At 33.8% G+C, this 142,394-nt stretch overlaps 4 protein-coding genes across 5 annotated transcripts in view; 2 read left to right on the top strand and 2 right to left on the bottom strand.

Moving 5' to 3' along the window:
- Positions 1-21,638: 21,638 nt before the first annotated feature.
- On the bottom strand, positions 21,639-28,036 carry LOC148940853 (ropporin-1-like). Its single transcript, XM_089105387.1, has 3 exons — positions 27,715-28,036; positions 26,235-26,417; positions 21,639-21,916 (listed from the first exon to the last, which is right to left on the bottom strand). The coding sequence occupies exons 1-3, from the start codon at positions 27,952-27,954 to the stop codon at positions 21,677-21,679; spliced, it is 663 nt and encodes a 220-aa protein (XP_088961513.1). The 5' UTR covers positions 27,955-28,036; the 3' UTR covers positions 21,639-21,676.
- A 176-nt stretch (positions 28,037-28,212) lies between these two features.
- On the top strand, positions 28,213-91,842 carry DCTN4-p62 (dynactin subunit 4). The gene is made up of 10 exons (XM_089104817.1): positions 28,213-28,406; positions 39,503-39,573; positions 45,328-45,510; positions 49,877-50,012; positions 54,652-54,826; positions 57,413-57,596; positions 75,671-75,848; positions 79,773-80,014; positions 83,726-83,922; positions 90,652-91,842. Exons 1-9 carry the CDS (start codon positions 28,260-28,262, stop codon positions 83,901-83,903), a joined length of 1,494 nt encoding a protein of 497 aa, XP_088960943.1. The 5' UTR covers positions 28,213-28,259; the 3' UTR covers positions 83,904-83,922; positions 90,652-91,842.
- A 22,715-nt stretch (positions 91,843-114,557) lies between these two features.
- LOC148940851 (uncharacterized) lies at positions 114,558-119,864 on the top strand. Of its 2 annotated transcripts, XM_089105285.1 has the most exons (4): positions 114,558-114,762; positions 115,799-115,891; positions 116,779-116,844; positions 118,585-119,864. In XM_089105285.1, exons 1-4 carry the CDS (start codon positions 114,597-114,599, stop codon positions 118,980-118,982), a joined length of 723 nt encoding a protein of 240 aa, XP_088961411.1. In that variant the 5' UTR covers positions 114,558-114,596; the 3' UTR covers positions 118,983-119,864. The 2 variants fall into 2 exon arrangements, with proteins under 2 accessions (XP_088961411.1, XP_088961412.1); XM_089105286.1 differs by lacking the exon at positions 116,779-116,844.
- Positions 119,865-139,518: 19,654 nt separating this feature from the next.
- LOC148940850 (multicopper oxidase 3-like) overlaps positions 139,519-142,394 on the bottom strand; it is a 125,738-nt gene continuing 122,862 nt past the window's right edge. The window contains exons 10-11 of the mRNA XM_089105696.1: positions 141,574-141,792; positions 139,519-139,712 (exon numbers count right to left, since the gene is read on the bottom strand). Of these exons, the coding sequence (XP_088961822.1) occupies positions 139,579-139,712; positions 141,574-141,792 (353 nt within the window). The 3' untranslated portion in view covers positions 139,519-139,578. The remainder of the gene's footprint in view (positions 139,713-141,573; positions 141,793-142,394) is intronic.

Below are 142,394 nucleotides of genomic sequence, written 5' to 3'. Positions count from 1 at the left end.
GTAAAAAGTGTGTTTCAGGACCAACTATCGTTAACAGTTGTTACCTTCCACCGAAAATAGTTCATAAATATAAAATCTACCAAAAAGAAGGACTATTGCTTAATCTTGAGATGAAGCGGAGTTATAAACCCTATATACGGAAGGACTATTTCCTGAATTAACGTAATTCTTTTATTATCAGGATCTCTAGAACGGAAATGATAAGTGTAAAAGTTTTATGTAAAGATAATTACCTCCTGGAATCTACACAAAATAGGAAACTTAAAAAACTTGGGAAAATGCTCATTTTTTGGATTGTATCATTTTAAAAATTAATTTTGGTGACTTCTGAACGAACATAGTATTTTGAATATCATCAAAGCCTTAAATTCCTGCCTGCTTTACTTACTTGCTTAGACAGAGCTTTCCATGTGAAAGCAGAAAAATGACACGAAGAAACAAAGGTTTGGTGGAACAATTTACAATTTCAGAACAATTATATTTATTTATATATTTATTAACTGAAAACCCGTCTACAAAAACTTGAAAAGGACGGAGCAAAATATAAGAAAAAAATAAGAAAAGAAAACAATAGTGCGAGACAAATATCGACAAAACCAATAAGATCAGAAAAGAACGTTAATTATAAATAAATCAAGGATAAAATAGGAACAAAATCAAACAAAGCAAAAGCCAATTCACACATACAACATCAACATATTCATATATAATTTTATACAAAAAAAATAAGAAAAAGAAAAATCAACAGCAGACGAAGGTATTGCACTAGAGGTGGGCTTAGCTCATTACCAGCTACTTTTCTATTAGGCTATGTTTTCCAATAACTCGAGAGATAGCTATTTCTGGGTCTGCAATTTTGTATATTTTAACTATAGATGAATTTCTGTGCCAAGGTGGTAGACCTAGTAAATATTTTACAAAACGGAAAAACAGCGAACGAATTTTTGACATTTCAGATTTTGTAAATATTTTCCAAAAAAGGGCGATGTACAATATGTGGGGGAGGGCTACTGCATTGAACAGGCTAGCTAAGAGATGGCGATTGAAGCGGAACTTGTAAGTGACAATAGAGGTGTAAGATGCTGAAAGTCGACGGTTAAGATGCTCGATGAGAAGAGATCTAGTGTGACGTAAAGAGGACCCGATGGGGAGGCCTAAGTATACTATATGATCAACAGGCTGAACTGTTGAGGTCTCAAGTGCTATTGAGGGGGAAGTTGGATTCTTCCAGTTGAAAAGAACTATTTCGGACTTCACCAAATTGAACTGAAGCCCAATCTTAAGGTATTCATCTTGAAGGATAGCAAAAATTTCATTCATTCACGGTAGCGTACGACTGAGATTCAGAATATCATCCGCATAGCACAAAAACAACAGATTAGTAGGTGCCAAAATTAAAGAGCAGGGGCATTGGTCTTGAGCCTCAAGGACACAATTAGTGAAGAAATTGGGGGAAGAAACTGCACCTTGTCGAGTGCCCTTTAAGACAGGTATGAGCCTTTTCTTAGGAGTCGGCGGTATATTTTTATCTTGCGAAAGTTTCAGTCGAATGGATAACCGTGTATACATATCCCTAAGTGTAGGAATTATATCCAGGTTCAGTCCACGTCTACCAGCTTTAAGAAACATTGCATTGTGAATGAGTAAGTCAAATGCGCGTCTTACGTCGTGGCCAGCAAAAACTAGACTTTCTCCCGCAGAATTGACATCAATAAGATCGTTTGCTACTACAGTAAGAGCGTCAGGAAAGCCAGTTCCTCGTTTGAAGCCAAAATGGTGTGGAGTTGCATAACACGTTACTTCGAGTTCGTCCCTAAAGAGAAGCTCGAAGACCTTACAAAGAGAGGTTGCGACGGTGATGGGCCGAAACTAGGTACACTGGGGAACTGCTTTTCCCATCTTAGGGATCGAAGTAAGGTCACTGACACAGAATGTTAAGGGCATAGCGCATTGAGTGACTATCATCTGAATCAGCAGTGTGAGGTGTTGGGTTAAAAGAGGGCTCTGTTTTTTAGAAGCATAGTTCCCACACAATCAAAACCGCTGGAAGACTTCCATTTTAATTTTTGAGTTGCTTTTTCTATTGCTTGAGTTGTCACGGTGTAATGTGTTTTAGGCGAAGAAGCTAAGAAGGCATCTAAATCTTTATCATACGAATCCTGAAGATGGGGATTAGGAAACAAAAACTCCGATTCAAAGCGAGCATACCATGCATCGTCAGGAATATCAGAGGGATGCACAGAGGGGGCGTGGTTACGTGACTGGGAAACCAATTTGAAGAGTATTGTACGGTCATGTCTGGCTCTAGCAGAGTTCCAATCGACAAGCATCTTCCGATGAAAAGCAAGAGCCTTCGAAAATAGTCTTTTCGTACTGAGGCGTAGATCATTCACGATACCAGATCACGGTTTATTGTAATCTTTCCATAGATTGAACCAAAATTTTGCTTTTCTCCATGATTTAACTAGATCAGAATTTGATGACCGACCCGTGATTATAAGCTTGTGATTTCTTTGGAAAGGAACTGCTTGGCTCTCGGCAAAACAAAGCGCATGGCAAATCTTGGCAGAATATACGTCCAGGCTAAGGCGTGTGTCTTTTTTCGATAAATTATCTGAAATATGTAGAAGATGAATCGGTACTCAAATTTTATTTAGGATAAAATCCGAAGAAGACTTGAAAAGTTCACTATTAATTTTCGACCAATCACGCGAATGTGGAAGTGTTCGAGGATTAGTTTGGTGTGCATGCTGGGGTGGTGTGTGAAATATAATGGAAGATGAAATGGGAAAATGGTCCCATAGCTGGTATTCACTCAAAATAGAAACTTGTTCCGTCTTGAGGTTGCAAGATATCGCGATGTGATCTAGCTTAGATGTATGAGATGAAGTATGAATGTATGAAGTATGAATGAAGTATGAAAAGCGAAGGAAAACACATACAAAAGTCCCGAGGCCCTCTGACTACCTACCTCCATTCTTACCCTGTTGAGCAGGTACATAGTAAGACAAAGACTCCTGCAGCTTAAGTAAATTTACATTATACTTAGTTAGGAAATGTTCTTGTATAAAAATTACAATGTAATTTGCACGAAAACCATTAAGCACAGGAAGTCTATTCGCAAAAGAGCCATTGATGTTCCAGGATAGAAACCTAAGTGATGAGCTCATGTATTCACGGCCTTGCGAGTTTTAGGACAACTAACGTTGTAGCATGTATGCCCAGGAACTTCGCAATCTACACAGAAAGGACTCTTCTTGCAGGGAGAGTCAGAGCTCGACTTGTGGTCACTGGGACCGCATTTAGAGAAGATAGCACTGTTTAAAAAATTCGCAGCTACGTGGCCAATCACGTGGCAATTAAAACAGCGACAGGGCATGAAAACAAATTCTTGAACCGGTAGTCTCTCATATCCTATTTTCAGAGAGTCCCTTAGAAATTGATGTCGGTCTGCACGAGTTTGGAAATAAACTTTGAACGCACGAGACTTTCCGTACTGTCCAATTTTGCTACACTTTGGGATTAAGTCATTAAGTGTTGTGTCATTTAAATCCCCTGGAACTTGCGTCAAAACGGCAACGAAAATTGGTTCTTTGACAGAGAGATTCAGACTGGGATCAGAACGTTCTACAATATCGGCTATTTGATTCGCAGATTTCTTTGACGAAACGACGAGCTTCTATTCATCTTTTTTACGCCTGAGTTCACATATATCACCACCAGAAGTAGGGCATAGATTGTCTATAAATGCTTCACGCTCAGGTGGATCTTTCAGGTCTTTTGGTGGATTTTCCAGAATTACCGCAAATAAAGACTTGGGGTTGAGTTTGGTTGGGAGGGGGAGTGGCACTTGCTGAGGTACAAGTGATATTCGCAATAAATCATCAAGTTTTCTGGACAGTTCACTAACTTTTGACACAACAGTAGAATTGGCAGCCTCACCAACAGTCGGAAAGTCACCTGGGCTGATAATCACGAATTTTTGGATACTAGCATTTTACTTAGCCTGTGACACCAGGTTCTTACACATATTAAGAATGTTCTCTTCATCCCTAGCATGAATCACAATTCGCGATGTGACGCTTAACTCTGTGTATAGAATCTTCTTTGCTTGTATAATTTGATCAGGATTGAAAACGCAACAGCTGCCTTCTGCATTGTCTCTTGTTTGACCCCATAAGTCAAAGACTGACTCAGAAAATTCAAGACGGGGCTCAGAATCAGCTTTTCTGCCATAGCGCACAATTTACCTTGCAATTGCTAATAGTCCAAAGCACCATTCGTCAATCATATCCAATCAAACAGGCACTGACCTCACTGTGGGGTTATAGCTTTGTAGTCAGAGAAATTGTTTTCAAGGTCACTGAATTAATGAGATTTAAAAATCTATAAAGATAATCTCACACTGAATCTAGGTCAGGAATTACATTCACTTACATTCCTTATGAAATAAACTTGGGTTGTGCAATAAATTATCCTTTTTGTCACTTCAAATATTATCCGATTACGGATACTATTTATTTGGTTAGATGTTCACAGCACGAGAGCTGAAAACAAGGGGGAAGGAATTTTGGTACAGCACGACAGCTTCCGTAGGGGGAAGGAATTTTTGGTACTTGCATATTATGCGCCACTCACTCAAGTTTATGCTGTTTAAAATTCGAGAACACACCAGCTTTTACGCTGGTTTCTTCGTTGACTTAGAAATAAATTTGGGCTATAGATTTGCATATTAGGGGGAGGGGTAAAATATAGCGGGTCTGCATGAAAAATGTGTTTGGTACAAGTATTCTGCATATTAGATAAATATATAAAGAAGTGTATTTTAAAGCCAAATATACGGCCATGAACATAGTAAAATAACATAAATGAAAGGCACAAATAACATAAATTTTGATCAGCGATCATCATAAAACCCTTAAATGAAACACTACATTAACCTAATAATATTACTTAATACTTGGAAAAACGGTCATTGAAAAAAACAAAAAACACTTAACACTCAGAAAAACACTTAAATGAAACATTGTATTTACTTTATACTGCGATTTTTTTTTAAATAAATATGTTCTGGGGCGGGGGGAGTCCAGAACATAATTTGCACTTTACTGAAACAATACAAATGAATGTGTGTTGTCAGTTTAATATACATATACTCATATTTAGTAATCGAAGTGTTAATATTATTTGATTTATTAAAGTTATAAAAGTAAGAACATTTATATTTTTTCAGTAAACTGCAAATTATGTTCTGGACTTGGGAAAACCTAGGGGTTTTGAGTCCAACTTATGTTAATTTCTGCTCGTTTTGAGTTTGATTCGGATATTTATTGTAATTTCTGTTTGTTTTGGATTTCATTTATTTATCGATGCTTTTATTGCGGTTGTTTCACATTTGGTAGATTATTTGATTTTATTTTTGCTCCTTTTTTGTTTAATGGAGTTCTTCACTTTTCTTTGAAAAACTTATTTTGTGGAAAAATTTTTGTTAATTAATTTTTGTTCGTTTTATATTGACATAGCCTTTTCAGGGAATATTTTTTTTTTAAGACTTTATAATTTGGTCTGCTAATTGTATGCTGGAGAAAAATTTTCAGCAATTTTTAACAACAAACACCCTTTTAAAAATCTGGACACAAATAGTAGTGTTTAATTTAGTTTCATACCTCCTCTAGTTGACCTGAAATGGAAAACTTGGTACCATTCGTAAAAAAATCTGTTTACTTTATTTAATAGTTTGGATACACATACGCTATTTTGATTTGGTTAAATTTAAGAGCAGAAGTAGCCCCAAAAGTTTGAACATAATACCTTCAGTCGTTCTTGGGATACTGCCGAGATGCCTTATTGGGAATTAGCATTGACACAGTGCATTTTTATTCAACCTTAAGGCAACATTTAGTTTTTAAACATAATGGACAACTGGAAGGGTGGGCGTGGGAGGAGGATTAGTTACCCTGCAATCGCTTTCGACGATTAAAAAGAGCATCAGCCCTTTCTATTTTCAATCAAATGAGCCCTTTTCGAAGTTCCTACGACAACTCCTTCGATACGAAGTGCCCTGGCCTAAACAGCAACAACAACAACAAATAATACATTATACCCACATCGATCTTTACTAAAAAAAAAATGTCAAGCTTTCCAATCACTTTCGACTATTAAAAATAGCACTAGGCCTTTCGATTTTCAATTGAATGAGCCCTTTTCGAGTTTCTATGACAATGCTTTCTATAAGCAGCTTATATGCCCACAGGGAATATATTAAAACCCTTACCCTAAGGGCTGTTAGGGTGGTTGTCATCCTCTAAGGCCTAATTTCCAGAACTTTCAACTACGTTAAACAAAATAGCTATCTCAAAATTTTGATTGGATGTGTTTGGGGAAATGGTGCGCGTGATAGGGACGTTAGTCGCTCTCCAATCACTTTCAACTATTAAAAATGGCACTAGCCCTTTCAATTTCCAATCAAATGAGCCTTTTCGAAGTTTCCACGACAACACTTTCAATAAAAACCTTACATGCCCCCAGGGCATAATTTACAACCCTTGCCCTGAGGGCTAGGGGGGGGGGCGGGTTGTCACACCCAAAGACCTAATTTCCAGAATCTTCTACTACGTTGAACAAAATGGCTATCTAAAAGTTTTGATAGAATGTGTTTTGAGGAATGGTGGGCGTAAGAGGGGGTTAGTTACCACCAATCATTTTCAACTATTAAATAGGGCACTAGCCCTCCCACTTTCCAATTGATTGAGCCCCTTTTGAAATTGTACGACAACTCTATCTATAAAACCTTATATGCCCCCAGGGCATAACTTACAGCCTTTGCCCTGGGGCTTTGGGGGGTTTGTCATCCTTAAATAAATAATTTCCAGAACTTTCAACTATTTTGAACAAAATGGATATCTAAAAATTTTGATTGGATGTGTTTGGGAAAATGGTGGGCATGAGAGGGGCGTTAGTAGCTCTCCAATCACTTTCAACTATTAAAAAAGGCACTAGCCCTTTCAATTTCCAATTGAAAGAGCCCTTTTGTAGTTTCTACGAAAACGTTTTCAACAGGTTTACGGTTTAATTTTAAAATATCTGTACAAAATAATAATAAATAGAGGGTAAACGCCGGAGACACAAGGTCGAATGACAAAAACCCGGTACATTAATCGGAATAAACCTGTTTGACAACAAAAAATAAATAAGAGTTATTCCATGACTCACCAATAGACGGGCACCCACCCAAAAAACCCACCGACACTGGGCAAAGATCCACCGAAAACACACCAATAAAAAGAGAACCAACGGGCGAGCAAGGGTAACCGATGACCGGCAGCTCACAGGGCAAAACACCCATCAAAACAATATTAACAAATGTACCCAGTTCTTTAATATATTATTAATTCTTGAATTTATTTATAAGGATAGAATGAAGTTGCTTTTTTAAAATTTGGAAGAGATTTGCTGCAATCAATAAATGGTAGATAAAGACACCATGAACCCGTGATTGAAAATAATGGCGAGAACCGTGATCTCTCTGTGCTTAATTTTAGGTGCTGAATGTTCCATTTATGTCGGGTTTCATAAGCATGAATATGTTACACAGGGAAAAAATTATTCGAACGAAAGTACGGAGGTAGTTCCGACCGGTCATGTTTTACCTTAAATAAAAAAGAATTAGGGGTGAATATCTGTGAAACAGGCAAAATATTAGTTAGAAGATATAGAGTTTCAGTTTTACTCTTATTAGGATACGAAGACGGTGACGGTAAATATTTTTGTAAAATTAGATGAGCCTGGTTTTTAAGAATTTGTGTCGGTTTCACATGACATCTGAATGTTGCCATATATATCAGAGGACAATACGTAAGATGGGAATGAACCAACGCAAAATAAATTAGACGTATGATTTCACATGGAAAAAATGCTGAAACCTTCGCATTATACCAACCCCTTTAGCAACTTTAAACCGTAGTCTATTACAATGTTCTTTATATGACAGATTTTCATCAATAATAATAATACCCAGATACCGGAGCGAAGTTACCCTTTGAATTTGAATATGTGTATCATGACCAAATATTCATGAAATTCCTTGTGCATTCTGCCCAATTCTACTATAAATGATAAATTTGGTTTTGATGCATTTAATGACAAACGATTAGCTTTTAGCCATACAAGAAGTTATGAAAATACGATTTACAGCTTCTCTTTGAGATCCTCTTCCGACTGATGATCCGGTATCATCAACGAAAAGAACATTCAGACCATGGTTTTCTGTTGCTGATGGAAGGTCATTTATGCATATTATAAAAAGCAGTGGTCCCAGGATTGAACCTTGCGGGACACCAATATTTGACAATAGACATGGATCCGAAACTGTTTCGTTAATCATAGTCACTTGGGATCGACCACTTAGGTAAGATGCGATAAAATCGTGCGCTGGTCCTCGTATCCCACCATGGTTTAATTTGTACAACAATATTTTATGGCATAACAAATCGAATGCCTTCTCAAGGTCCAAAAATATGCCCACCGGGATCCATTTTTTGTCCAGATATTCGTGAATAAATTGTAATATAGTATAGCATCCTGCGTACTATGCTCTTTTCTAAATCCATATTGTGTTTTTGAAAAACAATCTTTTGAACAGAGAAAATTATACATTCGTTTATAAAAACATCGCTCCATTAGTTTAGAAAAACCCGAAAGAATAGAAATGGGTCTATAATTCGAGCAATTAGTCCGGTCACCACTTTTATATAGCGGTAACACTTTCGCTTTTTTTTTTAAAGAATCCGGAAAAGTTCCCGATCTAAATGACAGATTTATTAAATGACACATAACTTTATTAATACTAGGTAAATGGCTTTAACAATATTGGTCGACGATTCATCAATCCCCGGGAAATTTCCATCTTTAAAAGCTTACCAACCTTAACAAGCTCTCTTCTGTTACCGGAATTAAAAATATAGATTTTTCAGAATGACTTCCTAGGTAAGTAGGATAATTACATTGCCCATGGGACATATTAAGTTGGAGCTTATTAGCTACTGACTGCCCGATTGACACGAAATGAGAATTTATGTAATTTGCCATTTCTAGTTCCCTTTCAATTGTATTACCATGGGCATCCCGTATGTTTGATGGTGAAGAAGACGTCCGCGATCGATTTAGACATGAGTTTGTTAGTTCCCAAGTTTTCTTTTGGGACTTACTTACTTCATTAAAAAATCGAAATAAAATTTCATTTTAGCATTACGTATTATTTTTGAAAATAGGTTTTTATAGTTTTTGAAAGTTCTTCTATTTTCTTCACTTGGGAAAGATATTAAAGTTTTATAGAGATTGTTTTCATGTTTTATTGACGTCAAAAGGGCGGTCGATATCCATGGTTGGATGGGTTGATTATATTTCTGTTTTCTTTTCTTAACTCTTCGACACGACTCATCATGTGCAGCATTAAATCCTTCTAAAAAATAATCCGTCGCAGAGTTTATTTCATCAGCATCAAATACAGGAGACTATTTAGTCAAATTCAGTTTATCCTTTAAACATACTAGATTTTTTTATTAATAATTCGGGTTGCTGTTTCTGGTGATTTTATTTTATGAATCTGGTATCTCACATCATAAATTAAAAAAAAATGATCAGAGAAATCCGTCAGAACGACCTGTGAAGACGTGGCTGGTTTTGTTAAAAATATGTTGTCAATTAGAGTTGTACTAGCAGATGCAACACTCGTTGGAATTGTACAGGAAGGAATTAGGGAATTCGATGTCATTAATGTAATAAATTCTGTTGTATGGGTATTCTCATTAAATTCCAGTAGGTTTATATTAAAATCCCCCATAATTATAACATCCTTATCGTCCAAAGATGCTAGTAAAGACTCGAGAGATTGCAAAAAAAACGGTATTGGGGCCGACAGGGGTTTATACACAACACAAACTTGACTTTTTTTTATTCCCAAGCCGACATTCAACAGCCAGTATTTCACACACTTTTCAACATTATATTTTTCCAGTTTCGGCAGTCGCTCAAACTGCGCTCCATCTTTCAAAAATAACCCAAGGCCACCTTTTTCATGGACTAGTCGATTCTTATCAACGAATTTATATCCCGGAATTTTCACATTATATTTTGTCTCATCATTAATAAATCTTTCACAAATCCCCAAATGGTCAATTTGATTGGCTGGCAGTACATTTTTTAGTTCATCAATAGAACTCATGAGTCCTTGTACATTCACAAACCCCATTCGCAATGAATTATCTTCAAGTTTGTTTATTTCATCACAAGAAACGTACGATGACGGTCTTATTTTACAAAAAGTGTTATTTTCTCTTTGACAGAATACGTGAAGAGTTTCAGAAAGTAAAGATAGGTTAAGGAGTTTTCCCTCCAAAGCCATCAGTCTTTCCGCAAACTTTAAAGTCAACTAAATAATATTCGAAAGATCCCTCCCCGTGCCAGTAAGTCCGCGTGACAAGGAGCCCGTACCACTGCCGAGTCATGAAAACCTATTATGCTTATCATCCTTCGAGAAGACCTAAGTTAAGGAGGTATAAGTAGAACAAAAATAACTGGGGTAGAAATAATCAAAAGAAACTTGAACCGAGCTAGCCTAAATAACACATAAAAATAAAAAATCAACATTTCTCAAGCACAAAAACAAAACAATTATCAATCTAGAGCGGGATTGATCTAATATCTATACACTAGTCGCCTGTAATATCTCTTATGCTTTTGCCCACTGCGACTCAGTATCCGATTTATACTCTAGCCAGAGCTTGGCCCCTTTTTTTTCACTCGTGTGAGTTGTGCGGATCCATGCTCTCGCAGCTCCTTACTCTTAGACAGTAACTCGTTTCTAACAGAGTTTAATTTGGAGGGCAAGTCCGTTCAAATATGTACCCCAGTTCCTTTCAGCTTCGATATCGAACTGAAGATTGGTTTAATATGTTTTTCTGACGAGACTGTTACGAAAACCGGAGGGGCGATCGGCTTACGGCTAGACACATTTGACTTCTGAGGCACCCGGTAGCACTGTGATATTTGGATTTTATCCGTGATTTCCATTTTTGATGTCAGTAACGTAGACATATTCGCGAGAACTGTCTGTTGGTTTTTCTCTTTCGGTAATCCGAAGATGATTAAGTTGAGTTTTCGGTCTTTTACTTCGATTTCCAGCAGTTTCGTTTCGATTGTATCACACTTTGACGTTTACTCCTCAAGCTGGCTTTCCAGACTAGCAATCTTCGCATCACGAGACTTGGATTCATTTTTCAAAGTCTGAACCTCATCGAAATCGACGACAGTGTAATAGCAAACTCTTTTGGTTGGTTAATTATGAGATCCAGTTTCTTTCCCGGTGCCTTCATTCCATCATCAAACGTTTTCTGGCTGACTGACGACATATTTTTTTAGCTATAAAATCCGCTCTCAGGTGAGATTTATACTTTCATTTAGAATTTCATCAAATTAAGACTTACTGGCAAGGAGTAGTATCCAAGCAGTATCCAAATGACAAAGACTGGTCTAACTCCGGTATAACTAGTCAGACAACTCGCTAAGTCTGCGTCTAACAATCGCTACGTCTCTAATTAAAAGATTCTGACGTCACAGCTATAACAATTCACTAATACACAGTAGTGGTTAAACTAGTTTGTTACGCGAGCTAAGCTGTTGAGATTTTAAGCATGTGTTTTATCCGACTGAATTGAAACTTATTTAGCTGTTAACTCTTTGAACTCTAATTCAATACTGAATTAAAAATATATAATAAAAACTTTTTTTTATTATAAAAAACAGGTTTTTATAATAAAAACCTTATATGCCCACAGGGCATAACTTACAATCCTTGCCCTGAGGGTTGTGGGGAGGGAGGGGTTGTCATCCTTAAAGACCTAATTTCTAGGACTTTCAACTACGTTGAATAAAATGGCGATCTAAAATTTTGATTGGATGTCTTTGGGGAAAAGGCGGGCGTGAGAGGGTGGTTAGTTGTCCTCAAATCACTTTCGACTATTAAAAAGGGTACTAGCCCTTTGAAATCCCAATTGAATGAGCCCTTTTTCAAGTTTCTACGACAAAGAATTCAATAAAAACCTTATATGCCGCCAGGGCATAACTTATAACTATTGCCCTGAAAACTGTGGGGGGAATGTCCTGCTCAAAGGTATAAATTGCGTGGAACAAAAAAGCTATCTTACAATTTTGATTGGATGTGTTTGGGGAAATGGTGGGTGTGGAAGGGGTGTTAGTTGCCTTTATATCAGTTTCGACTATTAAAAAGGGCACTATCTATTTCAATTTCCAATCGAATGAGCCCTTTTTGAAGTTTCTGTGTCTACACGTTTTATAAAAACCTTATGTGCCCCTATGGCATAACTTTTCTATCTAGATATCAACTACACTGAATAAAACAGCTATCTAAAATTTTTGATTGGATGTGTTTGGGGAAAATGTGGATGTTAGAGGGGGGTTAATTGCCCTCCAATCGCTTTCGACTATTAAAAAGGGCACTAGACCTTTGAATTTCCAATCGAATGAGCCCTTTTTCAAGTTCCTACAACAAAGATTTCAATAAAACTTGTATGCCCTCAGGGCATAGCTTATAACCCTTGCCCTGAAGACTGTGGGGGGGGTGTCCTGCTCAAAGGTATAATTTCCTGAACTTTAAACTGCGTGGAACAACATGGCTAACTCAAATTTTTATTGGATGTGGTTTGGGGAAATGGTGGGTGTGGAAGGGGTGTTAGCTGCCCTTCAATGGCTTTTAATTATTAAAAGAGGCACTAGCCTTTTCAATTTCCAATTAACTGAGCCCTTTTTGAAGTCTCTATGAAATCGCTTTCTATAAAAACCTTATAAGTCCCCTGGGCATAACTTACAACCCTTGCCCTGAGGGCTGTGGGGGGGGTGTAATCCTCAAAGACCTAATTTCCAGAACTTAAAACTACGTTGAATAAAATGGCTATCTCAAAATTTTGATTGGATGTGTCTGGGGAAATGGTGGGCGTGAGAGGGGGGTTAGTTGCCCTACAATCACTTTCAACTACTAAAAAGGGCACTAGCCCTTAGAATTTCCAATCGAATGAGCCCTTTTTGAAGTTTCTACCACAACTCCTTCTATGAAAACCTTATATGCCCCCAGGGCATAACTTACAACCCTTGCCCTGAAGGCTGTGGGTGATTATCCTCCTCAAAAACATAATTTCTATCTGGAAATCAACTACGCTGAACAAAATGGCTGTCTCAAAATTTTGATTGGATGTGGTTCGGGAAATGGGGGGCGTGGAGGGGGTGTTAATTGCCTTCCAATCACTTTCGACTATTAAAAAGGGCACAAGCCAATAAATTTCCAATTGAATGAGCCCTTTTCGAATTTTCTACGACAGCTTCTTCGAAACGAAGAGCCCTGCTCTAAAGGAAAAAAAATAATAAATAATATATTGTGCCAACATCGTTCTTATATGCCCCAGGGCATAACTTAAAATCCTTGCCCTCAGGATTTTGGGGGGGTGACGTCCTGAAAAATATAATTTATATCTGGAAATCAACTACGCTGAACAAAATGGCTATATAAAAATTTTGATTCGATGTGTTTGGGGGAATGATGGGCCTGGGGGAGCTAGTTTCCCTCCAATCACTTTCGACTATTAAAAATGGCACTAGCCACTCCAATGTCCAATCGAATGAGCCCTTTTTGAAGTTTCTACAACATCTCCTTCGATACGATGTGCCCTGGTATGGACAAAATAAATAAATAATACATTGTGCCAACATCGTTCTTTGCTTAGGCAGCGCGATTGTGCTGCCTTTGATTTGTTACCACCTTCAACGTAAAGTAGCTAATAACTAAAAATTCCACCAAAAAGAATAGTTTTTGTTTGTCTTTGAACGTGAGCCAATAGTTTTTTAAATGAAGTTGAACACTTCACATCGGAGAGGACTGTTTTCTGAGTCAACCGAATTCTTTGATTATCAGGAGTGGCGGAGCAAAAATAATAGTTGGAACGGAATTACAGAAAACCAAAGTGTTGCTCCTGCAATACAATTGGCTTTTCAGACTAGAGAGGTCAAATACTCAGAATGCTCTAGAATCAAAAAGAACTGTAATTTGAGTTAAGTTCGGTTTCGTAGCATCTACCATGTCTCGCTATATAATGCGAAAGAATATTACTTAAATCGTGTTTAAGGGATAAAAAGACTATAACATCGTAACCCATCAATTCACTTTAAAAATCTACAATAAATTAGTAGATCTTTATTTTTCTGTTTCAGACAGAAAAAAAATCGGTAGAAAAAAATTCTAGAAAAATTACATAGAAACCATTTAATAGCTGAGTGATGCAAGAATAGGTTTGAAGATTAATGTTAAGAACACTAAGTCGCTAAAACTAAAAATAAGTGAAGGTAAAGAGGTGATGTTGGGGAAAGAGAAGATCGATCAAGTGGACAGCTTTTTTATCGCAATTGAAAAAGGTTTGAAGAATAGAAAGACAAGTCTGCGAACCAAGATTAGAATATTGGAAGCTACAGTGATGAGAGTGGTCATGTATCTATGTATCTATTGGAAATTGTAGGGTCCAAAAGTTGAGAACGTTCGTTTTTTATTACCTTTTTCATGAAGGTTCTTAATTTTTGGACCCTACAATTTCCAATAGATACATTTCATTACCTTACATAACATAATATTTCAGAACATCATAAACTTTACAGAAACATAATATTTCAACTTGTTTTAAATCAATCAGACCATTGAGTAACTTTCTAAATTCTCGAAAAGATATAACACGTAACATTTTGTCAAGTGGAGTTTATGGCATCCCTTGCTCCTGTGGAAAATTTTTACATCGGTCGAACACACCAGCAATTTGTGGAATGATTTATTGAGCAACAGAAGTCAATAGATAATACTCTAAAATTTAGAAAACCTCCAGAAAGTTTCACTTCAGCCTTAGAACAACATATATTTCTTAATTCGGACCATTTTGTGCAGTTTGAGGAGGCAACAGCCATTTCCAATGATAAAGACTTCACTCAATGGGCTCTTGAAGCATTAGAAAAAAACAACATATTTTGCAGGTTTATCAATTAATAGAGATACTGGGAATATAAATATTGATCCTATTTATGATATTATTTAAAAAATTAACCCATATTTAAAAACAAAAATAAAGTATTGCAAAATCTCCCAGGGGTTAGTTCAAATAACAAACTTAGGCGAATAGCAGCATCAAAAGCTTTGCATAAAACTATGTCGCAATAGTTTATTTCTTGTTCATTTGTTATTTCGATAATGTTTAATTCAGGAACTTTTGTGAGGTGGTTTCACGAAGGTAACTTCAAATTGTAAATGTCAATTAATTGTATATAATATTTTTAGGTGAGGCTATTTTAGTTTTATGTATATTTTTTAGTTTTTTTTTGTCTACGCTGAAGACGCCTTGTCAGACACGGGCAAAATATTTGTTTTCGTTTTTTCTTTCGTTTTCATTTACTGGCCATAGACCTGTTTGTCGTATTTATACTTTTTGTGTTTTCAAGAAAAAAAATATAATTGTATTAACTTGCTCAAAGTAGAAGTTTTCAATAAACTAGAAAAAAACATTTGGATATTACAAGCAAATATTGAATTTTTGGAAGTATTTCTTTTATAAGGAGGCGTTCGAAAAATAATTTGTATAATTCAAGTCAATTTCAAGTAATAAATTTTTTGTTTTAGATGAATGTTTATCAGCCTAATATTGCTGCTGAGCTCATACAACCTCTTCCATTGGAAAGCTTCTGAAAAAAAGAGTAAATTCAAAATGAAAATAGGACCATGGGCGCCCAGATGCTGAGATTTAGGGGAGGGGGACGAAATATGAAAAAATACTTTATATCCTTGAATGTCCGTATATTCTTCCAATTCCATTAGAGAGCACCTTATTGTACAAACACATGATTTTTCATTTTAAAATGTGAAAATGTAATTTTGATATTGGCCTTGCTTTCAAAACCAACAAAAACAGACAAAAAACATAATGGTGGCAGAAAATTTTGTCAACATCGGTGGGTTCTGCTAAAGATCACATTTGCCCTCTTAGCGAAATTCTCTGTTGTGAACCACATGAGTGAAATGAAATGAACCACATGAATGTGAAATGAGTGAAACTAGAGTTCGGAACATAATCACAAATTTTTAATCATTAAAAATTCAAAAAATAAAAAACGGATTTAAGATTTTGATTTATCTAAATCTCAAAAAAATTGATTTAACTCATGAAAAAAATTTTAAAATCACAAAATTATAACTTTTCAGAAAAAGCAAATTGTAGATTTCGCTTCTGTTTGGAAAATTTGTCTATAGCCAGCTCTTCCAAATTGAGCTCTTTTACTTTACACTTGTGAATGCTTGATAAGCTCAAACTTGATAGGCGTTCCTCGCTCATAGTGCTCCTCAGCCATGTTTTAATTCGCCTCAGGGTGCTAAAGGATCTCTCCACAGTACATGTTGTTGGTGGGATGGTTAGATAATTAACAATGGCTCTCAAAATTGAAGGGAAAAATGTAGTTTCAGAGAAGAGATCTATGAGCTTCACTTCCTCACCACAGTCTTTGTTTTTCCGCACATCGTACCACGTTCTTGCTTCCACTTCTAAATTTACATTGTCATAGAACTTAAATAGATCTTTCATTGCATTAACAAATGTATCCTTCTCCGTGTTTTTTAAAATGTTGTGATGAATAAGAATTCCTTTGAATGGGGTTTTGTTGTGGTCATTGAATATCGATTCAAGTAACACAATTAACAAGTCAAAATAAGGAATAAAAACAGCTAACCTATAGTAATCTATTGGATCAGTCATAGAAATGTTTGAGCGATGAGTTTGTCTTGCGGTTGTCCTAGGTGTTTTGATTCCAATTTCCAGTAAATCACAGGTTTCTTGTAATTCCGTGAAAATTCCTTCAAATTCCATGACTGCTTCTACTCTGTGCTTTTGAAAAACCCATAAAAATTTCTCTTTTTCGTGCATATGTACAGCATGTAGGTCAAAATCGACGGACTGCATTTTGTTTACAACTGGCTCATGGTATGAAGAGTATCTGGAAATGATTTTTAGACATACGATAAAAAACTACTGATGATGTTGCATTACCCAACTGAAAAGCCTGTGAAGGCGTTTCTTGGTTCGCCTCATTGTGAGTGGAAAATTAACTCAAAGCTTCCTTGATGGCACTAAAATTGTTTGAAAAGTTGCGTATGCATCTGTACTTCTCAGACCACCTTGTTTCACACAGAATAGGAATTTTTGGGATCTTTTTCCTTCTAAGAGTGCTCTCCCTGAAGAATCGGATCACTTTTTTTATGCCTATTGTGTTTCTAATTGCTGGTAAAATATTGAGGTCATTGACAACTAAATTTAATCTATGAGAGGCACAGTGAAAATACACAGCTTTTGAATATTTTTCCCGGATTCTTCGTTGAACTTCAGTATCTTTCCCGGCCATCGTTGAACATCCATCAAATCCTAAGCCAATTAGCTTTGTCATGTCTAGTCCTATCTTGTCTGTGAAATGCAAAATTGCATCAGCAATACTTCCTGCATCTAATTTTTCAAGTCCGGCAAACCCCATAAATTCTTCTTTGATCACCCATCCAACGTTTGAATCCGTTTTTGTAACATACCCCTATTGACATCTGCTCTTTCCCACTAATATCAGCAGTCTCATCTGCTAGCAAAGAGAATGCTTGGCTATCATTTACTTCTTTGACTATTGTATCTTGTAGTATAGTCCCACAAATATTTATTACCTCGTTTTGGACTCTATGAGATGTATATTTAGCTTTTCCTGAATATGTCGTTATGTGGTCTTTAAGGACTTGATCTCCTGCTTCAATGCGAAAACGAAGCAGGTCTTGAAAGTTTCCTCCCTTTGAATGATTTCCACGGAGAGCAATGTCGTGAGTACCACAAAATATAATTGCTTTTAAAATTGATGTAAGTTTGCTTCGGTTTATCTGTATAAGATCAGATATAGCAGAATGCAGTTGTTCTTTGATGTCTTTTTTCTTCATCGTCATTGAATCACAGAAGTTATTAGCATCAATTACAGCTTCGTGGTGCCACTTGGATTTGGCATGATTCCCTGCGTCTTCATGAAAATGTTTGAAGTCCTTGTGAGCTTTTATCACGAAAGAGCCAAAAATGCCTCTCTTCAAGGCTGGCTTAAATAACACACAATATTTACAAAGCCCGCCTTTTAGTGAAGTCGAATACACTAACCATGGATAAGCATACAACCAGCTTTCCTTAAATTTACTGGTATCTTTACCAATAATAGAAACATCTTTCTTGAAATCATGAGAATAACAGTTTACACTTGGGTTTGTCAGCAATTCGTATTTTTTACAATCAGAAATACCTGGCTTTTCCAAAAAGCTCCCTAAATCAACACTTTCAACCGCACTGTCATTAACATTCGTGTTTTTGGATTGTAAGGATTGCTGAAACTCATAAAATCTTCTTGAAGTTGAAGGTTGTTCCATTACAGTTTCTTTGGCTGTTGATGACGAGACATCTAAATCAGGCAACTGCAGATCTTTTTTGTTTTCTGGAGGCGAGGTTTCCTCAAACTCAGCCTTTTTTATATTTTTGAGTCAAAAAACTTTCGGATATCCATTTTTCTAAAAATAAAGAAAATATATCTATTAGAAGTGCCTCATTAGTAATTTAGAGTTAGGGTTTTGTTTGAGCAAGGAATGATTTTGATTTAAATGGAACGAATTTTTATAGAAAACAGCAAACTAGCAAATAAGTAATGTAGGTGCCATTAATCAAAGCCATCGTGGCTTTCAATAACATCTGCAACGATTTCTGCGATTAATGAATATTCTTCGGCAAGCGTACATTAAAATACCAGGAATTAAATAAAAAAAATAGTTTTTTCACCAGAAATTAAGTAGCAGCATTAAAACTTAAAACGAATAGAAATGAACCTTTAAACACCTGACTATTCACGCTAAGATTTTTTAGTACTTTTAAAAAAGCTTCTTATTGTTCTAATTAAATAACAGTTGTGTTTCAGGAATCGTTCTAACAGATTAGGGACAAAATTCAAACTGTAGCGTAAATAACGTGGTTTTAAAGAGGGGACAACGACCCCCCCTCTGATATATGTAATAATTCTTGTTCGTTTTAATGTTGCTCCTTAGGCCTAATTTCAGATGATAAAAAAATTTTTTGATATTTATGGTTAGAAGATTGTATGTTACTTACGCATTAGCCAGAAAACACACGAGAAATTGTATAGCGAACATGATACAACAAACTAGTTAATCAGCTTCTTTATCAAGAGAATTCCTTGGGCGATCTAGGCAAAAAAGGGTTTCTCACTCCGTGAACAATATTTAAACTTTAGTTTGTTGGGGTTTTGGGGCAAAAAAAGGTACCTAGGTTAGGTTATGTATTTGATTCGTATTATGCTTTATCCCCAGCCCCACCCCTCCTATGTGCAAATGTATAGCCCAAATCTGTTTCTAAGCTATTGTATTTTCATAATATTTTGATTTACTTCATTAGCATTAACCAAACTTCACCTCTCGCGTGTTTTCTGGATAATACGTAAGTACTGGTTGTATTTAGGGAGAGTTATTAAGAAGAAATTCAATTATAAAACATTTTTAAATTCTATTGTTTCTATCTCAAGAGCCTTCATACAGGGTTACTAATTGTTCGAGCATTAGAAGTTGTAAAGATATGCCTGAATATTTAAACAAAATTTACTAGGCTATCCCTAATTTGAGCAAAATATCTTTTCCATTAAATTTTCTTCGCCTACCTAACAGCTTCGCAAGACTGTAAAAAGATCCTAAACTGCAATTTAAAATATTAAGCCTACCCAAAATATTACACGGGTGAAGAACCAGAATAATAATTGTAAGGGAAGGGGAATATGTTTGAGGGAAGAAGGTGGCATGACAAGTACAACTCTCAGATAATAAAGAACTTAATTTTTACACACCAAATGAAACAAAATTTAAACGGTAAGAATTCATGGAAAAAAGATCGGTGCTTTCCGATTATGTCGGCCTTTCTAAAAAGTCCAGTTTGGTTAATGCTAATGAAATAAAATAGGATGAATATATAATAGTATAGAAACAAATTTGGGCTATATATTTGCACATTAAAAGGGTTGGGGCTGGGGGTAGATAATAGCATATATTAAATACGTAACTTAACATAACCTCGGTACCTTCCCCCCCCCAAAAAAAAATACAGGTTAATATCATATACACAATGAAAACCACGCGATCATTGCCTACTTTATTTTGTTTAACACGTAAAAAAGGGTTTTATCATTGTCTACTCTATAGCGGTTAACCCGAAAGGCCCACACAATGGGAAAGTACAAAAATATAAAGTCCTTCAATATATCATGCGTTCACTCATTAGTTATTAAACATTAATACAGAATGTCAGAAACCAAAGTAGCAAAAAAAAAAAATGAAAGTAAGATTACGCTTTAAAAATAATTATGATCAATATAATAAATTTAAGAAATAAAAATAAAACTGAAGAATCCAAATTCAAACAAAATTATTAAATATTTTTGATCACGACCACGAATGATGTAGAGTCGTATAGCATTAGGAATACAACATTTGAATCGAAATGGTCTAGTCTCATTTCAGAAAGAGAATACTTTTGTAAAAACCTGTTTGAAGAACAAGAACCGTCTATCATTTTTATGCATAGTAAAACAACAGACAAAAATTAACGAGCAAGAGAGTAAGGCAGTGAAAAAATGCATGGCAAGTAAAGTAATAATTGCTAGGGATGGATAGTCATTAGTGATAGATCACTGTGGGTGGTAACGTGAATGGGTGATTTTCGGGGAACAATATTTTTTTCCGGGAGCCACAGAGATTTCGGGGAAATCCCCAAAATGCGGGGATATTAGAAGCCCTGAACGCCACGCAACCCTATTTCTGTAAATTTAAACGGGAATATAGGCCTATATACCTAAAATGAAGATTAAGAACTAAAACTAAAAAAATTAAGAACATTTGGCGCATTTTTTGACCTTTAAAACTTTAGCAGAAGTCAGAATTTGCCTCAAACTTACAGGGCTCTTATTTGAAATCCCCAAAACGTACTTAAACTTTTTCAGCTTTTGACGATCTCTTGGGAAGCAAATGTCTTATTTACCTGGTCTAATCGGCACTTTCAATGCTATATATAATAGAATCTCAAAACAAAAATGTAAGGCAACGTAATTCAGCCAGGGGGGGGCGACCGCCCCCCCTGCCCCCCCTTATGGGCGCCCATGAATAGGACTAGTTAAAAACTTTTTAAATTGACGTAGTAACATGTATTAACTGGTGTATAACAGTAAATGGATCCTTCAACACTTCTGAACTGTTGCATCAATGAGCTAATAGTGCTAATAATGCTTAAGCAGATTCCTGTGACATTTTTATGATTAATATGTGTTTTGAAAGAATACCTGGTTACAGGTTCAAGGGGCTATTGGTTTAGAAGGAAAAGGAGGCGTAGTCTCTATCATTCATCGTAAAATAAATTAAAAAAGGCCAAATCCCCACTCACTAATTCATTGATACGCTTCTTAAGGTGTAGAATCCTTATAACTTTTATTACACAGCTTGATATGACAATGAATAAAAGACAAAAAGCTATTGGAATTTGGGACAGAGAGAGCTTCTAAGGTTTTCTACCCCTATCAGTCCATTTTGAAGCTTAGCGACGTTATCAATGTAACTGATAACGTTATTAACCAATGATTCCGATATTTCTCCGTCAACGCTGGCTAGATAAAGATACATTTCCTTGAAAATTTGAGCTGGCACCATAGACATAAACTCATCAGAGTTAGATGCAACTAAGCAAAGAACCTCCATAGTGTCTTTCAGCGTCTGAAAAAAAAACAACTCAAATAATATAACAGAGAATATTGGAAATTTACAAGTACATGCTCTCATTGGAATTTGGTAAATTAGCAATTCCTTTTGTCTGAGAAAAATAACCTTGAACTTAAAAAGAGGAAGATGGAATCCCAAAATTATTCCACTCTTGGGACAGGAAACCTAATGAGAGGTTTAAAACATGTTTCTTCTGGAAATATGAAGCATGGTCAACAGGCTGGCCGGAGTTTAGCCCCCCTGGCAATTACCCCCCCCCCGAAGAATACCCCTAGCGGAAAATACCCCCCCCCCCGCGGAAAAAAACCCGGAAAATACCCCCCCCGGAAAATCCCCCTCCCAAGTTTGAGTGAGTGGCGCATAATATACAAGTACTAAAATTCCTCCCCCCCCCTACGGAAATTATAAAATGAAACTCAAATAAAATTCTCAAGTTTGGAAAGCCTTATTTTCCACGGGGGGGGGGGCTATTTTCCAGGGGGTATTTACCGGGGGGATTTGGGGGGGGGATATTTTCCGGGAGGGGGGGTATTTTCCGCTGGGGTATTTTCCAGGGGGGTATTTTCTGGGGAGGTAAATGCCTAGAACCGGTCAATAGAGTTTGAACTTGTCTCGCTAAAAATCACCATTAACGGAGTGGTGCTAAGTTCGATTTAAAAAGAACTGACATATTTTATTTCAATATCTTTTTACTATTATCACACAAAAACTTTCTCGGCCTATTCATTCTCTGTGATCCTTTATAAAATGGCATGAATCACAGGCTTAAAATTTAACGCCTGGGCTAAGACAACAAAATAGTTTTTAATCTCATATCATTTATCCATATTTTGTGGGTCTACAAAATTGTTTCGAATGCAAAATATTTCATTATTTTTACAGAAAAATTGGTAAAGTTCAAAAACCAAATTGTTTCATTATCATCAAAAACTCTAGATTTACTGGTTCTGTTCACATTTTTCCTTAAAGCTACTGATACAGCCTTGACAGCCTTAATTCTAAAAAAATCTGAAAAAGAGGTTTTTCAAAGAAAAGTAAAGAGCAATATTTAAATTTAATACGAGCAGAAGCCAAGTTCTATGAAGTTTTTGTCAAGTGTGGCATGAAAAAGTTTTTATTATGAAAAACTAGATACACACAATATCCTTAACTGATTTCGACATGCCTCAAAACTCCCTGAAATTTCAAACTCGATACCCCGGCCGATCTTTAAAAATTTTACGTAAGCCCTTTTGACAACCTGGATGACATTCTCTGGAATTTTCAAATTAATACCTGTAGACGTTCCTGAGATCAATATAAATACACCCTCTTGACAAACTGAATGCACTTAGTCTCTTTTGATTTAATACAACCCACCTCTCTCCACATTCTCTGGAAGTATCAACTTAATATCCTTAGTAGTTCTTGATACTTCTTACACACACCTTTTTGAGCGCCTGGATGCAGATAGTCTTAAGATTTAGTTCAACATCCCCCTCAGTATTCTTCAAATTTTGAACTTAATATCCTTAGTTATTCATTAGACGTTGCATATAAGTTCTTTGCACAACCTGAATGCACGTAAAATCTTTTGGTTTAGATCAATAGCAGTTGCAGGAGCGGCTGTAGTTGCAGTAGCAGTAGTAGTAGCTGTTATAGTCGAAGTCAAAATTTGAGTGGTCGCAGTCACAAGCAGTTGCAGTCGCAGTAGCAGGTAGTCACTGTCTGAAGTAGTCTCAGTCACAAGCAGTCAAAGTCGTAAGACATCACAGAAGTTGCAATTAGACATCGTCGCAAGAAGTCGCAGTCGCAAGTAGTCGTAGTCGGAAGTAGGCACATTAGCAATCCAAATAGTCGTATTCGTAGTCGCCGTCACAAGTAGTTGTAGTCACAAGAATTCACAAGCGCAAGTGTTCTTTGTAACAAGTAATCTGAATTGCAGTCACAAGAGTCACAGGATCAGTCAAAGTCATAGTCACAGTCGCAGTTGCAACTAGTCGCAAGTAGTCGTAGCGGCAGTCAAGGTCCTAGTAGTGGCAGTAGTCCTAAAAGTTCTCATTTAATACCCCTAGCCGCTCCTATGATATCGCTGATTCTTCCTTTTGATAACCTTGCGGCAAATAGCATCTTTTGATGTATTTTAACATTTCCTGAAGTTTTAACTCAATAACCTTAGCCTTTTCGCACATACCCAGGATCAAACGTTCTCCCACTCCCAATAATAAATCCTGTATGCAAACAGTGAGCAAATTACACAAATTAAGACCCTTTCCCAGAGGGTTGTGAGGGGTCATGTCATACCCAGATGCATAGTTGTTGGGCCTTTTGACTATTCTGAAAAAATTATATCTCAAAATTTGGTCAGGGTTATCTTAAAAGAGTGGAGGGGGTGGTGGGGGGGGGTTCAGTTGCTCTCCCCTATTTTTCCAACATCCTCATCAACATGCTCCAAAAGTTTCAAAATAATACCATCAACCGTTCTTGAGATGTTGCAGATACAGCCTTTTGATAGCTTAGAAGCATACGCTTTCTTTTGATTGAGTTCAATATCCCCCTCAACATTCCCTGAAGTTTCGGTTTAGTACCCTTAAGCTTTATGAAACCACCCGGGATCAAGCAATCCCCCTTTTCCTAATGATAAATCCTGCATGCAAAGAAGAGACGAATTGCAGGATTTACAACCCGACCCCTCCCCAGTGACGGTCGGGTCATGTCATCCCCGGTCGGATAATTGTTGAATTTTCTGTCTATTCTGAAAAACTGCTGTCTGAAAATTTGATCAGTGCTGATAGAGGAGGGGGTCTGGAAAAGGCGAGGGAGGGGGTCAGTTGCCATCCAATCACTTTTCAACGTCCCCTTCAATATGCACTGAAAGTGTCAACTTAATACCCACAGGCCTCCCTCAGACCTTCAAATTAATACACTCGAATTCACTTAGTGTGTTTCTATTTTGTTCAACATCTCCCTCAACATTTCCTGAAAGTTTCAACTTAATAACCTAAGTCTTTTAGAGACCCAGGATCAAACACTCCACCCCTTCCTAAAAGCTAACCCTATATATAAAACAAAGGGCAACTTGCATTACTTACAGCCCTTGTCCCAAGTGTTGGTGGAGGGTCATGTCATCCCCAGAGGCATAGTTATATGACCTTTTGACTATTTTGAACAAAATGGTTTTCTCCAAATTTCGAGCGGATGTGTTATGGGAAGGCGACTGATTGCTCTCCTATAACTTTTAATATCCCCTCGAATAAATCTAATACTTGAATAATGGGCAAGTTGTATAATTTACAACATTTGTCCCAAGAGTTGTTGAGGGTCATGTCATCCCAAGAAGCATAGTTATTTGACCTTTAGAGTGTCTTGAACAAAATGACATTTTAAAATTTTGATCGGATGTGTTGGGGGGGAGGACATCTAAGAAGGGCATGAGAATGGATGTGGTTACCCTCCAATCACTTTTGACTCTTAGATGTAAAGATCTAAAGTCTTCAAGCATTACTATTTCTAAGGATGAGCATCTAAATTTCTAGAAGATTTTTTTTTTTGACTCGTCTGATCAAAATTCTGCCGTCCCAACAGAGCTCAAATTTGTACTATTGCTTTGTTCGCCTTTTTTGGCTGTCAATTTTTTTCAATATCTGGTATTACCATTTGTAATCTAATTGTTTTTTTTTTTTTTTTAACAAGTCACTATCGATCGCAAGGCCATATTATGTTTTATCAACAGAAACCTGAAAGAACACATAACTGATCCATAAATTTAATTAACGAAACCACATGAAAACACATGATATTGCAAGTAAACGAATTATCTTTTTTTATGGTAAAGTACCTTTTATCAGTATGTTACTGCTACCTACATTACCTTTGACGTCCAAAATGGACATATTTTTTTCGTGTTTCTCATTATTATTGTATTTTTTCTAAATTTAATTTTTAATAGACTATCTAAAGATAGAATTCTATTAGACACTATTTATTTAAAGTCAAATCATGTTTCTACTATCCGGTGGCTGTTACCTAAGCTACTCAAGCTAGAAAATTGAAAATTTTCGTACAGTTATTTGAGACCGCAAGTGGACACAAGCGATAAGTATGAAATATATTAATTGAAGAAAACTGAAAAGTAGTGTTGTGATAGAAAGCATGCGAAGGCCCAAAATACAGTCCTGTTATTTTTGGGGACTAGATGCCTAAACAAGTGGAAGGTAATAAAAAGTGACTTCGTCAATACAGTCTTGAGACGAAAATTTTTTCCTCAGAAAATTATGGAATACAAAATAAAGATGTTAAATTTAATTTCAACCCCAGATAAGGAATTAATTACATTTCCAAGTTTCCCTGCCATAAGTGTGGCTAGTTTTGGCCAGAAAACGGTTCCGTGCCTGTCCTCTGCTGATATTCCAAAATCTCCAACTTCCAAAAGGTCATTAAGTGAAGCTAAGTCAAGTCCTAGTACTTCCCAAATATTAGCCAAGTCGCTCATTCTTATTTCGTTTGAGCTACCAACCTAGAAAACAAATTGTTTGGATTAAACTAATCTTTCCAACTATTGACAGTCTGCGCAGAAATTAGTGCCAGTATTTTTCACTTTAGGAATTTGTCGCTTAATAAATCGCAAAACAATAAAATTATTAGTTGCTTTTCGCTTGTTTTTCTATGATCAGAAATTTTGTTCATCGCAGGAGCTTGAAAATAAACAGTATTTAGAACAATTGTGACATCAGTATCACCTTTGCTCATCCTGCTTTTTCAGTGTAAACGAGCGTAAGTGATTAGCGACATATTTAGACTTTATGTTAGTATACTTCAGATGACGATAAATTACACTGAGAAACTGAAGTTGATTTAGATTTATCGTGAGCAGAATGTACAGAATTGACCATGGGCCATTGAATTGACCATTGTATGTGGCCATGGTTATTGGAATAAAATTCTGTATAGAACATATATTGCACATTCGGTACTCAAACAAACTATGCGTAGAGACTGTTTAAAATAGTGTTATTTGGTGTCTATTGTATTCTAAAGTATATGAACTTGTCTTAACTATTTCATGGTGAACCTTTTCAGCTGAAATGTATCAGCGCCTTTTTTTTATTTTGGAAGGAAGCAAAGGTCATTTAATTTGAATTGTGTCAGATTCTCAATATCCAAAATGAATATTTGTGTATTTGGGAGTAGTTATTGAATCTAGTACACAACCTAAAGTCGGTACCCATGTTGATTGGCTTTTTTCCTTGTTTTGAAGCATAAAAACAGGATTTTACGATCAGATAAAATAAATTTTAATCTCTAGAAGTAAAAATTAAATCATAGGGACCAAGCCTCTCCGCAAGCTCCTATATTACATTCAAGTAATTTTTTGAGTAGAAATATAAATAAAAATATTGTTTGAAAAAAAAAAATGTAATAAAACAAGCTGCTAACTCATTTATAAATTGCGAAGATAACCTGTTTTCACAACTGAAAATTAAAGGACAAAATGAGATTATGGTTGAATTTTTTTTCAGAGACCGGGGTTTCAGGTTTAAACTTAAGTCGGGGTAATGTTTTAGCTAGGGAAATAGGCATATATTGTCTTTCTAAAATAAAGCCATCTTAAGCTTCAAGGAATGAATTTCAAATTACATTTAAAAACACGCTTAAAAAAAAAAAACTTCCAGAATTGCTTTTATTCAAAGTTATATTAACAGCATGCTACCGAGGCTGCGAGACAACGGGGCTACTCGTCTGAAAATATGCATGTGAATTAAAGGGAGGTCTTAAATATTCCTTGTACTTGAAAATAACCAGCTCGAACTTACATATTCATGAATCAGCCTTATCAACTGGATGGTGATTAGATCTTGCTCGCCATATCCCTCACACTTTCTTCTCGCTGGTGGCTTTCTTCCTGTAGACAAGGCATCAAAATAGAGATAGGACCATTTCAAAATATCTTTTGGCTGTGTTTTTATAGCAGCTTTTGCATACTCCTTCAAAAGGTCTTGTAATCCAGAAGGAATATGAAAATCTTTATTTTTATGCATTACACTTATAGGCATTGTTTAATAAAACGATTACCATGGTAACTCTAAAATCCGCTAATTAAAAGTTTATATCCATTAACACATTTAAAACTCTGGGGTGTTTTCTTATTATTTATTTTATCAGGGGGAAACTCAGAAGCATGTTTAAAATTCACTGAAAAAAAGTAATAATTTTTACATAGCCTGTGAAACCAACACAAAATGATTTATTTTTTATATATAGAGAGCGACAGCTTAACGCCCTTAACCCTATAGAAAATATTAAATCTGAAGCCTATCCTTTTTATCACCCTAAATTCAAAAAACTGCTAAGAAAAGGGATGGAACAGGTGTCAAAATATCTGCAGTTTATTTCTGTTGACAAAGTCAAGTATCTTTGTAGCTGTGGAAATTTGGAGCCATTATGTAGAATTTATTTTTGCCGCCATTGCTTAAAACTAAAATGTGGAGACTGTGTTTTTCATGAGGTAAATATTGCTGTGATGGTTGATTTTGAAATCAGTGCTGTATGGAATTAATCCCCTATTATACTTGGTCTCTAATTATGATTTTATAAACTTTTGGGTAAAATTCTATTTTAGGGGTTTCTTGCTGTTGTGAAAAGTAGTTGAGTTAGGCAAATGAAAGTTACAGGAATAAATCAAGGACTGAAGGTATACCCCAGGAAGGTATTGCCAAGCTACTATGAACCATTACTTAAGAACACAGGAAAATGAAACTTTCAGGGATGGGTCTACAGGCTAAAGTATGTCCCAGGAAGGTATTTTGAAGTACTTATTGCCACTCCTTCTCCCTCTAAAGGGTCCTATTGACCTCTAAAAAAGTGTTAGTTATAAAAGTTAAGAATAGATCTTCTGCTTAAATAAAGTATGACAAAATTGTTTTTAGCTTCACAACTTTGCTCTGTCCCAATTTATAACATTTTAAATATATGCAAATACATCTCCTAAATTTTGAAAAAAAAAACGTTGAAATGGCTTAAAACTCTACTCAAATAGCAGGAATTGCGTTTACAGAACTAAAGCTACAGAAAAAGAAACTGATAACTGAAAATTAAGGTAAAATATTGTTTTCTCAAAATTTCAATAGGTATATACATGTCATGTAGGCAACTTTCAGGACCCTCTAGAGGGAGAAAGAGTGGAGGTAGGTACTTCAAAATACCTTCCCGGGACATACTTTAGCCTGTAGCCCCATCCCTGAAATTTCATTTTCCATACCTAACCCCTTTCCAAGAAAGTCAAAAGTAGCTAAAGAAGAATTTTACCCATTTTACCTTAATTTTCATTTATCCGTTTCTTTTTCTCTGGCATTAGTTTTGAAAATGAAATTCCTGTTCTTTGAGTAGAATTTTAAGCCAATATTAATGCTTTTTTTCACAATTTAGGAAATGTATTTGCATGTCTTTAAAACCTTATAAATTAGGATTGAGCAAAGTTGTGAAGCTGAAAACAATTTTGCCATACTTCCTTCAATCAGAAGATCTATTTTACATGGTTTCACTTTTATAACACACATATTTTTAAAGGACATCAAAGGTCAGGGTCCTCTAGAGGGAGAAGGAGTGGAGGTAGGTACTTCAAAATACCTTCCTGGTACATACTTTAGACTGTAGACCCATCCCTGAAAGTTTTGTTTTCCTAACCTAGCCCCTTTCCAAGATAGCCAAAAGTAGCTAAAGCAGAACTTTACTGTAAAATGTTATTTTGTCAAAATTACAATAAGTATAGACCTGTCATGTAGGAAAATTTCAGACCCATCTAGACTCCTGTAGACCCATCCCTGAAAGTTGCATTTTCCTAACCTAACCCCTTTCCATAATAGCCAAAAGTAGCTAAAGTAGAATTTTACCATCAGTTTCTTTTTCTCTGGCTTTAGTTCTAAAAATCCAATTCCTCTTATTTGAGTAGAATTTTAAGCCATATCAATGTTTTTTTTTCAAAATTTAGGTAATGTATTTACATATCTTTAAAACCTTATCATTTGGGATTGAGCGAAGTTGTGAAGCTGAAAACAAGTTAGTTGTACTTTATTTAAGCAGAAGATCTGTTTTGCAAGGTTTCACTTTTATAACACACACATTTTTAAAGGTCAAGACCCTCTAGAGGGAGAAGGAATGGAGATAGGTGCTTCAAAATGCCTTGCCGAGAAATACTTTAGCCTATAGACCCATCCCTGAAAGTTTCATTTTCCTAACATAACCCCTTTCCAAGACAGCCATAAGTAGATAAATTAGAGTTTTACCTTTTTTTGAATTGTCAATTGCTAGTCTGTAAAATAATTTTTCAATAGCCTAGAGGTCAGTGTAGAAGTCTGGTATATTCAATCATTTAATATAATCCAAGCACCTGTAAACATAATCTAATCAACAAGTAAGCAAGCAAATAATAAGCAAAGCACTAACTAATTCACTAAGGCAAGCAAATCATAGCAGGATGTTACATCTCCCCTTTTCTGAAGAAATCACACTCTTAATCTTCAGAGATCCAACCTCTTGGGTTTTATTACAGATCTGACAGATCTTGTTTGATGGGATTCACTTATATTAGGTGATGCTCTTGGCTGCTGTTGTGAATTTTCACTGGCTCAGAGAGATGCATTTTTCCCATTGTCTAATGTTGGATTGAAATGCATGCAATCAACTTCGCTTGTTAATTTGGTGGCAGCTGGGCATTGGAAAGTGTTAGCTTCAATTATAGTTGTATCAGGCTGAGAGTTTTCATTTGGCTCACTTTCATGTCTTCTTTGAGATACTTCTCTACTTTCTTCTTTTCTATGAGATATTCTAATTCTGTTGCATCAGATAGATGATCCATCATGAGTAAGAACCTTGTATGATCGTGGTTGAGGACAAATTTCAGTTACTGTTCCTCTTTTCCAAGGACTGTTTGGTGTTGTCTGGACATGTATGTTTGATCCTACTTGTATTTCTGGCAGTGGTTTGGCAGTCCTATCATAATAATCTTTGTTGTGCTCTGCTTTGTTTTCTATATACCAGAAACTTATTTTCAGGCACTAGATGTTTTTCTAGGTGTTTCTCTGTGATGGGGAGTACTGATTGCAACTGGCAGCTCATGAGCAGCTGGGCTGGTGCTCCCATTCCATCCAAAGGTGTGTTATGGTATTCAAGCAGGCTAATGTACAGATCTTGTCCACTTAGCATAGATTTATTGAGTATTTCTTTTACAGGTCTGCACACTCTTTTCAACAAGTCCATTTGCCATGGGGTGGTAGGGGCTAGATGTGGTGTGTTTAATACCCCAATCTTTTGTGAATAACTGAAATTCCCTGAAGTTTAACTGGGGCCCATTATCTGAGGTGAGGATTGCTGGTATACCATGGTGTACAAATTGCCTCTTCAGCTTAGTGACCACTTGGGTAGTGGTAGTAAAGGTTAAGCTATTCACCTCAAAGTATCTGCTATAATAGTCAACAGTTATGATATAGTGTTTGCTATTCCACTCAAACAGGTTGCACCCCAGATGTTACCAGGGTAGGGCTGGAAGTGGTGTGCAAATAAATGTTTCAATGTCTTTTCCTATGCCAGACAGTAGACTATCATTCAAGCTCTCTGCTTTGTTTTGTCTGCACTCAAGTGTGAGGAGTGCAAAACCTTAAAATACTTTCTTGTAAAATGACAGTGATGACAATTCTGGACCCTTTAAAGATTATACCATTGTGCATTGAAAGGTCCTGACAAATGTTCTAGTATGGTACTATTGTGTTTGAGCATCATTTTCTCTTACTTGGCTAACCCTCTTGAATTATCTTTATCATTGCTGTCAGTTTGTGATCTATGGCAGTCTTTTGCCTGATTTCCTCTAGTTTGCTGTCTGTAGCAGGTTGAGCTTTAATGAATGAGTGGACAAATATTTCAATTTCTTCACACATATGTTCATCCACATCTGGCAAATGAAGTCTTGATAATGCATCTGCAATTGGGATTTTTTTACCAGCCCTATATTCAACCCTCCCACTGGGTTCATAATGATGAAAAAAGTTCATATTTTTAACCTAGGTTCATAAATGGGTCATAATTTAGAAATAGGTTCATACTCTTTATATTTTTCTTGCCATTAGCTGGAAAGCACTTGTGGTTGCCTTCTTTTTCCTTATAAAAAGGACAAGCAAAGCAAATGTGCAAGAGTTTTATTTAAAACGTTTCAAACTGTAAAATTGCATGTTTTTGTGAAGATGTGGAGCTTCCTCCACATTGTTTTCTTAAACATGTTCCAAGTCGATGACAAACCATCGTTGTTTGAGCTGAGAGACTTGATGAACAATAGGATGGTTGTGATGAGTATTTCCTGAAATTCATCCCTAAGAAAAGACAAGAATTGATGATGAAGTCCAGCGGATACCAAGAGATATCTAGCAGTCTCAAGTGTACCACAACCAAAGCATTAGTCCTCTTTATCATATCTTCCGGAAAGCTATTTGCTCAGTTCACAGAGTTGTTTTAATATATAGAACCACCCTTCCACATTCTGTATGACAAAATGCATTGACTAGTAATGATGGCCGCCAGCCGTTTTGTTAAGCAAAATGCTTTGACTGATATTCAGAAGAAAAAAAAAACTTTCTGAGCTCTCCCATTCAAGTGGGGATTTTCTTCCATCTGATGAAGTGGCATGCGGTGACGTCGTGGAAGAACACCTGTCGAAGGTACAGAAAGTTGATGCTCTGAACTTCAGGAGTAGTGCCAGAACTGCTTACCTGGCTGCTTGCCGCAATGTTGAAGAGAAATCACTAGGCCAAAATGCCCATCATTATTTCTGGTGTCTGTGGCTGGATGATTCGAATCTGGAGACAAGAAAAAGTGACTTTGTGAAAATTGTTGGATTTATGTCTTTCCGTGTGAATACTTAAGCTGCCAGTGATGAATGGAACTTGCTCCAGCCGGAACCAAGTTTGCCTAAGAACATGACTTCATCGGGGATTGATGTTTTATGGAACTCGGTTTTTAGTCTGAAAAACTATCAAGGGCAAACAAAATATCCCCTTATTTCAAAGATAGTAAAAGCAGCTCTCCACATGTCGCATAGGAACGCTGACATTGATTGTGGTTTTTCCCGGTCATGATGGATCATGACCTAGGAAAAATCATTGATGAATTTGAAAATTCTCAATGTTAGACTGAGAGTCTCTGATGCACTAAAGAAGTTTGAGAACAGGTCGAAGATAGTCCATATTACCCGAGAGCTGTTGAATTTGGGGCAAAATACATACCAGAGCTATAAACTGTGCCTGAAAACTGAGCAATTTAGACAGGCTGAAGAGAGGTCCATTAGGAATGAAGAAGAAGAGGAAAAAAGAGGATGTTATCTGAGAAGAAGATCATTGAACATCTGGAAAAGATTTTATTGAGAAGAAGTCAGTTGAAAAGGCGAAGAGACAAGTAGCAGAAAGGCTTCTTAAAGAAGCTAATGAGAAGCTGAAAAAAGATACAGATGCCAAAGACTTTGTAGAAATAAGCCTTGCACAAAATGTGATCAAGGCTTTGAGCTGGAAGATGCGCGAAGAAGATAAGGCAGCCAGAGAGGTTAATCTGATATGGACCTTGGCAAACAAACGAAACTCGTCCTTAATTTCGTTATATTTTGCCAAAAGGAACAAGTAGAGTGGAATATTTTGTACTGGTGTATTTTGTACTGTTGTATTGAAAAACTGGTGAAAAAAAACACAACCAAAACAAAAAGAATATGTGCAGAAATGACGAAATCATTAACTGCCGCATTTTGTGTCCACGGACAGTCTCTGAGGTGCGCATATCGTAAATTTAGGTGCATGATTGGTTCATAAGAAGCGCAATAAAAGGTTTTCAAAAGTTTATAAAGCGCAATCAAAAGTTCAGGTTCATAATTGGTTCATAAAAAGCGCAATCAAAAGTTCATAAAGTTCATATTTTTGTGGTCAAAAGTTCATAAAGCTCATATTTTTCACGAAAAATCTAGCGGGAGGCCTGTATATTTAAAAGTAAGGTTGTATGGCTGGATATACATCATAAGGTGTTGAATTCTTGGTGAAACTGTGTGAAGAGGTTTTGTGAGTATTGTTTCAAGGGGTCGATGATCTGTGATGACTTGTACTCTTTTTCCATAGATGTAATGATGAAAATGGCGGCACCCATAGACAATAGCAAATTGTTCTTTTTTCAGTTGAGAATAATTTTGCCCTGACTTACACAGTGATCTTGATGCATATGCAAAAACTTTCCTTTTTGTAGATATTTGGGCCCCAAGTCCATATTTTGAGGCATCAAATTCTAGCTCTAGAGTCTGGGTGGAACTATCAATGAAAGCCAAGTTCATGACTATATATTCTTTTGTATGCTTTAGGCAGGTGGTGTGACACTCCATCCAATCAAATTCAGTTGTTATAAGCAGGTCTCTCTATGGTCGACTTTGAGTTGCAAGGTTTGGGATATATCTGGGGAGGAAGTTCAGCATACCCAAGAGATTCAGAAGCTCATCCTTGGATTTTGGTTTAGGCATCTCATTGATTGCTCGCAGCTTTTCAGGGTCAGGTTTAGTACCTGCACTGCTAATAATGTGGCCAAAATAGCAGACTGATTGAAGAGAAAACTTGCATTTTGCTCTATTTAACTTCACACCTTTTATTTTTGCTCTCTCTAGTACGGCTCCAAATTTTCTGTCATGTTCTTCTAGGGTGGTTCCATAGATAAGAAGGTCGTCTACAAGTATTTTAAGGCCCTTTAGCCCTTGGAAAGTTTCATCCATCTTTCACTGGAACTCATCCTGTGCAGATATTAAGCCAAATGGATATTGCTTCCAGCAATATCTTCCATTAATTGTGCTGAATGGGGTAGGATTGGATGTACTTTAAGAAAGGGTAAGTGAACAGTTGCCTGAGGTAGCATCTAACTTTGAGAAGTATTTAGCACCACATAGGTCTACAATTGCATCTTCAAAAGTTGGAATGGGATAATTTGGGCGCTTGATAGCTTTGTTAAGATCAACTGGGTCAATTCTATTATTCCAATATTTTCTAACTTGTCAAGTTCTTTTTTCAGTCTTCCTTGCATTGCAATAGGCACCTTTCTTTCAGGATATGCTGTTGGAGTGGATCCTTCCTTGAGATAAATCTCACACTCTGCCTCTATTTTCCCAATGCCAGAGAACAATTGTTCATTTGCTGCAAGAACAGTTTTCAAGTTTGGTGATTGACTCTTTTCATTTCTTATGTCTACATTAAGGACAAGTTTTACTAAGTTTAGTTCTTTGCTTGACTTGAATCCAAGAATAGGAATATAATTATCACCAACTATGAACAATTTGTGTTTTTGTTCAGTGTTTCCAAAACTACATGATAAAATACAGGTTCCAATGGTAGGGATTGTCGACCCGCAGTAGCTAGTGAGTTTTTGCTTTTCAGGTAGTATTGCTGGTTTTGGAGTTAGTAGACAAAACTAATCTTGTGGGATAGTGTTTGCTTGAGCTCCAGTGTCAATCTTAAAGCTGATTGAATGCTGATTACTAATCTTTAATGGAACAAAAGCCTTGTCCTTATTTCTGGCTTGTTGGACAGTATAAAGCAGAATCTCCTCTTCTTCAACTCTTTCTGAAGTTTTACTCAATTCAGTGTCCCCCAATGGCATGCATTGTTTTGCTTTGACAGACTTTTGCAAAGTGATTAAGTTTTTACACTTTTCCTTTTGCTGGGCAGGTGTGCCAGGCCCATAGGTTCCACCACAAAAGTAACATTTGGTCCCCTTTTGTCTTAATCTTGAATCTCCTGGTTTTTGATGTTTTCTGTGGATTGTGTCAACTTCTTGTTTGATGAGGAGAGGGATTATATTCATTTTCAAATGATCTGAGCTGTGCCTGGGTCATTTCATACACTCTACAAAGTTCCACTGCTCTTTCTAGTGTTAGGCTGTTTCCTTCTGCAAGTAGTTTTTCATTTATTCTGGTATTTCTAATACCACAAACATTTTTATCTCTAGTCATCTCCTTAGGATTTTGAGGCTTAACTAGCAACTTTAACTCATTAATATATTTTTCAAGTGTTTCTCCTTCATGCTGGTCATGTCTTTGAAAAATATATTGAGCAAATATTTTGTTCTTCTTTGGAGCAGCATATTGTTGAAGCTTCAAAAGGTATGGATTAATTTTATTCTTATTTTCCTCTTCAATTTCTAAGGTTTAAAAATGTCTCTTCCTTTCTCACCAATCCAGATAAGTAGGTATGCACAATGGACCTTCTCTCAGATAGAGGGCCAAGAAACATTAATTTGGCATGTTCTTCAAACTTTGACAACTCTTCATCTAGGTTTTCTGACTTCCAGTTCATTGATGGTGGTGTTACTCCTTCCATGATTATTTTCTGATTGCAGATCGCACTTCTGACACCATATAGAAGTCTGGTATATTTAATCATTTAATTTGACCCAAGCACCTGTAAACATAATATAATCATCAAGTAAGCAAGTAAAGCAAACAAACATTTTAAAGCAAATAATAAGCAAAACACTAACTAATTCACTAAGGCAAGCAAATCATAGCAGGATGCTACAGTCATTTAAGGTGTATGCACAATCAGACTCATGTCTGGTGAAAGTTTGTGCTTCTGAACTAGGGATTTTGGTTTGTTGTTCTAATATGTATTTTCTCTAATCTAGAAAAGATATTTTTGTAAGGTTTCATCAGTCAATTTGCAGAGCCTGCAATTTGGTTGGCTGTTCTGAATGGGAAGGCGTCATAACATCGAACCGTCAGGAGCAGTACAAAATCCGTCATAACATCGACAAAAAAATCCGTCAGAGCCGCAAACCATCATAACATTGAAAATTTTAAAACTTTAGTTTTTTGGGTTTTAGGGGGGAAAAGGTACTTTCACCCCTTTAGGTTAGATTACGCATTTAATATATGCTATGCTTTACCCTCACGCCCCTGATGTGCAAATATATAGCCGAAATTTGTTTCTAAACTATTATAAACTTATTGCTATTATGTAAACTTATAATTTTTTTTAGATTTTCTGATGGTTTGAGGTTCTGACGGTTCGATGTTATGACGTTTTAGTGCTTGGGATGGTTTGCCAAAATGGTAGCACCCCGTTCTGAATCGCTTATAGTTTAATTGCATACAAGCCAACACCCTGTCCATTCTAATGGCTGAATATAGCCCCGGGCTATATTAATTCTTTTACTGATTTTGTAAGTTTTAGTTTCAAATTGTGTCATTTAGTATTATGAGCCAACTGTTGATGAGAAATAAATAAAAAAAAAAAAAATAATGCAAACTCTCAAAATTAAAAATTTTTTGCATATGGTCTTGAAATATTGCTGGTGGTATTTTAGAGGGTTTTTCATTTATAGACTTACAGGGTTGATTTAAAACAAAAGCATTTTTGTTTCTGGACTGAAATCTAAATGTCCTTTTTCTTATAAACCCTTTTCAAATTATTAGTGAGGAGAAAACAGGGAAAACCTAGAGAAATCTGGCATACTCCTAGAGTCAGATACAGATTGTAGAAAAATATCCTGATTCTCAAAATTATTCCTCCTTCAAGTTTTATAAAATAAATAAAAGTGACATAGATTTCCTTTTATTATGCATATAAAATCATTACAAAGACTTTAGGCAAGTTTAGTTGAAATTACCAAATTCTCCCTGAAAATATCAATTGCTTTTTTTTAAAGGTCAATTGCTTTTTTTAAAGGGGGTATGTCCTAAGGAAATGTGGACCTTGTCCTAAGGAGCACAACAAAGGCTATAAGAGAGAAATGGAAAGCTAAACGTCTCCTAACCTTATGTTACGAAAATTTTTCATGTATTCTTGATAAAAATACTAGGAAAATTAACAACTCTTTGAAGGTTTTGAAAGTTCAGGGTGGAAGAATAAGTTTGAAAACCAATGTTAAGTAGTCATGATTTGTTAGCTACCAATAAATAAAGGTGAAGAGGTGATGTTAGGTACAAGAAAACTGATCAAGTGGATAGGTTCACTTACCTGGGTAGTATTTTTAGTAAAGGCGGTGGATGCACTAATATTAGAATACAGGAGCCCATGGTAATGATAGTAAAGCTCTGAAACATGGGTTCCTTGAAAGGCTACAGAAGATCAATTGAATTTTTTTCGATAGGAATTATTAAAGGAGAATTTGGGTATTTGTTTGACAGACTGTATATGATACAGTCAGGTGGAAAAAAAACAATGTTGTTTGACCCTTTTTTCTAGGGCTATAATGAAAAAAAAAATGTTAAGATAGTTTGACTATATTTTATGGATAAAGGATGGCATGTGTCAAACACTTTTTGGCCATCTATATAGGGTCAAACGAAATGCAAGTCATCTCCAACTAGGGTAGGCAAAGATACTTAAAATGGCTTAAAGGGGATGGGAGGGGATAAACAGTGAAGATCTGCAGAGGTTGGGACAGAGGAGAATATGTAGCTGTGTTAGCCTTTGATGGCTTTGTGAAGTAATGAGCTATTAATATAATAAATAAACAATTAGATAATGAATGATTATCTTATATTTCTTACTTGTTACTCTCTTGAATATGCTTGTACCTTTTGGCGCAATGACATCAACTAAGAAAAATTAAAGTGAGGGGTTATGTATTCTTTAAAATCTAGAGGAGGCAAAAAATGATCAATTTTTCTGTGGAAATACCCCCCCCCCCCAAAAAAAAAGAATTATTCAAAATCTAGGCCCTCCTGTTCCCTCTCCCAATTAATGCCACTGCTTTGGCACCTCTCTCACTAAAAACCATACATAAGTAACACTAGAAAAAATTAAAGCAAAATGAATAATGGAGTGCATGCAACAAAGAAAAAATTTATTTGAGCTGAGAGTTCACCCCAACTGTGCTGATATGAAGGGATGTGTATACTGACCTTTTTTCATCTCTCTGTTTTCTATGGAACATGCTTTAGTTTTGGGACAAGATATTTTGCTTTCACTAAAAAGAGTGTTGCCTCATAGTTATGATTTTTTGGCAAATATTTTCCATTTTTGGATTTCATATCAATACAGATACTCTTCTAACTCCCTCATAGGCTGTAATGCAAATTTATTTAGGAAACAGGTACACAATGATTTTACCTTTCCTTGTAAAAATCCTTAAAGTTCATTATTGCAGATTCTAAGCTTATGTATTATTTATTTCATGATTTTGATTTTATTTTTTTAAATTTTTTTGCATATATTGTTGTATGGGCTTATCCTTATGCCTATGCTTGAAACATTTTTATTGAAAAAATTTAATCTTTTCTTTGAAACATGTGCATCCTTTTATCTTTTTGGACGATCTTCTTTTGGAAAATATTGTGTCAAGTTTAATTCTAAAAAAAATTATGTATTGGTACATATAATCTAATGATTTGAATTTCTATGTATGACGGAGTGTAAAGATTTGTGCAGAGAGTTTGCCGTTTTCATAATATTAGCTAGTTTTCATGTGAAAGTATTCATTCTTATGTAATTTTGAAAAATGTCTTTTCCTCTTCTTTTTCCAGTCTTTTAACTCTTGGATGATCAGAAGGTAAATTATTTCTTGTATATTTGGTTGAAACTGAAATTCATTCTTTTTTAGGTTGATTCTCATTATTGCTCCAATTGTGCAGAGAACATGCCTGTTAGTGAAGCAAGGATTAAGAAAAACCGGTATGCAAACTTGTGATAATGTGTAGGTGTGTGTGTGTGTGTGTGTGAAACGTGGCCACTGCAGGTTAGAAGCTATGCACTTTTTAGTTTCTTTCTGTCTCTAATAAAATTGGTTGAGAAACTTGTTACAATGAAGATAATTTCTGAAACCACATTGGCCTGCCATAATATAAGAAAAGGAAATTGGCCTGGCATAATATAAGAAAAGGAAACGATCAAAAATGGAGTTTTTAAGACCAAACGAGATAACGAATAAAGAAACAAAGCGAATATTTCGATTGGACAACCGCCTCTCTTCTTCAGCGCGAAACGAAATAATGTATTTAAGAAAAGTGCTGAAGAAAAAACAACAACAAAAAACAAACGCGGAAAGTCAGTGTGAAAAGAAACCAAAAAACCAATGAAAAAACCAAAAAATTAAAAGATGAATAAAATTCAATAAAGATTGATGGCAGTTCATAATTTTTTGGATTTTGTGCAAATCTTGGATATTGGGGAATGACTCGCTTTTATGGTTGCTAGATATTTGGTTTTAATTCTTGTAATGTATGGCTTTATAGAATTTTATTCATCTTTTAATTTTTAGTTTTTTCCATTGTTTTTTTTGTTTCTTTTCACATTGACTTCCACGTTTGTTTTTTGTTGGTTTTTTTCTTTGTCACTTTTCTTGAATACATTTTTTCGTTTCGCGCTGAAGAAAAGAGGCGGTTGTCCTCTTGAAATATTTGCTTTGCTTGTTTATTCAGTTTTCTCGTTTGGCCTTAAAACCCCATTTTTGATTGTTTCCTTGTTACAATGATAATCATAAGCCATCTTTCTCTTCGTTATTTATAAAACAAAGGTTGAATTGCAAATGATAAAACGAAGTTAAACTGAAATTCTTTGAATATTCCAATAATTGTAAAGTATTTAATTCAGTGTAGCCTGTGTTTCCTGTCAAATTTCATCTAGTTGTTACCAATTGACAATCTGGTTACCCTTGAGGAAGAAAGAGCAAATATTTGCTTACTCTTTGCCTTCAATAACCCCAAACAAGTTCAGTGTTCTCTAGACTTTTTCCCTCCTTAGACCTTACCTTTTTTGTTCTTTCTACAAAAATCCAGGACCCCTCCCCCAGCAATATTTCCCACGTAAATATATAGAAGAACTTTAATTTTATTTTTGTATCCTTTATCACACTAATATCTACTTAATTTCTAAATATGTCATTTTACGCATTTGAAACCTTGATGTGCAATGACAATTGTCAGGTTTTATTTATGTTTTAAGTTTCATTTGTTTGTTTGCTGTTTCTGTTATTATATGACCTATAGAGCAAGTTCTGCTCTCTTAAAGCTTGTGTTAATAAGAAATAAAACAATTTTAGTTCCTGTAATAAATCAAAGGCAAGAGGACAGAGTATCAAATAAGAAAGAACAACAAATAAGCATAAAAAAGAGTGACAGCAAAACACAATGAAATATACACTTCAATGTTGCCAAATATCATAGAGGACACAAATCCAAAGTTGAACCAAGATGAGCAGACTCCTTAGGTTGGCCTAATGCTGCTTATGTCTCTTAGAATATGTATTACCTTATTGTTAGTGATAAAAATGACATTTTGATTATGACCAAATGATGCTAGTTCAAAAGAGATGAGAAAGGCAGTTGTAGTTCTTGATCTTTCTTTGTCAAACAATAATTGTGTTTTCTACTCATTTCATGTAGTTGAAGCCTGGAAGCTCTGATGTCTGTGGTTTAAAAGTCTCCTCTAGAAGGCCTTCTCCCTCGCGGAGTGGCATCCATGAAGCAAATATAGTCATGAAAATGACATGGCTTTATGCTCTGTCTTGGCCTGTAATGACTTTGTGCTTCTGTGCATTAACAGTGACAGTTAGTATATAACCCATTATGTGTTATATTTAATAAGTTTTTAAAAAGAAGTCAAACGTTCTGATACATATTTTTTTGAAGTAAGAGTATTTCTATTGCTGTACTAGCACCAGGGCCAGGTACAAAATAACGAAAATACATATAAACAAACTCTTATTGCGTTTTGTAAAGTTTTTTTTATCATAATATGATTGAAGACCTGTGATAAGGAACAGTTTTATGGTCTATATTTTATTTATTTGTTAAAACTGCAGTAAGCAAGGGATTATTGCTAAACAAAACTAAGAAACAGTAAATAATAATAAAAATGGGGCTATATAAAACGCATAGAAGAAACACATATTAACATAACCTATTATGGGGAATCGAATTCTGACATAATGCACTAATTACACCAAATCATGAATGCACTGATTCATTTGTAAGTGATTTAAAACAACAGCTTCAACAATATTGGAAGGAATAGGCTACAATTCTTACACGCTCAATGAGCAAAAGAAATATGGCCAATTTTTATTCATTCTAGTTGGGTAAATTTTATATTAATGCTGTTAAGTTTAAGAATAGTTGCTAAATTGAAAAAATACGATCCACTTTGTATATGACTCTTATTATTCAGGATATTTTAATCAAGTCGGTTCTGCACCTGTGATATTGAGGCGAAAGAGATTTAAGACTATATAATAGATCATCTTTATATTTTTTGCTACATGAATGGTTAAAGCTATTCATGGGATACCAAAACTCAATTATAGGCTCAAATAATAATACTCAATAATAATACTCAAAACTCAATAATAATAACAACAATGCAAAGGGATTACCTTGTGTCCACAATTTTGTGAGAAACATCAAAAGTTTGTTTTTACATGACATGCATAAACGTGTTGATTTATAATATATTGTTGACAGCATGTGTTTTTGCAAGCTCCTTAGGCTTTTTCTTGTACAGAATATTCTTTTTCTGAAAGAAAAGGGCTAATTGTTTATATCTCGACTTGGAGCAGAATGGAAGACCTGGAAGTCCAGATTTGAAACCAAGCAGTAATGGGGTCCGAGACTTTGCATTTTTATGCCCAGATTAAAGAGGTTTTAGCGCACTGAGTGTTGTTTTCAATTAGCTTTACCGTCCAAAATATTAGGGACCTGCTTTGATATTCCAGCGAATTGTCTACCATTAAGAAATAAAAATAAGGTGTTTCATAGAAAAAGGCTGGCCTTAGATGCAGATTATTCTTGCCTCAGAGGAAATCTGGGGCTGGAGGATGAGGCATGTATTCTAAATGGGTGCCAGAACCCATGTCACTTAAGAAATGTTTTTTGAGGGTGGGACCCTAGAGTTCCAGCAGATCCTGCAGACAACTTTAAAAAGGATAATTTTTTTTTAGGTTTGCAAATATATTAATGAAACGACAAAAAACAAGAGCAATTCGGTTTTTTTTTTCTTGTGCTGTTACTTTTTTGGAAAGGGAAAGAAGATTATTTTTTTGGCTCTGATATTGTGATAGAATACTGCTTTGTATGGCCCTATTTGGCTTATAATAAAACTCATTTTTATTATTGTTTTGCTTTAAATTTCCATCAACAATTTAAGTTTTTTAAAGACTAAAACGCAGGAATTTTCTAACAATGTTTGTGCACAGTTTTTTCTTACACAGCGGAAAAAAAAAACATTGATCGACTCTATTCCGATTCAATTTCAGTTCCACGCTTTGACCGATTGTCTATATTATTTTTCACCAACAATGTGTTGCAATAAAATGTTGTTTCTATTTAAAGATTAAATAAAAAACAACAAGTTTTTTTCACAGAAAGTAAGGAGCAACATTATAACTTTAAACGAACAGAAATTATTACGTATATGAGGGGGTTCGCCCCCTCGTCAATACCTTGTTCTTTACGCTAAAGTTCATATTTGGTTTCATTTTATTAAGAATGACCCCTGAATCACAATGGCTGTTTAATTAGAATAAATAGCTCTTCTGAAAGTACTAATTTTTTTTAGCGTAAATAACGAGGTATTAACGAGGGGGTGAACCCCCTTATATAAGTAATAATTTCTGTTTCTTTTATGTTTTAATGTTGCTCCTTACTTTCAGTGGAAAAAAAAACTTTTTTTTAATTTAATTTCTTATCGTAATTTAAAATAAAGCTGGGAAATCCGGCGCCTCCTTCATGGAAAATTTTCTCCCCCCATTGAAATTTCCTCCATGGAAAGATCCTCCTACGTAAACCACTCCCCCGACCATCCCCCCACCAGAAAAAAATCTTCACGAAAACTTGTGTAAACTTCCCAATAACCAATACTATGTGTAAACAATTGGCAAAGCTCATAACTTGCAGCCATCCTGCGGGGACTATGGGGGATTAAGTCATCCTCAAAGACATAGTCATTAGATTTTTCAACTATGCTGAACAAAATGGCTATCTCAAAATTTTGATCTGGTGACCTTGGGGAAAAAAGTGAGTGTGGGAGGAGGCCCAGTTGCCCTCACATTTTTTTAGTCACTTAAAAAGAGGACTAGAACTTTTAATTTCCATTCAAATGAGCCCTCTCGCCAAATTCTAGGACCACTGGGTCGATACGATCACCCCTGGGGAAAAAACAAATAAACACATATCCATGATCTTTCTTATGGCAAAAATACAAAGTTCCACATTTTTGCAGGTAGGAGATTGAAACTTCTGCAGTAGGGTTCTCTGGTACGCTGAATATAATGGAGCGATTTTCATGAAGATTCTATTACTTTTATGGGGCGTTTCCCCCTTTTTTTGAAAATAAGGCAAATATTCTGAGACTCGTAACTTTTGATGAGTAGAACTTTATGAAACTTATATATTTGAAATCAGCATAAAAATCCAATTCTTTTGCTGTATCTATTGGTATAAAAATTCCGTTTTTTAGAGTTTGGTTACTATTGAGCCAGGTTTCTCCTTACAGTTTGTTACCACAAACAGTTTGATCAAACTTTTGGATTTGCCAAAAAGAATTTAAATAGCTCGTCAAGTTGAAATTTGAAACATCAATTCAAAAATTTAGGCAAAGTTTTTTACAAAAAGTTATAATTGGATTCCATACTAAGATGGCACCAAGATTGAAATACCACTTATTGAAGAGGTAGTTTTTATAAAGTGTACATCAAGAAGAACGTCAGATTTGGAAAGTAAGTTATTTTTAATTATCGATGCTGGTAACATTGTTTGTACATGTTTTATTATCACTGAACATTGATGCTATGTCTTGACACTTCTAAAGAGAATGACGTGTTTTGTTTACTTCTTTAAAATAAACAAAACGTTTTATAGTTGATTCAAATACGGCGTGCTTTGTCATACAGCCTTCCTATCTAATGTCATTCATTAATTATACTGAAAAACATTTATTGGCTTAAATTACATTATGTTCCTTTTTAACTACTTTAATTTTTATTCAATGTTCAATTCAAAATTGTTTTGCTGCCCTCTTTTTTACGATCATAATTAAAGTCTATCTAGAAATCAAGGACCTAGCATTTAGAGAAAATTATGGGATAGCTCTGCAGAATTTTGCACTGTGTGTCCTGTGCTGTTTAAGAAAACAGAAAAGCTGTTTAGAAGAATCTAAAATTTGTCTATGCGTTAAATAAAACGCATAAAGGTGTTAAATGATAGTAAGCTACTGAAGTGTGTTTGTGTAGACCCTATTTAAAAAAGAATAATGATGTGTGAGTGCGAGCTCCTCGCTCCCCCCCCCAGTAAAAGATTTCCTTCATCTGCTTGAAGCAGCTAATACAGAAGTACAACCGGTTATTTAGGTTACTTTGCCTTCTCGCGCATCTTTATTGTTTTTCTATATTATCTGGTGGTTATTATCTATGATGTCACTTTTATTTGTTTTTAGATGTGATAATTGCTGGGATTGTCCAAACTGTGGTCATGCGCTATCAGTAAGAGCTTCTACTATTATGACAACTTCACTGGAAGATCCTCCCAAGCCAATTAGCAAAAAGGTATACTATCAAAGCTGTCCATTTTGCCGGTGGTCTTCACGTGATGCTGGAATTCCAGACGCACTTGGAGGTAGGTATAAAACTCTAGTCTACAAAGAACTGAGGTAGTAGTTCCCTGGGCTTTGGGCCAAGATCTAAATATTCCAAATAGGGACTGGCTTTGAAAAATCTATACACACAGGTACATGCTGGTTCTACCCTTATTAGGGTTTTCCTTGCAAAGATAGGTCCAAAATCTTATGAACATTCAAAAAGGTTTAATTTTAGGCCATCGTTTTATGAATTTTTAGAAAGAGATCCCCTTCCACACCCCTCCTTTCTCGGAAATATGAAAACACGCTTTTCAAAATTCAGAATGTCTAGCTTACGATCTTTAGACACGGCACTGTGAATATTCTTGAGATTAATAAATATGCCCTATAAATTGTTCTATAACGATTGGAAAAAGGGATAAACACTTCACATATCGTTGAATTTTCTTAAACCTTGAACTCTCTCTTAAACTTTTTTTTTAAGAGACTTTGATATTTAAGTCATTTATTTAATCTTTATTTATCTATCTATATTTATTAATCTTTAATAGTCTTAAATCAGACTAATAAAGATCTAAGCTTATTAAATGATTAATTAAACTAATTAAATTAATTAATTAAATCTAAACTAGTAAAATGTGGCTATTATTTAAATAAAATCTTCTGCCAGCTTTATTATCTAACAGAATGAAAAAGCTGTTTAAGCTTACCTTAGGTGTGGATTTTCAGGCTTTCAAAAAAAAAAAAATTCCAAGCGATAATACCAAAAAAGCCTGTGCTGTGACTTTATTAATTCTTTTTAAAATTTTAACTGGCCTGATGATGACGTGACAGAAATTCTCGCTTGAAAAAGCAATTTGTAAACGTGAGAGCAAATAGTTAGAATTAGTTTAAATGTTATTTTTATTTAATAATCAAGCTGGCCCGTAAGTCAATATTTGGGGAGGGTGTAAAAAGGGAAGTGGATTGAATAGATTAGGATGGAGGAGGAGGAGTGTGCACTACTATGTTGGCCTCCTTCAGCTTTGTGTTCCAGTGAGTTGGTAGAAGTATTAGAATTATTTCCATACTTTCATGAAAGAATATGAGAAAGTACATATTTCGAAGAATACTCCAAAACAACATAGCCCAACCCCAGCTTCGTGAGTACTGTGTTGTTTTGTTTTATACTGTGTTGATTTTTATCAATTCACAACAATGCCTAATTTTCTTTTGATAATATCGTACTTGCTAAAAATACTGTGTTGACTTTTTGTCAATTCGCAAAAATGCCTAATTTTAGTTTTGTTGATATTATACTTGCTTAAAAATTTTGCCGTGACTGTGTGTGTGTTGTGTGTGTGTGTGTGTCAAAATTGTGCTTGTGTAAAAATGTCACACAATTTGGTCAAGCTTGCTATGCAATTACTAGAGCATGGCACAGCTAAAACTAGGCCAGCGTGTTGTAGCTGGGCGCTCCCAAATCGCAAGGGTTGGGCTGAAAATTATTTCTTCTTCTTGTTTAAATTGTTATGGAGACGTTTTTTGCATAGCACCATCTTCGCAAGTAAATTTAAGGCCCTGCAGCGAAGTGTCACAGCTGACATCAAACTCTGGGCCCCGTATTGCCTAGCAGTGCTCAATTTTACTGCACCAATGCAGAAAAACTTGTTCAAATTTGGGCTGAAAATTAAAAGCAAAGTACATAATGCGAAGAAGCACAAAGCATTTACTCTCAAAAGTTAAATAAATAAATTAATCATAAACTTTATTTGAGTCCGGAATTGAACTTCAACTTCATTTGAACATTTCCTGAATTGGGAAATAAATTGGAATCAGTTAACTAAGATAAATTTCTTATGATGGGCACCTGCTGGTTTTGACACGTTAAGAAGCCTCTCAGAGACTAGTTTGACCGAGTTTGCTTTTTATGTCTTTTTAAGTCTTAGAGACGAAGCACTTGGTTGGCTTTTAATTTCATAAAATCCTAAAGATATTCAACAAAAGCAATGGTGTGCATCTAAAACTGACAAAACATCGTTCTTCCTACCAAAGACTTATAGTCTGTTTTTCAAGCCAACTTGACTAAGATGTCTCTCGTTTTGGGCGATTTAAAAGCTGGCATTAGACATGATAGGCTGACGGTTAGTGAAACTTTAAACTCTTCTATGAATTCTTTCATCCTGGTAGCCAAGAACTGTTAGATACACTTCACATACTTCTGTAATATCATTGAAGGAGAAAGTTAAGATAGTTCAAACACTGTTACACTAAAATTTAAAGTAAAATTATCATGCTGATTATCTGACTAAAAAGCTGCCTCATTGTTACGTTCTTTTTTCAACTGTAATGGATTTGGTATACCAAATGAAGTTTTACAGTCCATACATTGTGGTTGTGTAAGAACATGTCTGGAGTGTGTCGAGCATAGGATCCAGAACTGACGAAGGACAAACTTGATAGACTTGAGATGAAACAAAAAAGAGCCTTGAAAACTATACTCCAAAACAATTATTCAACATATAATGATGCTAAGAAACATCTCATTTGAACTCTCTTGATAATCGTAGACAAGAGTTGGAAATTTCGACCTTGGACCAAACTGTTTGAATTTTCTAACTCATTATCAGCAATCACTGAATCTTGAGAAAACCCCTTACGGATCTATTGGTAATGGCAAGTCGCTTACCCCACTTGTTGTATTGGAACCAAAGCTGGCACCACTTATTGGGGTGGAAAGCCTCGTGGCCACCACTGCTGTAACGTAAATATAGGGTATGGTAATACCCTGTTACGGTATATCCTGCTCCAGGGTATGGTAACGTGATCGAACGATCAAAAACGCCAAACTCTAGGCCAATGGTGCCACAATCTGGGTCACCCCTAATATCTCTAGCTATCTCTTTTTGGAGGGTGAAAAATTCCCTCCTGTCGATATAATAATGACGGTATTTCTCGCGAACTCTTTTTTTACCCTGCCTGGGTTCCTGGCAAAATAATCAAACACAGTTGTGGAAAATAACTCAGTTGTATTCTTTCGACGTCACTTAACAAAACATACCTCCATAAACTCTGAAGACAGACTAAAAACAAAAACACCACTTGTATACCAAGCACTTTCTGTAGGGGTGGACCTTAGATTGGCCTTGACCAATCCGCTAAATTAAAGGTCAAACCCCTCGCTTCTTTTGAATAATATTATCCCTCGATTCAGGCTCAGATCAGGAAGCAGAAAATACAATTTTTGTTGAATGCTCACTTATTGCAAAAATCACTAGCTTAGCAACGAGACTTTAACTTATCATTGAAAATTATACTATAGGCAAATCTAATCAAATGTAATTACGGAAAGGAAAACAGGTCATTTATCTAAGAAACAAAAGGAAACAGGGGTGAAACCCCAACAGGATCTAACACTAAAAAAGATAAAGATACACTAGAGTCGGCGATTGGCGCATGTGGCGTTGAGAATTGTTGACGTTTCAATTGCTAGATCTTTTTTACTGGAACAGATTGCAAGCCCGTCACCAAACTTTGTGAAAGCTGGTATCGAACTCCGCGCCCCGTATTGCCCAGCAGAGATCAATCCACTGCGCTGTCAAAAGATGAGATCTAACACTAGACTAAGAAATGAAAAGACCCGGCTTCTAGCACAGGGGAATATCTTAAGTCATTTATATTTTATTTTGCTCAGTATTTTAATGAATACGTTTTAGAAAGTGTTTGATGTCTATTTTAGTTTGTTTCATGGTTTTATTTACTTATTTAAATCTTTATATTGTTCGTTTAATTGTAAAGGATGTCTCAAAAAGAACACCGGATCTTAAAAGCCCGTTATTTTTATTTGTTGTTGTTGGCAACTTTGTTTTTTCATGTTCTGTTATCAATGATCATTGAAGCTATGTTCTGATACTGTGCTGTTGTTTTCCAGGTTAATTTTGAGGTGTATAGTCATAAACTCGATTTATAGTAAATTCAAATCCGGTGCTCTTTGTGAGACATTCTTTATTTGTTGCGTACCTGAGGTGGCGGAGGTGACTTTGGTTAACAAAATATCTTTCAAGGAAATTTGAAAATGCACCCACAGACACTTTTTACACTCAAAACACTGATTCCAAAAAGTTTTTGATTTTTTTTTCCAGATGATCGAACCAGTAAAATATAAGCCATCAATGAATCTCCATTTTGATTTTTTTTTTTGCTGCTAGGTTTGTGGACTTGCTCAGTTTGGCCTCTGAGCAGCTCATAAGATGAATATCTTCTACGCAATATAATTTTATCTAAATTCGTGTGAAAAATAGGTGAAAATTATGCATTGTTGCAGAAAAGAAAGACAAAAGAAAGAAAGAAAAGTTAACAAACAAAGGAGGAAGGCAAAAAAAAACTAAAAGGAACATTGAATTTATTGCATGTTGATCCTTTCAGGTAGTGGCCCCTGGCCGGATGCAGAGGCACAATTTGGCCAGAGAGTTAATCAACTGACTGAGTACTACCGTTCCCTTGCTCAGGTGGAGAAGATAGAACAAGAACAAAAGAGGCAGCAGAGAAGGAAACAGGCATTTGGGGTATAAGCTTTCCATTTTATTTTGTTATGTATAGGATTTGACAAAAGTATTAAACCATAAACGTTATCTTGAAAATCATAAGCAAATAAAATAAAGCTGGCAATTAAACATTGAAAAAGTATTTGGACAATTAATAATAATATCTAGTAGGAGGGTGAGGAGGTTGCTCTGAAAGTTTGGATGGTTATCAGCATATGTTGAATTTTCGCATTCTAGATGAAATATCTAGTCCAAATTTAGGTGAATATCAAAAGCCACTCAAATGCTAACTGAGCACCGTGTAACTTTTTGCTACAGCACTTTCTGAATATCTTTTTCTAAGACAAAAACCTGCTTCCGAACATTAAAGATTTTGAGCTGTTATTCAAAATCTTTGAACCGACCCATGAAGGAGGTAAATACTTTTATTAGCCTTGTCCAATTTTTTTTTTATTAGTCTTTACAAAGGTCCTCTTTCAGAGCCTTATTTATATCCCCCTTCCAAAACAAAAGTGACTTCGTGCTGTTTATCAACTCCCAACAAAAGTGACTTCGTGCTGTTTAATTTAACTCCCATTTCAAAACAACTTTTAATTTAACTCCCCCTTCCAAAACAAAAGTGACTTCGTGCTGTTTATTCCTTTATGTTTTGTTCCGATTGTCATATCGGAAGCACTCCCGACATAGGGATCATTTAACGAGATCTAAAGTTTGCATAAATTCAAATGTTTAGCTATAGAGTAAAAATCATTTTTTTTTTTACTACTAGTACTACTAACAACTCACTACAGAACGAAACTGCCTGAGGCCGACACAGCTACGCACGCTCCTCTTGCATCCCAATTTATTCAAAGCCTCTCTCTTTACACTCTCCCAGGAAGTTCCCATTCCCTTCAAATTTTTCTTTATGACATACTCCCACCCTAGACGAGGACGACCTGCTTTCCGTTTAGCCCTTGACGGTTGGCCGAAAAGGACAATCTTCGGCAATCTGTCATCCTTCATCCACAGAACGTGCCCTAGCCATCTCAACCTTTCTTTCATTTCAAGCCCTAGAAAGTGGTATTGAAACATATTTTTCGTACAGCCTACTGTCTGAAATACGGCCAGTCAGTTGGGTACCTACAACGACCCGTAGGCAATTTCTCTGAAAAACATCTAGCAAATATTCATCTGCTTTTCGGGGCGCCCATGCTTCAGAGCCAAATTTGACAACTGTCATCACTTTAGCTTCCAATATTCTAATCTTGGTTTGCAGACTTATCTTTCTATTCTTCCAAAAAAAATTTAACTGTGAAAAAAAAAAAAAAATACCCTGAGCCTTGATTATTCTACTTTTATCATCTTAATTGCACTCACTGTCTTTACTAATGATACAACCAAGGTAAATAAAACTGCCTACTTGACTAATCTTTTCGTCACCCAATGTCACCATTTAATCTTCCCTTATTCCTAGTCTTAGTGACTTCGTCTTTTTAAAATTAATTTTCAAACCTATTCTACTACCCTGAACTCACAAAAACCTCTAAAAGCTCATTCATTTTGCTCACACTTTCATCTAGGATACTTAAATCATCAGCATGAGTCCAGGAGAGTTTTTTCTCCCCATTTGATACCGTGGTCTCCCACTGCCTTTCCTGTGCTTCTTAGACAAAATACATCAATTCTCCATATAAAGCGGGAGGGAATACAACCCTGCTTAACTCCTGATTCAATACAAAACCAGCTGCTAACCTTATTTCCTATCTTAACCGCAGCAGTGTTATTTTCGTACATAGCCCTAATCATTTTAATGTATTTGTCTGGTATACCATACAAGGGTAAAACTGCTAAATCCCTTCTATCAGAATCAAACGCTTGCTCGTAATGTATAAAACTGAGGACCAACCTACTAATTAGTGTAAATAAGAAGCAAAACAAAAGCGTCCTATTCCTGAAAGTAAACTTCTTGGAGTCATGTAGTGTCGAACCCATTTAGACCTTGGAAATTTCTCTTAGAGCCCTTAGGTGGAAATTTTTTTTATTTCTTCTAGATTTCATCGAGGTATTTTGGAAATCTAAAATTTTGACTCTTTCTATTTTTTAAGTGAAATTTTTCAATTCGATAATTTTTTCAAAAGTTTTGAAGGCATGTAAAAGCCAATCCCAGGAGCAATGTGAAAGAGGTTGAGCTACGACTCGTATTTGGGAGGAAGGGAGGAGTTTCTAGAATCCATTCATTTGCTCATGGACCAAAAGGGGTTTGCAGATCTCAACCAAAGCTGATCCAAAATTGGTCATAAGAAAGATTTCGTTTTTTACTTGTACGTTTTGGGAGTCCAGATCAAAATCAAACTTGGTCAGAATTAAGATTACGTTTTGTACTTGTACGTTTTGGGAGTCCATATCACAACCAAACTTGGTCAGAATTAAGATTACGTTTTTACTTTTACATTTTGGGAGTCCAGATTATAACCAAACTTGGTCAGAATTAAGATTACGTTTTGTACTTGTACGTTTTGGGAGTCCAGATCACAACCAAACTTGGTCATAAGTAAGATTACGTTTTGTACTTGTATGTTTTTGGAGTCCAGGTCTGAACCATACTTGGTCAGAAGTAAGAGTTAGTGTCCCTGCTTTGCCTTTTGGGGGTCTGAACTTGAAACCCATTCTTACCTCAGTCTGGGGAGGATATAGGGAAATTTTTTATTGTAAATTGTTTGAGTTCCTTATGCAAATGGTTGAACAAGTTAAGAGAAGGATTGTATCTTGCTTCAGATGATTATAACCGTTCGGCTTGCTTGTGATTGACGAAAAAAAAGAAACATGTTTAAAAAGAAAGCTATGAAAGTATGAAAGTCATGTCCGAGCCAAACACAAGTCACACCTGTCGATGAAAAAGGCAAATTTTATGAATGGCATGCGTTTTTTCTTGATTTTAACGTCACACCCGTATTTCAGAAGCAGAAACTAAAAATGACAAGTGCTTGGTTTAAAAAGCTTGTATCAACACTATTTTCTTCCCAATTAGTCTATGCAATTACTATACTTAGAAAATTTTGCAGGATTCCCTTTACGGACAGAAAAGCTGATGTTCTAAGCTTCCATTTTTTAAATTTCAAAAAATTATACCTTAACTCTTGACTCTGATTTGTCAATCATGAATTGTATGGTTGAAAGTTGAACAACGTTCAACTCGAGAAACTACGAATGGCAAACATAATTGCCGCAGAAGTTGCGCCTAATTAAGATTTTATCCACAGATGCGACTGCAATGTGACCCCAGCATTAGCGAGAAAATTTTATTTTAAAATTTACTTGAACCACTTTATACACTGAAAACTGATATATGACGTGGTGTGAACGATTTTAGTGCAATATTTGAAATTCAAACTTCGCAATGTTGTCAGGTTTGATTTAATTTGTAATTTTGAGCAAGGGGGGGGGGTATTTGAATTTTTTTTTTTAGCCAAATTAGTTCTTTCTCAGTTTAGTCAATACTTTTGTAAGAAAGTAAAATGTGGAGCCTAGGCAAATTAACCAATAGCGGCAACGTTTTACTTAATATTTCTATGGCAACATGGTTAAGATTGAATCTCTACGTGTTCTAGGATTGTATTTCCCCTCAGACCTTGGGCTGTATATCTTTCATTACCGCTGTCTTGTGCCTAAGCGTTGAGCGATATATCTGTATTCCGCGCGATTGCTGGTGTCATCAATTAATCCTCGTATCTTTATTTTATGGTTTATTTCGAATGAGATTTATTCAAATGAGATATTAGTCTTGTGGTGCTGAACTCCAACACCTGTTATTTCCAGAATTTTGATATTATTTTACGCCAAAAAACAGCTATAAAAAAATTGCTTCTATTTACAGATTGCTTCTAATTTAACTAAAAAATTACTTCTAATTTTAATAGTTGGAAGTGGTTATCGAAGTTAGACTTGAAATCTTAACGAGTATTTTCAAAATGAATCATGAAACAGTTGGTAAAAACTTAAAAGATTTTTTTTTGATAAAAAATAATATTGACATCAAGGTGGTGCTTAAACTGTATTTGGTACCACTAATTGTAAATTCAACATGTAAAGCAAATGCAAAGCGCTTTCGAAAAAAAGAACAAACTGAACGCTCGGTTGTTTCTCATCGTATAAAATCAGGCAAATACAAAGCGCTAACGAAAAAAAACTGACCGCTCAGTTGTTTCTCATCGTATAATATAAAGTAAATGCAAAGCATTTACTAAAAAAAAAAAAAAAAAAAACTAACCGCTCGGTTGTTTCTCATCGTATAATATGAAGCAAATGCAAAGCGCTTACGACAATAAAAAAAAAACTAACCGCTCGGTTGTTTCTCATCGTATAATATGAAGCAAATGCAAGGCGCTTACGACAATAAAAAACAAAAAAACTGACCGCTCGGTTGTTTCTCATCGTATGATATAAAGCAAATGCAAAGCGCTTACGAAAAAAACAGAAAAACTGACCTCTCGTTTGTTTCTCATCGTATATGTTGTCTTGTGAAGACGTCTTTTGGAAGAATGGAAAATTCTTATCTTGCATTTCCCAGAAAGCATATGTGTTCAGGTGTTCAGCATATATTAGTACTGTTGGGCTTGTCTAGAAATATAGATAATTCTAGGAGCTGCAATTTACAGTTTTTTTTTTTACTTTATTTTAGGAAAGGATTAGTAGCAGCGCAAGAAAGCGTTTATCTGGGCTTCATGTTTCTGTACCTGGGCTCTCAATGGTTTCACGACCAGCTCCATCACCGCTCATTCAGCCGTCAGTTCCAGTCGAAGCGACAGAAGAGTTATCTGAAGAGTTTATCAATCAGCCTGTGAAGCTTTATTCCAGTATGTACTATTCGTTCCCTTACTATTCTCGTTATTCGCTAGTATATCTATTTACCATTCATTCATTTGATATGAATTTGTAGGGGATTTGAACACCCCCCCACCCCCCAAAAAAATGTTTGTCCTACTCGTAAAAACGTAACAAAAATGACTATAAACAAATTTTTAATGCATTTTTTAAGTTTTTTTGTAACTTTACAAAAATTCCGTATAACAAAGACTCCAGAGATAACACAGCCCATCAGAACCTCTGGGCAAGTGTTGTAAATTACGCCCCGGGGGCATATAGGACTTTTATGGAAGGGATGGTAGTATAAACTTCAGAGAAGACTCGTTTGATTGTAAATCGAAATATCTTTTGCCCTTTTTAAGAGTCAAAAGTGATTGGAGGGCAACTAGTCCACCTCAAGGCCCCTTTTTCCCCAAATGCATCTTATCAAAATTTTGAGATGTATATTTTGTTAAAAATAGTTTATAGATCAAATAAAAAAACTCAAAGGTCAGCACAACCCCCCAGTTCCAGTCGAAACGGTAGAAGGGTTATCTGAAGAGTTTATCAATCAGCCTGTGAAGATTTATTCCAGTATGTACTATTCGTTCCCTTACTGTTCTCGCTATTTGCCAATATATCTATTTATCATTCATTCATTTATATACTATCGTTTCTCTTGCGTACTGAACCTTCACTTTGGTGGGTTGGTATAAATAGCAAATAAAACAAATGAAAATATTGAAAAACGGGTACAATATTTGAAATGAGATAGTGGAAATAACACTTTTAGTAATAATAAAGGTCCGAATATTTTGGCTTCACGTCCGTAATACTTTATCAGCGAAAAATAAAATGAATTAAACGGAACACATAAAGAAAAGGAAAGAACAAAACGAATAACACAAACGAAAAAAAAACTCACATCGGACATATTGGACACAATAAGACGTGATTTTATTTTCGTTTATGTTATTTGTTTTGGTTTTTCCTTTTCTTTCCCTATATTCTGTTTAATTTATTTGTTGTTTTTTTTCTTTGATAAAGGCTTTCGGACGTGAAGCCAAAATATTCGAACCTTTACTATTATTATTAAAAGCTCGTTTCCCCCTATTTTATTTCAAATATTATAACCTATAGTTTCAAATATTATAACCTTATTTCAAAAATTATATTCTATAGTTTCGTTTGTGTTATTTATACATGGAAAGGCAATGTGGCCTAAGACATTATTTGGTGTAAATAGTATCATTAGCATACTATTGGAAAAAATCAGAAGTATTGCCAAGCAAAAAACCATCCATTACGCTATCAAATAATCAGATCTAACATTAGACTCCAAAATTTCTGCGGGGCGCCATTCTTGTATGGTTTTTAGGCTAAGTTTTTAAAGTTTTTAGGCTAAGGTTTAAAAAAGAAAATGAGAAATGATTATTGGAGGTTAAGGTGATACTTTTTTAATTTCTGACACAAAAACGTTTAGCAAAAACAAGGAATAGTTGTAAGAAATTGAGATGAAACATTTTTGACTTATGAAAGTTTCTGACTTTAAGCAAAAATAAGGTATGTTTTTTGGTGCTTAAGGTTAGTTATTTTTGGAATTCTCTGACTTGGTGGAAATTAGGAGCGATTTGAGGAACTTGAGATGAAATTCTTTTTTTGAAGTTTTATTGGTCTGCAAAAAGGATCTTTGGATTTCTTGACATTTGAGTTACTTTGTGTGTTTAAGGGTGATGGATCAAAATTCGAGAAAGTAATAATATATTTTCTATCACTTGTAGACATACATGTATAAAGATTGGATTATAAGTGAGGCTCGTGGTTTTGTTGGTGCGGGGGGTGGGACACGAAATAAGTTTATTCTTAAGCCACAGTTTTTCGGGACTTGAATCCTGTGGGCTATTTTAGGTCATCTAATTATAGTGATAAAAAATTTGTTAAATTGTTATTGTGGAAGTTTGCCTTTTTGCTCTTTTTTCCTCATTTTCTTTCTTTTTTGAAAAGCGTGCGTTTTTTGTTTTTGCTGTTAGTTTGTTTATTGTGACAAAGGAGAAGCATCGAGTTTTACCTCTCTATCTGCCTTGTGTTTTAAGTTCATATGTATAAGTTGTACTGTGTTGATCCAATAAATCTTGAATAGTTTGCCCAAATAGTATCTTTTAAAACAAAGGCTAAAGCTTTGCAAAATTATAAAAATTCGGCTGTAGGCCGTTGTTGAATTTTCATACGGTAAAAACGTTCAATTTTGATTGATAGTACAGGCTTGGAAAAATTGAAAGCTAGAAGTGCTATTGAATGTTGGGTCAGAGTGGCCTGATGAGGTGCATTTGGGTGTTTTTTGAGGCGGTTGCACATTGAATTTTACAAATTTGTGCTTTTTTTGGGGGGGTGGGAAATTGTTCATTCGGCGCAATTTTACTAGAGAAATGGCGCTTTCGGCGTAATTTCACTTTTATGGTGGTGCAATTTTAAACCAGATATCTGATAACACTGTGTTGGATCCTTCCCCTGAACCCGGTAGAATTCAAGAGGAGAGATTAATTGTCATTGTCTTTATTTTGAATGTCCTTCATGTTGTGAAAGTCTTTTTCTTTCAGTTTTATCACTCCCACAGCGTCATAGATCTGTAGATCGTCAGCCCACAACAACAAATGAAATGCTTTCATCGAAGAAAAGTTTAATGATTCGGCGATCCCAAAGATGCCGCAGATGTGAGCATAATTTGTGCAAACCAGAATATAACCCATCTTCAATTAAGTTTAAGATTCATCTGGGAGGATAGTAAGTCACGTTTTATAGACTTATTTACTCATTGTAGATTTAGAAAAAATATTTTTCCAACCAGTAAAAATACGGCCGTAGTCTACAAAAAGTTACTACGTATTTCTGAAAAAAAAAACAACACAAAACAGTAACAAAAAAGCAAAACAAAACACTGGCCGTTGTAAACACACAAGGGTTGTTACTAATTACACTAGCTATAGCAGATACGATAAGATAAATATAAGATTTTATTAATTAAAAAGAAAACAAGAAACAAAACATCCAACATGAAACACGCTAGGTGGCTGCTGGCGTATTACTATATTTTGTTTGTATATTATCTGGTATGCTTAGATAAAGTACAAATCATAGTTCCATACGGACAAATCCTTTTATTTAACAGTCAAACAACAACAAAATATCTAGATATTTCAGTCAAGTATACAGTGGCCGTCATCAGCAGATTAACTCTGACAGTACTATATACATGACTTTGACTTTATTGAAAATAAACACACAAATAAAACACAACTCAAGGGACTGATCAATCATCCCTAGGGCCTAACTTTAGCCCTTTGAGAACGTCAAGTATTCATATTACCATACCACTTATTATTGACAGAACAACAAAGTGTTAAACTTCGAAACAGAAAGAATACTGAAAAAAAGGCACTGATAAATACTGAAAAGGCACTAAAGAATACTGAAAAAGGAACTACAGAAAAAGAAAGAGAATCCTCCTAAACATTACTTATTTATACTAGTAGAAAGAAGATGTTTTTGTAATTGTATCGAAATGACGGAACTGAAACAAAATCTTTTATTTCCCGTGGAATACTGTTCCATAGTTTCACACCAATGTATTATATAGAAAAAGCTGCTCTTTGCGTGTGACAAATATTCGGGATAAGAGAAAAATGTGTAGATGACGACGAGTACAAATGACCAAAAAATCTATAGTTTTTTGTTGTTGTTTCAGTCTAATAAATAAAAGGATTTGTCCCTGTTGAACTGTTATTCATACATTATGGAAAGGCAGTGTGGTCTTCGAAAATACCAACTGTTTACATATTAAATCCCTGGTCACGGCAAACAGTTATAAAGCATACAGCTGTTTCTCTCTATATAGTAATGCCAGATCAAAAAGCTGTGTCTCATATCATTTTACATTCTACAAATGACAAATCAGATTTTGCAGTAACAGTTAAAAAGTATACAAAAACGATAAAGCAAGAAATACACAGTTCGTGCATCTGACCCCACAAAAGGCTGTATGGCCTGTCGTGTCAAATATTGAGTTATTATAATACTGAGTACTGCAAATATTGCACTTTTCTCCATGACTTTTTTTTTACAGGCTATTGGACCGTTTTCTACCGTGTCTCAACGTAGCATGGTGTGGTATTGGCACTTATCATCATTTAGTTCAATCTAAAGAGCTTGAATCATAGGCAGCGCGATAGCGCTGCCTAAGTAAAGAACGATGTGGGCACAATATACTTTTTTTTCTTTCTCCATACCCGGGCACTTCGTATCGAAGGAGTTGTCGTAGAAACTTCAAAAGGGGCTCATTTGATTGGAAATTGGAGTGGCTAGTACCCTTTTTAATATTTGAAAGTGATTGGAGGGCAACTAGCCCCCCCCCCCACGCCCATCATTCTCCCAAACGCATCCAATCAAAATTTTGAGATAGCCATTTTGTTCATCGTAGTTGATTTACTGATAGAAAATATTTTTTGATGAGGACACTCCCCCACACCCCTCGGGTCAAGGGTTGTAAGTTATGCCCTGGGGGCATATAAAGTTTTTATAGAACGCGTTGTCGTAGAAACTTCAAAAATGGCTCATTCGATTGGAAATTGAAATGGCTAGTGCGCTTTTTAATAGCCGAAAGTGATTGGAAGGCAACTAAGACCCTTTCCACGCCCACCATTTCCCCAAACACATCCAATAGAAATTTTGAGATAGCCAATTTGTCCCACGACGTTCAAAATTCAGGAAATTATACCCTTGAGCCGGACACTCCTCCCATATTCTTCAGGACAAGGGTTATAAGTTATGCCCTGGGGCATATAAGGTTTTTATTGAAATCTTTGTCGTAGAAACTTGAAAAAGGGCTCATTTGATTTGAAATTCAAAAAGATAATGCCCTTTTTAAGAGTCAGGATTAATCTGAGTGCAGCTAACCCCCCTTTCAAGCCCACCTGTTCTGCAAGCACACCCATTCAAAGATTTTTGATGGTACTGATATTCAACGTAGCTGGAAGGCTTGAAAGTTAGATACTAAAAGCTGGCAACCCCTCCCCCCAAGGTTCTCGAGACAAGAGTTGTATATTATGTCCTGGGGACATATAAAGTTTTTACTGAAAGCGCTGTTGTAGAAACTTCAAATGGGCTCTTTCAATTGGAAATTGAAAGGGCTAGTGGCTTTTTTAATAGTTGAAAGTGATTGGACAGCGACTAACGCCCCTCTCACGCCCACCATTTTCCCAAATACATCCAATCAAAATTTTGAGATATCCATTTTGTTCAACGTAGTTGATAGTTCCGGAAATTAAGTCTTTTAGGATGATAACCCCCTCAGAGCCCTCAGTGCAGGGGTTGTAAGTTATGCCATGGGGTTATATAAAGTTTTATTGACAGTGTTGTCGTAGCAACTTCAAAAGGGCTCATTCAATTAGAAATAGAAAGGGTTAGTGCCTGTTGTAATAGTTGAAAGTGATTGGACAGCGGCTTAAGCCCCTCTCACATCCCCCATTTTCCAAAACACATCTAGTCAAAATTTTGAGATATCCATTTTGTTGCCCTCAGTGCAAGGGTTGGAGCATATAAGGTTTATATAGAAATTTGTTTCATAAATCATAGGCAGCGCGATCGCGCTGCCTAAGTAAACAACGGGGACACTCGAGAACGAGACAAGAAACGGGGACTAAGTAAAGAGGACACTCCCCCACAACCCTCTGGGCAAGGGTTTTAAGTTATGCCCTGGGGGCATATAAGAACGATCTACACAACAATGTATTATTTATTAATTTTTTCCTTTAGAGCAGGACACTTCGTATCGAAGAAGTTGTCGTAGAAACTTCGAAAAGGGCTCATTCAATTGGAAATTGGTGTGGTTTGCGCCGTTTTTAATAGTCGAAAGTGATTGGAAGGCGACTAACACCCTGCCACGCCCACCATTTCCCGAAACACATCCAATCAAAATTTTGAAATAGCCATTTTGTTCAGCGTAGTTGATTTCCGGATAGAAATTATGTTTTTGAGGAGGGCAGTCCCCCGCAGCCCTTAGGGGAAGGGTTGTAAGTTATGCCCTGGGGGCATATAAGATTTTTTATAGAAGGCGTTGTTGTAGAAACTTCAAAAGGCTCATTCGATTGGAAATTCAAATGGCTAGTGCCCTTTTTAATAGTCGAAAATGATTAGAGGGCAACTAACCCGCCTCTCACACCCACCTTTTCCCCCAACACATCTAATCAAAACTTTGAGATAGCCATTTTATTCAACGTAGTTTTAAGTTCTGGAAATTAGGTCTTTGAGGATGACACCCCCCCCCACAGCCCTCAGGGCTAGGGTTGAAAATAATTGTCAGGGGGCATATAAGGTTCTTATATAACGCGTTATCGTAGAAACTTCAAAAAGGGCTCATTCGATTGGAAATTAAAATGGCTAGTCCTCTTTTTAATAGTCGAAAGTGATTGGAAAGCAACTACCACCCCTTCCACGCACACCATTTCCCCAAACACATCGAATTCAGATTTTGGGATAGCCATTTTGTTCCACAAAGTTCAAAGTTCATGAAATTATTTCATTGAACAGGACGCTTTTCCCACAGTCCTCAAGACAACGGTTATAAAATATATCTCGGGTGCAAAGAAGTTCTTTTAACACATTCTCATAAAAACTAGAACATAAACCCACTTGATTGAAATTTCAAAGGTCTATTATTCTTTTTGATAGTCGAAAGTGATTTGAGGGCAAATCACTCACGTCCATCTTTTTCAAAAACACATCCAATCAATATTTTAGATAGCCATTTTATTCAACGTAGTTGAAAGTTTTAGAAATTAGGTCTTTAAGGATGACAACCCCTCCACAGCCCTCAGGGCAAGGGTTGTAAGATATGCCCTGGGGGCATATAAGGTTTTTATTGAAAGCGCAGAAACTTCAAAAGGGATCATTCAATTGAAAATTGAAAGTGATAGGAGAGTGACTAACACCCCTCTCACGCCCACCATTTTCCCAAACACATCCAATGAAAATTTTGAGATATCCATTTTGTTCAACGTAGTTGAAAGTTCTTGAAATAAGGTCTTCTAGGATGATATCCCCCTCAGAGCCCTCAGTGCAAGGGTTGTAAGTTATCTCCTGGGGGCATATAAAGTTTATATAGAAAGTTGTTTCAAAAAGAAATTTCAAAAAGGGCTCATTTAATTGGAAATTGAGAGGACTAGTGCCCTTTGTAATAGTCGAAATTGATTAGAGGGTAACTAACCCCCTCTCACGCCCACCATTCCTCTAGACAAATTCAATCAAAATTTTTAGAGAGCTATTTTGTTCCACGAAGTAGAAAGTTCTGGAAATTAGGTCTTTGAGTATGACACCCCCACCCCCCAGTACTCAGGGCAAGGGTTGTAAGTTATGCCCTGGGGGAATATAAGATTTTTATTGAAAGTCTTGTCGTAGAAAACTTCAAAAGGGCTCATTTGATTGGAAATTGAAAGGGCTAGGGCCATTTTTAATAGTTGAAAGTGATTGGAGAGCGACTACCGCCCCTCTCACGCCCACCATTTTTCCAAAGACAACCAATCTAAATTTTAAGATAGCCATTTTGTTTAACGTAGTTGAAAGTTCTGGAAAGTGGGTCTTAGAGGATGACAACCACCCTAACAAACCTTAGGGTAAGGGTTGTAATTTATGCCCTGGGTGCATATAAGGTGTTTATAGAAAGGCTTGTCGTTTCAAAAAGGTCTCATTCGATTGGAAATCGAAAGAACTAGTGCCCTTTTGAGTAGTCGAAAGTGATTGGAAGGCTTGACATTTTTAAGGTAAAGATCGATATGGGTATAATATATTATTTTTTGTTGTTGTTGTTGTTTAGACCAGGGCACTTCATATCAAAGGAGATGTCGTGGGAACTTCGAAAAGGGCTCATTCGATTGAAAATAGAAGGGGCCAATGCCCTTTTTAATAGTCGAAAGTGATTGGAAGGCAACTAATCCCCCTTCCACTCCCCCCCTCCCGCGCCCCACCTCCCATTTGCCCATTATGTTTAAAGACTAAATGTTGCCTTAAGATTAAATCAAAATGCACGGTGTTAATGCTAATTCCCAATATGGCATCTCAGCAGTATCCCAAGAACGACTGAGGGTATGTTCAAACTTTCGGGGCTACTTCTGCTCTTAAAATTTAACCAAGTCAAAATAGCGTAAGTGTATCCAAGCTATCAAAGAAAGTAAATAGATTTTCTTGCGAATAGTATGAAGTCTTCCATTTCAGGTCAACTAGAGGAGGTATGAAACTAAATTAAACAGTACTATTTGTGTCCAGATTTTCAAAAGGGTGTATGTTGTTAAAAATTGCTGAAACTTTTGCTCCAATATACAAATAGCAGGCCAAACTATAAAGTCTTAAAAAACGAAAAGATTTGAAGTATTATTTTCTTTTTCCCTGAAAAGACTATGTCACTATAAAACGAACAGAAATTAATTAAAAAAAACTTTTTTCACCACTTTTTTGACCCCTATGCCTTCCTAAGGCCAGAACAAAATTTGTACTTTACTGAAAAAATACAAATCAATGTGCATTTTCAGTTTAATATAAATATACTGATATTTAGTAATCAAAATGTTAATATTATTTTATTTATTAAATTTACAAAAGTAAAATCATTTATATTTTTTTCAGTAAAGTGCAAATTTTGTTCTGGCCTTGGGAAGGCATAGGAGTTTTGCGCCCAACTTACATTAATTTCTGCTCGTTTTGAGTTTGACTCGGTTATTTATTATAATATCTGTTCGTTTTGGTTTTCATTTATTTATCGATGCTGATTTGTGGTAGTTTCACGCTTAGTAGATTATTTGATTTTATTTTTGCTCATTTTTGTTTAATGGAGTTCTTTACTTTTCTTTGAAAAACTTATTTTGTAGAAAAAGTTTTTTTAATTAATCAATAGAAAGGACTTGTCAAATCGGTTCAAATTAAAAGCACAAAACGTGTGAATAATAATAATAATGATAACTCTTAATTTCCACTAGAGCTTATAGCTAGCAGTGGGGGCTAAACACTAAGAAAATACTCCACATGAGATAAGATAAATAAATATAAAAATTATTAAACATTTTAATAACTATTTACAGATTTCCTTTTCAACTAGCTTCTCATTATAGTGGAGCATAAAATATGGAACAAATGATGATATATACCTTTTTGATGTCTTTCGGGGTGGGGGACAAAGGAGTTGGGACGACGAAGTGAGGGCTCCTCTACGTGTTTTTGGCCGACTGATCTGTGATTCCTGGAAATCCGGTAATATTTTGCGATGGACATCAGAGCTTAGGCATTTTTTCCGAAACGCATCGTGAGATCGTGGCGCCTTTCAGATAGTTTCTGAAGCCTCAGTTTCTGCAGGCCGTCCTCAAAGGATGTATAATTTGCCCCAAGCATTATTTTGCGAGCCCGCTTTTGAATATTTTCAAGCTTTCCGGTTTGGATAGCCGTTAGACCTGGGTGCTAAACGGGATAAGTATACTCGGTTTCCGATCGGACATGCATACAGTATAGACTGCGCATAATGGAAATTTGGATATTGAACCGCGTTAGGCAAGCAAAGGATTTTAGACATAGGGAAGCCTTTTGGAGGATAGACTGTATATGTGGATCCCATTTCAGGTTGCTTTTGAAAATTACTCCTAGGATTTTTATTTCATCTTTAGTTGTAAGTCCAGTGTCTTCTTGGGACGGAATTGCAGATTTAAAAAAGCTAACACGTAGAATATGGCTCTTGGTTTCACTAACTGTAAGCATTACATCTTCAAGATTATGCTTTGGCTGGGAAAATATTGATGAGTTGGTGATTTCCTCTGCTAGGCTCGCTAAGGTGCGGAATGATATGCTTGACAGGTCGTCAGCAAACTTATAGCGACTTTGTATATGTGCTAGGACAGGGTTAAAAACAATCAAAAAGATCAGTGGTCCTAATTTTGTCCCTTGGGGTGTTCCGCACCATATTTCTTGGAATTCGGATGCTTCATCCTGCGTTAGTGAAACACATTGGTTTCGATTGTGCACGAAGCTTGCAACCATTCTCACAAGAAACTGTCGAGCACCCATTTCTTTAGCTCGGTTAATAGCTATCAGGTATTGCATGCTGTCAAACGCCTTTACTATATCGCTGGGAAGGATTTCTGCGTATGACTCTTTCTTCTCGAGATGTTTTATCAGATCGTCAAGAAGACATACAAGATAGTAGCTAGTATTATGTCCAGGCCTGAAACCAAATTGCCGAGGGTCTAAATTAGCTTCAATATCTCCATATAAATATCCACAGATAAAACCCTCAAACACTTTGGAAAGGCACGGTATTTTTGAAATCTAGTCCACTTCGTTAGGTGAGAGGGTTTTTTTTAGTTTGGTACTGAGAGTTATATAGGCTGTCTTGAAGTACTTCAGGACTGTATCATCTATTAGACATTGATTGAAACAGGAAGCCAAAATAGGACTAAGCTCCTCAGAGCAACGAGCTATCAACTCAATAGGAATTTCTAGAGGGTAATTACTCTTCCTGAGGTCCAGGCGTTTGAGCTTCTTGCATACTTCATGGGGGCGAATGATCGGAATTTGTTCAATGGGTCCATTTTCAGGTAGCTCGTCAAGAGTTGGGTGTTTGCGACAAATATTTGAAAAATGTGTGTTGATCATATCAGCGCTCAGAGGTTCACCATCAGGGCTGTAGATTCTCAGCTGCTTTCGAGTCCGTCCCATAATCTCCTGGACCTTCTAATGGAATCTCGAGGGGTTAGACTTCCAAAGCTTGTTAACCACTTGAGCACCAAATTCCTTTTTAGATTTCTTTATTTTGAGACATATGACGTTGCCCCATTTTTAAGTCTCATCTTCATATCCCAACTTATAGAGCTCATGTCTAAATTTGATTAGATACTTAATCTCTTAAGTCACCCACAGCCCATATTGTGACTTGGCTAGGATTGTCTTTTCGGGAAACATTACATTATATTCATGTAAAAGCTGAGCAGTGACCTCTTGCATCATATTGTTGCCGTTCTTCATAGTAAGGACTTTCGACCAGTTTTTCCGAGCTAGCCACTCTCGGTAAATCTGGAGTTGTTCTTGAGTTTGTGGGCGGTACTTCACCCCTGACTGGGATCCGTCAGGGGGTTTTTTGCTAGGCTTCCATATTACAGTAAGGTAGGCAGTCATTCCAATAGCGGGGAGAGTGGAGGGGGGATTATAGAACTCTTCAATATTGTTGAAGATAAGGTCTAGTACTTTTACCTCGCGTGTTGGGACTTCAACAACTTGCGTAAGTGAGAGTGAACTTGAGAGCCAATTAGCCTTTAAATCATTAAAGTCGCCCAGGATCTGAATGGCAGCTTATGGGTATTGGGATCTTATGTAGTCAATCGCATGCCGTAGGTAGAGTACAAGTTCCTTTCGGAATGATGCTCTTGGTGGGTAGTAGACTATACCAAAAATGATTGACGATACTTCTTTTGGTAAGTATCGGGGTCTTGTCCAAAGCCACAGAACTTCGTGCTCAGGTTTCCTAGGGATAGGTATATTTAGGGCTCGATTCGGAATTGCAGACTTGCAAAGAAAACCAACTCCGCCACCATGACTCACAATGGCCCCGTCCTTATTTAATCTTGGGAGTAGATACACATCATACCCGGAAATAACCGTGCATGTGTCAGACAATGTGATTCAGCTGTTCTCTGTGTTTTTTCTATTAACTGGCTGTGATTTTAAGGGCTTTTCCGCCATCCAAACAAAAACTGTTAGCTAACAATTTTCCCAACAATAGTGTTTCCGCCGTCCAACTAAAAACTGATAGCTAACATTGTTAGAGAATATAATTAACAAATCGAATGCTTGTTGGGGAATTTATTTCTGTTTGCTAACAATTGTGTTTCCGCCGTCCAAACAAATGCCTGTTATCTAACATTGTTAGCAAACAGTTGGACGGTGGAAAAATCCCTTTTAGGGTGTAGATAAAAAAGTAGCAAATTATATTATTAAAAAAATAAGACACTTTTCTAGCAATTCTTTTAGACATGTAACCCGTATTCCCTTAAAGAAGCACCTTCCCCCCCCCCTAAAAAAAAGAGAAAAATATCGGTATTTAATGTAGAAGAAAATGTAAACACACTTATGGAGTCTGGTCAATCCCATAAGCAGAAATTCGTTTAGGGAGGGAATTTATTTTTGGAAGGGAAGGTCATCAAAAAACATCAAACGGGCAAATAACACGAGAATAGTAGGATATTCATGAATATCTATAACAAATACTAAGGTACTATACATAAGAAAATCATGATTAGGGATTGTTTAGGGGTACACTATGTTCCCTTCCCTTATATACCATGTGACTATGTACCCCATATACCATGTGCCTATACTTCCCCTATACACCATCTGCCCTTCTCCGAAATCGTAGTGTTTGGTGTAACGACGAAATGCAAAATAATTTAACGTGGAAAATCTAACATTATTCGTTCTACTAGTTTATCAATAGAATTTTCAGATAATAGAAAGGCAGAAGGGAGGTGGGCAGAACATTTTGAGTGTATTAAACCATGATAAAGTTGTATTAAATAATGTAGAAAATAGTCATATGATTCTTCATAATTTAGAAATAAAGGTTTTACTTCTTAAGAAGAAGTTAGTTGGGAGGAGTTAGCATTAAACCGATAGTAAACTACTAAGCATAATCGTAGTGTTTGTTGTTATAACGAAACGGAAAAAGGTTTAACGTGGAGAATCTAACATTATTCGTTCTACTAGCTTATCATAATAGAATTGTAAGATAATACTAAGGCAGAAGGGAGGTGGACAGAACATTTTGAGTGTATTAAACCATGGTAAAGTTGTAGGAAATAATATAGAAAATAGTTATATGATTCTTCATAATTTAGAAATAAAGGGTTTACTTCTTAAGAAGAAGTTAGTTGGGAGGAGTTAGCATTAAACCAATAGTAATTTACTAAGCATAATCGTAGTGTTTGTTGTTATAACGAAATGGAAAAAGGTTTAACGTGGAAAATCTAACATTAATTGCTATACTAGCTTGTCATAATAGAACTCTAAGATAATAGTAGGGCAGAAGGGAGGGGGGAAGAACATGTTGAGTGTATTACATCGTGATAAAGTAGTAGGAAATAATGTGGAAAATAGTTATAGGATTCTTCATAATAATAATAATAATTTATTTATAACCCACTGCACAAACAATGTAAAAAATAGTGGAGTAAATAGAAAAAGGAAAGAAAAAATAAAAACACACAGCACTTAAATTAAGATAAACAAATAAAAAGAAAATTCAGCGAAACAAACTAATAAGACCATGGTGAGGAGACAGTTTTTCATAGGTATTTGCCGACAGTTTTATATGTAAATCACAAAGTTTTTCACTTATATCAGGTGCCTTATACTTTTGGATAATACGGCGATTACGAAATGACAACGGAAGATACCACAAAAATTTGCAATACCGATAATAGCATTTCCTTAATTTAGATAGGTTCTTCTTCCTAAGCAAAATATAAATACCTGAAAGGTACAAAATAGCATGGTCACAGAAAAAAGAGTACAGCGACACTATAGCTTTGCGATTGTTTTTCGACCGATTTGCAACAATCTTTGAATACCCACATCTAATCTTGGTACATGCGTCCCTAGCAGCTGACGGACAAAAACAAAACAGATAATTCGTAAGTCAATAATTTAACTGTAAAATGTCAATTAAAAAGTTAAAAAGATAAAAACTGGTCAAATTAAACTAAAAAAAAAGTAAATACGTGTTAAAAAAAATTAAAAGCCCCACTAAAAGGGGGGAGGACCAAAACAAGCGAATATACATTAAAACTAAAGAAAATAGGAAAATAGAGAGAAGAAATGCGTATGAAAAGTTAAAAGGAACACTAAAAGGAAAGAGAGAGAGGGGGGGGGGGAACAAGCGAATCAATGCAAAACCTGGGCAGCACCACCATCCGATAAAAAAAGGGGAAACAAGCGGGGTATTATGTTCTTTTTTTTCGTAATGAAGGGGCACAGTTTTTTTTAGATCTGGAGGTAAAGCAGCGAGTGGGGGACAAAATTGGAACTGATTCAGAAACAGATCGAGGTGGCTGTAATTTGGATGGAGAGTGACGTTTGGGGAAAAGGCTTTCCGTGCAAGCGTTTGTTGCTTTTTTTCCAAAAGTCATTGTTTTTGTTTAATGGAGTTCTTTACTTTTTTTTGAAAAACTTATTTTGTTGAAAATGTTTTTTTAATTAATTTCTGTTCGTTTTATATTGACATAGTCTTTTCAGGGAAAAAGAAAATAATACCTTAAATCTTTTCGTTTTTTTATGACTTTATAGTTTGGCCTGCTATTTGTATGCTGGAGAAAAAGTTTCAGCAATTTTTACAACATAAACCCTTTTAAAAATCTGGACACAAATATTAGTGTTTAATTTAGTTTCATACCTAATCTAGTTGACCTGAAATGGAAAACTTGATACCATCCGCAAAAAAACTATTTACTTTCTTTGATAGCTTGGATACACTTAAGCTATTTTGATTTGGTTAAATTTTAAGAACAGAAGTAGCCCCGAAAGTTTGAATATAATACCCTCAGTCGTTCTTGGGATACTGCTGAGATACCTTATTGGGAATTAGCATTAATACAGTGCATTTTGATTTAATCTTAAGGCAACATTTAGATTTTAAACATAATGGGCAAATGGGAGGGTGGGCGTGGAAGGGGGACTAGTTGCCCTCTAATCAGTTTCGACTATTAAAAAGGGCATTAGCCCTTTCTATTTTCAATCGAATGAGCCCTTTTCGAAGTTCCTATGACAACTTTTTTGACACAAAGTACCCTGGTCTAAACAACAACAACAACAAATAATATCACTAATCACTTTCGACTATTAAAAAGGGTACTAGCCCTTTGAATTTCAAATCGAATGAGCCCTTGTCTGAAGATTCTACAACAACGCCTTCTGTAAAAACCTTATCTGCCCCCAGGGCATAACTTAAAGCCCTTGCCTTGAGGGCTGTGGTGGAGTATCCTCCTCAAAAACATATTTCCTATCTAGAAGTCAACTATGCTGAACAAAATGGTTATCTCAAAATTTTTATTGGATGTGTTTGGAGGAGTGATGGCCGTTGGGGGGGGGGGGGGGTTTCATCCTTAAGTACCTAATTTTCAAAAGTTTCAACTACGTTGAATGAAATGCCTATCTAAAAATTTTGATTTGATGTGTTTGGGGAAAAGGTGGGCGTGAGAGGGGAGGTTAGTTGCCCTCCAATCACTTTCGACTATTAAAAAGGGCATCAGCCCTTTATATTTTAAATCGAATGAGCCCTTTTCGAAGTTCCCACCACAGCTCCTTCTATATGAAGTGCCCTGGTCAAAAAAAAAAAAATAAAAAAAAAATAAATAAAAATACATTATACCACATCGATCTTTACTATAAAAATGTCAAGCCTTCCAATCACTTTCGATTATTAAAAAGGGCACTAGGCCTTTGGATTTCCAATCGAATGAGCCCTTTTTGCAGCGACAATGCTTCCTATAAATACCTTATATGCCCCCAGGGCATAAATTACAACCCTTACCCTAAGGGCTGTTAGGGTGGTTGTCATGCTCTAAGACCTAATTTCCAGAACTTTCAACTACGTTAAAGAAACTGGCTATTTCAAAATTTCGATTGGATGTGTCTGGGAAAATGGTGGGCGTGAGGGGGCGTTAGTCGCTCTCTAATTACTTTCAACTATTAAAAAAGGCACTAGCCCTTACAATTTCCAATCATATGAGCCCTTTTGAAGTTTATACGACAACACTTTCAATAAAAACCTTATATGCCCCCCCCCCAGGGCATAACTTACAACGCTTGCCCTGAGGGATGGAGGGGGGGTCATTCTCAAAGACCTAATTTCTAGAACTTTCTACAAAGTTGACCAAAATGGCTATCTGAAATGTTGATTGGATGTGTTTGGAGGAATGGTGAGCGTGAAAGGGTGGTTCGTTACCCTCCAATTACTTTCAACTACTACAAACGGCATTAGCCTACTCAATTTCCAATTGAAGGAGCCCCTTTTGAAGTTTCTATGACAACTCTATCTATGAAAACCTTATATGCCCCAAGGGCATAACTTACAACCTTCGCCCTTGGGGCTCTTGGGGATTTGTCATCCTTAAATACATAATTCATAGAACTTTCAACTACGTTGAACAAAATGACTATCTCTAAACTTTGATTGAATGTTTTTTTGGGAAATGGTGGGCGAGAGAGGGGGGTTAATTACTTCCCAGTCACTTTCGATTATTAAAAAGGGCAATTTCAATTTCCAATCAAATAAGCCCTTTTTGAAATTTCCACAACAACTTTCTATATAAACCTTATATGCCCCCAGGGCATAACTTACAACCCTTGCCCTGAGGCCTAGAAGGGGGCTATCATCCCAAAAGACTTAATTTCAAGGAACTTTTAACTATGTTGAAAAAAATGGATATCTCAAAATTTTGAGTGCATATGTTTGGGGGAATGGTGGGCGTAAGAGGGGGATTAGTAGCTCTCCAATCACTTTCAACTATTAAAAAAGGCAGTAACCCTTTCAATTCCCAGTTGAATGAGCCCTTTTGAAGTTTCTACGACAACGTTTTCAATAAAAACATTATATGCCCCCTGGGCATAACTTACAACATTTGCCCTGAGGGCTGTTGGGGGGAGGGGTTTTCATCCTTAAAGACCTAATTTCCAAAACTTTCAACTACGTTGAATAAAAAGTCTATTTAAAAAGTTTTATTGGATGGTTATGGGGAAATGTTGGGCGTGAGAGGGGAGGTTAGTTGACCTGCAATCACTTTAGACTATTAAAAAGGCCACTAGCCCTTTAAATTTCCAATCGAATGAGCCCTTTTTCAAGTTTCTAGGACAAAGATTTAAATAAAAACATTGTATGCCCCCAGGGCATAACTTATAACCCTTGCCCTGAAGACTGGGGGGGGGGGGTGTCCTGCTCAAAGGTATAATATCCTGAATTTTGAACTGCATGGAACAAAATGGCTAGCTCAAAATTTGTATTGGATGTGTTTGGGGAAATGGCGGGTGTGGAAGGGGTGTTAGTTGCTTTCAAATCGTTTTCGACTATTAAAAAGGGCACTAGCCATTTCAATTTCCAATTGAATGAGCCCTTTTTGAAGTTTATACGACAACGCGTTCTATAAAAACCTTATATGCCTTCTGGGCATAACTTACAACCCTTGCCCTGAGGGCGGTGGGGGGGGGGTTGTCAACCTCAAAGACCTAAGTTCCAGATCTTGAATCTACGTTGAATAAAATGGATATCTCAAAATTTTGATTGGATTTTTTTGGGGAAGAGGTAGGCGTGAAAGGGGGGTTAGTTGCCCTCCAACCACTTTTGACTATTAAAAAGGGCAATAGCTGTTTCAGTTTCAAATCGAATGAGCCTTTTTTCAAGTTTCTACATCAGCGCTTTCTATAGAAAAGCCATTTATGCCCCCATAATGAAACATACAAACCTGCCAACGAAAGCTATGGAGGACTGCCCTCCTCAGAATTAGAATTTCTATCTGGAAATCAAGTACACCTAGTAAAATTGCCATCTCAATATTTGTACTAGATGTGTCTCGAGAAAGTGTAGGTGCGGACGAGGTGTTGGTCGCCTTCCAATCACTTTCGACTATTAAAAAGGACACAAGTCACTCCAATTTCCAATTGAATGAGGCCTTTTCGACGTTTCTTTGACAACTCCTTTGATACGAAGTGCCCTGGTATGAAAAAAAAAATATATAATACATTGTGCCAATATCGTTCTTTACTTAGGCAGTGCGATTGCGCTGCCTATGATGAGGAGGGTTTATCATTAAACGGATAGTAAATTAGTAAGGATATGGATACTGATAGTGTAATTGGTGAGTTTTTGTAATATGGTGAATATTGAAGGATCGGTGCTGCACTATTGCTTAGTGTAAAAATCCTTCACCAAAAACAATGTTCCTTGCTGTCAGCTAAGAGAAAGTAAAATAATTGAAAAACTTTCGATTTCATTCCTAGTTAAACAATCCTAGGATCGGAGCCGTTCTAAGGGGCGCAACTTGGGCTGTTGCCCTAGGTGTCGTGGCTAGGCGGCATCGTGGCGGGAGAATTGCCCACTTTGGTCTAATTTTTCACTTTGACACGGCTTTTTTTGCTTATATTTGAGTCAGGAGGGGGCGCTATAATTAATTTTGCCCTGGTCGACACTGACCCCAGAAACGGCTCTGCTTAGGATTCGCAAGCTGTTAATATAGGACCAAGAAAAGATTATAGAAGTAGAAGTTGGCATTGATGATATTTATCGTTAATTCAATCCCAAAATTTGGCGGATTGCGTTTTGGTCATAATTTTGCAAAAATGGCTCTTGATTAATGCATATTTTTTATATGTCTAATCGATAACTCCTACTTCCCAGTCATTAAGAAAGGTGACAAACTTGTTGCTGATTTCACCTTGACTTTGTTTGTTACCTGTAATTTAGAATCTCTCATTACATTTAATTATGCAGCAAATGTTGTTAATACATAATTATATTTTTCTTGAGGGTCAAGGTTATTGTTACTTTTTTTTTATATTAATGGGTTGAATTCTTTTCTAGGGAAAACTTGCAATACACAATATCTATAAATTTATGTTGAACTTTACTACCCCATGTTACTATGCTACCCCATTTTTTTCACGGCGGGCCATAATCAATCATAAGTCCTTTTAGACCAATTTTTGACACCCCTCCAGGGCTGGTACCTGGTATGCCTCTCCTTGTTGCAATTGTTGCAACTAATATTGCTGCACCCAAATCCTTTGGGTGCAGCTGCTTGGAAAGCTGGGCTTTTAAAGTTCAAATATCTTTTTTATTTTGCATTTTTGATGTCTTTCTTTCTAGATTTTCTTCGATGAAGAAGGTCCTTAGGGCTGCCTAAAATCCCTTCATGTTTCCTAAAAATTGCCACGTACAGGTTTAAATGAATAATGTTGCCGAAATAATTAAGCTATAGGCTTCCAAATATTGTTGAAGTTTTACTTTTTTAGCCTAGTACTTTTTCAGTCAGTCAATTTTTTTTTCAATCCATTAAAGAACAGAGGGCCTCATGACAGTAATATAAAAGGAAAGGAGAAAGACAATAAAAACGAATTGAAAAAATGAACATAAATAAACATAAAGACGCATAAAAACATGAAGTCTATTAAAATTAGCTTTCGGTTTAGATGAGCGTCTCACAAATTTTGGTACGCGTACCCCCAGGGGTACGAGAAGAGTGTGGTCGGTTACACTTTTCACCAGATTTTGGTGAGGGCACGCCCTGCACTGGAGTTTGATGGGGATATGCACCTGAACCGTGCAAGGAACTGGCTATTAGACCATTTGTCTGATTAAGATTACGCTGTGAAAATTATAGAAAGGGGTACACAAATGTCAGAAGTTTGGTAAACGTTTGTTTGGATGAAGAATAAATAAGACTTTATTCCTTAGTTCATTTCACCCTTTTCCCACTAACAGGTGCTAAGCCTTGATTTCCAGCAACAGCGTTTTTGGTTTTCTGTAAAACATATTATCTTAAAACTAATAGCCATTCGTTTACTAATGGTTAATATTAAAGTAACTAATGGTAACTAACGACTAATTAAAGCTAGATATCGTAAAACTAACTGTGGCTAGAAAAGCCGAAATCGAGTCTCATAAATCCTCGCTGGTACATGTATTAACTATATTTGGCTGTATAATATATCTGTGATTGTATTAAACAAATAGTACTGTTGACATATTCATTATATAGTCTGATTTACATAACAAATGACGAATAAAAAATACCGTTGTATAAAAAATACAACGGGAAACAGATTTTCGGCAAGTTTTACACTAAGCACACCCACCTCTCCAAAATGTTTTGAAAATTGTATTTTATTTTTGGGTTTTTCTTATGTGGGGTCTTTTACTATAAAATTTCAGGTGAATCTCAGCCAAAAAGTTTTGCTTTAGCCTTTGCATCATGTTCCAGAGACAAATGTCCCCTTTACTTCTTGCATACGACTCTGGGTACAGCATTGTTTAATTTTCTTCTGACTGAGGAATTATAATGAAAAGCTAGAAATTTTTGTAGAAACATATGGCAAGTTTTTCTGGCTGATGTTGTCTATCGTATATATTTTTTAGGTATTTGTTTTAATTACGATAGTTTTTCTGGTTTTAATTACGTTAATTAGACAAATAAGACGGATTGTGAGTATCGGTCCAAAATGTCTGCTATTCTCTTAGTTGTTTTTTTTCTACAGTTCTTTTATAGTTTTTCTATAGTTCTTTGTTGTTTTTTCTATATTTCTTCTATAGTTTTTTTCTATAGTTCTTCTGTAGTTTTTCTATAGTTCTTTGTTGTTGTTTTTTCTGATGTTTTTCTTCATCATATCTCTCTAATTCTGTCTCAAAAGTTCTTTCGTAAGCAAGGCCGTACCAGGATTTTTTTCGGAGGGGTTTTACTCAAAGATTTTTTTCGGGGGGGGGGTTACGCAAAAAAACATAAAATAACGCAAACAAAATTTGTTTATATTCATTTTTGTTACGTTTCAAAAAAACATTTTGGGAGGGGTTAAAACCCCCCTAACCCCCCCCCCTCTGGGTACGGCCTTGTTCGTAAGGTATTCATACAAATTGCCTAGTAGATGGTGCCCTCATCTACTTTGGCAGCCATTGAATTAAATACTGTGTTATAATTAAAAAGGGGATAATGCCATATTCCATACCCTCCCTAATTAATCGTTTGGCATGAGTGTGTTATTTGAGCACTATGGTTTTATCGTTTGTCTTCTAGCCATCATGTTCCGGAGATAACCATCTTCAGTTTGCAGAATAATGGAAACGAAGATGCTACTTTAGTATTACGAATTTGTAACCGTTCTCAGCACGCAACTAATATTCGTCTTCTTCCTCTGGAAGAATTGGGGAAACTTCCTATTGAAAAAGCACCGCTCCAGGTTACTACCGAACAGGTAATACTAATTAACTATTTAAGCAGTGAAGTGATCCAATGTGTTTTTTTTTCGTTTACGCAAAACCCTTTTTGAAGAGTCTCCGAGAAAAGGGCAAATTAGAGGCTACTCCCGGAAAGGCAACAGTAGATAACTATTTAAAAAGTAAATAATGAATTTAATAAAATTAAATTCATTAAATTTTAACGCGTTAAAAACTATGAAGGTCACAGTTTTAGTAGGTTTGTATCTGTAATTTCCCCTACCTCGTAGGAGGGGGGGGGGGCTGCAACCCTCGAGCGAAACCTCTGGAAGGAGACATGTCGTCGTCTGGTGGGCGCCACAATGAGCTTGGATGCGGCTTAAACGTGCAGCGAGTACAATTACAAGTACATTGGGAAAATCGGCATCGAATATCTTATGGTGGTATTCTTTGACTCCCTTCTTCTGTGCTCTTTGTGGGGTGAAGCAAGACGGGGTTTTATCACCTAGCATATTCAAAATGTAGTTGTATGTTACTTTAGATGAAATTAGGATGAATTATTTCCTTGGACTTACGAATGTTTTAATTTGGCCTGTGCAGAGGGTTATATGTCCCTATGGGCTAAAAGGTTGTTTTCCTGGTCAGTCAGGATCAGATTGAACGGAGTTCTTGGACTTACAGAATTTCTAAACATTCCAGACAAAAAAAAACACTAAAAGATTGGTGACACTGAAACCGGAATCTGTTTAATTTCTGTTGGGCTCCAAACCTCCCTGGTATTTAGACATGACCAGGCAGACCTCAACAAAATTTTGACATACTCAAATCTGGTACCTTGTTCCATCGAATAAAGACGAATAACAAGAGATTATATCAATTCATGAACAAAAAACTTCTGTTCCTTTAATTCTTCTGAAACTTGCAACTTACCTATAACCAAAAAGAAAATAAGACCTGAATGCAGAGATAAATGGTTGTATTAATTGATGACTCCCGAATTAGCCCATGTTTTTTTTTGTCTACGATCGGCTTGCAACTTACTGGGCATGTAAAGTGGCTAAAATCCAGATCAGCTTCAAACTTATAGGGTATGTATGCCAAGACTAGACTAAGAAAACCCAGCGAGGAAAACAAATTTTGTGTCTTTATATGTCAATTAATGTTTAGGTAAGGTCTAGCCTGATACTACGATAACGCTTAACCTTATCATGCACATTTACCATCCGTGGGAAACAAGGTCTTTAGCGAAAATATGATCTATTGGCTTTTTGTGCAAAAAATTCTATTTTTTATTGTTTAATTGAGAAAACTTATATTCATTCCTGCGTAGCCAAAGCTTATCTTCTATACATAGCGCCAAGGCCGTATCCAGAGGGAGGGTGGTTACTGAGTTTGACCCCCCTCCCCCCGAAATTTGATCCTAATCGTAGGAACGTAACAGAAATGAATATAAGCTAATTTTGATGTTTTTTTAGCTTTATCTGTACCCTCTCCCCCCCCCCTCCGAACAAAAATCCTAGATACGCCCTTGCGTAGAGCACATAAAAATGCTGGATAGTATTTTCTGTAGCAGCTCTCCAGTATTCTCATTGTAAACAGAACTGATCTCCCCTACCTCGTATGAATTAGATATTCCTCAGTGTATCTAGCCCTAGTTTCACACAGGAGCAAAATTTGCTCATTTCCACACAACTTTGACGATTTCAGTTGCTTCGTCAAGCATTTTACAAATATGTAGAATGTTAACTTATATCTGGTATCTAGCGATTTTCCAGGAATTTTTTAAACATAACAACAACAGTAATGGAAGACGCAAACAGTGTTAAAAAGGATTTGACTGAGAAGTTAGTTGTGGCTGTCCAGTTCAATAAAATTATTTACGAAAAAAGGTAAAATGGACACAAACATGTAGTTTTTGTCCTTAAACTTTGAAAAAAAGCATCATCATGGTCTATTTCAAACATGTTCTTTTCACTTTGAATATTTTTCTATTAAATCTGGTTCAAATAAAATGCAGCTTGCCACCCTTATCGCTAATAAGCTGTTGGAGTTTTTGAAGGGGCTACTATGGTTCTCTAATAATACAGAATGCAAGTATATGTAAGAATAAAGTTACAGTTCAAGCATTGTCCTTGTATTGTTACAGTTCAAGCAGGGTGTTTAAGATTAAGGTATGTGTGGAGGTGTTGGAGCCAGCATCAAATATGAATTTCCTGTCGAGATACGCTAAGTCACGAGTTTACAAAAACAAGCCCCGTAATCTGTTGATACTCAAACAAGAAATTCAACGGATCATCAATGAACTTGGTGCGAAATGTGGGAGTGTAATGGAGATCGATTTTTCCTTATATATATATATATTTTTTTTCTATGTATTCACTTATGAATTCCAAATTAGACTTGCAGTTGAGTTTACTTAAAAGTGGAGCTGAAATTAAACTTATGAATTCAAACTTAGACTTGCAGTTGAGTTTACTTAAAAGTGGAGCTGAAATTAAACTTATGAATTCCAGCTTAGACTTGCAGTTGAGTTTACTTAAAAGCGCAGCTGAAATTAAACTTATGAATTCAAACTTAGACTTGCAGTTGAGTTTACTTAAAAGTGGAGCTGAAATTAAACTTATGAATTCCAGCTTAGACTTGCAGTTGAGTTTACTTAAAAGCGCAGCTGAAATTAAACTTATGAATTCAAACTTAGACTTGCAGTTGAGTTTACTTAAAAGTGGAGGTGAAATTAAACTTATGAATTCCAACTTAGACTTGCAGTTGAGTTTACTTAAAAGTGCAGCTGAAATTAAACTTATGAATTCTAACTTAGACTTGCAGTTGAGTTTTCTTAAAAATGGAGCTGAAATTAAACTTATAAATTCCAGCTTAGGCTTGCAGTTGAGTTTACTTGAAAGTGGAGGTGAAATTAAACTTATGAATTCCAACTTAGACTTACAGTTGAGTTTACTTAAAAGTGCAGCTGAATTTAAACTCGTGATTTCCAACTTTGAGTGTCAGTTGAACTTTTCTGGAAAGTGCAATGCAGTGATCAATTGAACTATATCCAGTTGCTGAAGTGGGTGCAATGGACACGATAAGTGTAGAAGATCTGAGTGTAGTTGATGTAGTAGATCCGAGTGACGGCTAATTTCATGGACATTACGAGTTCTTGTAGAGCTAGCATAGGGTTGTCATATGCTCTATATTGGGTTTCATATTTAATCTCAACATTACCTGAAGAGAATGTTGTAATTTATCTACTTCTTTCGGATAAATGAATTCGATTTACAATATATGTTTCAGATGATGGTTTATTTCCATGTTTTAGGACCAAAACTACATGTTTGTGTCCATTTTTATAAATGGACATATTGAAGCTCATATTGAATGTGCTTAGTTTCCTTACGAAACTTTTTGGACTATTTTACCTGCTAGACCAAAACGATTTGCTTCAGTAATAGCCAATAACTTTTCCCTACGTGGATCAGTTTGCGCCAATTGTATATATATATATATATATATTTTTTTTTTTCGTGTTCTTGTTTCTTTCATGCTGAAGACGCCTTGTTTGGATACATGTGAAATATCCGCGTTGTTTTACATTTTTTGTTTCTTTTCTCTCCACTGGCCGCATTCTCGTTTTTTTTGTTTTTTTTTTCACTGAGATTTTTCTCTTTGTTGGTTTTTTATAATATATTCAGATCTGTTGTTTTTTTTTAGACAACATTTATTATCTAGGCTTATCATAATGATAGTAATTTATTAGGAAGAAAAATTTTCGGTAGTTTTCAAAAAGAGAAAGTTGAAAAGCATCGAAAACGGTGACGGATACAAAATATGCCACTGATTTTCCATTTTCGGAAACCCTTAATCGGATATATTCTGCCTACTCTCTTGAAAACCCTCGAAAATCAGATTTTAGCCTTTTTTTTAGCCTCATAGGCGTGTCTCTTTTTTCTCATTTTATTTTAAAGAAACGGCCAGAGCCTGCAGAATCCCTTCTGTCATTACCAAGTCTTTCATCTGCAAGAGTAATTTCGGATCAACTAACTTCTGCTGAAGAAATCGAAATGTATGAAACAATGGCGAAAAACGCTGCCAGTGTGAAAGTAACAGGAAGACTAGAACTAGCAACTGATAGTATCAATCTTCTGCCCCGGGATGACCTGGCAGAATACGAAGCGAGCTCTATGTCGTTACTTAAAGACGATCCTAAGTAAGTATATCAGGTTATTTTTAATAGTATTTATGTTATAGTATTTATATAATATTAATAATGTTAATCATATTAAAGAAATGAATGAAGGACGACATATTGCCAAAGATAATCCTTGTCAGCCAAACGAAAAGCACGTCGTCGCCAAAGGTTTGGGAGACTTTGTATAATGAGTGAAGTAAAGAGGGGGACTTTGAATAGATTTGGGTGGAGGGGGAGCATGCGTAGCTGTGTTGGCCTCAGGTGGCTTGGTGCTGCAGTGAGTCGTTAGTAGTAGTAGTGGTAACATTCGGTATTTATAAAATGAAAACTTAAAATATTGAAAAACATAATAATAGTATAAAATAAAAAAATAATAATGAAATACGGAAGAAGGAAAAAAATTCTACTAGAGTGAATAGATGATGATTGTATTGAGAATTGAAATGACAGAAATGAATAAACCAGTGGAATGAATAGACATACGTGTATTCGATCAACCCTAATAAGTATTTTAATAAAGAAATTTGACACTGTAGAAAATGGAAAACAATCATGCCCAGTTACCTGTGTTTTCCATATAAATATTGAATGTATTTGTTATATTATTTACTTTATAAAATTAGTTTCGAAAATATGTTAGAAAATATAACATTAATATTCGGAAAAGAATAATATAGAAAAAAGATAAAACATTTATACCCAAATGCCTTTCCATGTTAATGGAAAGGCCCTCGTTTCTGCTTTTACCAAATCTGTTTAGCCGTTTTTTTTTAATTTTATTTTTGTGTCGTGTTTATTCCCTATTTTGAGATTTCAATGAATCTCATAATACTTAGAAAGCTGAATACATTTTTCCTGGGTCAATGCTAAAAATTTTGTTTCTTGTTTAGTTCAGTCTTACATCTCTTATTGGCCTACTATACGGATGTCAACTCTTTATTCCTTTCCCTTCTCATACCGCTCTTCAGAGTATGTGACAAAGCAAGGAATTTTATCACTGCAACAAATAGTTCTTGATTTGATAAGCCGTTGCTTGATTTGGAATCATTTCATGTCGTTTCATGCGTGTCTTTCCTTTGTTTTCAGTCAAACGGTGATATTCAATCAGAACTAGTCTCTCTCTTGCCTGTGCCACTCTTTATACTATATCCGGTTTTATGATAGCATTCGAATACCATTAGTCGAACCAGACTTCAACCCCCAGAATTTTTTTTCGTCTGCCTGGAATACTTTGACCGAATCGGCTAGAAAGTGTCACTCGTTTGGTTCCTTTTTTTAGAGTGAGAAAAAAGGATTTATTTACAAAACACATAATAAAAAAATCATTGCTACCTCCCCTACAAAGCGAAACTAGTCCATGGGGGAGGTAGAAAGAACAAAATCCTTAAAATAAAAACAACACTTGGCTACCACGACACTAATAACGTCACACTAAACAATAAATAAACAAAAAAACATCATTACTTTGCATTTCTTCCGGGAACATCATATCATCATGACTCCCACAAAAAATAAACAAACAAATCAAAAGTCATATTCTGCAAAAAAGCTGTTCCTTAATGTTTTTTTTTAAATACATGGGGGGTCTCCAATAATCTTAATATCACTGTTCCATTTCCGTGTACCTCTATAAAAATTAGAAAAACATGAAAGGGAAGGAATGCCTTTTAAAGGATTGTAGAAATATTTTTGTTCTCGGGATAATTTCTTGTTATTATTTTTATTTCTGTTTTTATTTGTTTATTCAATATTTTTCCTCAATGCCCTGTGCGATTGATGTCTCTGTGCCTAGTTGAAATTGTGTGTTGTATTATCGCAAGGAATTTTGCTCTGGCTTGGTTTTCGGCCGGTAGTTAGTGGTGGGTAGCTGATTTTCTTTTTTCTATCTATTGTGTAGGTGTTCTGTTTATTCGTGGTATTTTCTTTTCTTTTTTCCCCTTATTGGTTTTTATCCTATTTTTGGGTTTTCTTTGGTTTGTTTTCGTTTTTTCTTTCTCCCTGCATTCCCGGCCACACAGACTTCGTTTTTCCACACAGACTTGTATATGATGTTGAATATGATCTTATTATTTACTATTTTTTGTTGACTGTATATAAACATCTATTTATTTTGACGCTATTAAAAGTGATGAAAATATAGTAAAAGATAAAAAGGCATAATTAAAGCACTCAAAGGAGCATACGCAGCTATAATGAAAGAGAAATAGAAATGGAACCACTTCAATTAATAATTTGTATAATTGGATCAATTAATAATTAATTAATAATTGGATAATGCAAATTTGTTCATTTCATCTATTTAAATTTTTATTAAGTTCTGATAAAATATTTTTGTTTTTTCAATAATATAAACAAATCAATCGAATGAAATGCAAATAATTAAAATCAAACAATCATAGAAATTTTTGAGGAGACTCATGTTATAAGTATTTTCAATCAAAACTGCCATCTATTAATTTCAAATCGTTTATGTTTTCCGTGCATTTTTCCTTTATTATGGGCCTGTCCCTCTGACAGTTTCAAATCAGGCTCATTTTCTTTTGTTTTTATTTTATATATGTTTGTTTTATTACAGTATTTGCTAATATCTTAAAAGAATAACAATCAAAAATCTTTAAATTAACAGATTCAGTACTAAATATACAATGTCAAATTCTTGGAATTGTTTTTCTAAAATCCTCCGATTTTTCCACTTGGAAAAAATCCCCATTGAGCAACTAATATAGTGGGGTTACTGAACTGGCTCAGATATATATATATATATATATATATATATATATATATATATATATATATATATATATATATATATATATATATATATATATATATATATATATATATATATATATATATATATATATATATATATATATATATATATATATATATATATATATATATATATATATACATCTGTAACTGAATAATTGAATATATATATACCTGTATAACGCTGTAACTGAATAATTTGAAAAGCGAATAAAATTGCTATCTTTACTTTTCTATCATTTAAGGTATTTGGCAAGCTATTTTGCGCCGAAGTAGTATATTTCCAAAATATATAGCTGCTAGAAATCCGAATTATTCACAAAGCTATTATATCAGAAGACATGTGTTTATTGAAGGTAATCTTATCTTAATAAACATAATAATTAATTAATAAAGATTTGTATATAATCTTAAAGCAGTTATACTTAATAAAGAATTAGACATTATCCTTAATAAAATTGTGTTTACTAAAGTAAAATAGTCGCCATAGCCAGGAATTTGCGTTTTTCGGAATCTTTCTGATTTTGTTCTTTATGATAAAGCATATCCCTCTTGAGCAACCAATGAAGTGCGGTTAACAAGATCAAAGGCTTTCCCAATGTCACAGTTCATATAATTATCCAGTAAGCTTATCGCAGATCATTTCTGGTCTTCGTTCTCGGTGCGAACAAAAAGCTCCTCCCACTCCTTTCTGCATTAGCGGGTTAGTCTGTTTCCGATTGTTTCCAACAAAGTGCATTATTCGTAATAGCAGGTTTCCACTTGTTTCCGATTAGATCACAGTCTGACTTGTCTACCCGTGAAAAGATCTGATGTCGCCTATGTTTCTATCTGCAAAAACGTTCTCCGGAGCACTCACACCTTGGTCTGGGTTTTTATAATGGGTGAGATAGGGAAAGATCATACTGGATAATTATATGAACTGTGCCCAAGGTCAATTGAATTTATCCATTCTAGATATATTATATGGAGGAAGACAAACAAAGTTGGCTATGAGGTCAAGCTGAAACGAGAGAATGCCGAAGCTGATGTCTCTCTTATTGGGCTGGTTCTACAGTGGCAGACGTTTAGGGCTGGTGCGTTGCCCGATTCACAGCCAAGTATTGCAGAAACTGCTGTATTTTTGCGCATCTAGTTGCACTCAATAAAAATAAGTAAGCATCGATATTACCATTTCTGAGTTTTTTGAATATTTGAAATTCAGAATCATTCACATATATTCAGCAGGATGAATAAGCTTAAATTTTGCCATTGGTAAAACACACTTTTTATTAAACACTAAACTAAAACACTTTATTCTATCTTGTTCTTCATTCCCCGAAGTTATTTAGTAATTTCCCCGATTTGTATAAATAAATTTAGAGATAATTAGATAAATGTTACAGAAACATTACTTTTCAAAATTTTTAATTTTTCCAGAATAGTCTTCCTTGATACATTTGGTTTTCCCCCCAAGACATTTAATGAGTCTTAAAACGACACCTCAAAGAAAATGGTATTTGAGATACTTTTATCAGATGATTTTTATAATTATCTGTGATAATGCATCTCTCCAAATGGAGAAAACATATGTTCTGCGAATCAGAACTACTTTACCGATGTTGCCACGTATAGATATTTCGTTAGTTGTATCCTAATAGATTTTTATGAGCAATGTACAAAACGCTTCAAAGTTGATATGATAAAAATTGAAAGATTGAAAATTTACCTTGATTTATTGTCCTTAATTCAAATCATGTTTGAGCATGTCCAAACTTGATGCCAAGTTATTGAAGCTGGTATCTGGCAGCTATTACATCGAAAACATGTTTTGATTGGAGAATAGAATCACTAATACTAGCAAAACACTATTTTAACTAAATAACTAATGTGTTTTCTATTACACCAATTAAGTGGGAGGGAGACGGGTTGGCGGAAACCGTATCCGTATGCGTCGCACAAAAAATACTCAATTAATCTCTAGTGTTTGTCTTTCTAGATCAGTGGTGGGAACCTTATTCGTATGCCTACATCGTAAGAAACCGTGTATCGTATATCATAAGAGACGTAATATCGTAAATGTAATATGCGTAATTCGTAAACGTAATAAACGTAATAATGTAAACATAATATCGTAAAAACGTAATATGCATATATCGTAAGAAACTGTATTGGTATGCGTCGCACAAAAAATACTCAATTAATCTCTAGTGTTTGTCCCTCTAGATCAGTGGTGGGAACCTTATTCGTATGCGTATATCGTAAGAAACCGTATATCGTATATCGTAAGAAACGTAATATCGTAAATGTAATATGCGTAATTCGTAAACGTAATAAACGTAATAATGTAAACATAATATCGTAAAAACGTAATATGCATATATCGTACGAAACTGTATTGGTATGCGTCGCACAAAAAATACTCAATTAATCTCTAGTGGTTGTCCCTCTAGATCAGTGGTGGGAACCTTATTCGTATGCGTATATCGTAAGAAACCGTATATCGTATATAGTAAGAAACGTAATATCGTAAATGTAATATGCGTAATTCGTAAACGTAATAAACGTAATAATGTAAACATAATATCGTAAAAACGTAATATGCGTATATCGTACGAAACCGTTTTGGTATGCGTCGAACAAAAAATACTCAATTAATCTCTAGTGTTTGTCCCTCTAGATCAGTGGTGGGAACCTTATTCGTATGCGTGTATCGTAAGAAACCGTATATCGTATATTGTAAGAAACGTAATATCGTAAATGTAATATGCGTAATTCGTAAACGTAATAAACGTAATAATGTAAAGATAATATCGTAAAAACGTAATATGCGTATATCGTAAGAAACCGTATTGGTATGCGTCGTACAAAAAATACTGAATTAATCTCTAGTGTTTGTCCCTCTAAATACCACTTGATTTTGGGCCATGCCCCATCTAGACATTTCTAAAATTCTGATGCCCCCTCGGGATTTTTAAATTTTGTTGTTCAAAATTTTACGTGTGTTCACCTGAAGGAAGCTTAAAAGGTTATTAACTTGGTATCTTGTTTTTGGTCGTCCTTTAGGTATATTTCCTACTAATGAAAAATATTTTTAGAACACCTTTTATACAATTTATAACGTCATTGAAATATTATCACTTAGTTTTTGCTCTTTAAGTGCATGTGTATGTGACATCATTCACATGAAAAATATTTTTTCAAAATTATGCCTCTGAAATATAGCTAACCGAAGGGTGACGTCCTGCTCATGATCCTCCAAAATATTGCCATGCCCCAACCATTGGGCCTACACCCCACGTTGGGATTCACTGCTATAGATGAATCTCTAGAATTTTGCACATTGTTTCTTTAGCTAGTCACGCTCGTCTGGATTGACACATCCGCTAGAACCTTCATAACCCTTTTTTTTAATAACCTCTTCTTGAATCAAAACCTTCGATATTTCACTAATCAATGTTTTTTTTTTACTCCTGTTTGTTTCTTCCTGTCTATCATTGTGTTCATTATTCAGTCTATTTTAACTAGGGGTTCTTCATCGCAAACCTTTTTTTCGTCTATTTTCCTTCCAAATGTTCTTGAAGATTATCCTCCAGAGTGCTGTATTCCTTCAAAGTCCAAAGGAAGATTTTTATGGCGTTATCTTTCGTCATTTGTTGTCTCGTCTGTTTTATGTTTTGTTGTCTCCGGGTTACTTTGGTAACGTTCCTTTTGGTAAAATCTTAAAAATCATCTTCCACGACTGAAGACGTGTCATGTCAAAATTAGTTGTTTTGTATCGAGGAGCTTAAAAATGTGAAATGCTTTCCATTAGAAAGCAAATTTAGTTTGGACTGTCTCTGACTAAATTAATCGTGTGGGACCTCTTTGACGTCAAAATCAATATGCCTTAACAAAAGGACTGGGGAGAGACCCCCCCGCCTGAAGCCACCCTGGTAGTGCTATGTATGCTAAAATGCAATCTTCTTCGGTTTTCATTATAGAGAACTGCAAATCTCCAGTCAAGGGTCTTAGACCGTGCCAAATTTATTTACTATCTCAGAATTTGTGTTACCAGCATCTTGGCAATATTTGGCCAACGCTTTGTGACATAAGATGACAAAACGCCTATTTGCTATGGCGCGATCCATCTCATTACTCAAAAAGGACGCTATATATTTTCATTTCTGTTCCAATGAATCACGATTTGCTATTTAGTTGAGCCTGAGAAGTAAAACTTACTGCTATCACTACTGTTAACAACTCACTGCAGTATCTTGCCGTCTGAGCCTAACACAGTTGCGTACGCTCTTCCTCCATCCCAATCCATTCCATGCTTCCCTCTTTACACCCCCCCCCCTCCAAGAAGTTAAATTTTATTTTGAATGCTTTCTTATGGCTTCTTCCCACCCCAATCGGGGACGACCCGCTTTTCGTCTGACCTTTGATGAATGGCCAAAAAGGACGATATTTGGCAATCTGTCACCCTTCATCTTCAAAAGATGTCCTAGCGATATCAACCTTTCTCTCATTATAGCCCAAGAAAGTAGGATATAACATGTTTAATCTTACTACTTACTGTTTTTGTTATAAGGCCAATTAAACAGCTACCCAAAGCTATCCGTAGACATTTCATCTGGAAAACATCCAGAAAATCTTCTTCCGTCTTCCGAAGTGCCCATATTTCAGAACCATACTTGACCACTGTCATCACCCGTGGCTTTCAATATCCTAATCTCGGTTCGCAGACTTATTTTCCTATTCTTCCAAGCCCTTTTTTATATGTAAAAAAAAATACCCTGGGCCTCAGCTCATCTACTCTTTACATCGTTGCTACATCTACCATATTTACCGATAATGCTACTCAGGTAAGCAAAGTTATCCACTTGATCGATCTTACTGTCACCCAACGTCACCTATTCGCTTTTATTTATTTCCAAACTAAAGCACTTGGTCTGCTTAATATTAATTTTCCTTTTATTGTGCCCTGAACTCTCGAAATCTCCAAAGAACTATTCATTTTGTTTATCTGGGACAGACAATTCATCTGCGTAATCTAATTCTAGGTGAGTTTACTTCCCCATTTGATTCCGTGTTTTCCCATTACCTTTCCTGAGTTCCTTAAGGCAAAGTCCATCAAAATGATCCATATAGGATAGAACGCAATTGTGTGTGACTCCTGATTCAGTGCCAAACCAGCTATTAACCTGATTTCCTACCTTAACCAGAGCAATTTTGTCCTCACGCATAGCACTAACCACTTTAATGCACTTATCTGGAATACTCATCCAAGGATAGGAACTTCATTACATCTCTTCTTTCGGCTGAATCAAACACCTGTTCAATATCTATAAAACTGAGAACTAAAGGGGTCTGAATAATTTTATTCCCAAGACCACACTGCCTCTCCATTTATAAATAAGTCCGAATCTTCAAATATTTGGACTTATACTATTAATATTGAAAAAAACTTTTTTTTTATTATTTTTCACTGCCTCATTTCAAATACTATGACCGTTTTTCTGTGTTTTCATTTCGTCTTATTTGTAAAGGGTTCTAATGATTCAGGCACTTCTCATCATTAAGCTAAGAGTGAAAAGTTGGTCCACAAATTCTCTCCCTTCCTAAAACTGATACTTTTCTTCTCTTAAGACTTCAGCTAAAGTCCAAAAGTATCATAATACTAAGTAATTTGCTTCCTACATAAACCAAGCTAATGACTCCATAATTACTACACTCACCCTTATCACTTTTCTTCTAAAAGGGCCTAATTAAAGTTATCTTAAACTTCTTCAGCAATTTATATCACAATTATCAGATGTAAAATAATAACCGCACTATCAGCACCCGGGGCCTTATCATTTTTCAATTCTTTTAATTCTATCCTTAACTCTTGTTCGTAAAATAAATCTTCCTTAACTTCCAAATCGCCTCAAACTATTTTGATTCTTTTCTATGTCATTTCCCGTAATTTTATCATGATTGAACACTCTCTCAAAATATTCTGCCCATCTCTCTTTAGCACTGTCCTTATCACTATTTGAGGCCCTATTTCTATCTTTAACTCGGACAGGTCCAGATTGACTTCTCCCTCTCAATTACATAACATGCCAATACAGTACTTTATTGATATACCACCTGGATGGATCTTCCAGATCCTCGGCTATCCATGGCTTCCACTCCACACCTCTTAATCCGCACTTCGATGCTTTCTCTACTTTCCTCTACTTTCTCTTATTCTCATATTATCTATCACTCATATACTTTTTGTAAAGACCCCTCCTCTTTTCTACAAAGCTTAAAGCGTATTCACAAATATTCCAAGCCGCTTTGCTAACTTTCCTCCCCAAGCAACATCTTATTCTTTACAAACTGTTCTATTCATCTTCTATATTGTCAATTTTAAAACTTTCTAGTTTCATATGCAACTGTTCTTGGAAAATTACTCTAAATTCTCATCTTGGAGTCTACCAACGTTATAACTTTCCAGAAGGTAGTTAACCTTCCCAAATTCCAGCTTAGATTAACTAGACACTACTAGATGGTGATCTTTACTTTTAAGATTAATAAGAGCAATCCTGATCTGACCAGTCTTTGGTTTACAATAACATAATCGATAAGGTTGGCCGTCTTACCATCATGTGACCATCATATGTTAACTTATGGACGATCTTGTGACCAAACTTCATAACTAGATTGCTATACCTGCAAAATTGCAACAGTCCATTACCATCTATCTCTATGCCAACGACCCGGGGCATAATAAAAACCATTGTTCGTCTTGACTAAGTTGCAGTCATGAAAACTTTTGGTCTATTTTAATATGAATTTTTTTTCTTTCCTTTACTTTTTTTCGTTTTTCTTCTTTTCTTATTGTTTTTAATGTCGTATTTTGGCATTCATTGTTTGGTATAATCTTTCCCCTTCATCCTTTTTTTTATTGTTTCTAAATGTCACTCCGCGTATGTGGACTGTGTTGTGAGTACGCGAAAAGCTTCATGTTTACAACTCTAAAAACTCTATTATATGTGATTCTGTATGTGCTGGTAATTTGTCAGCCCAAAGTATAATTGTCACCGTCAATTTAAAAAAAAAAATTTCTTATGATTAATTTATAACCCAATAATGGTGTTTAATCCCCGCCTGGCCTTGATTTTTTGGCTGAGATAGAATCTGTACTTTAAATTGCATTACTATATTCCTTGATGCAAAAATTTATTCCTCAGCTTCCGTGATGAATGTCAGATGACTGAATTTTCTATAGCCCATTATTTTTCATTTTCATAATTAATTTTGATTTCTTGAGATAATTTTCATTATTATCAATTATTATTTTTTTATTCGTTAAGTGTTTCTTAAGTTTGAAAGCGCGTGTGAAAAAGGTAAAGAGTAATTGATCAGAGCGTTCTAACTCTTTTCTTGGTTTCCGTGGACGTCGAATAGAACTTTTTTACACAGCCTAAATTTCATTTAGGCTGCGTTCATATTTTTTTTTTTTTTGAAAATCTGGATCGTACAAAGAGTCCGATTTATAGGTGTAACTTTGAAAAAAAAAACAATTTTTTTTAACTACTGTTTAGGAACTTCTTCGTCCAAAAGATTGATTTAATGGGAGCGACATCCCTGCTACACAGAGTCAATCCCTTGAAACGCCCCCTTAATTTACTTTATGATTATTTTTAGTTTTCAATCTAATACTAAAATCCCCCTTTCCATTCTTTTTGTAAGTGAATTACAAAAAGTGAATTTTTGTATAAATTCATTTTGAGAAGAGCAGAAAATTCGAAGTATGTATTCAACATTTTGATTATAAAATTATTATTTCTTCTGACCTCTTTCCTCATAAAGTCTCCCCACCTTCCCCCTCTGACATCAATTAAAATACTTCCACCGTGGTTATTTTTGTGATTTTTTCTATTTTTCAGGTAAATCGCTGCTATTTCTGGACAATTCACGCTACTCTTCACTCCAGCGCTTTTTCAGTGACTACATCATAATAGTTTCTTTCATTTGCCCAAATTTTTTCTTTTTTCAATATACGCTAGTGGATTTTGGTGGATGCCTCTTGTGTTTCTTCTTGAATATTTTATTCATTTCGCTTTAGATGGCTTAGAATTAAAGTAGTCAAAGTTCGTTGGGGGACATTCTCAACGTAATGGTACGCCAGCATGCCAAAAACTCGATGCTTTTCGGCTTTAGATCTTGAACGAAGTTCCAATTTAGCTGCAATATGTTGATCAATCGCTAAAATATCGGCCTTGAAAATATCGAGACTCTTTTCAAGTTTGAAGTTACACATTAATCGAGAGGTCCTAGGAAAAAGGCGTAGAAGGAACTTTGCCCTGAAGGGCTCAAATCCCCAATAGTCTTAGGGTTCTTGTGATTAAACACAGTTTTTATTTTGGCATCAGCGCATGGCCGTGTTCAGGGGGGCTTACAAAGCCCTGTAGTGACGAAATGGGTTTGACCTTAGCATGGTAATAGTGGGCCCATAGATTGAACGTTGCTGTAGCAACACACTGCAGGGCTGACGCATGGACCTTAGCAGTTATGGTGACATTTTTTTTTTCTACTTTAACGTTACACTCGTATCAAAGAGGGAAAATTAAAATGGCATTAAAAGCTTATGTCAGCACTGTTTTGGTCCCGGATGGAGAATCTTTAGGCCATTTTTGGCCACGAATTCCACCTCTTTGTATCTTCTCTAGGCTCATGTGACCAATTGAAAAATTACTGGTCCAAGCTTTCATTTTTCTAGTTGATCTAAGGGACGAAAAAAACCGTCCCTTAGATCTTGACTCTGATTGGTCAATCGCATTTTTTTGTGCATGAAAGTCGAACAGTGTTCAGTTCAATAAACTATGAAGGGTACACATAACTGGCACTGTAGTTTTGCATAATATTGGTCTTATGGACAAGTGTGACTACAATTTAGCCTGGGCATTAATATTTTATTTTAACTGGGTGATAAATAATGTATATTAGTTTTATCACTTGACAATGAGAATGGGTAATCTGTTGGCTGATCTAGAAAAAAAAATTATCATTAAATCGATGCCTTAATTAATCAATGTTTATCCATAATTCTAAAGCTATTGAATATTGGCACGAAGAATATTGAAGACCTCCCTTATTTTTTTTTTTAGAAAATAACGTATCTTATAAGAAATGTTAAATGTGTATTTTTAGAAAATAATGTTTCTTTCAAGAAGTTTCAGATGTTTGTTTTTAGAGCATGATGTATTTTTAAAGAAATTTTACATATATGTTCTTAGCAACTAACGTATCTTTTAAGAAGTTTTAGATGTTTATTTTTAGAGAATGACGTATTTTTTAAGAAGTTTTAGATGTTTATATTTAGCAACTGACGTATCTTTTAAGAAGTTTTAGATGCGTATTTTGTAGAAAGTAACTGAGTAAAATTACGCAGTTTCAAAATAGAAAAAAGGGAAGCTTATGTAATGGTTTTACCAGCGTAACTTTTTTGAGCACTGAAGAATTTTACCTGACAAAAAGAGGCAACGCTAGTCCAAGAGCGTAACTACGAATGTCAGGGTTCTTATGATGTAATTTTTTTGCCCTCTGAAAAACTAGATGACTGCATTAATACGAGATTATTTGTCGTAATTTAATGGTTTGAATGATTTTGGTATTTCAGACATGTTAACGAATATTTGCTATTTTACTGACTCTTGCGTTGCTAACATACCTCTCGTGGGACTTTTAATTTAAGGGTCTCAGAAACACCCAACGTGTTTGCTTCAATATTTATAATCGTATGTAACAGTTTAAGAAATTGCCTCTGGTTAATATGTTAAGCAGCATTAACGCAGTAAAATTGAATTGTATGCATTTAGATAAAGTGCCTTTGGATAGAGTAGATAGTGGTGTGTTCAGGGAGCAAGACTTCCCCGCATTTGGAAGTGTCTGATAAGGTCCTGAAAGCTTACCTAAATGAATTTTATTCTTTGAGCGTCCTTGTCTTACGAGTTCAAAATATGTACTAAAGACAGGCAGCCTTTTCATTGAAAAATTCACCTTTTCGTTTGCACTTGTACGCTCTTTAAACGCTTGAAGAAAATTTTACGTTTGTTCTCCCCCTAATGTGGTCCACCAACATCCCTCTTTCCTCTTCAGGGGTGAAATTTTTTTTTACTAAATTAATAAAATTGTCAAAACGAAAAAGAGTTTCAATAAAAATAATGTTTTACTTGTGATAAAAAAAAATACAATCCTTTATTTATAATCCTTTATTAGACAGTGAAAAACAAATACAGAAGCTCTGAATATTTCGAAGACATATTCAATATCTTGCATAGGCCTTAGCATGATTTTAAGAATAACCAGAAATTAGATTTAAAATAAAATAAAATAAAAAGTTGTTGAAAAACAAGTAATGACCAATATTAAAACTTGAACCAAACAGAAATATTTCTAAACAAATATGAGTTTCAGTAAGGATAAGTCCTTTATTAGACAGTGAAAAACAAATACAAAAGCTCTGAATATTTCGAAGACATATTCAATATCTTGAATAGGCATTATAATTATTTTAAGAATAACAAGAAATTATATTTAAAATAAAATACAATAAAAACTTTTTGAAAAACAAGTAATGAGCAATATTAAAACTTAAACCAAACAGAAATATTTATAAACAGATAGTAGTTTCAATAAGGATAAGTCCTTTATTAAACAGTGAAAAACAAATACGAAAGCTCTGAATATTTCGAAGACATATTCAATATCTTGCATAGGCCTTAGCATGATTTTAAGAATAACCAGAAATTAGATTTAAAATAAAATAAAATAAAAAGTTGTTGAAAAACAAGTAATGAGCAATATTAAAACTTGAACCAAACAGAAATATTTCAAACAAATAGGAGTTTCAATAAGGATAAGTACTTTATTAGAAAGTGAAAAACAAATACAAAAGCTCTGAATATTTCGAAGACATATTCAATATCTTGCATAGGCCTTAGCATGATTTTAAGAATAACCAGAAATTAGATTTAAAATAAAATAAATAAAAAACTTGTTTAAAAACAAGTAATGACAAATATTAAAACTTGAACCAAAAAGAAAAATTTATAAACAAATAGGATTTTCAGTAAGGATAATTCCTTTATTAAAAAGTGAAAAAAAAAATACAAAAGCTCTGAATATTTCGAAGACATATTCAATATCTTGCATAGGCCTTAGCATGATTTTAAGAGCAACCAGAAATTAGATTTAAAATAAAATAAAAGTTGTTAAAAAACAAGTAATGAGCAAAATTAAAACTTGAACCAAACAGTAATATTTCTAAACAAATAGGAGTTTCAATAAGGGTAAGTCCTTTATTAGACAGTGAAAAAAAATACAAAATTTCTGAATATTTCGAAGACATATTCAATATCTTGCATAGGCCTTAGTATGATTTTAAGAATAACCAGAAATTAGATTTAAAAAAAAAAAAAATAAAAAGTTGTTGAAAAACAAATAATTAGCAAAATTAAAACTTGAACCAAACAGAAATATTTATAAACACATCGGAGTTTCAGAAATGATAAGTCATTTATTAGAAAGTGAAAAAAATACAAAATTTCTGAATATTTAGAATACATATTCAATATCTTGCATAGGCCTTAGCATGATTTTAAGAATAACCATAAATTAGATTTAAAATAAAATAAATTAAAAAGTTATGGAAAAACAAGTAATGAGCAATATTAAAACTTGAACCAAACAGAAATGTTTCTAAACAAATAAGAGTTTCAATTAGGATAAGTCCTTTATTAGACAGTGAAAAAAAAATAAAAAAGCTCTGAATATTTTGAAGACATATTCAATATCTTGCATAGGCCTTAGCATGATTTTAAGAATAACCAGAAATTAGATTTAAAATAAAATAAAGTAAAAAGTAGTTAAAAAACAAATAATGAGCAATATTAAAACTTGAACCAAACAGAAATGTTTCTAAACAAATAGGAGTTTCAATAAGGATAAGTCCTTTATTAGACAGTGAAAAAAAAATACAAAAGTTCTGAATATTTCAGTTATATTCGTGAAGACATATTCAATATCTTGCATAGGCCTTAGCATGATTTTAAGAATAACCAGAAATTAGATTTAAAATAAAATAAAATAAAAAGTTGCTGAAAAACAAGTAATGAGCAAAATTAAAACTTGAACCAAACGGAAATATTTCTAAACAAATATGAGTTTCAGAAAGTGTAGGTCATTTATTAAAAAGTGAAAAAAATACAACATTTCTGAATATTTAGAAGACATATTCAATATCTTTCATAGGCCTTAGCATGATTTTAAGAATAACCAGAAATTATATTTAAAATAAAATAAATTAAAAAGTTGCGGAAAAACAAGTAATGAGCAATATTAAAACTTGAACCAAACAGAAATATTTATAAACAAATAGGAGTTTCAGAAAGGATAAGTCCTTTATTAAACAGTGAAAAAAAATAAAAAATTTCTGAATATTTAGAAGACATATTCAATATCTTGCATAGGCCTTAGCATGATTTTAAGAATAACCAGAAATTAGATTTAAAAAAAAATAAATTAAAAATTTGTTGAAAAACAAGTAATGACCAATATTAAAACTTGAACCAAACATAAATGTTTCTAAACAAATAGGAGTTTCAATAAGGATAAGTCCTTTATTAGACAGTGAAAAAAAAATACAAAAGCTCTGAATATTTCGAAGACATATTCAATATCTTGCATAGGCCTTAGCATGATTTTAAGAATAACCAGAAATTAGATTTAAAATAAAATAAATTAAAAAGTTGTTGAAAAACAAGTAATGAGCAATATTAAAACTTGAACCAAACAGAAATGTTTCTAAACAAATAAGAGTTTCAATTACGATAAGTCCTTCATTAAACAGTGAAAAACAAATACAAAAGCTCTGAATATTTTGAAGACATATTCAATATCTTGCATAGGCCTTAGCATGATTTTAAGAATAACCAGAAATTAGATTTAAAATAAAATAAAATAAAAAGTTGTTGAAAAACAAATAATGAGCAATATTAAAACTTGAACCAAACGGAAATATTTATAAACAACTAATATTTTCAGAAAGTATAAGTCCTTAATTAGACAGTGACAAAAAATAAAAAATTTCTTAATATTTCGAAGACATATTAAATATCTTGCATAGGACTTAGCATTATTTTAAGAATAACCATAAATTAGATTTAAAATAAAATAAAATAAAAAGTTGTGAAAAAACAAGTAATGAGCAATATTAAAACTTGAACCAAACAGAAATATTTCTAAACAAATAGGAGTTTCAATTAGGATAGGTCCTTTATTAGACATTGAAAAACAAATACAAAAGTTCTGAATATTTCGAAGACATATTCAATATCTTGCATAGGCCTTAGCATGATTTTAAGAATAACCAGAAATTATATTTAAAATAAAATAAAATAAAAAACTTGTTGAAAAACAAGTAATGAGCAATATTAAAACTTAAACCAAACAGAAATATTTCTAAACAAATAGGAGTTTCAATAATTGTCATTAAATAATGAAACTGTGAAAAAAAAATACGGCAGCTATGAATATTTCTAATACATTTTAAATATATGGCATAGGCCTGAGCATTATTTTAAGAAAAACAAGAAATTAGATTTAAAATAAAATAAATTAAAAATTTATGGAAAAACAATTAATGAGCAATATTAAAACTTGAACCAAACAGAAATGTTGCTAAACAAATAAGAGTTTCAATTAGGATAAGTCCTTTATTAGACAGTGAAAAACAAATACAAAAGCTCTGAATATTTCGAAGACATATTCAATATCTTGCATAGGCCTTAGCATGATTTTAAGAATAACCAGAAATTAGATTTAAAATAAAATAAAATAAAAAACTTGTTGAAAAACAAGTAATGAGCAATATTAAAACTTAAACCAAACAGAAATATTTCTAAACAAATAGGAGTTTCAGTAAGGATAAGTCCTTTATTAGACAGTGAAAAACAAATACAAAAGCTCTGAATATTTCGAAGAAATATTCAATATCTTGCATAGGAATTAGAATTATTTTAAGAATAACCAGAAATTAGATTTAAAACAAAAAAACATAAAAAACTTGTTGAAAAAAAATTAATGAGCAAAATTAAAACTCGAACCAAACGGAAATATTGCTAAACAAATAGGAGTTTCAGTAAGGATAAGTCCTTTATTAGACAGTGAAAAACAAATAAAAAAGTTCTGAATATTTCGAAGACATATTCAATATCTTGCATAGGCCGTAGCATTATTTTAAGAATAACCAGAAATTAGATTTAAAATAAAATAAATTAAAAAGTTGTTGAAAAACAAGTAATGAGCAATATTAAAACTTGAACCAAACAGAAATATTTCTAAACAAATAAGAGTTTCAATTAGGATAAGTCCTTTATTAGACAGTGAAAAAAAAATACAAAAGCTCTGAATATTTTGAAGACATATTCAATATCTTGCATAGGCCGTAGCATGATTTTAAGAATAACCAGAAATTATATTTAAAATAAAATAAAATAAAAAGTTGTTGAAAAACAAGCAATGAGCAATATTAAAACTTGAACCTAACAGAAATGTTCCTAAACAAATAGGAGTTTCAATTAGGATAAGTCCTTTATTAGACAGTGAAAAACAAATACAAAAGCTCTGAATATTTCGAAGACATATTCAATATCTTGCATAGGACTTAGCATGATTTTAAGAATAACCAGAAATTAGATTTAAAATAAAATAAAATAAAAATTTGTTGAAAAACAAGTAATGAGCAATATTAAAACTTGAACCTAACAGAAATATTCCTAAACAAATAGGAGTTTCAATAAGGATAAGTCCTTCATTAGACAGTGAAAAAAAAATACGAAAGCTCTGAATATTTCGAAGACATATTCAATATCTGGCATAGGCCTTAGCATGATTTTAAGAATAACCAGAAATTAGATTTAAAATAAAATAAAATAAAAAGTTGTTGAAAAACAAATAATGAGCAATATTAAAACTTGAACCAAACAGAAATGTTTCTAAACAAATAGGAGTTTCAATAAGGATAAGTCCTTTATTAGACAGTGAAAAACAAATACAAAAGCTCTGAATATTTCGAAGACATATTCAATATCTTGCATAGGCCTTAGCATGATTTTAAGAATAACCAGAAATTAGATTTAAAATAAAATAAAATAAAAAGTTTTTGAAAAACAAGTAATGATCAATATTAAAACTTGAACCAAACAGAAATGTTTCTAAACAAATAGGAGTTTCAATAAGGATAAGTCCTTTATTAGACAGTGAAAAACAAATACAAAAGTTCTGAATATTTCGAAGACATATTCAATATCTTGCATAGGCCTTAGCATGATTTTAAGAATAACCAGAAATTAGATTTAAAATAAAATAAAATAAAAAGTTGTTGAAAAACAATTAATGAGCAATATTAAAACTTGAACAAAACAGAAATATTTCTAAACAGATAGGAGTTTCAATAAGGATAAGTCCTTTATTAGACAGTGAAAAAAAATACAAAAGCTCTGAATATTTCGAAGACATATTCAATATCTTGCATAGGCCTTAGCATGATTTTAAGAATAACCAGAAATTAGATTTAAAATAAAATAAAGTAAAAAGTTGTTGAAAAACAAGTAATGAGCAATATTAAAACTTGAACCAAACAGAAATGTTTCTAAACAGATAAGAGTTTCAATAAGGATAAGTCCTTTATTAAACAGTGAAAAAAAAATAAAAAAGCTCTGAATATTTCGAAGACATATTCAATATCTTGCATAGGACTTAGCATGATTTTAAGAATAACCAGAAATTAGATTTAAAATAAAATAAATTAAAAAGTTGTTGAAAAACAAATAATGAGCAATATTAAAACTTGAACCAAACAGAAATATTTCTAAAAAAATAGGAGTTTCAGAAAGTATAAGTCCTTTATTAGACAGTGAAAAAAAATACAAAAGTTGTGTATATTTCTAAGACATATTCAATATCTGGCATAGGACTTAGCATTATTTTAAGAATAACCAGAAATTAGATTTAAAATAAAATAAATTAAAAAGTTGTGGAAAAACAATCAATGAGCAATATTAAAACTTGAACCAAACAGAAATGTTGCTAAACAAATAAAAGTTTCAATTAGGATAAGTCCCTTATTAGACAGTGAAAAAAAAATAAAAAAGCTCTGAATATTTCGAAGACATATTCAATATCTTGCATAGGACTTAGCATGATTTTAAGAATAACCAGAAATTAGATTTAAAAAAAAATAAAATAAAAACTTGTTGAAAAACAAGTAATGAGCAATATTAAAACTTAAACCAAACAGAAATATTTCTAAACAAATAGGAGTTTCAATAAGGATAAGTCCTTTATTAGACAGTGAAAAACAAATACAGAAGCTCTGAATATCTCGAAGACATATTCAATATCTTGCATAGGCCTTAGCATGATTTTAATAATAACCATAAATTAGATTTAAAAAAAAAAAAAAACTTTTTGAAAAACAATTACTTATCAAAATTAAAACTAGAACAACACATAAATATTTCTAAAACGCGCGGATCGTAAGTATTTGTAATAAATTCATTAGATAGTGAAAAAAAAATAAGAAATCTCTGAATATTTAGAATACATATTCAATATCTGTCATAGGACTTAGCATGATTTTATGAATACCCAGAAATTAGATTTAAAATAAAATAAAATAAAAAGTTGCTGAAAAACAAGTAATGAGCAATATTAAAACTTGAACAAAACAGAAATGTTTCTAAACAAATAGGAGTTTCAATAAGGATAAGTCCTTTATTAAACAGTGAAAAAAAATACAAAAGCTCTGAATATTTCGAAGACATATTCAATATCTTGCATAGTACTTAACATGATTTTAAGAATAACCAGAAATTAGATTTAAAATAAAATAAAATAAAAAGTTGTTGAAAAACAAGTAATGAGCAATATTAAAACTTGAACCAAACAGAAATATTTCTAAACAAATAAAAGTTTCAATTAGGATAAGTCCTTTATTAGACAGTGAAAAAAAAATACAAAAGCTCTGAATATTTCGAAGACATATTCAATATCTTGCATAGGAATTAGCATGATTTTAAGAATAACCAGAAATTAGATTTAAAATAAAATAAATTAAAAAGCTGTTGAAAAACAAGTAATGAGCAATATTAAAACTTGAACCAAACAGAAATATTTCTAAACAAATAGGAGTTTCAATAAGGGTAAGTCCTTTATTAGACATTGAAAAACAAATACAAAAGTTCTGAATATTTCGAAGAAATATTCAATATCTTGCATAGGCCTTAGCATGATTTTAAGAATAACCATAAATTAGATTTAAAATAAAATAAAATAAAAAGTTGTGGAAAAACAAGTAATGAGCAATATTAAAAGTTGAACCAAACAGAAATATTTCTAAACAAATAAGAGTTTCAATAACGATAAGTCCTTTATTAGATAGTGAAAAACAAATACAACAGTTCTTAATATTTATAAGAAATATTAAATATCGGTAATATTAAGGAGAATTATTTTAATAAAAAAAATAAATGAGATTTAAAATAAAATAAAATAAAAACCAGCGTAAACTAAAGCACATATATCAATAACCCAATGTAAATCAAAGTCCTGTTTCTAAAAAAATAAGTTCTAATGATAGTGAACTAAATGCTTTGTAAATTGAAAAAAAATAAAGACGCAGTGACTATTTCTAATTAAACTTAAAAAAAGTTACTATTACGGATTATTATTTTAATAAAAAAAAGAAAGGAGATTTAAAAAAAAAAAAAAACCTTTGTAAATAAAATTAATTAGCTAAATTAAAAATATAAAAACTCAGTAATGTTTTTATAAAGATAGGAGCTTCAATTATGGTAAGACCTTTATTAGAAAGTGAAAAACAAATAAAAAAGCTATGAATATTTCGAAGACATATTAAATATCTTGCATAGGCCTTAGCATGATTTTAAGAATAACCAGAAATTATATTTAAAATAAAATAAAATAAAAAGTTGTGGAAAAAAAAGCAATGAGCAATATTAAAACTTGAACCAAACAGAAATGTTTCTAAACAAATAAAAGTTTCAATTAGGATAAGTCCTTTATTAGACAGTGAAAAAAAAATACAAAAGCTCTGAATATTTTGAAGACATATTCAATATCTTGCATAGGCCGTAGCATGATTTTAAGAATAACCAGAAAATAGATTTAAAATAAAATAAATTAAAAAGTTTTTGAAAAACAAGTAATGAGCAATATTAAAACTTGAACCAAACAGAAATATTTCTAAACAAATAGGAGTTTCAATAAGGATAAGTCCTTTATTAGACAGTGAAAAAAAAATACAAAAGCTATGAATATTTCGAATACATATTCAATATCTATCATAGGCCTTAGCATTATTTTAAGAATAACCAGAAATTATATTTAAAACAAAATAAAATAAAAACTTGCTGAAAAACAAGTAATGAGCAATATTAAAACTTGAACAAAACAGAAATATTTCTAAACAAATAGGAGTTTCAATAATGATAAGTCCTTAATTAGACAGTGAAAAACAAAAAAAAAAGTTCTGAATATTTCGAAGACATATTCAATATCTTGCATAGGCCTTAACATTATTTTAAGAATAACCAGAAATTAGATTTAAAACAAAATAAAAAAAAAAACTTGTTGAAAAACAAGTAATGAGCAATATTAAAACTTGAACCAAACAGAAATATTTCTAAACAAATAGGAGTTTCAATAAGGGTAAGTCCTTTATTAGACAGTGAAAAAAAATACAAAAGCTCTGAATATTTCGAAGACATATTCAATATCTTGCATAGGCCTTAGCATGATTTTAAGAATAACCAGAAATTAGATTTAAAATAAAATAAAAAGTTGTGGAAAAACAAGTAATGAGCAATATTAAAACTTGAACCAAACAGAAATATTTATAAACGAATAGGAGTTTCATTTAGTGTAAGTAATGTATTAAACAGTTAAAAAAAAATACAAAAGCTCTGCATATTTCGAAGACATCTTAAATATCTTGCCTAGGACTTAGAATGATTTTAAGAGCAACCAGAAATTAGATTTAAAACAAAATAAAAAAAAACTTGTTGAAAAACAAGTAATGAGCAATATTAAAACTTGAACCAAACAGAAATATTTCTAAACAAATAGGAGTTTCAGTAAGGATTGGTCCTTTATTAAACAGTGAAAAAAAATACAAAAGTTCTGAATATTTCGAAGACATATTCAATATCTTGCATAGGCCTTAGCATGATTTTAAGAATAACCAGAAATTAGATTTAAAATAAAATAAATTAAAAAGTTTTTGAAAAACAAGTAATGAGCAATATTAAAACTTGAACCAAACAGAAATATTTCTACACAAATAGGAGTTTCAATAAGGATAAGTCCTTTATTAGACAGTGAAAAACAAATACAAAAGCTCTGAATATTTCGAAGACATATTCAATATCTTGCATAGGACTTAGCATGATTTTAAGAATAACCAGAAATTAGATTTAAAATAAAATAAAAAAAAACTTGTTGAAAAACAAGTAATGAGCAAAATTAAAACTTGAACCAAACAGAAATATTTCTAAACAAATAAGAGTTTCAGTAAGGATAAGTACCTTATTAGACAGTGAAAAACGAATAAAAAAGCTCTTAATATTTCGAAGACATATTCAATATCTTGCATAGGCCTTAGCATGATTTTAAGAATAACCAGAAATTAGATTTAAAAAAAAAAAAAAACTTGTTGAAAAACAAGTAATTAGCAATATTAAAAATTTAACCAAACAGAAATATTTTTAAACAAATAGGAGCTTCAATAAGGGTAAGTCCTTTATTAGACAGTGAAAAACAAATACAAAAGCTCTGCATATTTCGAAGACATATTAAATATTTTGCATAGGCCTTAGCATGATTTTAAGAGTAACCAGAAATTAGATTTAAAATAAAATATAAAAAAACTTGTTGAAAAACAAGTAATGAGCTATATTAAAACTTGAACCAAACAGAAATATTTTTAAACAAATAGGAGTTTCAATAAGGATAATTCCTTTATTAGACATTTAAAAAAAAATACAAAACTTCTGCATATTTCGAAGACATCTTAAATATATTGCCTAGTACTTAGCATGATTTTAAGATAAACCAGACATTAGATTTAAAACAAGATAAAAAAAAAACTTTTTGAAAAAAAAGTAATGAGCTATATTAAAAATTGATCCAAACAGAAATATTTCTAAACAAATAGGAGTTTCAATAAGGGTAAGTCCTTTATTAGACAGTGAAAAACAAATACAAAAGCTCTGCATATTTCGAAGACATATTAAATATCTTGCATAGGCCTTAGCATGATTTTAAGAGCAACCAGAAATTAGATTTAAAAAAAAATAAAAAGTTTTGGAAAAACAAGTAATGATCTAAATTAAAACTAGAACCACACATAAATATTTCTACACAGCGCGTATTTTAAGTTATTGTAATAAAAACATTAGACAGTGAAAAAAAAAATAAGAAAGATATGAATATTAAGAATACAAATTAAATATCTGGCATAGGCAGTAGAATGATTTTAATAATAACAAGAAATTAGATTTAAAACAAAATAAAAAAAAAACTTGTTGAAAAACAATTAATGAGCTAAATTAAAACTTGAACCAAACAGAAATATTTCTAAGCAAATAGGAGCTTCAATAAGGGTAAGTCCTGTATTAAACATTGAAAAAAAATTAAAAAAGATCTGCATATTTCGAATAAATATTAAATATCTTGCATAGGCCTTATTATTATTTTAATAATAACCATAAATTAGATTTAAAAAAAAAAAAAAAAACTTTTTTAAAAAAAATAAATGACCTAAATTAAAAATTTAACAACACAGAAATATTTCTAAACAAATAGGAGCTTCAATAAGGATAAGTCCTTTATTAGACAGTGAAAAACAAATACAAAATCTCTGCATATTTCGAATACATATTAAATATCTTGCATAGGCCTTAGCATGATTTTAAGAATAAACATAAATTAGATTTAAAATAAAATAAAAAAAAACTTTTTTAAAAAAAAGTAATGTGCAATATTAAAAATTTAACAAAACAGAAATAATTTTAAGCAAATAGGAGCTTCAATAAGGATAGGTCATGTATTAGACAGTGAAAAAAAATACAAAATTTGTGCATATTTCGAAGACATATTAAATATCTTGCATAGGCCTTAGTATGATTTTAAGAGCAACCAAAAATTAGATTTAAAACAAAATAAAAAAAACTTGTTGAAAAACAAGTAATGAGCTATATTAAAACTTGAACCAAACAGAAATATTTCTAAACAAATAGGAGTTTCAATAAGGGTAAGTCCTTTATTAGACAGTGAAAAACAAATACAAAAGATCTGAATATTTCGAATACATATTCAATATCTTGCATAGGCCTTATCATTATTTTAAGAATAACCATAAATTAGATTTAAAATAAAATAAAAAAAACTTGTTGAAAAACAAGTAATGAGCTATATTAAAACTTGAACCAAACAGAAATATTTCTAAACAAATAGGAGGTTCAGTAAGGGTAAGTCCTGTATTAGACAGTGAAAAACAAATGCAAAAGCTCTTAATATTTCGAAGAAATATTAAATATTTTGCATATGCTTTAGCATTATTTTAAGAGAAACCAGAAATTAGATTAAAAAAAAAACTTGTTGAAAAACAAGTAATGAGTAAACAATATTAAAAATCGAACCAAACAGAAATATTTATAAACGAATAGGAGTTTCAATAAGGATAAGTCCTTTATTAGACAGTGAAAAACAAATACAAAAGTTCTGCATATTTCGAAGACATATTCAATATCTTGCATAGGCCTTAGCATGATTTTAAGAGCAACCAGAAATTAGATTAAAAAAAAAAACTTGTTGAAAAACAAGTAATGAGCTATATTAAAACTTGAACCAAACAGAAATATTTCTAAAAAAATAGGAGTTTCAATAAGGATAAGTCCTTTATTAGACAGTGAAAAACAAATACAAAAGCTCTGAATATTTCGAAGACATATTAAATATTTTGCATAGGCCTTAGCATGATTTTAAGAGCAACCAGAAATTAGATTTAAAAAAAAAAGTTGTTGAAAAACAAGTAATGTGCAAAATTAAAACTTGAACCAAACAGAAATATTTCTAAACAAATAGGAGTTTCAATAAAGGATAATTCCTGTATTAGACAGTGAAAAAAAAATGAAAAAGATCTTAATATTTTGAAGACATATACAATATCTTGCATAGGCCTTAGCATGATTTTAAGAATAACCAGAAATTAGATTAAAAATAAAATAAAAAAAAACTTGTTGAAAAACAAGTAATGAGCTATATTAAAACTTGAACCAAACAGAAATATTTCTAAACAAATAGGAGGTTCAATAAGGGTAAGTACTTTATTAGACAGTGAAAAACAAATACAAAAGCTCTGAATATTTCGAAGACATATAAAATATCTTGCATAGGCCTTAGCATGATTTTAAGAGCAACCGGAAATTAGATTAAATAAAAAAAACTTGTTGAAAAATAAGTAATGAGCTATATTAAAACTTAAAACGAACAGAAATATTTCTAAACGAATAGGAATTTCAATAAGGATAAGTCCTTTATTAGACAGTGAAAAAACAAATACAGAAACTCTGAATATTTCGAAGACATATTAAATATCTTGCATAGGCCTTAGCATGATTTTAAGAATAACCAGAAATTATATTTAAAACAAAATAAAAAAAAAACTTGTTTAAAAACAATTAATGTGCAATATTAAAACTAGAACCAAACAGAAATAATTTTAAAAAAATAGGAGCTTTAATAATGAGTAGTCCTTTATTAAAAAGTGAAAAACAAATAAAACAGAACTTCATATTTCGAATAAATATTCAATATATTGCATTTGAATGATCTTTATTTTAATAATAACCATAAATTAGATTTAAAACAAAATAAAAAAAAAACTTTTTTAAAAAAAATAAATTAGCTATATTAAAAATAGAACCAAACAGAAATATTTCTAAACAAATAGGAGTTTCAATAAGGGTAAGTCCCGTATTAGACATTTAAAAACAAATAAAAAAGCTCTTCATATTTCTAATAAATATTAAATATCTTGCATATGCCTTAGTATTATTTTAAGAATAACCAGAAATTAGATTAAAAAAAAAAAAAAAAAGTTGTTGAAAAACAAGTAATGAGATATATTAAAACTTGAACCCTACAGAAATATTTTTAAACAAATAGGAGCTTCAATAAGGATAAGTCCTTTATTAGAAAGTGAAAAACAAATACAAAAGCTCTGCATATTTCGAAGACATATTAAATATCTTGCATAGGCCTTAGTATGATTTTAAGAATAACCAGAAATTAGATTTAAAAAAAAATATAAAAAAAGTTGTTGAAAAACAAGTAATGAGCAATATTAAAACTTGAACAACACAGAAATATTTTTAAACAAATAGGAGCTTCAATAAGGATAAGTCCTTTATTAGACAGTGAAAAACAAATAAAAAAGCTCTGAATATTTCGAAGACATCTTCAATATCTTGCATAGGCCTTAGCATTATTTTAAGAGAAACCTGAAATTATATTTAATACAAGATAAAAAAAAACTTGTTTAAAAACAAGTAATGAGCAAAATTAAAACTTGAACCAAACAGGAATATTTCTAAGCAAATAGGAGTTTCAGTAAGGATAAGTCCTTTATTAGAAATTTAAAAACAAATACAAAAGCTCTGAATATTTCGAAGACATATTCAATATCTTGCATAGGCCTTAGCATGATTTTAATAATAACCATAAATTATATTTAAAAAAAAAAAAAAAAAAAGTTGTTGAAAAACAAGTAATGAGCAAAATTAAAACTTGAACAAAACAGAAAAATTTCTAAAAAAATAGGAGCTTTAATAAGGGGAAGTCCTTTATTAAACAGTGAAAAAAAATAACAATAGATCTGCATATTTCGAAGACATATTCAATATCTTTCATAGGCCTTAGTATGATTTTAAGAATAACCAGAAATTAGATTTAAAATAAAATAAAAAAAAAACTTTTTGAAACAAAAGTAATGAGCAAAATTAAAACTTGAACCAAACAGAAATAATTTTAAGCAAATAGGAGCTTAAATAAGGGTAAGTCCTTTATTAAACAGTGAAAAAAAATTAAAAAAGCTCTTCATATTTCGAATAAATATTAAATATATTTAATATGCATTATTATTATTTTAATAATAAACAGAAATTAGATTTAAAAAAAAAAAAAAAGTTTTTTAAAAAAAATTAATTAGCAAAATTAAAAATTTAAAAACAAAGAAAAATTTTTAAAAAAATAGGAGATTAAATAAGGATAATAACTTTATTATACAGTTAAAAAAAAATAAAAAATCTATGAATACTTCGAAGACATATTAAATATCTTGCATAGGCCTTAGCAATATTTTAATAATAACCAGAAATTAGATTTAAAATAAAATAAAAAAAAAGTTGTTTAAAAAAAATTAATGTGCAAAATTAAAACTTGAACCAAACAGAAAAAATTCTAAGAAAATAGGAGTTTCAATAAGGGTAAGTCCTTTATTAGACAGTGAAAAAAGATACAAAAGTTCTGAATATTTCGAAGACATATTCAATATCTTGCATAGGCCTTAGCATGATTTTAAGAGCAACCAGAAATTAGATTTAAAACAATATAAAAAAAACTTGTTGAAAAACAAGTAATGAGCAATATTAAAACTTGAACCAAACAGAAATATTTCTAAACAAATAGGAGTTTCAGTAAGGATAAGTCCTTTATTAGAAAGTGAAAAACAAATACAAAAGATCTGCATATTTCGAAGACATATTAAATATCTTGCATAGGCCTTAGCATGATTTTAAGAATAACCAGAAATTAGATTTAAAATAAAATAAAAAAAAAAGTTGTTGAAAAACAAGTAATTATCTATATTAAAACTTGAACCAAACAGAAATATTTCTAAACAAATAGGAGTTTCAGTAAGGGTAAGTCCTTTATTAGACAGTGAAAAACAAATACAAAAGATCTGCATATTTCGAAGACATATAAAATATCTTGCATAGGCCTTAGCATGATTTTAAGAGCAACCGGAAATTAGATTAAAAAAAAAACTTGTTGAAAAATAAGTAATGAGCTATATTAAAACTTAAAACGAACAGAAATATTTCTAAACGAATAGGAGTTCCAATAGTGTTATGTCCTTTATTAGACAGTGAAAAACAAATACAGAAGCTGTGAATATTTCGAAGACATCTTAAATATCTTGCATAGGCCTTAGCATGATTTTAAGAGAACCCTTAAATTATATTTAATACAAAATAAAAAAAAAAATTTTTGAAAAACAAGTAATGAGCAATATTAAAACTTGAACCAAACAGAAATATTTCTAAACAAATAGGAGTTTCAATAAGGGTAAGTCCTTTATTAAACAGTGAAAAAAAAATACAAAATCTCTGAATATTTCGAAGACATATTCAATATCTTGCATAGGCCTTAGCATGATTTTAAGAGCAACCAGAAATTAGATTTAAAACAAAATAAAAAAAAACTTGTTGAAAAACAAGTAATGAGCAATATTAAAACTTGAACCAAACAGAAATATTTCTAAACAAATAGGATTTTCAGTAAGGATAAGTCCTTTATTATAAATTGAAAAAAAAATAAAAAAGATCTGAATATTTCGAAGACATATTAAATATCTTGCATAGGCCTTAGCAAGATTTTAAGAATAACCAGAAATTAGATTTAAAATAAAATAAAAAAAACTTGTTGAAAAACAAGTAATGAGCAAAATTAAAACTTGAACAAAACAGAAATATTTCTAAACAAATAGGAGTTTCAATAAGGATAAGTCCTTTATTAGACAGTGAAAAACAAATACAAAAGCTCTTCATATTTCGAAGACATATTAAATATCTTGCATAGGCCTTAGCATGATTTTAAGAGCAACCGGAAATTAGATTAAAAAAAAAACTTGTTGAAAAACAAGTAATGAGCTATATTAAAACTTAAAACGAACAGAAATATTTCTAAGCGAATAGGAGTTTCAATAAGGATAAGTCCTTTATTAGACAGTGAAAAACAATTTCAAAAGCTCTGCATATTTATAAGACATCTTAAATATATTGCCTAGTAATTATAATTATTTTAAGATCACCCTGAAATTATATTTAATAAAAAAAAAAAAAAAAAATTTTTTAAAAACCAGTAATTAGCAAAATTAATACTAGATCCAAACAGAAATATTTCTAAACAAATAGGAGCTTCAATAAGGGTAAGTACTTTATTAGACAGTGAAAAAAAATACAAAAGCTCTGAATATTTCGAAGACATATTCAATATCTTGCCTAGGCCTTAGCATTATTTTAAGATCAACCTTAAATTAGATTTAAAACAAAATAAAAAAAAACTTTTTGAAAAACAAGTAATGAGCAATATTAAAACTTGAACCAAACAGAAATATTTCTAAACAAATAGTAGCTTCAATAAGTGTAAGTACTGTATTAGAAAGTGAAAAAAAATACAAAAGTTGTGAATATTTCGAAGACATCTTCAATATCTTGCATAGGACTTATCATTATTTTAATCTAAACCATAAATTATATTAAAAACAAGATAAAAAAACTTGTTTAAAAACAAGTAATGAGCAATATTAAAACTCGAACCAAACAGGAATATTTCTAAAAAACTATGAGCTTCAATAAGGATAAGTAATATATTAGACAGTGAAAAACAAAGAAAAAATATATGCATACTTCGAAGAAATCTTCAATATTTTTCATATGCCTTAGAATGATTTTAAGAATAACCATAAATTAGATTTAAAATAAAATAAAAAAAAAGTTGTTGAAAAACAAGTCATGAGCAATATTAAAACTTGAACCAAACAGAAATATTTCTAAACAAATAGGAGTTTCAATAAGGGTAAGTCCTTTATTAGACAGTGAAAAACAAATACAAAAGATCTTAATATTTTGAAGAAATATACAATATCTTTCATAGGCCTTATCATGATTTTAAGAGAAACCAGAAATTAGATTAAAAAAAAAACTTGTTGAAAAACAAGTAATGAGTAAACTATATTAAAAATCAAAACTAACAGAAATATTTCTAAACGAATAGGAGTTTCAATAAGGATAAGTCCTTTATTAGACAGTGAAAAACAAATACAAAAGTTCTGAATATTTCGAAGACATATTCAATATCTTGCATAGGCCTTAGCATGATTTTAAGAGCAACCAGAAATTAGATTTAAAACAAAATAAAAAAAAACTTGTTGAAAAACAAGTAATGAGCAATATTAAAACTTGAACCAAACATAAATATTTATAAACAAATAAGAGTTTCAGTAAGGGTAGGTCCCGTATTAAACAGTGAAAAAAAAATACAAAAGCTGTGAATATTTAGAAGACATATTAAATATCTTGCATAGGCTTTAGCATGATTTTAAGAGCAACCGGAAATTAGATTAAAAAAAAAACTTGTTGAAAAATAAGTAATGAGTAAACTATATTAAAACTTAAAACGAACAGAAATATTTCTAAACGAATAAGAGTTTCAATAGGGATAAGTCATTTATTTGACAGTGAAAGACAAGTACAAAAGTTATGGATATTTCGAAGACATAGTGAGTCTTCATCATCAGCAGAAATGCTAAACTATTATAATTAACACAAACTATATTTATACAAAAATATTTATATTTTGTATAAGTGTGATCTGTGAAAAAAATTCAACGTCGTACATTTGGGGATGATAGACCAAAAATTTTTTATAATTCTAGATTCAGTAATATTCTGTTTATAGTTAGAAGAAGATTGTGCCAACTTAACTAAGAATTATAAATTTAGCAACATTTTGTTTACAATTAGAAGAAGAAGATTTTGCCAAATCTATTAAATATCCAACATAAATTAAAGCAAGATGCAGTAATTCAAGATTTTGAATAGACTTAGTTAATGAACTTTCTAAGTCGATGGACTGGTAGAAGACTATGATCTGGCAGTTATTATATTTTTTTCTATATAAATGTAATTTGTGTTAATTAAATACTTCCGCATCTTCTCTGATGATGAAAACCGAATGTATGTTTGAAAAATCCAGAAATTTTATATTTGTCTTTCACTGTCTAATAAAGGACTTATCCCTATTGAAACTCTTATTCGTTTAGTCAAAGAAAGGCAGTGTGGTCTGAAAAGAAAAAATTGTAAAGAAGAAAAAGTGAGGGTATTTTCAGCATGTAAAAAAGAAGGATAAGTAAGTAGGTATTTCGGTCGAGACCTCCACTCGACCGTCCTCACTGAGCAAAGTAAACGAAGACTTTGAAATGCACAAATAAAAGTCCTAAGATTAAAAGGAAACAAATATAAAAAAACAAAACACTAAATGTAAAATAAACCCCTGTGAAGCAACGGTGAAAGGGTAGCTAACAATACTGAATTGCTATTCAAACTTGGGACGTCATTTTGTGCAAGGCTTCGAAGTCAATCGCTTACCAGGTATACTATTGCCAGAGATTGCGAAATAACAGCTCGTGAATGATAATAATGTAAAGGATCAGATTTCGTAAGTTCATCATAAATTAGGCTTAGGTAAGCTTCACTGGTATTTAATTAAGGGCGACTTTTTGGTATACGTTCCAAATTCTAACTCCCTCCGTGAAAGCTTGCATGAAACCTTTAATGGGAACAATAATGGAATTGCTATAAAATAAAATGAAATATTGAGGGTAACCATAATCGTGTTGAGCAAAGGTGAAATTAAAAGTTTTATTCCATTGGTGAAGCTTCATGGCTTTATCAATTACGTTCCGGTAACCTCTCTCCTAGTTGTTGGTGGATCCTCTCTGTATAAAAATATCCGGAAGAACGTTGGAATTTGAATACGCCATTACCCAAAGTGGGACTAGTTTTTTCCTTTCTGCTGTTGAGTAAGCTTTTGGAAATGCTATCTAAGATTTTATGGAACACAGTCCTCTCCAAGCTAAAGAAAGCAGAAAATTATAGGGACAGATTCTTGGTCTATGGCATCCAAAAGAAAAACGGCATGTCCTCTAATAAAACTAATTTTTGAGTTAAAAACAAATTGTCAAATAGCAAGCAAATAATCAATTCATAAAAGAAAATCGTATGATGTGGCTTGGATTAGACTTCGTCAACACTGCAGTATTTCTTGTCAGGCTAATATTTAACATTGCCATGTATTATTTTTAATATTATAATTTTTATTTGAAAAATGAGGAATATAGCATTGCCTTTTAATTCTCAAAAACCTGTATGAAGGAATATCATAAAATAGACAGTCAGAAACCTTTTAAATTTACTGATTACAATGCTGAATATAACAATGTTGAACCCTTGAAACCCGATTCTTGTCAAATTTAGAAATAATCAGTGTTTTATTTATTTTCTTTGTACCCCATTTGGTTCATTCGTTTTACATATAAAAAAAGACATGCTATTTTCATTAAGATTCTATGACCTTTAGGGGGTGTTTCTCCCTTTTTTCGAAAATAAGGCGAATCTTCTAAGGGTCGTAACTTTTGATGGGCCAAGACCAAACTTGATGAAACTGGTATATCTAAAATCAGCGTAAGAATCCGATTCTTTTGATGTATCTATTGGTATCAAAAAGATAACAGACAAAATTGAAACTGCTCAAAGCAAACCGCAGACGTTTAGAGAGCGAAAAAGTAAGTGAAAAAAAAACAAAAAACAAGAAAATTTTTGGGAATTTAAAGTACGTTCGAGTTTTCCTTATGTAGCTGAAAATAAGGAAATTTTAAATTTCCCTAATACGAATTGTACAGTCTCACGTAGGCCTAATGCCGAAACATTGGAATTTCTCTCCTTGGACTAATTAAATAAAAAAACAAGTTTTTTCAACTGAAAGTAAGGAGCAACATTAAAACTTATAACGAACAGAAATTATTCCGTATATGAAAGGGGCTGTCCCCTCCTCAACGCCCCGCTCTTTACGCTAAAGTTTGTATTGCTTTAAAAGTTTTGAAAGCTTTTAGAAAGAGTGAAACTTTAGCGTAAAGAGCGGGGCGTTGAGTAGGGGTCAGCCCCTTTCATATACGGAATAATTTCTGCTCGCTTTAAGTTTTAATGTTGCTCATTACTTTCAGTTGAAAAAAATTTATCTTTTCAAAATTTAATTTCTGATTGTTTTTTAAATAATACTGGGATATCCAGTTCCTCTTTCATGGAAAATACCCTTCCCCCATGGAAAATATCCTCCCACGTAACCTTCTCACCCCAACCCCCCTACCAGAAAAAAATCCCCCCCCTAAACGTCTGCATACTTCCCAATAACCAATACTATATGTAAACAGTGGGCAAAGTTCACAGCTTGCAACCCTTCCCCGGGGACTGTGGGGGATTAAGTTCTGCTCAAAGATATATTTATTAGATTTTTAGATAATGTTGAACAAAATGGCTATCTCAAAAGTTATATCGGGTGACTTTGGGAAAAATGAGCGTGGGAGGGGAGCCTAGTTGCCCCAGATTTTTTGGTCAATTAAAGAAGGCACTAGAACTTTTAATCTCCGTTTGAATGAGCCCTCTCGCAATATTCTAGGAACACTGGGACGATACGATCACCCCTTTGAAGAAAAAAACAAACAAAAAAAACAAATAAACACGCATCCGTGATCTTTCTTCTGGCAAAAAATACAAAATTCCACATTTTTGCCGATAGGAGCTTGAAACCTCTACAGTAGGGTTTTCTGATACGCTGAATCTGACGGTGCTATTTTCATTAAGATTCTATGACCTTTAGGGAATGTTTCCTCCTTTTTTTGAAAATAAGGCAAATATTCTAAGGGTCGTAACTTTTGATGGGTAAGACTAAACTTGATGAAACTTATATATCTAAAATCAGCATAAGAATCCGATTTTTTTATGTATCTATTGGTATCAAATTCCGTTTCTTAGTTTCGGTTACTATTGAGCCTGGTCGCCTCTTACTTAAGCTTATATATTTGAAACTTATTTATTACCTGAAACTTATATATTTGAAATCAGCGTAAAAATACGATTCTTGTGATGTATTTATTGGTATCGAAATTCCGTTTTTTAGATTTTAGGTTACTATTGAGCCGGGTCGCTCCTTACTCACAGTTAGTCACCACGAACTGCTTGATGCCAGAAGATAATATTTTGAGAAGAAGTTACACTCATGGTGATTTCCAAAACTCATATGTTATATGTTAAATCAGCGCTATTTGTGTTGTCGTGAGTGTTAAAAGTGAGAAAAGCGAAAAAGTTCATACAGCAGGACTACCACGCAACATGGAGAATTAGCGCTACCTAAACAATTCTGACAGATTTCTTTAAAGACTGCTAGATAGCATATGTGAATTTTCGTTTTGCACCTCTTAAACAACACTTTAAGCGCGTCTCCATTTGGCAGATTCTGCAAATCTGCACTGCCAATCTGCAAATTTTATTTCAATGGAGACTTCTTTTCCGTCTCCGTATTGGCAGTTGGCAGATTCTGCAACCTTCGACGTTGCTTTTTCTGCAAGATGGCAGAATCAGGGATAATGGAGATCAGACTTGGCGGATACAAAATAACTACCGGACAAATAAAAGACTTTTGTAAATATTCTCAGAAAAGAATTTTTTAAAGAAATTGTTGATGATTTATAAAAATGGGTAAAACAGCTAAAGATACAGAAGCTATAAAGGGTTCTAGAAAATGAACATCAGAAGAGGTGATTGTATTAATAGAAATATGGAAGGATTTTTATGAGCAACTTTCTTCAATGGCAAATAAAATTCTTATATGGGAGGAAATTGCAAATCTGATGGTTGATAAAGGCTATGAGAAGAGATCCCCTACAGATATAAAAATAAGAATTAGATACTTAACAGATCAGTACAATAGAGTGCGACCAAGATCTTCTGATACAGGGAAAGGTGGAGATGAAAAGCCAGCATGGATATTTTACAGTCAGGTGCATGAAATCTTAGGTAAGATTCTTTCTTAAACTTTTTATGGCTAATGATACCTTTTTAAGATTTTAGTGAAACTTGCATTTATAGGCATTGCTGCTTTGAAAAGTGTTTGCTCAGTCTCTTCTAAACCAAGAGCTGTAATACTGAAAAAAAGAAGCCTACCATCTCATCCCCTTTCAACACTATTTGTAAATATAATAGGTATCCTTGCCCCCCCCTCCACCTTAATGGGGCCAGGGATAAACCTAGGCTCTTTATAAAACTTTACAGGTTCTGTTGACTTTTACCAGGGTAAAAGGACACTTTACTAGGGTCTAAGACAGTCCCAAATCTCATACTTATATCTACAAAACTACGTATGTGCTTTGGCTGTATCTTACTGATTCTATTAGCAGCCAAAACATGGAAAATGAAGAAAAAACGGGTTTAAGAAAAACAGAAAAGTCAAAAACAATTAGGCTATGTTTCAGGTTGTAAACTATTGTGGGTAGGCTTTTGCTATATTTGTTATTAGTTAAAGTGTTTTATTTGAATTATGCTTAGCCTTCTAGTTATAATATCCAAAGACCTAAATTTCAAATTGCAGTTCACTGTGAGGTCCCTAGAAACTGACTAAAATAAAAATGTAGAATCTTGCAACCTAAAAAGTTGTTGGATACACTATCTAGTATTTAAAGTATTATTATGAATCTTTATAGTTATGGATTATCTGATTTTTTTATGATTTCTTTTGACTATGTTCTATTTTCAAATTTATCTCTAAGACTAGGCACCCCTGCCTCTACTTTCTAGAAGAAACTTTGTATTGGCCCTCTTAAACTTTTGTTGTAAATGGAAACTCTTGGCATTAAATTAACTGAATGACAGGGCAGAAAAAATTGCTGACAAATTTAAATTTTCTTGAATACCATATAAAAAAAAACCTTAGATATAAAAAAAATTCTGAGTCAAATATAAACAAATGAAAATCTTGTTCCTAATATGGCTCTGCAAATACAACAGTGACAGCTAATACCTTTTTGTTTGTGCTTTATAATTTTCAAATTTCTAGGAGTACGCCCAGCTTTCAATGAAGAAATTGCTGAGACACATGAAACATCAATTGAAGCAGATGTAGATGAAATGTTGGAAAACCATAATCAAGGTTAGTAATTAACTTGTACAGTATATATTTTTGGAGTGTTTTTCTTAATTTTTTCCCAGTAATTAGTTTTGCTGGGATCGATAAAAAAGAACTCCCATGGGATCTTTCAAATTCATAAATCTTTTCTAAGAAATGACTTTGGACAATTAGCTTGAATTGTGGTTGAATAGAACTATAGCTTCTGGAAAGAAAGGGGGTTCTTCTTATTGAGGCAATGGGATTCCAACTCCTGGCATGACTATGTATGGCCTAACATTGTTATTTTTAGAATTATAAATACAACGTTTTATTTCCTTTTTCAAACAAATTAAAAAATTGAAAAAAAGCAACAACTAAGAATGGAAATGATTAATGGCTGAGGTATTTTGTTTTTACCATAACAGACACAATGTTAGACACATTTCAAGACAGGTTTGCAGTACTATGAAAGGGTTTTGGTAAGATATGCAAAATATTGGACCTTTAAGCCACCCTCTTCTGTTGCCATGACTGCAATGAAGTCAAAACTTCCATTCCTGTTGGGAGAAGTCTGTAAAAATGATGCTTTTCTTGATTATATCCAAAACATCACAAGATTTATGGTAAATTGTGAAATATGTCCCAGGAGGGGAGGGAGTAAATGTATTCATAACTTATTTTTAATAAAAACTATTTCTATTCCTCCAACAAAAGATTTATACCAAATACAATATTTGCTAGTGAAAATCTCGTATCAAAGTTGACATTTTGAAACTTTTTAACTTGTTCTTTATATAAAAAAAACAAGATAGAATTCGAAATTGGACAAAGATCAAATTATGTAATTACGAGTTATATGCTTTTTTATATAGATCCAATGTTTAGCTAACCCCTCATATATATTTATATATGTGTATTTTCTGTTTAAGGAACTCAAAATGCAAATCCAGGGCCAAGCATTTCAAGGAAAAGACAGCTTAGCAAAGATGATACCAGTAAGTATATTCATGAAGTCTTACTAATATTAGTAAAGTAAAAATGACTTTGTTGCAAAAGCAATTGGTTCATTGCTCTAATATTTACATTCTCCCATCTTCATTTTTGGAAATAATATTAGATAGAGAATTGGAGAGTATTTTCCTCTTTTATTTGCTTCATAAGATACCCAGTAGTCAGCTAGTTGCCAAATCAATAGGTCAAATAGTGATAAAAACTCTGTTATTTATTTATTAACACAGGAAACGTAAGAATAATGCTGGTCAAATAGAATATATTGCACTTAAAGAAAAAGCCAAATAAATGACAAAGATAAAAAAAATACATTATTTGCTTCATAAGATACCCAGTAGTCAGTTACTTGCCATATCAACAGTCAAATAGTAATCAAAACTCTGTTTTTTATTTATTAACACAAGAAACATTAGAATAATGCTGGTTAAATAAAATATAATACACTTATAAAAAAAGCCAAATAAATAGCAAGGATAACAAATACATTATTTGCTTCATAAGATACCCAGTAGTCAGCTACTTGCCATATCAACAGTCAAATAGCAATAAAAAACCTGTTTTTTATTTATTAACACAGGAAATGTTAGAATAATGCTGGTTAAATAAAATGTAATGCACTCAAACAAAAATCCAAATAAATGAAAAGGATAACAAATACACAAACCACTGCTGATGAGATAAGAAATACACAAAACATTGATATTGCTGTATGGTTTGATAATTAAAATTGCAAAAAAAATGGCTGAACAGAAATTTATGGCTGAACACCATTATATTTGTCCAATTTTACAGGAGTATAATATTTTGGTGAAGAAATCAGTTCTGGTGAAGAAATCATTCTTGGGGTCTTCATAATTCATCATTCTTACGTAACAATTTTTGATAATTGCCAGGATCATGGCAACTTATCTTATGGAATTTAAAGTAAAATTAAAAAAACTGAGATATATTCTCAAGGATTTTTAGGGTAGCTGTATATTTTGAAAACCTTATTTTGTTTTTGTTTCAGAATACAGTTTTGAATATGTAAATAGGATAAACCTTCTGCTTATAATAGTTTTTACTTTTAAAACATGTCTGTAGGGGGGGGGGTGTTCCTTAAGGTTAAAATTGAAGAACAGCATATCTCTAATGAATTTTTTTATAATTATGCCCAAATCCTATTATTGAGCACCTTTTCACTCGAAACGAAAAAGAGTAAGGCATTAAAAAGGGGAGAGGGGTTGAAAATGCTGAAATTACAAAACTTGCACTGGAAATACAAGAAATACCAACATTTTCCTTTTTCTGTAGAATCTTTCTATCCTGTATTTACAAAAGACACTAAACTTTAAAATCAGTGGCCTGCACAATCATCCTGTATAATATATAGAAAAGGCACAAAACTTTAAAACCAGTGGCCTGTATTATTACCAAGTATAAAATATTATGCAAAAAAATATAGTTCCATAAAGGAGTAATCACTACATATTTTTTTTTCCTTTCTTTTTTTGTGACTTTCAAAAACATAGCAGAAAATAAAGAGGAGGTTCCTTATTGACGAAGCAGCAAAAAGTAATTCAGAAGCTTAGGGAAAGTGTCATTGTCAATCATCTATTTACAAAAGGCACTAAACTTTAAAATCAGTGTCCAGTATTATTACCCTATATAAAATATTATGCAAAAAAACAAAAATTAGTCCCATAAAGGAGTAATCACTACATTTTTTTTTCTTTCTTTTTTAGGTGACTTTCAAAAACATAGCAGAAAGCAAAGAAGAGGTTCCTTATTGACAGAACAGCAAAACCTAATCCAGGAGCTTAGGGAAAGTGAGATTGCAGAGAAGGAAGAGAGGAAACAACTCTTTTCTTCATTCTTTGAAACTCAAAAATTACTATTGGATGCTTTTACAAAAAATAGTGAAATTCTAGAGGAAATTTCAAAAGAAAGACAATCCAAAAGAAGTGTGAATAGTATGCAGAGCTGCCATCATCCCAAAATGAGCAATGTGAAGGTTCTTCAAACTAATTCTTGCAATTTGATGGATGATATTCATATCATTTCCTCTGCTCCCACAGATGCAAAGAGGGCAAATAGTGTTAACACAGTAAAACCAAAAATTATGATTATTAAAAAAGAGTAGAAATAACTGCTGCTTGTTTTTTTAATTGGTAAGCATATAACTGAATAGTTTTAGATGTTATAAAAATTAAGGTGAATAAAATATATTTTGTGATGGAAAATTTTGCATGTTCTCCTGGAATTAGGATCTCTTGCTTATAGGCAATTTGAATTTATATATTTATTTTTGTATTACTTAAAGCCAAGACAGTTTCATTTTAATTGGCATCTTAGGAGACACTTTTCTACACATAAAATGATGTTAAATCTCAGGCGGTAGAAAACTATTAATTTGACAGTTCCAAGGCAATAAATACTTTATCCCCATAGGTAAAACAACTTTTTAATTACCAAAATAACAGTTGCACTAAACAAAAATTAGTGACAGACTCTTGACAACTGAACTCACAAATTTATAGCCTTCTCTGGTTGCATTTCATGGGGTAGAAAACTAGTAATTTGACAGTTCTAAGGCAATAAATACTTTATCCCCATAGTTAAAACAACTTTTTAATTACCAAAATAAAAGTTACACTAAACAAAAATTAGTGACAGACTCTTGACAACTGAACTCACAAATTTATAGACTTCTCTGGTTGAATTTCATGGGGTTGAAAAGTAGAAATTTGACAGTTCTAAGGCAAATAAATACTTTATCCCCATAGGTAAAACAACTTTTTAATTACCAAAATAACAGTTGCACTAAACAAAAATTAGTGACAGACTCTTGACAACTGAACTCACAAATTTATAGCCTTCTCTGGTTGAATTTCATGGGGTAGAAAACTAGTAATTTGACAGTTCTAAGGTAATAAATACTTTATCCCCATAGGTAAAAAAACTTTTTAATTACCAAAATAACAGTTGCACTAAACAAAATTAGTGACAGACTCTTAACAACTGAACTTACGAATTTATTACCTTCTCTGAGCCCAAAAGTGACTCACGAAGGCTTGTCGGACATCAGATCCACTTGTAGAGACCCCCTGTTGACTTTCATGCAGGAGTATTCTAGGCTGTACTCCAATGACCTTGACACGGTTTACCCTGTGATTCTGTAAATGCCTTTCAAGGCCAGATCATTAATTTTTCCACTCCTGCAACACTTCAAAGTTCCTCACTGAGCAAAAATTATTAAGTGCTAAAGCTACTACACACACTTTATTTTCTGTCCCAAACTTAAAGTTTAAGCTATAAGCAAGCCTTGGAAATCTGGTTTTTACATGGCCAAATAGATTTTCAATGACCCTTCTTGCTCTGGACAACCTAAAAAAAGAATCTATTGCTTAAAAGAAACGGAAAAATAGCCCTGAAGTCTCAATATTTTTCTAAAAAAGCAAAAGAAACAGTCAAAACTTGAGTAATGGTTTCTTAATTTTAAACCTTGACTTTATGTTATTTTAGAACATAATATTAACAGTAAAAAAACAAAAAAAACAACTGAGATATAGTGAGGAAAAAGATTCGATAAGAGACACCAAGTTAGAATGAAGTTAAAACAAAAAGAAAATGAACAAAATTAAAAAGACATGTTCTTACAATCTAGAGCTTTGGATAAAATGTTTTACTCTATTTTTGCAGTACATGATTCTTTATAATGACCGGTATTAAAGGGAGATACCATCTTTTGCAAAATCATCTAAAATATCTTAGGGCATGACAAATCTAGGCACTGAAATAAAATTAACTTTCTTAAACATATTACACACAAGAGAGCTGGGTGGTTGGACACAAGCATCAGAGCATAAGACCTACAAGAGGGAGTTTCATAGCCTACAAGAGAAAGTGACACAGTCCAATGGTCCTAAGGTAAGGTCTGCACATATCACTGGGGTCCTTTATCTCAGATCAATTCATTGACTGGCAAGAATCATGATTTTACTTTCTTTTAAAGAAGGATATAAACTGCTCAAGAAAATACAAAAACTGTCTTGTTTTCAATAACTTTCAACCAATTTGCATTTTCTTTTTAATATTAAAAACAGGGTAAACCAAAATTTAATTCAGATTATGGATAGAATAGAATTGCACCTATGAAATAGTAGCAAAGTGATTGTTTTTATTCACATGTTAAAACTGTGAGAGCAGAAAGATAGCATACCAAAACATATGCAGGGAATATAAACCTTAAATACCATGCATAAAATTAATAATTTGTCTTTAATCAACAATGTTCAACCAATTTACTTTTGATTTTTCATTTGTAAAACAGTTTACACAAAATTTTCAAGATTTAATTCAGTAGATGGATAGAACAAAATCTCAATTATGAAAAAATATTAAAAATTTTTGTTTTTATTGACAAACTAAAGAAAGATAGCATACCAAAACTTGCAAAGGAAACATAAACCTTAGATCTTTTATTTTTGAAGTCATATCCATAACAGGATTTCATTATAATTAAATTTTTCAGTTTGTATTGTCATTGTCCTAGGGCTTTTAAAACAATAATCATTATTGTTATCATTATTGATTTTTCTTTTAATTTTTATAGAACCAATTAGCTTCTGAGCTTGGAATTCTAACTGTTATTCATTTAGGTTTAATAACATATTTAAGTGTTTAAGCTGTGTATCTATACTAAGCTGATAAATATTTGATTGATTCTGAACATACTATTCTGAGAAATTTACTTAAAAAAAAAACAAGCCAAATTACTTGCTTTAGAGAAAACATGGACCTTAAATTCTCTACATTTTTGCCCTACTCTGTTCACAGTGACAAGAAAAAGGAAGCCATTTGCTGGTTATGCTTAACAACAAGTTTAACAGCTTTATTTTTTGTTGTAGTATGTATTGCTCATTAAATAAACAGTCAAATATAGCAATTTTATTCCAAGACCTATAGTTTTTAATTATACTGGAAAATTAATGATATTTTTTTTCCTAATTTAACCTATGAAGTTTCTAACAACCGAAAATACTTTAAAGAAAGCAGGCATGAATTGGTCTGCTAATGAAAGCTCAAGAAGTAGACTATAATCTTTGGATGAAAGCTTTGGAGCCGAGAGAAAATGCAAAAAGCTTACCTTTTATGGAAAAGACTTTCTTCTGGCTCAGTTGATTGCTTTCTAAAAGGCTTCGTCATCCAAGTCTCTAGTCTAAAAGCCCCATCCCCAAGAAGATGAAATGGAATCTTGACACCATTCAAATACCTTGAATAGCTTGGAAAGAGTGCCATTCATAGCTTTTTGGTAAATACTGGTGGACATAAATGCACCAGCATCACTACATCTACCTGGTATGCCTACTTTAGCATACAAACATTGGTACTTGGCATCTGATATCACAAGCATATTCACACTATACCAGCCCTTAAAATTATAATAGTCACTGTGATATCTTTTGGGAGGGTGGAAAGGGACATGGTAACCGTCTCTAGCCTCAATAGTCATAGGAAATCCCCAAAGTTCGTCAAATTCCTTTTCTTTTACCATTAATTGTTCCAAGCTGGTCGGCCATTTGATTAATTCTGGCACAATAACTCTCAGTGCAACATCTATAAAATCATGAAAGCACTTCCCAACAGTACTCCTTCCCAAGCCAAATAGTGAGCCTACTGTTTTATAATCACTGTTTGTTGCTAAAATATAGATGGAAACAGCAATTTTTTTGTCCACTCTAATGGCTGGCCTGAATTTTGTGTCATTTGTTTGTATAGCATTTTCTACTTTATTCACAATCCAATAAAAGCTGTCCTAGTTCATTCTGAAATAATTGTAGAACTCAGCATAGGTATATCTTTGACGAATATTATCCCACCAATCGTGAGTTTGAGGCATAACCCAAATTCTTTTAGAAGAAAGCTCCCTCCTTAGCTTTTGCAGCTACATGAGCTGTGAATTTACATTGTCTCTCCTTCTTTTAGACCTTGATAAATTAGTGAAGATCGAGTTTGTTATCATAGATAGACTCTGCAACAAGATCATTAATTATAAATTTGATTGAACAAGACGCATCTGAAGCATATCCATTGTGTTTTTTGTACACCCACGAACCTGTTGTTTAAATATTTGGCCGAATGACCGCAAATGGAGATGACAATGATTGCGGATTCGGCATTCTGGCAGATTTGCAGAATCTGCCAAATGGAGACGCGCTTTTTCTAATCACTGAATTTTTTCTATAAAATTCATGTTTTGTCAAAAAACCATTAAAAACTTTGGTGCCTCCTTGCTTAGTACACACTCAAGAATTGAAGTTAGGTTAATCATAATGAAATATGCCAAAATATGTTGAGAATATTACATTTTAGTAACAAAACTATGGAAATTACAACAAAGAATTATGGAAGGGGGGCCGCCCAGACCACATTTTATTAAATACGCTACCTAAACTTACCTAACTTAACCAAAATACCAACTAAATATTTAATTAAAATATATCTACTGCCGAGGCTAACTGTCTGGTATAAAGACCATGAAAACCGGTTTTTGTCTCATGTTCGCGATAAAAATTCTCGAGTGTGCGCCAGAACTTTTTTTGTTTGGTACCAGGAAGTACCAAAACTTTTTCTCTTTCTCTCTGAGCCCTTGGTCTTTGAAAAGTGAATATCCAACATAAACAACTTAAAAACAAGTTAAGTCAGCCTAAAGACCAGCAGATAAAGTCCCCAAAAGCAGTTTTAGCCTCAACTTCGAAATTTGCTACTGGCACTAGAGCCATATCGGAATGTTTGTGAAAATACCTTATAATCCAGCCTGTTTTCCGAAGTATAGATGCTTTCTACAACCTCACTAATGACCACCTGTTGAATGGTAGAAAAAAAATGACATTTTGTCCAATGACAAATACAACAATGATCCTTTGTCTGATGACAAATAAAAACGATGTTTCTTTTTCCAATGATAATAAAAATTAATGATCATTTGTCTCATCGCAAATAAAAACGATGACAGATTATCCGATAAAGAGAACAATCAATGACAGTTTATCCGATGAGAAGAAAAACAATGACAGTTTATCCGATGACATGAAAAATAATGACATTTTTTCTGATGGCAGGAAAAACCGATGATACGTTTTCCTATTACAGTCTTGGTAATGATGATAAATGTATGGCAAAAATAAGATGACCAATTTATTTTATGGCAAAATGTTTTAGAACCTAGATTTAAAACTTATTAAGAACAAATTTCAAAACAAGCTATACTCTGATCTAAACTACTCTGATTGATCAGACTCACGCAGACCAAGGGCAAGGCCCAAGAATTTTGCAAATTACCCGTTGTTAAGAGTTTACAGCAAACAAATTGGAATGGGTAAAAAAGTCATATTTTGGAAATCCGGTCACCAAGCCATCAAGATCATATAAAGTGCAACAGCGCTGCCTCTCTTGAACGGAATAGGATGTTCAGTTAAAAGTTTCAGAGAAAGTTGAGGTAATACAGAACTAAATCAAAAGGCAGAAAATGCAAAAAGGTTGTCAAAAGGGTGCATCAGCAATATCGAAGAAATGGCTGATGGTATTAAGTTGAAACTCTCAAGGTAACTGCTGCTACTTTTGCTACTGCTACTACAACCTTTGAACTAAATAAAAAGAGTTTAACTGCATAATAGTCGCCAAATGGCATAGATGTAACATCTCAGGGATAGAAAAGGGTATAAAGTTGAAAATTTCAGGGAGAGTTCAGGGGAAGTTCATAAAACTAAGAGCACTATGTGTATGCAAGTTGTATAAAGTCCGTACCAGAAATATCTCAGGAATGACTGAGGGTATTAAGTTGTTATTCTTAGGACCACTACAACTATTACTACTACTACTACTACTACTACCACAATTACTAGTACTACTACCGCTACTACTTCTACTACTGCTACTACTACTACAGTAGTAAGTTCGGTAGTACTTACCGTGCTTCTATACACCTTTGATAGGGAGTGTGGCCCCTCACTCCCAAGGTCGTTTCATGGGAAAAACCCAGGGATGTTTTTGTCAACAAATTAAGACCTTGGGAAAACCAGTAGTGAGGGGATAATTACTTTAAATCAGATAGGGGGTGTATAAGTGGAGCTAATAGTCCCTCTGTCCGTTTTTACGCGTATCTGTGCAATACAAGCGCAGCCCATGGATTTTTAAAGGGTCGAGTACCCATTTTCAACCGGCCAGCTCGTCTCACGTCAAACGAAACACCCCTGTTTTAGATGGTCATGTGTAATATGGATGACGCAATATCGCTTTACTATTAGAAAAACCCTTCCTTTCCCATTAAAAACCTATGATTTCCCTTAAAAACCTTCTTTTCCATTAAAACCAATATTAGCCTAATAATTTCATATACATGAGGGCAGCTATTTTGTTTTGTCACAATTCATAGCGATTTTCGTATAGGGAGAACCGTTATAGGGTCTATCAGAATTTCTGGAAGACACCTAGATCCCCTGTATCATGCTTCCTTTGTCGCGAGGGCACTATAAATGGAAGCCCTCATACAATGCCTCTGTCCCAAGGGCAAATTAAATATAAGCCCCATGCAATGCCTTCGTGCCCAGGCCGCTATAAATAGAAGATAGAACGGGAATCTAGCAACAGTCTCATGTTTAATTTCAAGGGTGACAGATCATTTATAAAAAAGCGAATATGTCTCAATATCCAGAAGTAAGTCTCATTTCTATATTACTATTATAACTTTTGCTAATCTTCATAACCCTCTATTTATATACCCCTTCCCCCTCCACAGATCAAGATAACCATATTCTTTTTCAGCGCATAGTATTCCCTATGTGAAATTAGCATGTAAAATACTCTTCCCCCCTCCCATGGGTTATAAATTTATGTATTGAAAAATTAATCTATTCACTAATATATAACATTATTCGAGAAAAGCTAGCTTTTTGCCTCACGCCTAGAGATCTATGCTTAAACTTTGGCATATGACCCATTAAATTTGTAAAAGCTATCGCACTCTCTTTTACCCTCCTAGTTTTATCCTATAATTAGAAAAACATGTGTGTTTTGAAAAAAAGGGTGGTATTTCTAGCCATAGTTATAAGGAAAATTGGTGCCTAATAAATCTTTTGATTTCGCGAGTAGATATGACACATTTTATCCCTTTTGAATACCCATCGTTTATTTGGCAGGAGGTGGGTGAAAATTTTGCGTGAGTGGGGCCTCTAGCAATAGCACACTAGGGTGAAATGTAACTTACTGATGAGAGGATTCATCAAGGAAAAAAATAATGTGTCCCGCCACTTTTAATGAGTGTCGGGTTTATTTCTCGCAAGGCGCGTAATAAATTATTTGATTTGCGATTTTTCTAAATGGTAAAACAGGAATATTTATTTTCAGAACATTTATTAAAAAATGAGACAAACCTGTCCTAGGTGAATATTTTCAAGGCGCGTACCAGGCCTGTATTATCCGCTCCTTAGATAAGCACTAAATTCTTGGGTTTGGGTTAAAAGATTTTCTTTGAAAAAACATGTTGCTGGAGAGGGTTTCTGACCAATGATAAAGAATGGGGAGACGTTTTTAAACATTTAAACAATTATAGCAGAGCAAAAAAAGGGTTCCTGCTTTCTGTGGCTGTTGTAGATAGTTTCTAAAAGGGGGTGAGTTGGACTCCTCAAGAGGGGACACGGGGAGCTATTTCTAACCATATGTTTCCAATAAATAATATTTTTGTTTCATGAAAAGTTAAATTTTGTTTTCTTTCATAGGATTTCCCGGCCCTTCCACCCCCAATAAAAAGGACAAGGGTCAATGATTCAACCCCTGTGAGGTCTTCAGTCATTGCTTACACTGGCCCATCCAGGGCCCCCCATGCTAGTGAAGCTGCCTGCCCTTCCAGAAAAGCTCAAGCGCTGTCTACGCAAGCCCCTACCTAAACCGAAGTCCAATCTGCGCAAGGCCCGTAGCGTCGCTGGTCCATCTACGCAACGCCGTGACGGCACCCCTACTGAAGCCGCAGCCCCACCTTCACAGGACCATGGCACCGCCCTCAGTCAAGTTGCTGCTGATCTGAATGTAATTTTCAATTATTCTTTCATAAAAGTAATTTTCATTCTTTATAGTTTACCATTGGAGAGCCCCCCTTCTAGGGCATTCATTTCGCCTTTTCAGGCTTTGAAGGGCTTTTCGTTATGATTTAGGGCTAAAAATCAAATTTTTATTTGAGATATACTGCCCCGGCTACTGGAATATGAATGCTACTACCCCTATCCTAAAAAATAATACATTCTTTTCTGGCTAATAAAGGCTTATTCGTTAGTTCTGAAGGGTTCGAAAATATCCTAAAGGACATAGTGTTTTACTCTTGAAGGGCTCTAATAACGAGGAAAATATCAGAGAGAAAAATCAAAAAAATTCTCTTATGTGACTCTATAGACCTGTTAGTTCTGTCCCCCCCCCGTTAGTTTTGAAGGCTCGAGGACCACTACTCAGTGGATTAATAGTTCTGAGAGACTTTTCACTAAAATGTTTTCAGGTTATATGCTATTACTGCCCCTTAGTTTGGCCATCTCAAAAAGAAATAGCCAAAACTAGTGTTTTACCGCTAAGAAGGTTATTGAAGGTTCCTTATTTCAAGGACCTGGTGTGGAAAAATTTTTCAGGATAACTATAACATTTTTCACTGCTAAAAGAAATAAAAATTTTTCATTATTTTTCCAGGTTGATCTCGACATTGGCAATCGGCTGGCCAAGTTATTTTGGGGAGAAGCAGTCCCAGAGGACGACGACGCCACTTATGAAGTACCAGCACGGGCCTATAAATTGCCCGGGATTTTGCCAGACCCAATTCCCTCCTCGGTAAGACCTTTTAATAAACATTAAGATCTTAACTACTAGTGAGGGGGTCCACTTATGGACTGCCCATGGTGAATACTTTCCAAACATCCAATGGGGGAGCCTTTTAGAGGTTTGTTAAATTTATAGCCAGTAGTATGGTCCAAAGGGGTCTTTGGAGTCCCATTACACTTACAGTGAGTAGTATGCTCATTATGCCTCCGAGGGGTCACAATGCCGTTCTATGGCTATTACGCGCTAGTGAGGTCCTTCAAGCTCATCCTTAACTATTATCTTCCGCTTTCATAGAATGAAGTGTTCCAGCGAGCTAATATGCTCTTATTATTTTTAGGTTCACATACCGTCACCAGGGCGTACGTCGAGATTGTATTGTCACCACCATCACAATTTCTTGATAAATTTGGCACAATTTCGATATTCAAGATTTACATAAAATCATGTTAATTTATAATTAAAGTACTCATCGATCGTTGTCCAATGTTACTCCTCTTTAAGTTCACCACAATGACAATACGCTTGAAATTCTCCTTTAACAATATTCTAATGAATTTTGGGAAGAAAAAATTTAATGTTGGTGATAATGTTCGAATCAATAGAACAAGAACTATTGTTGAAAAGGGGAATTACTTGTGGTTTATTGAACTTTTTAAAGCTTCAAATTTCTTAGAAACTAAACCTGTAACATATCCTCATCGTGATATGAAATAGGACGAGTTTCTTGGCAGTTTTTATGATTATGAATTGCAAAAAGTTAGAAATAGTGGGATGAATCATATTGAAAAGTATTAAAGACTCGAACTCGCAAGGGCAAGTGACAGTTGCTTGTTCACTGGCTAGGATACAACTCTGATTTTGATTCCTGGATTGCCGGTGAAGACGTTCATTATGTTTAATTATTTTTATGTGACATTCATGTCCAATGTCTCTGACCCCCTCTATGATGACTTGGATAAAACGAGCAATTTTGGGACAAAACTTCCCCCCCCCCATCAAATTTGAGGGAAGGTATGAAGTCGCCTTTGTTGATTGTATTTTTTAGAAAGGCATATGATATCTTAAGAAAGGATTGTACATTTGATATAAAAGTAAGGCCCTTCGACTTTTCCGACGAGGGTGCAGTGGCAAATTTTGACTCTGATGGTTACCCCTATGTACTTCTACCCTATGGGGAATACAACAATATGAGTGATTTGTGTCAAGTAATTAGCAAAAACATTACATGTCGAAAAAAGGTGGGATTCACATTCAACCATCCACCGGAACAGAGGAGATTTTACATTACCAATCCATTTGAGAATGAAAAAAACTCCTCAATTAGGATTTACGTGAGGTTGTCAGCTTTAAAGATTGTATTATTAAAGTAAAAAATTTCAGTGGCAAGCAGCATGTTATCTTTGCTGACTATGCACCTGCCTTCTCATCTGACAATTTATGCATCTTTTGTATATTTCTGTATATTCCTGTATATTTCTTTATGCATCCTTTGTCGAGAGATCGAGAGTCAGTAATGGTAACGCTCCCCTCCTGCGTGTTCTTGAACAAAAAACCTCTAGTTAACATATTCACCGCTACAATGTAAAGCACTTTCAAAACATTCCAGTCAACACATCATATTTGGAGCTCTTTCAGTTAACACTAATAAGTGAATTTGGAGATCCTCCAGCAATAACAAAGGGTTTGGCCGTGATTAGATGCCATTTTCGAGCTATTCAGTGAGAAGGCTAAAACAACTTATTTTGTTTGTCCTGATATTGATTGTTATGTTGCATCTCTGGAACCAATACAATTGAATCATGGAATGGACTATTACAGGGGTCTTTCGGCTATATCCAGCTACGGTCTCGGCAATTGGTTTTCTAGGTTATTTTGCTCTGCACTACTCCTGGCTAAAAATACATTCCACTGGTTGCCAAGGATTTTGCGTCCTCTACACTACATGATTGAGGCTCTGAGAAGGATTTTAAAGAAAGTATTTCATAAAACCTCAGATCAGGCGCCCGATCCCCTGGCTAGTGAATAAAATACTGACAAAGAGGAAAAGGTTTAAAAAGGATTAGAAATACCTCATAACTCATCAATCTCAACTCATCCCGGAAGCGTAAAGCATCAAACAAGAAAAAGAAAGTAAAAATTGTTGGACTTAAAAAGGACTTCTTTTCCTAGATATGGTATATCTACCACATAAAAAATCTAATCCTTCAATCAACTCATCTCTAAATCTTTTCAGTGCAAAAAATGTAGATTTCAGTGTAAACATAGTTACTAAGAACAATTTTACCTGCAACAACCGCTTTCTGAAAACGTCCATTTTCAAATTTATTATAGTGAAGATTATTTCATAGATTGGACTTCAACGTTTATAAATTTGAGTGTCATTGTTATAAAATCTAACAATGAAAAAGCAAGTGCAGCCGAGGGGTTATCCTATAAAAATCGTGTATTATACAATTTCCTTAGACAAATCAGTTTTTACTAAGAATAGAACGTTGGTGAGCACGAGAAACAATCTTTCAAATTATGCTAGTTATATACCATTCTTGTTGATGACTTTAAAGTCAAATAAGAAATTGAGAGGTATGGCTATTAGATATGAATATAAAACGGACACTTACACTGGCAATATACTTAGAAATGCGATTACTAAATATTTACACTTGGTTGGGGAACTAAATCATAAGATATTTAATATACCTCAATGGTTGTCTCCAAATGTTAAGATTGATATAAAACTAAAATTCGCACCGTTCAATTTTATTTTTGTAAAAGTACTTGGAACTGCACCCGATGTAACGGTCTCTCTCACCTCGGCAATACTTCATGCACGAAAACAACAAGTTATGGTTTCTGTTGCCTTGGCAATTGAAAAATTAAGAGCCTTGGGAAATACAATTAAATCGCTCGTTCCTCATACCATGATGAATCACCGATATATTGCTACAGGTACACGACCTACACTGATTCATCATTTATCAATGGTGAAATTCCTTCAATACTTGCTTTGGCTTTTGTAAAAAAAGCTACCGCGGTTGGATCATGGGTAGATTATCCACATAAATTCGAATTGTTTGGACTTTCATCTCTTGTATGTAAAGTAAATGGAATTCCACTCTACAATTTTTCCTTTGATAAATCCTACTGGACCTTGTATAAAATGACAATGAAATCCCTAGATCGAGATTCACAATTACATGAAAATGGTAGAACCTAAAAAATGTTTGCGAAATCTCATGGCATCATTGTATTAAATTTGTCTAGTATTAAAGATGTGATTATTTTCCAAATGAGCAAAGTTCAAGTTTAGATTTTACCTTTTCCGAAGTGTTGACAGAAAGTATAACGCTAATCTTGCTCAACCAATTTGAAACCTACTGGGAAATTACCCCTGATGGTAGCGTTCTATTAGACTTGGCACCATGAACACGAATAAAATAATCAATGTCTTTAATTTGGATCCTTAAATGTCCAAATACAAATCCTAAGGCATACCTTCTGATTTCTTTGAGCATATTCGACATGTTAACAATACCCTTATCATTGTTAACAGTGGCCAATCAACTGTAAAGACTGGGCATTGGCTGTGCATCTTTCAAACAACCAAAAATATCTAATTTTTGGATCCTCTTGGCCTACTATATACGTTCTACACGCCTCACATTAAAAAATTTCTTGAGCATAGTGGAAAATCTATTATTCAAAATAGGAAGCGAGTACAAGATTTATCTACCAAAAGCTGTGGTTTTCTTGCACTATTATACTTTGTTTTTCGATGTTGTGGATATACTTACAGTGAGGTCCTCAACATTTATTTGACAATCCTCGATTGAACGACTTTCTAGTTGAAAGTACTCTTTCCTAACTCTATAATATAAATTTCCGTGTCCTAAGAGTGAAATGCTTTGATAATGTATGTAAATTTGTTTATTAATAAAATTTGTAGGTACAAAAAACATTCGGTCCTTTTAAATGGCATAGATGAAATGTCAGTAGCTGTGACTCTGACTTCTTGCGACTGCTAATACAACTGCTGCCGCAACTGTGATTTCTACTGCTGTTTCTACTACGACTACTATTACTACTGTAACTACTACTACTACCACTGCTTCCACTACAGCTACAACTACTACTAATGCTACAACTACTACTACTACTAATAGTATTGCTACTAATATTGAACTGCAAAGGTTTTTTTTCATTTTGTTGCAGATGCTGAACTAAATAAAAATTAAACCGAATGCATCCAACGCTACTAAAACGGGTTATCTTCGATATCTCAGGAATGGCTCAGAGAATTAAGTTGAAACTTTCAGGGTATGTTGAAGGGGGTGGTTGATTAACATGTACCGATGCTGAATATTGTAACGTGATAAGAACCAGAATTCCTTTGGCCCCGTAAAACGCCAAAGCCGATACACATTTTCACCCCATTCATTTTAAGAATATTCCCCGAACACGTCAATCCAAACTACTATAGTACAATTATTGTAAGGCTTTTTGCAAATCTTTATCCAAAATTTAGTAAGTCAAAATTTCGGTTTTTCTGGAGAAACCGATAAATATTTTTTTATTAATCAATAAAAAAAATATGTCTGATAAAATCAAACTGAAATTGATCAAAAAATCTTTTTTCGCAAAAGTAGTTTTTTAAGTTAAGAGCTACATTAAATAAAAAACGATCAGAACTAAATTAAAATAGTAATTCAAGCGTGAAACGACCAAAAAGACATTAGCCTCTAATGTCTCATCTCGTTGTTTTTTAATGTATATTTTATGAGCTATAGGATTTATTCTGTGAGGCATACGATTTATTTGCCATTTGAAGACCGACGTAGGAAATTATTAGACTTTCCGTTTAACCTTTATTATATACGGTTGGGTAGATTGATAGGTCTAGTATTTTAGTTTGGATTTAAGTTTCCACTTATTTGTCTTTTTTTTCGTTAGACATGTTGGTACTGTATTCGTTAGCTATTTGTATTTCTTTTCTTTTCTTTTTTTCTCTCTTTGTTTGTACTCCTCTAGTGCCAGGGGTGGATCCAGGATTTTTTAGGGGGGCGCAAAATAGATTGATCCGATTAAATTTTTTTAGGGGGGCACAAAATAGGTTGATCCGATAAACTTGCGTTAGGAGCAAGTTTAATTAACGCAAACTTGATTTAATTAAGTAAATTACACTAATTTAGACTACGATAGAGGTCGAGCGCCCCCCTTCCCCTGGATTCACCACTGTCTAGTGCATTTTTAATGTATCGAAATAGGGTAAAAATAAATTATTATTGTTATTATTAAATCACCGTCAATAAATAAGTGAAACTCAAAACGAACAAAAAATCACAATTGATAACCCAGTCAAACTAAACACGAAAAGAGATACCACAAACAGGAGTATAGCTAAGACCCTACTAAGACCCTAAATTTATTACCATATTAACCTTATACTAATTTTATAAATTTATTTGCCATTATATTACCATATTATAAATTTATTAACCATAATGAATATGTAGAAAAACAAAGAAACAATATTTAAGTCCAAGGAAAAAATTCTGATATACTGAAAAAATTATGGTTTTATTGAGTAGTAAAATGACAAAATGATAAATTAGTGAAATAAATAGAAATGCATTTGTTTAATTGACCCTAATAAGCATATTAGTAGAATATTCTATTTCTTAAGTTTTATACTCGCTTAAGACCACACTTATGGAAAAAGTAGCAAAGAGAAATTATAATAAGAAGTTGTTCAGTAGAAGTTCAGGAACCTATTAAGATAATAGTTGACAATACAAAGAATAAAGCTTTCTGCTCCATGGCAAAGTTTCTTTGGCTATTTCTCTAAAATCCATAGCTATTTTCTCGAAGAACCTATCTCCACCTTCCCTTTCACTGAAAAATTTAATTTTAATTAATCTGGAAAATTAGCGTGCTAGGTTAAAAAAAAACTTTTACAAGAAGACCTACATACTGATATACCATTAAGGTCTGGGAAGTGAAATCAAGCTCCCACTTTTAATCCTTTCCCACGAGTGCCAAATGGAAATTACAAGGCCAAATCTTGTTAAAATTGTGGGAGTTACCTTAAAAGAACCTAAAGTAAAAAAAAAGCAGAATCCTAACCCAATTTTAATAAATCAGCTGACTTCCAAGGAATAGGTCTAGATTTATGAAACAATGGGGAAAATTACTACCGAAGTGAGGATGACATACCAGAATGTGGATCAAATCAGCGGAATCGCCTTTCCAGCCCTTACGGCCAAAGAAAAGCAGAATCCTAAACCAAACCTAATAACTACAATAACTTTCCCAATAAAAACTAAAATATACAAAATTAATTAGACTACCGAAAATTATCTAGAAATGGGAAGCGGTTTCACAATATCAGGAATAGAAGGTCTCGATATCGTATTGCATTAGATAACAATGATTGTCCTATAGTCTTAACAGGTATTTTTGAAGACTACACTGCCTTTCAGTGATGCACAAACAACAGTTCAAATAGGTATAAATCCTTTTATTAGACAGTGAAAAACAATGAAAAAAATTTTGGACATTTCGATCACATGTACAGTGGCTGTCATCAGAAAATATACCAGCAGATATGTATCTGCTGATGAGGGTCACTGTATAAGTGAACGAAATATCCAGAATTTTTTGTCATTATTTTTAACTATCTAAAGAAAGGATTTATCCGTAGATAGATAGATAGATATTTATTTCGAAAAATTACTATTACAAGCCCCGATGGGCCGAATTTGAATTTCGAAGTCCATAAGAAAACAAATAAACAAGAAAATCATAACAAAAGCACAACAACAAAAAAATTGGCAACCAATGCAAAAAAAATAAAAATAAAATAAATAATTAAATATCAGAATGCTATATGATTCCTTTGTCACTTATATTAAAAACTGCAAAATGGCAACTAATTAAAAAGATAAAAACTGATAAAACTGAAAAAAGAAATAATATACACATTAACAAATGTTTAAAAAACAACATAAAAAGGGGATAGGGAACAAAAAAAGAGTATTAAGAAAAACGAGCTGTTTCTTTTATTGTATAAGAGAAAAGACAAAATTTATGTACAAATTAACAACTATTTATTATATCAGTAAAAAAAGGGATAAAAGATTTCTTGTACCGCAAGGTAGTACAAAGAATGGGAGATAAGGTGGGGATAGGATGGCACAAAGTTCACGTAGAGCAATTTCTATCAGGTACAAGGTATTCAGGGAAAAGGTTCACAGTACGGGGGTTCAAAAGTGCCAACTTACCAAAACGGAGGCACAAATTATTGCTTCGTCTCTCGAGGGTCTCTAGGTTTGAAATATTTGACAAATGCAAATATGGTATCTTGCCCTCTTTAAAAATAATTCTCAGAGCTCTCTTTTGGACATTTTCAATTTTTTGTGTTGCTTCATTTGAGAGGCCAGGGTGCCAGACAGGACAAGCATACTGTAATATGGGACGCACAAAAGAAATGTATACTTGTAGTAAATGTGATTGGGGGCAACTGAATTTATTTAAAAGTTTAAGGAGGGAAAGCGAGGAGTTTGCTTGTCGTAGGATATTATTTATATGGGCATCCTATTTCAAATTGGAAGAAATTGTAACACCAAGGAGTTTAAGAGATGTGACAGAGGTTTCAGGAGGAATGGAGGGGATTTAAGGAAACTTACTGAGACTATTGTGGATTAGAAGGGTTAACTGTCATGTCAAGGGAAGAGGCCTTACAGGCATTATCTTGGAGTATGCCCATTGGGTTGCTAAAGATGTTTTTATGACGTATCTCTAAAACTGTCAAGTCATCGACAAATTTCCACCTATTGTCAACGATTATTAAACGATTACTTGTGCCAATAGTTGAAGAAAAAAGCCCAAAAATTTCCTCTGCCTTAGTGAACAAGAAACCTATTGTAAAAATATGGCTCGACCAGAAAAATGAATATTTCAAGTGGAGAGTTCCACCCGCTGGACCTAAGGTTTTCAAAGATAATACCAGAAAAAGGCACCATTTAAATGTGATTTAAGCAGGATTTGAGAAAGAAGAAAAATTTCCTACTGTTTCGCTCAATTGTTTTGAAGGAAAAGGGTCGATTTGTGTAAAAAACATTAAAATAAAGGAAAGGGAAAGCCCAAGAGTTGGGATATATGTGCTTTATTATGATAATTGCAAAAAGCACTAGATATTGCAAATTCCTTTCAAATGCGTCCTTAAACAGCTTTCTATGTTGTTCCAGTGCCCCTTTAACGGTGAAGAAAAAACAAAGAAAAGATAGGAAAAATTATTGCTACCCATGGCTTGGGGTCGGCACCCTTTCTGTTTTTGACTAAAATAGAAACGTTAAAAAATGGCAATTAAAAAATGTAACAGAAACACATTCTAACAGAAACAAGGAAAAAAAAACCTATTTCCGTTTATTTTTTCCATTTTTTTTTACAGAAAAACAGAAAGGGCCGGTTTTTTCTTTTTACCGGTCGTTTTAACATATATTTCTGTTTTTTTCAGTTTTTATGCTTATGAGAGTAAAATGAGCGGTGACAAACATTGATTAATAAAAAAGATAAAATATAAAAAGACCAAACGTTCAAAATGGCAACATAAATCAAAACTTATCACTTAGAAACATTCGAAGTTCAAGTGAGATTCATACAAGCAATTTCACTTCAGTCCAAAATTCTAGCGGATCAGAATTATTTTTTCTCCTGATCTACGTCATTCACTCAAGAACACTGGAACTCTCTTTTCATATGCCCTAATAATATTTGCTGCACGGGCAGTCCTTATATTGTTAGCATTTTGATTTGAAGAGTTCATCCGAAACCCAGTCGTGCCGAGAAACTTAGCAAACAAGCTGTCTTCTTAATGTGGAGTCGATGATGCATTTTTGTTAATCTTTGTCTTGGTAAGAGTGACGTCAATTGGGAAAGATGAGAGTTCAATTGAATTTGAAGGAGTTCTTCTGTATTTTTTTTCTCGGAGATGAACTGCTGGAGAAGTGAAGAGAAGGACTGACGAGCTGAATCTTTGTGTATATCGTTCATTTTCTCGTAGATTTCAGGGTAAAAAAACAGCTCTTTTGAAGAGTAGCATATCAAACTTAGAACTGCTAAAAAAAATATACGAAGAGCTTTACTAAAGCTCTTCAATCAACAGAATCGAACGCTTGCTCAAAATCTATAAAACTGAGGACCAAAGGTGTTTGACAACTCAGGCACTTCTCAATTATTAGCTTTGAATATCAACTTTCATTTGTGCTTCTCAAAGCACAACTGTGCTTGCCGAAATATAATTATACCCACTAGTTATCACCGTTTCCTGTTTGAACGGGCGAAAAACCTCAATGACAGCTTCCACAAGGGACCACTCATTGTTGTTAAGTTCGAGCTCTCTGATTTTAGCGTCACGAAAGCTTCGGTTGAAGAAATTGCGTAGTGGTTCTTTACGGGTACAATACATTTCTATCATAATAAGGGTGCTGTTTCATCGAACATTCATGTCCTTTGTGAAGAAGGGACTAAGATTATATGTCTCTATACATGGCAAGTGTCCAAACACAATAAAAGTCACAAGAATGCGACATAATTATATTCGTAACCAAAACACGGAAAATGAAGAAAAACGGGTATAAGAAAAACAGAAACGATAAGAAAAAAAAAACAGAACAGAAACAAAAACTGTAATAAAAAACGGCTACCTGTTCTCTGTTTTTTCCGTTTTCTAAAAAAAAAACAGAACAGAAAACGGAGAAAACGATGGAAGAAAAACAGAAACAGATACGGAAACGGAAACGGGGCCGATCCCTACCCATGGCTAAAAGTGATTTTTCTTGTTGTTCAAGATGGGGGGTTGTTACTTTACTATATGGGATTTTTGACAATGGCAATTCTGATGTGCATTTTTCATTTCAACTCGACGCTATTTTTAAAGTATTCTGGCCATCTTTGGAAATTCTCACAGATTTGTTTTCGCAATGAACTTTTACCATTGAGATTAATCGAAATCTTCGTCACCATTCCTGAATCAGCCTCAAAAGGCAATTTTTTCAAGCTTGATATTTTTTTAACGTATTTTTAAATTTTTGGTTACTATGGACCGTGCTTTGTTTTTTAAAAGGTTGCATCTATTGTTGTAGCCATAATGAGGATAAATTAATACTATCACTCCCTAAATTTTCTGAATTGTATTGCTTCAGCCTTTCTCTGCTATATTATTAAGAAGATTTTTTTCTTTTGAAATGGTTTCCAGATGTGAAGCCAAAATATTCGGGCATTTTTTTGCTTTATTTCAGTTGCTATCTTGAGTGTATGTTTTGCCCGTGACATAGTATGGTCCAAGAAATGACTTACAAGATTGTTCTTTTTTCCACTGATGTAGTTGTTGCTCACGAATCACAAATAGATCCAACTTAGTGGATTTACCTAATATGATAGATTTTAAACAAAATCGTAAAAATACTTTAGGATTCGTTTTAATTTCAAGAAAAGCTTTTAGAACTAACGATTTTTTAGATTGACTAAAAAAATTGTTCCAAGGAGTGACAGAAAACACCATTTTGCTGTGTTGTGTACCTCTTCCCAATTGGAAACCAACACTAGAGCTTTTGATTTTTGTTCGACTGAGCCCTTTTCCGGTGTTCTAGGACCATTGGCTCGATACAATCCTCCTGGGATTAGAAGCCATATCTTAGGCTACTGAATTCCCCCGTGCTCTGGTACCCAAAAAGCCTAAGAATTTCATAAGCTCTTTCATTATAAAAATATACTCTAAAGAAACTAAAAAAATTTCTTTGAAGTTCCACAGTCCCTTCTGAGAATGTCCAGATGACAAGAATCTAGAACTCCCCCTTCTCCACATATTTCGCAGGGGTTCCCATCCGCAAAAGACATAAATAAGACACTAGCTTCAACTACCACAAAGTTTGTTAACTTAGTTCGCTATATTTTTTACGCCTTTTAGGAATTTTCGACCAACCTTAATTTATACGAGTTATTTTGATTTCTGATTATAAATTCCGGGTAAAATATTAAAATACAGACATACAAATCAAGGTAAATCAAGTACTTATTTCATGGATGGTGATTATTACACACCTGTCGGAAAATACTGAGTGAACTTTGAGTGATTTCGATAAATTGTGACACTTGCCCCCAAGATTGCGAGGGTAAAGTCCAGATATATAATATCATGACACCTAAAAACACTCCTCTTTTAACAGTTACTGCAGTACAGTAGCTATAGGATGCTCCAGCTGAGAAAGAAGATTGAAGTACAATTCACTTTTTAGTAACGATTAGTCGAGGTCATTGGCTTCTTAGTAGAACTTCATATGTTCATAGTGGGGTTAAAATAATAGACTAAAGTGGTGAACAATACTAAGGTTGGACCTTATTCTCACCAAATTTTCTTACAATTGGCCATTATTTATTTTTTTGCGCTTTACTTGAAAAAAAAAAACTCCTAAAATAAAACACGCACGTATAGAGAGCGAAAAAGCAACTGAAGTAAGAATTCAAAAATCTATAAAACTAGTAGATGGCACTACTGAATAAGGAAATGGTCAATTTTTTGAAAAAAAAAAAAAAAGGAATCCAGTGGTGCCTCTCAGAATTATTTTTCCAGTGTTCCAGTTTTCTCTTCACAGACATGGCGGGACGTTCGTGAGGACGAAGAATGGTATTTGGTGATTTACTTTAGGTCAAAAGCACATATGTATTATATTATGACTCACTTAGAAACTCACAATGTCACGTTTATTATCTTCAGCTAGATGATATTCCTCTTAATAAATATAATTCTCCAATACAGATTAGTTGATAAAATAGTTTATTCGTATGAAAAAATATACTGTTTAAAAAGTAGAAATAAAAATAGGTTAATTAATCCAGGACCTACAGGCTGGGAACCCGTCAGGAACAGTTGGCATGTCTGAATCTTCACCAACTTTAAATACCAGTCCCATTCCGTTTTCAGCATGATAAAGGAGATGACAGTGCATTAGCCAGTAGCCTAGTAAAAAGAAAGAAATAGTAAACAGCAATGTTTCTTGCACGGCTTGATTGACGAAGATTAAACCACATTCATTTTCATGCTTTTGAGATCATATATACAGTTATTGACACTATTACATCGTTGTGTAATTTCAAAAAAGCAGTCTTCTTGGTTTATCATAGTTCAAATTGCAATATATGATATCCAAAAACTACTTGGACAACACTTGAAGAGACAAAGTGTACTAGGTAATGACCGTTGTTTGGAAGCTTTTCCGTAAAACTGCACTGGTGTAATTAACCCTAGACAAAATCAGCACCATCATGGATTTTTTAGAGGTAATCTTGCTTTTCATCACTTTTATGAACAATTTTGTTGTAGTTGCAACGAATTTTTAGGGTTTATGATATATGGTGAGAGCAAGATCGCTTCCTCGTCAAAGAGAACCAGATCGGAAGGTTTTAAATATAAAATTTGTCTTTTCTTCACCATTAAATAAAAACAGAAATGCTTTAACAAGCGAAAATGATGATTATGATGACGGAACTGATTTAAATCCATATGAAGGGCGATGCTGAGCTGGAATATGGTCAGTTGTCATAAATGGCATACAGCGGGTGAGGATGGGCTTTAGTTTGTAGGCCTATATATAGGAGTATTGTCGAATTTTAAAAGTAAAATGTTTTTGCGAACTTCGTTCCTTGAAGTTTACTCATGACATTATTGTGATTGAGTTATCTAAGGTTTTAGGTAACTCTTAAAAGCAATTTAATTTTTTTTTTTTTTTTTTAACTCACAAAGACGAAATTTCAGTCTGAAAATACGCAGCGAACCGTATCGGTAAATTAAGGTCTTTACAAAACGTCTAGTTTGTAAATACAAAGGTTACTGATACGAAATTGTTTGAAGCAGCAGAAAATAGGCTGTCAGAAATAAAAATACAGCCCAAACTAGGATTCACACAGGAACTGGTGGATCCAGGGGGTACCACACTCCCAAACTTTTTTCTGGCGTCTTTTCCTGTTTTTTTCTGTTTTTCACTCTTTTTTAAATAAACTTGTCAATTTTGTCAATCATTGGCGCCCTTGTCACATTGCCTCTCCCCCACCAGATATTTGCTCTAGATCGCACTTCTTTTCTTTATATGTTTTTACAATTTTTCTAAAGGTATGGCAATTATGGTTTTCTAATCAGGGTTGCTGCTACCGCAGCAACCTAATAAACATAACCTTTAAGAGATAACTTCAAACTTAATAAATTGCGCATATTTAGTAGCAGAATAAAAAGCAAGTTCTGTGACTTATCAATTTTATAGCTCTATTTTTTTTTAGCTATGATTACGGTTGACAAGCATTGCTTTTTATTTAAAAGTAATTGCCACAAATAAAGTACGATTTTCCAAAGGTAGTATTTGACACTATCATTTAAACAGCAAAAAATTTAAAGTAGAGCCTACATATAAACAAGAAATTTTTATATCCTAGAACGGTACAATTTAACTTCAGTTAAAATTTATTACTTATTTGAATAGATTTTTTTTCTTCAAATTTCTAGCCAAAATTAGATTAAACAGTAAGCATTTAATACTATTCAGCATTACACAAAAAAGAGTCCAATATTAATCGATTGAAAATTCCAAGATAGCCAATTGGCTCAAAATTAAATAAAAAGGATCTGGAAAAGGCAGTGGTGGATCATACTTTACATTGAGCTTTCTAGTGAGTTCGAGCATTGAGTTCAGGTCACGCACCTGTCTGTGAGCAAGAATATACTTCCAAATTAAAAACTTGAGAATGTAAAAGATGCTACCGTTAATGGATATAACTGCACTGCGGCAAAGATCAGAAAAAACGTGGTTTTTGTCAAAGCAGCTATTTACCTGGATTATCTGCGTAAAAACGAGCAATGACGTATCCCCCTGCTGGCACTGAAATCGTGTCTTTGATCGGTGCACCACTCAATTTCCTCTGTATTAATCCTTGGGCGTCAAGAGCCATAACCTCCTCCAATGTTGTGCTTGTATTTAGTCTCTCCATTGCAACCACACGAAAAGAATATCCATGTAAATGAAAGGGATGGCTTGATTCAAACATCTGGGCTAACATAAAGAAAACAATATTTATTTTTGCTGCTTAATAGGCCTACAGATAGGACAGGCAAACAAAACTCGTTTTTTGAATAAGTAAATTAAAATGATGAAATGAAAAAAATGTTAGAAAGGGGAGGATTTTGTAAAAGGTGATTAATACGCTAATTAAAAGTAGATAACTTTATCTTTTTAAGCGGAAAGGTGTTATTTTGATTTTTATGTATTATTTTATTTTGGTATGTGCTATAAAGGGGTATTTTTTTTATCACGCTTTTAATGGTACTTTGTGAGGCTGGGGTTCATTTAGTATTTTCTATTAATTTTATTTACTTTTTGTTTAACCATGCCAAATGAAGCTTTTGTTTTGAATAAATATATCTATCAATGTTCAAGCAGCCTATTTAAATTAGTTCGTACAAGATAATGTTTGTGATCTTACATGTATAGATAGAAAATCCAAAAGGAGAAAAATCAATATGCCTGACCTTTCGAAATTCAAGTTTTTCCCACCTTCTCTCAAATACTACAAAAACTCACATTTTTCATGTAACAAAGTCGTTCCAATCTCCTCTCCCTCCCCTTCTTTCTCTCTGCCCATCCGTTGGTAGAGA

The sequence above is a fragment of the Artemia sp. Qi Xiang Cuo genome, chromosome 19, assembly GCF_049724085.1.
Source record: "Artemia sp. Qi Xiang Cuo chromosome 19, ASM4972408v1, whole genome shotgun sequence".
Classification (NCBI taxonomy): domain Eukaryota; kingdom Metazoa; phylum Arthropoda; class Branchiopoda; order Anostraca; family Artemiidae; genus Artemia; species Artemia sp. Qi Xiang Cuo.
This window is presented reverse-complemented; position numbering and strand designations above follow the sequence as displayed.

Excerpts from the sequence above, each read along its gene's own strand:
- LOC148940853 (XM_089105387.1), bottom strand. The coding sequence starts at position 27,954 with ATGCCTATAAGTGTAATGCATAAAAATAAAGATTTTCATATTCCTTCT. Across the intron at positions 26,418-27,714 it reads TAAGGCTGATTCATGAATAT|GTTGGTAGCTCAAACGAAAT; the intron begins GTAAGTTCGAGC and ends TTTGTTTTCTAG. Across the intron at positions 21,917-26,234 it reads TGGCAGGGAAACTTGGAAAT|ACGCTGAAAGACACTATGGA; the intron begins GTAATTAATTCC and ends TTTTTTTTTCAG.
- DCTN4-p62 (XM_089104817.1), top strand. The coding sequence starts at position 28,260 with ATGGAACAGGTGTCAAAATATCTGCAGTTTATTTCTGTTGACAAAGTC. Across the intron at positions 39,574-45,327 it reads GCAAGGATTAAGAAAAACCG|ATGTGATAATTGCTGGGATT; the intron begins GTATGCAAACTT and ends ATTTGTTTTTAG. Across the intron at positions 54,827-57,412 it reads GCCTGTGAAGCTTTATTCCA|TTTTATCACTCCCACAGCGT; the intron begins GTATGTACTATT and ends TTTTTCTTTCAG.
- LOC148940851 (XM_089105285.1), top strand. The coding sequence starts at position 114,597 with ATGGTTGATAAAGGCTATGAGAAGAGATCCCCTACAGATATAAAAATA. Across the intron at positions 115,892-116,778 it reads GTTGGAAAACCATAATCAAG|GAACTCAAAATGCAAATCCA; the intron begins GTTAGTAATTAA and ends TTTCTGTTTAAG. Across the intron at positions 116,845-118,584 it reads GCTTAGCAAAGATGATACCA|GTGACTTTCAAAAACATAGC; the intron begins GTAAGTATATTC and ends TTTCTTTTTTAG.